Raw genomic sequence first — 144,179 nt, forward strand, 5'->3', positions numbered from 1 at the left:
TGTCTGAATTAATGTAACAGAAGCAGTGTGTGAAATCGTGAGTCAGTATATGTGCCAATATGTGCTGTGACGCAGTTAGGTGCCATGCCATGTGCCACCCTGAAATGGCGGCTGCCTGACCTGTGAGGAGAGACAAGGGGAAATGAGGTAACTGTGCTGGTGTTGTGCAGCGTCGCGGTAGGCGGTCAAAGACCGCCATGCGACTCCGCATTGGTTATCATTGGCCCTACAGGTTGCATGAGCCAATGGCGATGTACGCCGGCGGTGACGGTGCGCACCGCCATGGACGTCACTGCCATTTTCTACCCATTCACTCACTTGATACCTGACCATCAACAGGAGAGGACCCACACTGCAAGTGCTGCTGTGACCTGAGTCTGGAAGTGACAATGGCTAGAGTGTCTGGGGAAAGGGCCCCTGCCTTCAATGTGGAGGAGTTGGAGAAACTGGTGGATGGGGTCCTCTCCAAGTACACGATACTCTATGGTCCTCCAGACAAACAGGTTAGTACACTGTGAGCATGATGCTTGGGCAATGCCTGTTTGGAGTGGTGTGAATGTAAGGCACGTGTTGGAGGGTGCTAAGACGTCCTGGCCTGAGTGATGCATGAGAGGTGGTCAGTGTATGTGCATCAGGGCATGGGTGGGAACTGGTGGGCAATGAGTATGACGGTCCGGACAGGTGAGTAATTAAATTTTCCTCTGTCTTTACCCTCTAGGTCAGTGCCCACCAGTAGAAGGGTATTTGGTGTGCCATCGCCAAGGAGGTGCGGACCCTGGGGGTCTATCGCAGGTGGAGCACCCACTGCCGCAAAAGATGGGAGGACCTGCGCTGCTGGACCAAGGGGACGGTGGAGGCCCAGCTGGGGCTGGCCTCCCAACGTGGAAGGGGTGCCTGTCGCACCATGACGCCCCTGGTGTTCCGCATCCTGACGGTGGCCTATCCGGAGTTGGATGGGCGCTTGAGGGAATCAAGCAGCTACAAGGGCGTGAGTACAGTTTCAGAAAGCTGACTTTACGCTCTTCATGAACTAGATGGCTGGGGGATGTGGGCTGTGGGTGCCCCTAGGCCAGGGCGATCATGACAGGGTGGGTCCCTTGTTTGCAGGCTCTGTAGCACCTCTACCCCAATGGTACAAGTGGGCAACTACTAGTGTGCAGGGTCCTGTGGGTGTCAGGTGTGCAGGTGCTGGCGTTAGGCATTGTACCCCATGGGCTGGTGACTACCTTAGTGAGTGGTTGGGCAAGGCCTAGTGCATAGGGCAGCTCAGTGTGTGTGGTGTCCGCCAATGGTAGTGGTGTTGCTGGCATTGACCATGTGTGTCCTCTGTCTTTCCCCCCCTTCTTGTTTTGTCACCCTGTCCTTGTGTGCATTAGCATCATCTGGCGGAGGAGCAGATGCACCGGTGACAGAGGGTGCTGCATCCTCCTTGGCCCATGAGGGTGAAACCATGGAGGGTGAAACCACCAGTGGGACGGAGGGCGAGGGGAGCTCCATGACGGGGACAGGAGGGGATACCAGTGACATCGACTCCTCCTCTGATGGAAGCTCCCTGCCAGTGGCGGACACCTCTGTGCCCACCCCAACAACAGGTACAGCCGCCACCCCCTCTACCTGCACGGCCCTCCCAGCAGCCCCTCAGAGTTTTTCCCGTGCCCGCTCACCCAGGAGGGTGGGCATCTCCTTCTACCCATGCACCTCAGGCCCTGCCCCAGTTAGCCCTGCTGCCCTCAGTGAGGAGGCTATTGACCTCCTGAGATTCCTCTTTGTTGGGCACTCAACCATACTGAATGCCATCCAGGGTGTCGAGAGGCATTTGCAACAAACAACTGCATACCTGGAGGGCATTCACTCTGGCGTGGCGGCCCAACAGAGAGCATTTCAGGCTCTGTCCTCAGCACTGATGGCAGCCATTGTCCCTGTGTCCAGCCTCCTCCCTCCAGCTTCCACTACCCGACCCAATCCCCTCTATCTCAGACCAGCATGCACACACATCAACACACAAAAGTGGCTCAGGAAAACATAAGCACCACACATCATCACACAGGCACTCACACAAGCACCATCCCAATGCACACATATCAACATCCACTGTCTCCACTGTGCCCCCCTCCTCCTCGTCCTCTACCTCCCTCCCAGTATTGTCTACACCCACACCTGCATGCACTACATCATCAGCCACTGCCACCATCACCAGCACGCCCATTACAACACACAGCTCACAAGCAATCACCACCCCCACAACCATTCACACATCCCCTGTGTCCTCTCCCAGTGTGTCTGTGAGCCCTCCTCCCAAAGTACACAAAAGCAGGCACACACCCACTCAACAGCCATCCACCTCACAACAGCCTCCAGCCCATGCACCTTCACCCAAACACAGCAGACGTACACCTCCTACAACCACTACCTCTTCCTCCACTCTCATACCCTCTCCATCTTCCCGTCCCAGTGTGTCAAAAAACGTTTCCTAGCTAACATTGACCTTTTCCCTACACCTCCCCCCCACTCCTTCCCCTAGGGCCAGGATGTCTAGATCCCAAGCCAGCACCTCAGCCACCAAATCGGCATCCGCTGTGGTCCCTGCAAGTCCGGGAGGATCGAAGGGGGCACCCGTCAGGGCTGCCAGTGTGCCACCTACAGATGGGAAGGACTACCCGATTCCGCCACCTGCCAAGGTTAAGAAGGGGCCGGCATGCAGCAGGGGAAAATCACACCACCCACCCAGCAAGGCCTCATCCAAACCCAAAGAGGACAGTGCCAAGGTCCCAGCAGCGACTGCCAAGTTGGGGAAGGGACACAAGAGCAAGGGCAAGTCACCTCAGGGTACGAAGCCTCCTGGTGAAGGGCTGGTGATCACAATTTCCCCAGACAGGCCAGCAACCTGTACCACGTTCAGCACCACCGCAACGACCGCTACCTGCGCCGCCACCTGCACCGCTGCTGCCACAACGTCAGTCAGCAGCATGCTCCCCAGTGATCAGCAGTCCGAGGCTGCCGGAGACGGTCTGGTGTCTCCCTCCACTACTACAGACACCTGCACCACGGGCAGCACCGGCAGCATCTCTGCCGCAGACGCCGCCGCAGCCACTGTCACGTGCCCAGCCGGTGCCACTACATCGGACATCAGCAGCGTCCCCCAGTGGGCAGCGGTCCGAGGCTGTAGGTGACATCCGGGACTCTGCACACACCACATGAGGCACCACCACCAGCACTGGCACTACCAGCAGTTTGAAGCCTAAGTCGCCACAGGATGGAGTGTGGCTCTGCCTCCATGGAGTATCATGCTACCTGTTCCCTGCACATCTCGTGGCTCAGACACACAGGTGAGAGAATGGGAACTGCCATAACCCATCACTGCATCACTGGGCACAATGTCCCCTCCAGAATCAGTGGAGATATGCATCCACTCCCCCAATCCTTGGCAGGATGAAGCAGACTGGGCACAATGCCCCTTCCAGAACCAGTGGAGATATGCATCCACTCCACCAATCCTTGGCAGGATGAAGCAGACTGGGCACAATGGCCCCTCCAGAACCAGTGGAAGAAAACATCCACTAGAGAGACTGTGGCCTTGAACTCCCCAGGAGCAAGCAGTGGGAAAACCACCCACTTGAGAGACTGTGGATTTGCACTCCCCAGGACCAAGCAGTGGGCAAACCACCCACTTGAGAGACTGTGGCCTTGCACTCCCCAAGACCAAGCAGTGGGCATGGAGCCCCCTCGAGGAGCAGTGGCATAGTACCATCTTCTGGCTTAGGTGCCCCTCCTCCCCTTCCCCCTGAGGTGCCTGTGTTTTTTCAACCTGATGCCTCTGCAGTGTTCCCTCCATTTTGAGGCAGGTGTCATGTGTGGGCTTCGCCCATGATTTTTGGGACCACTGGTCCACGGACAGTTACAAGGGACAGTGTACGGCCTTCTGTACATAATGTGAATATTTGTATATACTGATTTATTTTTATTCCATTGCTATATCTGATTGTTCAAAATATCACTGGTTAAACTCAATTCCTTTTGTCCTTGCATTCTTCCAGGGGGTAACGGGTGATTCTGTAATGTTGTTGGATGTGTTAGTGTGTATGGTGTTGTGGGTGAGGGTGGGGGATGGGGGTGTTGCATGCCGTGTGTGTGTGTAACTGTCTTTTACCTCCCCCCCCTCCCCTGTGTGCTAGGTGCAGTACTCACCGTCATCGCCACCGCCTTCTTTCTACTTCCTGGTGTATTAGTAGATACACCAACATGGGGAGGACCTGCAGTTCAGGCTCCATGGCGTCCTGGTTCTTCGTGGAGTGTCGGAAGGTGAGTGGTTCCTCTTCAGTGTTCCCCCATGCTTTAGATGTTCCGCCCCGGAAAAGCTGACGGATTGGCCTCTCATGATAGGATGGGCGGTACTTTGTCTTCCGCCTGTGTGTTGGCAGTGTCCGCCGCGGTGTTTGTTGCTACCACCCTGGCGGTCGGAGTGTTAAAGTGGCTGTCTATGTTGTCGGTTTCCGCCGTGGTCGTAATCCCATTTTTTTTACCGCCGGCCTATTGGCGGTGTTACCCCTGCTTTAACACCGACTACCAGAGTTATAATGAAGACCTTAATCTTTAAAAAATCATATCATAACTTCTACTTATTGGATTTTTGCTGTTTTGGTCTTGGTTTACTCAGATAGATATTCTCTATTTTTCCAAACTGATATGCAGTCTTTAGTGGTGTCTTTCACTGTGTTGCTATAATGAAGTGTTGCACAAACACTTTACACATTGCCCCTCCAGTTATGCCTGACTGCTCTGTGCCAAGCTACCAGAGGGTGAGCAGAGGTTAATTAAGTGTATGTATCAGACTTACCCTGACTAGGCTTGTGGCCCCTACTGCACAGGGCGCCTTCCTCTGCAACTAGACCAAACGGTCATCTCAGAGGTTATTCAGGATGGGTCTTTTACCTCAGCGTATATGTGTGTGAGATGTGGCACAGATGGTTGCAATATACTCCATATACTGTGAAAATGCATCAGACATACCTCCTTCAGGGCTCCGTGTAGTTTATTCTCCTGCCTCCCTAGTGGTCTGCTGGTGTCACCCTCAGCTCACCTAGCACTTCTCCATGATATGACGGACTGCATAGTGCCCACCAAGCATAGACAATGATTTATAGCACCGGCATTGGAAACAGTTGAACTATGTATTCTCAGACATTCGAGGAAGCCAACTTTGCCTACCTTTTCAGAGTGGTTGTCTGAGTTAGCTCTAATTGTGGAATAGAAGTATACTATTTAGTGACCAGATGGAAATGTTTAACATTGCACCACCCACAATACCTTTAGAAGATGTATGTTTATTAGACAAAGAGACCGACCTCATTGCCTATTTTTATTCAATGTGCACTGATATGGGTCACATCATTCTGTGGAAGGGTTGAGACGGTAATCTGCAATAATGATGTTTGGGCGAAATATATGAAAATACTATTGGGACATTGCATGTGGTACGAGATTCAGGTGGCTGGTGGGACAACTTTCAGAGCCCTTCTGGGACCAGCATAATAGGTTGAGGTATGGTGTGGTACAAAGTGAGAATGTGAATTATTTCCAGTAGTTTGATATGTGATCAAAGGAAGGGTCATGTGATTGCACTATGAGTCTAACATTTTGCTAGGTGTCCAGGTGAAACATGGATGGTCTAATGTGGAAAGACTGTTACTACTCGGGTATGTGCAATGAAAATATGAATGCCTGTATCTACCCTGTGAAGCTTCCTTGGGGTGGGATTGTGTGACTGATCAGGCTTTGAAGTCAGTCTCTATAACCATTTAAAAATTCAATAAAGAATTGCATTTGATGGCTTTGTTCATATTCACCAGTGTCACTGATGTTGTTGTATCAAAATGAAACATTCAAAATGAGCCATTAAAATTGTCCCCAATCTCCACCACTATACATAGAAAAGCAAAATGTCCCTCTCCAGTTGTTAAGGATCTTATTGATCATGGTGAAACACTGTGATGTAGGTGCAGTAGTTTGTGAAACCAAGGCATCCGTTTTGGAGTACCTCAGAAGGGCTACAACACATATCAGGGATACTCTGAATCCAGAGGCCTGATTTTGAACTAAGCTGGTGTGAGCCAACATTGCATTTGGTAACCAAGTTGGTATCAGGTTTTTGGAAATTTCAAGAGAGCAACTCTTCAATGAAGGGTATCACTCACTCACTCACTCACTCACTCACTCACAAGAGGGTGAGCCATTGTCTGAAATCCAAGGTACTGAAGATGGACTTACTTAGTCTGGGGGAAAAGGAAGCAGTTGTGCTCTTTATGTAGCTTTCTTCATTGTAGATAGGTTTCTTGGATTTGGGCCGTATTAGGTTGACTGCAAAAGGAGAACTAAAGAGCAGTCTGTGTGAATACTTGAATGAGAACAGAGTTGCTTTCGGTCAGGAGTTGTTTTCCGATGCTAACAACTAAAAGAGCAATGCCACTGCTGTATTGCCCCATCAATATCCATCTAAGATAGCCCCTATAACAAATAAGTAAATGACCCTTCATATTTTTGCTATTCATTGTTTTAATGGTTCATGGACATTTTTCAAGGAACATAGATAGATGTCATCAAGGCTTGCACACTCATCATTCCTACTACAAACTCTGTGTGTTGCTCACTAGGAAGAATCTTAAACAACATGCTTTCTGAGAAGCTCTTGAATGCAGCAGCAACTTACTAATTTTATAGCCCAGATTCATCTTTCTTAGGCAAATGAATTCAAAGAGTCTAGCAATCCTCCTTACCTTAAAATGGGAAATGATGTGAAAGCCGACTAGATATTTATAGTTGTATTTTTGTTCACTTCGGTGGCTGTACATTGATTTTTTTCATGGTCTTATCATAACTCCTGGCTTTGGTCCATTAATACACACATTCCTCTAAAGGTTTTTTGATAGGGCTTAAATTCAAACCAATTTAGTAAATGGTTAATCTTTACAGTGGTTGATCCTGCCTCATCGTTGTGTACATTCAAAAGGGTGATTCCTTCCCTGCCTGTCACCACCCGCTCAGGGGCAACCCTTCCCCCTTCATTCGCATGGCAATAAATACCAGATTGCAAGTCTAAATACAAAGAGAATGATGGCAGTATTTTACCTTACTGACTGTGGCTGCAACAAATGTAACTCCTTCTCTGCACTCAGGAGTTCACCTGCTAGGAATGTTTCTTTTGCTGTTACTCATCAGTTGGCTGATACTCAGGTAGTGGTGGAGGATGCAGAGGAAGGAGATACTAATTCTGTAGAGGATGGAGAAACTAAATCTATTTTACTACTACCCTTTATAACAATTAGAAAGCAGTGATAGAAGCCTGTCATGCTAATCTATATGCTTTTGATACTGAATCACTCTTTCCTATTGTCACTGCTAGTCCTCTCTGCCTTTCCTAGAAGACAGACCTATCTCACTCCCACAATAATGTCACTTAGTGACCACACCACTTCAACAAAGGCTTCAACACCCCTTGTCCTTAGCCTCTCCTTGCTCATCAGTCTGCGTGCACAGCCCATTCTCCATCAAAAAGCATAACATAACTTCATGCTGCTCTAATGTTCTCAGTTATGGGGTGAATGAGATTACTATATCAGTTCTACTGCATGTTACCACCCTGCCCTCTGTCCACACACCACCAGTCTTCAGGATGAATCCACTACTATCACTTCCCCATATCACGTCTGTTCCCTCTTAATTCTTTCAGGGTAACCATACTCAATACTACTACTGCTATTAAGAATGCTATTAATATTTGTGACATCCTTGATGCACGTGCTGCCCACCTGCTCAGGTTCACTAAAACCTATATTGTCTTGTCCTATTTAGGAATCAAGAAACATGCCATGGGGAAGTGTGGTGGGAGGAGTAGCCTTCATCTTGCACAACCTGGAGGGGGACAGACAGACAGACAGATAGACAGACACACACACTCTCTCTCTCTCTCTCTCTCTCTCTCTCTCTTTGTCTCTCTCTCTCTCTCCCCTTGTCTCGCCCCTTCTCTCTCCCCTCTCTCCCCACCTCCAGTGGTGGTCGTCACTAGGTAGTTATAGTTAGGACCTAGTTTCTATAGTTTCTATACTTTTTCCCCCATGCCTTTTTCCATGTTTTTTTTTAATAGGAATTGCGTCCGTTCCGCTGGACGGAATTACACCAATTTTTGGCAGAAGGGTAGCTTTTGGTCAAGAAAGTGCCCTTTTTGTTGTTAAGTGTAAATCCGTTCAGTAGTTTTTGAGAAATTAAAGAAATCCAAATTTCTATATATAGGGACGCGAAGGCTCTGCCAACCCCCACAATCTTGTGCTGAGATCTGATTGGCTGCCAACATTTTAACAAGGAAGTGTTGGCAGCCACGTTGGGACAGCTGAATCCCAGAAAAAAGATTTTACAAAAAGAAAAAAAGGCAGGGTACGGACACCATGACCCCCCCCAAAGACCAAAAAAGCATTTTTCTTTAATTTTCAGCAGGACTCACTGCGGATCTGCAGATCCGCGGATCCACAAAACATTAAAAAAAAAAAAAAAAGTCGGCCTCCCATGCTTGTTTCAGTAAAGCCCCCAGGTGGGCCAGGTCCCTGGGGCATTGAATTTTTTAAATTTTAACTGCCACCTCCCCAGGGCTAATTTCTAATCAAATACAGGGGGGGCGCTCAGCCTCCCAGGAACCCCCGGGGACCACCCCCTCCCTGGGGCACAATTTGAAATGAAATGCAGGGGGGCCCTATAATGTCCCTTTAATCTTTGTTTTTTTTAAGTGAATTTCTATGGTTGTTTAATTCTATTTCCTAAATATAACGTCCCTGTAACCTTTGTTTTTTTTTTTCAATTAGTATATATATATATATATATATATATATATATATATATATCTTTATATATATAATCATATATATATCAATATATATTCACTTAAAAAAACAAAGGTTACAGGGACGTTGTAGTGAGGATCACATTTTTAATGTTCAAAACCATAGAAATTCACCTGTTATAGTTAGAGTTATCTCAAGTAACTATAACTCATGACCTAAGGTAACTTTTTTGGCCCTTAGTACAACCCTGTCGGTTTGTGTTAAAGTGGTGGCAATACCGTTAACAGGCCAGCGGTAATTACTGCCAAATTATGACCATGGCGTAAAGTTCTCTGATAGACAGCCAATGTACCACACCGACGTCAGGGCGGAAACAACAGGCACCACGGCGGTAACCGCCTACCGCTAACCCGAAGTCAATGTTCCCCCCACCATATTAAGACACACCAATCCGCCATCTTTTCTGGGGCGGTACCAACAACATCAAAAGCCTGGCGGAAACAGACCTCAGAAGGGAAAGAACTCACCATTGGAGACACATGGAACAACCACACTGCCATGGAGCCCGAGCTGCATGTCTTCCCCATTATCTTCTACGTGCTGCTCCACCACGAACATCAATGCCGGCGAAGATGACGACGGTGAGCACAGCCGCCTAGCACACAAGGGAGGGGGGTTGGAAAACCCCATACACACAATCAGCTGCATTACTAAATATTTTTACCCCGTAAATCGAATGAATAATGCAAGGACAAAATGATTTTGAAAAAGTGAATGTAATGAGAGCAACACATCTAGAATATTAAATTAGACAAGAGAATAGAAATATACATATGTACACACAAAAGGGACACAGCCCAGTCCACAATGTTTGCAGGTCGAATGGCCACAGACCAAAGTCTAAGGCCACACATGTCACCTGCATTAAAACAGAGAGAACACTGCCTGGGTATCAGTTGGTAAATAGGCAGGCAACTCAGGGGGGTGGGGGGCACCTCAGCCGGCAGATGGAACAATACTATTTGCTCTGGAGGGGGCAACATGCCCATTGCTTGGTCCTCGGGAGTGAAGGCCACAGTCTCTCAAGTGGGTGACTTGCTCACTTGCTCTGGAGGGGGCAACATGCCCTGTGCTTAGTCCTGGGGAGTGCAAGGCCACAGACTCACAAGTGAGTGTCTTACCCACTGGTTCTGGAGGGAGCCTCGTGCCCTGTGCTTTTGATCCTGGGGTGTTTTGGCAATGTGGGTGTCTTACCGACTGGTTCTGTAGGGGGCCTCGTGCCCTGTGCTCTTGATCCTCAGGAGTGCAAGGCCACAGTCTCTCAGGTGGGTGTCATACCCACTGGATTTACAGGGGGCAGGCTGCACAGCAGCCCAGGGAGGCAGGATTACATGCTGTCCGCCGGCGGTGACGGCTGCTCAGTGGTGGTGGTGCTGCTGGTGGTGGGAGGCTCCTGCCCATCCCCTGCAGTCTTGGATGGCTGCACAACTATGATTGGTGGTAGGGGCTCCCTCACAGTTCCTGCCCCAGGCCCCTTGCTCTTCCTGCCTGCTGGTGTAGGCTCCTTGCTCTTCCTGGCAGCTGGGGCAGGCTCCTTTACATTCTTAGCAGCTGTTGGGGCAGGCTCCTTGCTTTTTCTGGCAGCTGGGGCAGGATCCTTTACCTTCTTAGCAGCTGCTGGGGCAGGTTTCTTGCTCTTTCGGGCAGCTGGGGCAGGCTCCCTTACATTCTTGCCTGCTGGGGCAGGCTCCTTGGTCTTTCTGGCAGCTGGGGCAGGCTTCTTTCCCTTGAGGCTGCCTGGTGCAGGCTCCTTCACCTTCAGGACATGTGGCCTGGATCCTTTTCCACCACAAATGGGTGTAGTGATGACTGGGCCCGTGGATTTGGTGGCTGAGGTGCTTGGCTGGGTTCTTCCCACCCTAGCCATACGTGCAGGATGGGGGGCAGGGTAGGGAAGAGTTCAGTGGTGGATAGGAACAGTTTTTTAGGGACAATGGGGTGGGAAGGGGGGAGAAGAAATGGGAGTGGAGGAAGAGGGAGTGGTTGTTGGAGGTGTCTGCTGATGGCTGTTGGGTGCCTGAGCGTTTGCGTTTGTGTACCTTAGGAGGGGGGGGATAGACACAGTGGGAGAGGACACAGGGGACATGGGCATGGCTGTTGTGTGGGTGTCTGCCAGTGGGGTGTGTGTTCTGCTTGGTATGGTGATGATGATGTAGTGCATGCAGGTGTGAGTGTAGATTGAACTGGGAGGGAGGTGGAGGAGGAGGAGCAGGGGGGAGACAGTGGAAATAATGGATGTTGGTGTGTCTTCATCTGGATGGTGTTTGTGTGAGTGACTGTGGGATGAAGTGTGGTGCTTGTGTTTGCCTGTACCACTCTTGTGTGTTGTCTTGTGTGCATGCTCGTCTGCCTGTGTGCTTGGGATAGGTTGGTGTTGAGGAGAATGGGACTCGGAGGAGAAGGTTGGAGGAAGGAGGGCAGAAACAGGGATAATGGCTGCCATCAGAGAGGCGGCCAGAGCCTGAATCGATCTTTCTTGGGCCGCCAATCCAGTGTGAATGCCCTCCAGAAATGCATTAGTCTGTTGCATCTGGGCTGCCAGCCCCTGGATGGCATTCACAATGGTTGACTGCCCTCCAGAGATGGATCTCAGGAGGTCAATAGCCTCCTAACTCAGGGCAGCAGGGTTAACTGGGGTAGGGCCTGAGGTGCCTGGGGTGAAGGAGATGCCCACCCTTCTGGGTGAGCGGGCACGGGCAACTCGAGGGGCTGCTGGGGGGGCGGTGCTGGTACGGAGTTGGCGGCTGTACCTGTAGCTGGGGTGGTCACAGAGGTGTCCGCCACCACCAGGGAGCTTCCATCGGAGGAGGTATCTGTGTCCCCTCCAGTCTCCATCTTGGTGCTCCCCTCGCCCTCCATCACACTGGTGCTCTCAGCGTCAGTGGACTCTGCCTGTGGTCCTGTGGGATGCAGCTCCCTCTGTCGCCGGTGCCTCTGCTCCTCCGCCAGATGATGCTAATGCACATAAGGACAGGGTGACAAAACAAAAACATGGGGGGGAGAGACTAAGGATACACTTGGTCAATGGCTGCACAAACACCACTGTTGGAGTGCACAGCACCCTCACACACAGGGAACAATCCTACGCAATATGCCATAGCACTACCTGAGAAGCAGTTATCAGGCAAGCCATGGGGAGGGGCACACACTGCAAAATGCAGCACACCTGGGACCCACCCAGCCCTGCATACGAGCTGGGTAGCAAGATTTTCCCTTCTGAACCCTAGCCACCCGGGACCTATGCTGCAATGTCAGGCCTGGCCTAGGGGCACCCACTGACTCACATCCCCCAACAAGATACCAACCTACCATGCGTAAGTTGTAATGATGGGCACTGTACTCACCCCCTTGTGGCTGCTGTGACGCCCTCAAGCGCAATAGGCCACCGCCAGTATGCAGGCCATCAGGGGGGTCAGGGTTCGACGGGCACCCCTTCCTCATTGGGAGGCCATCCCCAGCTGGGCCTCCGCCGTCTTCCATGCCCAGCGTCTGAGGTCCTCCCACCATTTCCGACAGTTGGTGCTCCGCCTGCTGTAGACCCCCAAGTTCTCCATGTTCTTGGTAATGGCACGCCATATAACCTCCTTTTGATGGGCGCTGACCTGCAGAGGAAATACACAGAGGAAAATAGATTTAGTCAAACAGTTCTGCCTGTTACACTTATGGCCCTCCATACCCCTTCACATCACCATTTACACACACATAGCCCAGCACACAACCAATACGCTGCCCAGAGGACATCCACCCAGCCCCCATTACACAATGCCTTCACACACAACTCCAGACATTCATGCCACATGCATCATGCCCACAGTGTACTCACCTGTTGGTCTGGAGGCCCATACAGCAGTCTGTACTGGGGTAGGACCCCATCCACCAGTCTCTCCAACTCCGCCGAAGTGAAGGCTAAGGCCCTTTCCCCAGTCACACAGGCCATGGTAGGTTCCAGACACAGCTCACAGCAGTACATGCAGTGTAGGTCCTCTCCTGTTGAAGATCAGGTAATAAGTGAGTAATCAGATAGAAAATGATGGCATTGTCCGCTGCGGTGCTTACTGTCACCGCGGGCATAGATCACCATTGGCCACTGTAACCCATATTGCCCAATGTTATCCAATGAGGAGTTGCACAGTGGTTACCGACCGCCTCCTGCAACGGCCCACAACGTCAGCGGAATTACCTCACTTCCACCTGTCCCTCCACACAGGACAGGTGGATGCCACTTCAGGGGGGGGCAGGCCCAGGATATTTGCTGCATCACTGGTGAATTAGGGCATACTGTACAGGTCATACTTTCTCATTACAAGTTAACAGCATGCAAAGTTCAGTTGTAGCCCCATTGTTCAGTTTGTAATAGTCTCCTCACTCTTTTGCCTGCTACCACTGCGGATGAATAGGAGATGGAGACATACCCCCATGTACAGACCCCTGGTGGACTTGGCAACAATTGAAGACAGGCACATTATCATCACCTATAGACCGGACAGGGCCACAATCACAGAGCTATGTGCCCACTTGGAGCCTGACCTGATATCTGTTATCATTCACCCCACTGGGATCCCCCCTCTTGTGCAAGTTCTATCAGTGCTCCATTTCCTGGCAACTGGTTATTTCCAAGTGACAGTGGGCTTGGCAGAAGTAATGTCACAGCCAATGTTCTCAATAGTGCTAACAAGAGTGTTGTCTGCCCTGATTAAACACATGTGCATCTACATTGTATTTCCCCAAGTTGAAGATTTGGCCAAAGTGAAGGCAGAGTTCTATGCAATAGGACATATACCCAACATAATTGGGGCGATTGATTGAACACATATTGCATTTGTCCCCCCCATCAGAATGAACAGGTGTTCAGAAATCGGAAGAGTTTCCACTCTATGAATGTACAGATGGTGTGATTGGCAGACCAGTACATCTCCTACGTCAATGCTAAGTATCCTGGGTCGGTGCATGATGCCTTTGTCCTGAGGAATAGCATCATCCCTAATGTGATGTCCCAACTACAGAGGCACAGGGTCTGGCTAATAGGTGAGCCCTGGTTCCCACCCAGTATATGTTGGTGTATGGGTATGGTGTGGGCCATATGGGATAGTGTGTTGCTAAATGTTGTCCCTCAATATTTGCAGGTGATTCTGGTTACTCCAACCTATCATGGCTGCTGAACCCTGTGAGGAATGCCAGGACAAAGGCAGAAGAACGTTATAATGAGGCTCATGGACGAACCAGAAGGATAATAGAAAGGACATATGGCCTCCTGCAGGCCAGGTTCAGTTGCCTTCATCTAACAGGTGGATCCCTGTGCTACTCACCCAAGAAAGTCTGCCAGATAGTAGTGGCATGCTGCTTGTTGCACAGCCTTGCCCTGAGACACCATGTGCCTTTTCTGCTGGAGGAGGAGGCTGGCGATGCCCATGTGGCAGCAGTGGACCATGTGGACAGTGAGGATGAGGAGGCAGGGGATGAGGATGAGGACAACAGAACATCATTGATCAGACAGTACTTCGAATGACACACAAGTACGACAGTGTTACTTCACATTTCTATTGAATTGTTTGAATTTCTGTGGCACTGGCATGCTGTTATTTCCCACTTCTATGCCCACTTACTGCACCCTTTGGCAATTCATTTTGCAGATGTTGGTGACCTCATATATGCTCATGGTGTGATCACTGCAGCCAGCTACAGGTCATTAATCTATGCTAATTTTCTATACATTTGAATTGCAATGTTTGTAACTGTTTAAATGAATACATGCTTGTAAAAATATGACATACTCTAAACTTCTTTTTTTTTGCAAGGGTGTTTATTGAAGTGCTAACATTTTGAGGGGCAAATGCAATGGGATGGGGTGAAGATGGAGGAAAGTCCAGAGTATTGTTCCAGTCTATTTGTAGCACAGATGCATTGTTCAAGGGGACATAGGAAGGGGAGCAATGGCAGTTCAAGGTGGACAGGGTGACAGAGTGGGACACAAGGGTGACATTCACGAGAGTCTCCTTTGCTGGTGGGGGTCTTGGCAAGTGTCTCTGGCTTCTGTCTGGATCACAGGGAATGTTTGCGGGAGGTGGAAGGCTGTGTTGTGTGACTGCCTCCCTCATAATATTGGCCATGTCTGCCAGCATCCTTGCTATGGAGGTCAGGGTTTTGTTGATGGCCTGCAAGTCCTCCCTGATCCCCTGGTACTGTCCGTCCTGCAGCCGCCTGTTCTCCTGCACATTGTCCAGTATCTGGCCCATCGTGTCCTGGGAATGTTGATATGCTCCCAGGATCTCTGCAAGTGCCTCCTGGAGAGTCAGTTTCCTGGGCCTGTCCTCCCCCTGGCACGCAGCAGTCCTCCCAGTGTCCCTGTTGCTCTGTGTCTCTGTCCCCTGAACCATGTGCCCACTGCCACTGACCCCAGGTCCGTGATTGTCATGGGTTTGAGGTGTGCCCTGTGGTCCCTGTAGAAGTAGACACACTGCTGATTGATGTGTCCTGGGGTCATAGGTATGGGTATGCTGGGTGGGTGCTGAGGTGGTGTTTCCTGGTGGGGGAGGCTCTATGGTGGTGTGTGACTGGGCAGGGTAACCGGCTGTCCAGAGGTCCCTGATGGGCCAGGTTGGTCATCCAGATCCTGAAGACCAGAGTTGCTGTCATCACTGTGGGCCTCTTCTGTTGGGGGACTGGATATTGCTGGCACCTTCTTTCCGCTGACATTGGCTGGGGTATCTGTGGGGATGTAAATGATGTGTTATGGTTTCTGTGTCTGACATATTGTGCATCCGTGACTTGCCCTCTTTGGTTGTTTTTGCCCTGGCAGCTTTCACTTGTGTATGTTGGTGTATGGTGGGATAGTTAGTTCTCTATTGTATGCATGCTTTAGTGATGAGTGTCCATGAAGGGCTGTTAGTGGTGTCCATGCATTGGTAGAGCATGCAGGGCTTGGCATTGGAATGGGTGAGATGTGATGGTGGGGTGTGTGGGTAGTGGTGGAGTGATGGGAGTGAGGGTGGGGGTGTGTGATGGCATGAAGGTAGGGGGGTGATAGTAATATAGAGTTGACTTACCAGAGTGAAGTCCTCCTCCTACTCTGGCCAGGCCCTTGGGATGCTGGATTGCCAAGATTTGCTCCTCCAATGCTGTTAGTTGTGGGAGGAGGTGGGGATCCACCGCCAGTCCTCTGGATAGCGAGCAGGTGTTTTGCTGCTATGGAACGTTCCTTCTCCCGTAGGTCGTTCCACCTCTTCCTGATGTCATCCCTAGTTCTTGGCAGCTGTCCCACGGCGTTGACCCTCTCTGTGGTTCTCCGCCATAGCTCCATCTTCCTAGCTATCAATATCTGCTGCACCTGTGCTCCAAATAGCTGTGGCTCTACCCTGATGATTTCCTCCACCATGACCCTTAGCTCATTCTCTGTGAATCGGGGGTGTCTTTGTGGTACCATGGTTGTTGTGTGAGGTGTGTAGGTGAGGGTGTGTTGGGTAATGTGTTGGGGTATGTGATGTAGGGTGCGTGAGTGGTGTATAGGTGTGAGTAGTGTGTGGCTCTGGTTGTGTCTGTGGTGTTGCTGTCTCTCTCTGCTGGCAATTGTTTGTGATGGTAAAGGGTTGTGGGTAATGTGGATGTGTGTTTTATAGTGGTGTGAGTGGGTGTGTGTGGTGTGTGTATGGGTGTCAGGTGTGTGTATGGGTGTCAGGTCTGTGTTGTTTAAATTGTCCAATGTTGTGTTGTTTTGTTGGTGTGTCAATTTTGAGTGCAGCGGTGTGTACCGCCAACAGTTTACCGCCGTTGAATGCCGCTGTGGTGATTCGTGGGTCATAATATGGTGGGCATAGTTCTGTGGGTGTAACGGTGTGGATTTTGATACTGCCAGTTTATCACTGACCTTTGGTGTGGCGGGTTTGTGTCTGTGGCTGAATACTGATGGATTGGTGTATGTGAGTATAATATGGTGAACGGATATCCGCCGCCGCAGCGGTATGTTAGCGGCAGTCAGCATGGTGGTAAGTGGGATGTTATCAAGATGTCATGAGTGCCATAATTTGTGAGGTAATGAGCAGTGCATGGTGAGGGCGAGAGTTATAGTTACCTTAAGGCACAAGTTATAGTTACTTGAAGTAACTGTAACAGGTGAATTTCTATGGTTTTCTACGTTTAAAGTGTGAGCCTAACTATAACGTCCCTGTAACCTTTGGATTTCCCATTGAATTTCTATGGTTTTTTAAACGTAAAGTAATTTTCATTACTATACTTTAATCCAACCACCACCATGCACGGCCTTCGGCCAGGCACTTTATCCAACCCTCTAACCACCCATCCCTGAGAGAGAGAGAAAGTGAGAGAAAGAGAGAGAGTGATTTAGGCTTTGATAAATGAAATACTTAGAATTAGATATTTCCAGACAAATTGAAAAGAAAAATATTTTTTACAATTAAAAAGAGCAAGATGACCTTTCATTATGTAACTTAAATAATTATAGTTGAAAAAAAATTAAAGCAGGAAATGACACCAGACTCATCTAGACTGGAACCCTTAACCTTTAGTGTGCATATCTGAGACCTAACTTCTAGGCCAAAGGTAACTTCTTACTCTGCAGTGTCCAGACTTAGCTATGCCATTCAACCCACAGATTTTGAGGAAAAAGACTTCATTGTTCCATCACTAGGAATGTTTAACAGTCAAAACACTAGAAAATAAACAAACACCATGTCATGAGATACTAGGATGTGAACCTTCAACCTACTGGCACTGCAAGAGCTTTACCATTAGGCCAGAAGTGGCCCTTCTCTGCTGTCCACAAAAACGTAAGTATAACATTAGCGGCAAACATTTTGCTAGTTTGACGCTTTTATGTTTTTGCATGAAGTGACCACTACAATAACAATCTCTCTCTCTCTTCCATCACATTATGGAATGGAAGAGAGAGAGAATGACAGAACCGCAAGGGGAGCATCAAGGCCCCTGCAGTCTCAGCCGGCTTCCTGTGTCCTGCGGGAGTAGACATTGCTCCCACAAGTAGGAAGCTGCTTTAAATAGCAGCTACCTGCTTGCAGAAGCAATGTTTTCATCTGTTTCCCTGCATGCAAATATACTATCACAAGCTCTCACTTGCAGAAAGCGAAGTGTTTGCTCTGACTTGGAGGGAAGCTGACAAAGCTCCCACCAAGTCAAAGCAAACCGCTCTGTCCGGGGGGTGGCCCCCCTCGGACATAGCAGGAGCCAGCCCCGGGGTGGTGGTCCCCAGGGCCATCTATGGGTTCTCAAGGGGGGCTGTGTGGAACCCCCTCCAACATAAAATAGCCCTGGGGAGGTGGTGGACCCTGGGTCTGTGGGGGGCTGTGTGACCCCCCTGCATTGCATTTCATTAAAGCCATGCAGAGTTGGCGGTGCAACGGGCTGTATGGGGGTGGGAGGGCATGTGGCCCCTCTGCATTGTATTTGATAAATCGCCCCATGGAGGTGGTGGTCCTCAGGGCTGCACGTACCCCTGCATATAATAAAATATTAGCCCCAGGGAGGTGATGGTCCCAGGGACTGTGGGGGCCACATGACCCCCCCATTCATTTGATCGAAGCCCCAATGAGGTGACTGTCCCTGGGGTTGCATGGAGGCCAAGCAGCCGCTGCATATAATAAAATATTAGTCGGGGAGGTGGCAGTCCCCGGGGCTCAGCGAGGGGTCCACAGGACCACCCCTACTTCAAATATTGCATTTTGCCCCAGGGAAGAGCAGACCTTGAGGCAATAATAATCCCAGGAGAGGGGCCCTGTGTGCTCCCCTCCTTGTTTTTTTACATGTCCCCAGGATCTGGCCCACTGGGGCTTTTAAAAAAAAAAAGAAAAACAAGCACAGGGCACCTTACTTGTTTTTATGTTTCTATAATTTTTACCACAGATTTGCGCCACAACTTCAAAGTAATTTTTTTTAAGTGTTTTTTTGCACTGGCAGGGTCCCTCTGGGACTTCAGCACCAGAGCGAAGGGGTCAGGGTGTCCCTACCCTCGCCCCTTTTCTTTTTTTTTCACTGTTTTTCTCGTCTTTATTCACAAAGACTTCGCAACCTCAGATATACAACTGTATTTTCCCTTTAATATCTCAATGCCTGCTGAAATGATTTACACCACATTAACAAAAGCACAATCTGCGTACCAAAAACTAGTTTTCTGTCAAATCTGGTGTAATTCCATCCAGTGGTTCGAGCTGTAGAGTGTTCAAAACTTCTATGGAAATTAACACGGGAAACGCATGTGTTTAGACCCAGGCTTTTTCTCACTAGCCCCCCCACCTACCCCCCCCACACTTGACAGATCACTCCAAAATGTTCTGTGCGCAACAAGAATCACAGGGGCACTTTTTGGGCAAAATTTCATGAAGATTCATCAAATGGTGCCAAAAATCTAGGCAAATCAAAAAACTCTTTTACAGTACGTTATATATATATATATATATGAGTAAAATACTATGGTATTCATCATATAAAACCCAATATGAGAGGAGGAGATTGTGAATTGACACTTAGGAGGATGGAATCCAAATGGATTATCTTGATTGGAAGGTAAATGCCTTGGGGTTTGAACATGGATGCGGAACTGCATAGACATTTATGAGGATTAATCAAAACATAAATAATCTGGTTAAATCTCAATGAGGAAATAGGTTGACTTTTTGCTATCAGTAATAGGATAAGAGAAAATGTGACTGTAGACCGATTTAGAAATGTACCATCATGAGTAAAGGGGGGTTTTGGAAGCCTGCTGTATAGACACATGTTATAGAACGTGTAATAGAGATGAGATTACCACATTCGGACAATACCTTATATGGGCGATGTGTGGATATAGGTAGATTATGGATTAGGTACTTCACCTACTAAGAAACAAACTTGGTTTTAGCCTGTTGTAATTTAAGTACAGGGTATAGTAAAACTAAAAAATGTAAAATGTAATATATATTAAGGATCGATAGGCTGATGTAAGTTTGCATTTGAAGAATTGATTAAAATATCCACCTGCCCACATTCCGTAGAACATAAGAATGTAGTAAAGGGTACTTTACCTGCATGTACACAACACATAAAATATATAACGAATAAGCTTATAAATGAGGAAAGGGACTAGATAAATCAGGACTTCAGACTTTAAACAATTCATACTTGTTATAATGAGAAAGCGGTAAAGACAAAAAGAAAGATTTGTACTAATTAGTAATCAAAAGTAGGTAATGATTTTTAATTGGTGTTTGGGAGTGGTCACATGGTTTAAATGCACTCACTCTGCACTTAACTCTATGGCCAGTCGAAGGCTCAGGCCGAAACGCGTTGCCATTTGTGATCTGAATTTTTGCACTCAGCACTTTTATACTTTATGAAATGAAATAAAAGAAAATTGGAACCTGGATTGGTGGTGCTGGCGTCATACATGTGGTGATAGGCTGGGGAAACCGGGCTTTCGTCGTTCATGGAGTGACCTCTTTGTGAAATAAATATATATATGAAAATCGAAGATATTCACTGCACTCCAGGAGGTTTTTAAAGACTCTTTTTTATTATTTCCAGCAACCACCAACGTGTTTCAACTTCTAACAAGTCATGCTCACAGCTAGTGAGTCCTTTTTCTCTTTTGCTTTAAATAGTGCCGGTCCATAATGCCCATTATGTGGCATTCTGGACCTTGTAGTTATTATATACAAATACTAAAAATAAACATTTAAATATTCAAAATACCTTAACAAATATGTGGCAGTTTCTATTAGCGACAATCCTAACACCGGTAGTATATTATTAATAATGAACTAATATCATACATTTAAACAATCCAATTGTCACTTTCTTATTACAAACTGCATATAATTATAAGTTAAGAAATATTTGTATTTTATTGCATCATAAACACCATTTCTAACTATTTTATTGCACCAATTGATTTCCACACATTTGCAATTTTCTTGAGTTTTCTTAAATGTAACTTTCCTCATTTATTCCTCATTATTGTATGAGACTTAATATGATTTAAAGTGAGAAAAAAGAACGAGAAAAACGGAGAAAAGACAAGGAAAAGGAAAAAAAAGAAAAGAAGGGGAAAAGTTTCAATTAATTATAATTGTTCGAATATAAACATACAAGGTACTCTAGTCCTTTTTCACTTTTGATTCATCTATTGCTTACATATGCACATAAAGTTCCTCGTCCATGTTTAACCCAAATGGAACCTTTGTTCGTAATTGGATGATATATTTGCTCTCCAACTGTCGTAATTTGAGAGTTCTGTCTTCACCATGTTCATTTCTATTGATCTGAGCCAAACCAAAAAATGTTAAACTTTTCCAATCCGATGCATGATTTCCATTATGATGTCTTGCTATTGTATAGCTGTGATTACTATGTTGTATTGCCCTTTCATGTTCCAAAATCCTTTTCTTTAATGGACAAATTGTAATCCACATTCACATTCAATAAGATAAACAGCAAACTGACTGTTGCATGTTATTCTTTGTGAAATAGTGACAAATTTTCCCTTATAATCTTTAAAGATTTTAACATTTTGGGCAATTGAACACGCTTTGCAGTTGTTACATTTATAAAAACCGATTGAGTTTTCATGCATCCAACTTTTTTTTGATTGTATTGAAAAGTGACTTTTCACCAGCATATCTTTAATTGAACGTGATCTTCTATATGTAACTTTAGGTTTGTCTCCAATCATAGATGCTATATCCTGATCACTTTTTAGAATTCTCCAATGTTTTTTTTAAATACTTTCAATTATTTTACTTTCTTTACTGTAAGTTAAAAATAAATGCGGGGCTTTGTTCTCCATTTCCACAGTTGTTTGTAATTTATCAATTATCAAATGACGATTTTCATTTTGTGGTTTTTGCATTCCTAATTCAATGTGCCATTTGCAATATTTTCTTCGGAGAAAACATTGTTTTACATTTCAAAATTATTTTTCCATTTCTTTATCATCCGAGCAATTCTATGTCAGGACCGGAGGCCAGGATTATGCCTTGCTTTCTTCACTTTAATAAATGAGCAGCCAAGTAATTAATACAAACTACAAATCCCATGAACAGTTGGGAAAATGAGTACAGTAATAACCAATAAACAGTAAGAATTTTGTCCAATCAACAGAAGGTAGTCCATAACATAGTCCCTTGTTTGTGTTCAGTCTTCCTCTTTCTTCGCTGCTCGCAGCCGAGATAAGTCGTTTTTTTCCTGCTCTCTGTACTTTTTACATTTATTTGTATGCTTATGCTCATTTTCGTTGTATTTTGTATGTATGCTATTTATTTAATATTCACTGCCTCGCGGGAGCGTTTTTCGCCCCTTCGCGAGCGTTTTTTTTTTTTGTTGTTGTGGTGCACATACCTTCCCGGCAACCGTCAGAGGGCGCTTGTCGGGAAGGTAACCGTGGCAACGAACAGAGAGACGCGCTGAACTAGACGCGCGTATTTCTCTCCTCAGAGCACAGCAAGGTGTTTTTCCTCGACGCGCTTGTTCGTTTTTCAGCCAAATTAAACACATTTCTTCTGCCTGGAGAGCGACGCCCTGCTGGGTCAGTAATTACTAAAAAAAGGGAACAGAAAAAGAAAGGCTTTGACGCTCCTTTTACAGGGGTCAGTATTCCATTATATATATTTTTTCTTCATACTTAACCCTTTGGGTTATTATTAAACAGCCTTTTTTGGGACATTCTCCCAGGCAAGCAACAAAGGTTGCTATTAACCCCTTTTATTCATTTTTGGTGCACTGGGGTGTAGTTGTCCCTGGCTTTAGCCTCTTGAACTTGAGTGCTCAGACACTCTTTCTTTATCAACTGACGCCCAGTTGTATACAGATATAGGTATATATATAAATATATACTAATTAAAAAAATAAAAAAAAAGAAGAAAGAAGGAACTTCTGAAACTATTTTATTGTTTAATATTATTGTTCTTTATTGTTCCTATATATTTTTCTAAAATGGATATGGATCCTAACGAGAAGGAGGAATTCTTTGATGCTGTGGACGCGTCCATTTATAGGGCCGTCTCGGAAGCAATTGGTCCCCTTGAGGACAGACTATCGCAACAGATAGCGCGCGAATGCGCAAAATTCTCATCCCCTCCTGTTATTCCTTCTGCCCCCCCTGCATCTAATGATACCTTTGCAGACGTGCCTCCAGCTAAGCGTCCTCGTGAATCGGGGTTTGATGTGGACCTCTTCGATAGAGTTAGAAATTCTCTGAGTACTCTCTCAGATTCTTCTTTTCCTCTAGTCTCCTCAAGACCTCGGTCACCAACTCTCCCTCACAGTGATTCGTCGGGGGATCAGGAAGCGGACGCCAGTCCATCCAGATCTTGGCTTCCTTCTGGATCGCAATCTGCTCCTCAAATCTCAGACATGTTGGATCCCGATGATATTATCCATCCTAGATCGTCTGAATGGGCGCCATCTGACAAGGTGACAGCGTATGTTGCGTCACGTATAAGAAAGCCGTTGGAGAAGGATTCTCGTAATTGCCTTCGAGCAGAGTGTCCATGACCATCTTTGGCAGACAAGGTAGCCATCACTCCAGATTTAGACCCCAAGATGTCTACCTTTCTGCAGAAATGTATAAAAGACCCTAAGAAAGGAATTGATAGGTCCTGGAGAGCATGTCAAGACAAACTTCTGGATGTCTTAGGACCCTTGACAAAGATTTTAGACATGGCAGAAGATGCTAAATCCTCTGATGCTATAATTTCTCCTGAGATTCTCTCAGGTTGGGCACAACACGCTATTATTTTTTTGGGAAATGCTAACTGCGCTCTTTCCACCGAACTCAGATGTTCTTTATTAATTAAAGTGGATCCCAAACTAGGGGATCTGGCTGATTCTGAAGCAGGTCCGATAGCGCAAGGAGGTTTGTTTGGTGAACCTTTCATAAAGGAGTTAGGGAAGTTTGTTAATACTTTCACGTCCCTGGACAAGGGACACTCTTCAATGAAAAAGTTTTTTCCCACTCGGATTTTCCATGGGGCCGGTCGAGGAAGGGGCCGCTCGTCCGGCCGCCCACAATCAACAAACTCCTTCAGGGGGCAAGGCTCCAGGCAGACTCAGTTCCAAGATCACAATCGATTTGCCAACTTCTACCCGACAAGAGCCAGACGTTTCAGGCATCGTGGTGGCAGAGGATCTTCAGCAACAACCTCTTACGGTAAGTGTTCTCCCTTCTTCCCTTCTAAAAGTAGGGGGTCGTTTGGCGAATTTTATCCACGAATGGAATCAAATTACACAAGATGCATGGGTCCTACAAACTATTCAAGGTTTCCATATAGAATTTGTAGGAACTCCCACACAGGTTTCACTTCCAAAACCCCTGGTGTTCTCTTCGCAGGACTCCCTTTTAGTAGACACCGAAATTTCGGATTTACTACACAAACAAGCCATTTGCCCAACAACCCTACATCCGAGGGGTTTCATAAGCAACATCTTTTTAGTGGACAAGACGGATGGCGGTCGCCGACCAGTCATCAATCTAAAAGAGTTCAACGAGTGGCTGGTATATCGCCACTTCAAAATGGAAGGAATCCACCTTCTTCGAGACGTTTTACGCCCCCTAGATTGGATGGCCCGTCTCGATTTAAAAGACGCCTACCTTACTATTCCGGTCTATCCACCCCACAGACGTTTTCTTCAGTTTTTCTGGGGAGATCAAACCCTCGAATTCACTACCCTTCCATTCGGTCTTTCCTCAGCCCCGTGGTGTTTCACCAAGGTCCTCAAACCGGTGGTGGAACACCTCAGGGCTCAGGGAATTCGGTTAATTGTTTACCTCGACGATATTTTACTTCTCGCCCAGTGTCCCAAACAACTTTCAACGCATCTACAGACAACCGTCAACTTGCTGCAAAACCTAGGGTTCATCATAAATGAGACCAAGTCTCTTTTAATCCCTTCTCAGAAACTGGTTTTTCTAGGTTTCACTATCGATTCAGTATCCGCGACTTTAAGTCTTCCCTCCCGCAAGATGACAAAAATACGTCACGAACTTCGCCGTACCTTGGTCAAACACAAAGTCTCTCTACGCCAGATTGCCCGCCTCATAGGACTTCTCTCCTCTTCTATTCAGGCAATTTTCCCGGGTCCACTGCATTACCACGCTCTTCAACGCCTTTCGTATTCCCAAAAAGTGATTCTTTCACAAGAAGCGGTAGAAGAAATTCGCTGGTGGCTTTCACATATGGAAGCCTGGAACGGCAGAGCTATTTTCGGCTCGGCTCCAGATTTGGTTATAGAGTCAGACGCCAGCAGAGTAGGCTGGGGTGCTCGATGTGGCAATTTTTCTACCGGAGGGACGTGGTCACTACAGGAACAGAACTTACATATAAATTGTCTCGAATTGCTAGCCGGCTCATTTGCAGTAAAATGCTGGACCAAGGATTCTATCAAGTCGAACGTCCTCTTGAAGATGGACAATATTTCGGCGGTCCGGTATATCAATCATCTAGGTGGCTCTCGTTCCGAAACGCTTTCCAATCTGGCGTCCAGTTTTTGGCAGTATTGCCTGGACCATCAGGTTTCTGTGACAGCACAGTATCTTCCGGGAAGCCAGAATCAGATTGCGGACTTTCATTCTCGACATCTCAAGGATTCCAGTCTATGGAAACTCCATCCGGAAGTTTTTTCCTCTCTGTCCCATCTTTGGCGACCGTTCTCGATCGACCTCTTTGCTTCGAGGTTGGATCACCAGATTCCCAGATTCTTCAGCTGGAGGCCAGACCCTTTGGCGACAGCTACGGATGCATTTCTACAAGATTGGAGTCAGGAGAAAGCTTATGCTTTCCCTCCCTTTGCGATGATTACTCGAACATCCGCACAGGTACGTCGTCAATCGGCATCCATTGCGATCATAACTCCAATCTGGAGGTCTCAAGTGTGGTTTCCGGTTCTTCTGGAACTTTCCTGGGATTTTCCAATCCGACTCCCCCTGTTTCCCTCGCTTCTTCTCAGTCCGAATGGTGCCCCTCATCAGATGGTCCTCGAAGGTTCTCTAACCTTGATGGCGTGGCGGATTTCCGGGGACGCTGGTCGGTGTCGGGACTTTCGCAACAGGCTGAGGAATTATTATCCAAGGCATGGGCTCCCAGCACTTGTAAACGCTACAGATCTGCGTGGGGAAGATGGTCCCGTTGGTGTTTGCGAAGGGGTTTTAATCCCGTGGAGACAAATATAGTTCATATCCTGAACTTCCTTGCTGACCTTGCTTCCAAAGGTCTAGCTTATCGTTCTATTAATACTTATCGATCCGCGATTTCAGCTGGACACGTAGTAGTTGATGGTCTCCCTGTCGGCGAACATAAACTGGTGTGTCGTCTTCTTTGGGGTATAAGACTTTCTTTTCCTCCGGAGCCCTGTTATTCTTTCCTCTGGGACGTTAATCAAGTTCTGAATCTCTTCCTATCTTGGCAACATAATCACTATCTTTCCAGAAAGGAGCTGTCGGCTAAACTAGCCATGTTACTTTGTATTGTTTCTTGCAGAAGGGTCTCTGATGTTCGTGCTCTCGACGTTTCCCATAGATCCTTTTCTCCTTCAGGGGTTTCGTTTACAGTAGGAAGACGCACAAAAACTAATACCAGAGTTATATCCTATCCGGCTTTTCCTGACGCTCCAAAATTATGTGTGGTTCAATGCCTTAAAGCATACGAGGACATGTCCTCCGAACTCCGTCCTCCTGGTGAAGATCAGCTCCTTATCTCATTACGTAAACCTCATAGAGCTGTTTCTTCTCCTACTATTGCTCGCTGGGTTCGTTGGGTCATGCATGAAGCGGGCATTGATCTTTCCCTCTTTGGTGCACATTCTGCTCGTGGGGCTATGGCCTCCAAAGCATTCCATTTAGGTGCTCGTCTGGAAGACATCATTAATGCAGCTGACTGGTCGTCAGATTCTACCTTCAAAAGGTTTTACTTCAAACCCGTTCTGAACATAGCACAGCTGGTTGTCGATGAGCTTTAAACTAGCATAATCCTCGCCTCCGGTCCTAACATAGAATGAAAAATTTCCTAGCTATCGTAACGGAAAGTTTCAATTCTATTAAGGACTCGGAGGCGAGGATTATCCCACCCTGATCACCTTTATAATACTACAAAGTTTAGGTGAACCCACCCCGTATTTAGTAAGTAAACTCTCTCTTATATTTCATGTTTCTCATACTTACAATGCATTTAAAAAAAAAAAAAAAAAAAAAAAATGTATTAATTTAATAAAAATTAAATAGTTTTCAGAATGAAAGTTTTTTCCTTAATCTATTTTATTGTTCATAGGATCTGATACAACAAAACAAGAGGCTTCATGATCGTCCTTGACTGGCTCGCGCTTCGAAAGAGGAAGACTGAACACAAACAAGGGACTATGTTATGGACTACCTTCTGTTGATTGGACAAAATTCTTACTGTTTATTGGTTATTACTGTACTCATTTTCCCAACTGTTCATGGGATTTGTAGTTTGTATTAATTACTTGGCTGCTCATTTATTAAAGTGAAGAAAGCAAGGCATAATCCTCGCCTCCGAGGCCTTCTCGTTCTTAAAAATTCTCCATAGGAAATGCTTTTAAGTAGTGGTTTTGGATAGAAACTAGTTCCTTAATTTCTGTTGCATTGATGTCATAAGAGAATTGTAGCCCACAATCATTTTGACAAAAGTATGTGTTGATTCATCTTTTGTGCCATTCCATATCAGGAATAGATTGTCTGTAATCTGAAACCACAATATGACTTTGTTCAAATCTTCCTGATATGTGTCTTCCCAAGCTATTTCTCTTTATATATATATATATATATATATATATATATATATATATATATATATATATAATTTAATTACATTTTCTTCATTTTCCATCCGGACCAGTGGGGCACAGATGACACCGCAGCCCACTTTTACGGTGAGTTGTACTTTATTCCAAATGTACCAGGATTCTTGACAGTACATACAAATTAAAAGTGAAACAGCATATGCGTTACGGCTATATGCCTTCAACTGGGACTCTCCTCCAACCTCGTTAGACATCCTTTATTGCAATATCCTTTCTCCATTTCAATGGCCCCCGAACATTAGAGCTACAACCTCATTTACAGTAGATGGGCCATTATGACATCCATTTTCCCTCCATTTTATCTTCAATATAAGCAGCACCTTTGTATGTCATGTCATTATATCATTCTATTTGGTTTCTAACCAAGCTTTCCCTCACAGAAAATGTATTTCTTATTTCTTTACACTTTTAATTATTATTAATGCATTCAGTTGATCCTACTACGTTTTCCCTGTCATAATCTATATGCATGTGCTTTCCTCCATGATCATTTGCAGTTCGTATTTGTAGTGTCTCAATATTAGCAATGATCAAAAGTATCCCATACAAGGTGACTCTTTCACATACACCCAGTGCACCATGAATTAAACTGCCTACATATACTATATCACAATATTTCATTGAACAGATTTCACATTGTTTCTCCTAAAGTGCACAGTGACTGACTAAAAACGAGATGACAGAAACATGGTATTACACCTCTAATACTGACAATAGTTCATAGGAGGCATATCTAATATTTCGTTAGTCTCCCTTTTAAACTTCTGCTACCCCTCCTAAAGTACACAGTGCATAATTCTGGACAGTATAGTATGAGAGTCACATTGGATCCCTTATGGTAACAATCGACATGGGAAGTACATTTTAGCACATTATTCCTATAACCTGTTCATTCCTCAATTTGTTTCACAAGTTCCCCTCCCAAGATTCACCCACCATCCTTTAGCGTACATCATATCTGATGGTAAATACATTTGTATGGAAGTTCGCTATGCATAGATCTAAATGAGACCCCCTACATCCAGGAATTCCAGATTGCCACTTGGTTCAAATCTTAAAATACCAGGGTAACCCACCCCTCAATAATACATCAGAATCCTATATTTACATTCAATTCATCAAAGTGCAAAAGTGCCATAGCACGTAGACGTGCAATTAATGCATAGGGCTGATATGCCACAGTTCAACTATCTTAGTTAACTTGCCACTCAATTATTGATATTCAAACCCATGTATCAAAGTCACATACATTCAGTGGATTAGAAGTACAAAAGTGCCATAATATTTAGCAGTGCAATAAATGCATGAAGCTGGTATACCAAAGTTCAAACTACCTCAATCATGGACAGATCTATAGCTCACATTCATCACATTTAAAGTTCAAATATGCTATCATGTGTAAAGTTCTAAATGCAACTACACAATAATGTGCAAAGATGCATCAAAGTGCAATAAATTCCATTTCACAAGTGGACATACAATCCAGCATCCAAGCTGTGTCCATAGAGAACCTCCGTCCCCAGCATCATTATCAACCTTGATTCCTCCCTTCGCAATGTTTTCTCCCTATCACCTCCTCTTGGGTGAACCCTGGTGTATTTAATTCCATAGTATTTGAAGGTGGCGAGGGAATGAGCATGATGCTTTTCACAGCGGGATGCCATTCGGTAAGTCTTGTCCCTATTCACAATAGCTCTTATAGGTTTGAGAATTCTGAGCTTTAGCTTTTTGGTGGTACTCTCTACATTTAGTTTATTGCATCCACATTTTATAGTTTAATCAGCTTTATTTAAGAATAAATATGATGGATGAAATACTTAATATCAACAAACATGAACAATAACAATACAGAACAGTCATAAAATAAAGCTGTTTACAATTTTATAATTTCATTGGGGAGAGAAAATAAGTGTATATGGAGAGAAGCAAAAGGGGGAAGACATATAAATCTACATTTGGTGATCTGGTAGAAGGATACAGTAATGAGTAAATATAATGGGGAAAACAAGAACCATGTATTTGAAAAAAAGAACAGAGACATTACAAATTACGGAGGCTTGACATTTTCAGAACGTATGGGTTGAATACATTGCTTAGCAGTTTTATTTAGAAAATTTGTTAGTGGAGACCATTATAAATCTCTATTAATATGTGGTCTGCATGAAGAAGCAAAGGTCGTATCTAACCAATGATATTGACAAGCATTATCCCACAATGCCGTAACTCATATGTTAATGGAAGATTTCCAATTAATTGTAATTCTCTAAAAAGCTAAGGCCAACATGAGGTCAAATAATCCTTTTTCCAGTGATTGCAATGTGATAATATCTAATAAACTACCTAAAAAATTAGGGATAACAACATAGGACAATGTACGTTAAAAATTATGGTAAACTGGGACCAAATTTCCTTCCAAAAGGGGTCGTAAAAGAAGAAGAAGAAGTAAGTCTCCACGAGGGTATCCACATGACCAACAAGCTAAACTGGATATAAATGAAAGTTTGACGATAGATTAAGGTGTATGATATAATCTATGATATAGGAAGAACATAGATTGAGTTGTAGAGGCCGTTCTTGGAATTTAATCTTTATTATTCTAGACCATATTTTGTTATAGAGAAAAATAGTCCAATCACATCCCAAATCCAATTCAAAAGTAAGTTCTACCTTGGTTTGAGGTCAAGAAGGACCTGGAGTTAGAAAATATATGTATATAAGAGAAGCTTTAGGATTAAGTGCAATAGTTTGAAAGGTGAATCTGAGGAGGATGAATGGTGGGGTATGGAATCTGGTGGAAGCAAATAAAGAATGTCCAATACAGTTTACATAAGAATTGAAATTTTATGCTAAAAAGATCAAGGACAATCAAAAGCTATTTGGAGTTGAGGGAAAGAACGAGGATTTAGACCTTCAAATAAGTCTTGAACTAAAATAATTCCTTTTGTCTCCAAGTTTTCCAATATAGGGGTCTGTTATTTATAGTAATAAGATGGTTATACCAAAGGGGGAATGTAAAAAAAGAGTTTCTAGATAAAATATGTATTTGGTAATAAGGTTTTTACAAAAAACAAGTATGATTAAATAATGGCAAAGAGATCATGATGCATTTTGAAGAGAATGTTAGAACTTCCTTAATAGAGAAAGGTACAAGTAAGAAAAGTTCAGTATCAAGTCTAAGGGCGTAAAGGTAGAAGAGATACCGGATAACCATTTAACAGCTTGTTTCAGACAAAAAGCTTTATGGTATGCCCGAATGTCTGGGAAATTCACTCCTCTTCCAGCTTTGGGTTTCTAACGATGTGAGAAGAAAATTCAAGATCTTTTCATATTCCAAAGAAATTTGGAAAGAAGTGAATTGATTTTTTAAAAGTATATAACTGGTATATGAACTGGAATCATGAATAGAATTTATAAGAAAATGGGAGCAATCATTGTTTTTATAGAGTCCAGACGGCCCCACATGACATATAAAGCGGAGTACAAGAGGATAGCAATTTATCAACTCTATTGAAACATTCTTTCAAATTCAGTGTAATTGACTCTGCAATAAAGTTAGTAACCCAAATGTCTTTAATTTTAGAATTATTCAAATGAAAGCCAGTGGAGTCTAAGGATTGTTTGGTACAAAATGTAGAAATAGGCAAAACTTCTGATTTCTCAGAATTAATTTTATGACCTGAAACCGATGAGAACTCTGTAATTTAATTAAGTATGGCAGGGATTGAGACATCTGGATTGTAAAGAAAAAGAAGAATATCGTCTGCATTGGTAGATAATTTTAAATCTTTATCACCATATTGAAAGCCTGATATAAGGTTGTTTTTCCGAATATGAGAAAGGAAGGGTTCAAGAGCTGAAACAAATAAAAGAGGAGATAATGGACAACCTTGACAAATTCTTTGTTTTAGGGAAAAGTAGTGGGATACACATCTGTTAACTAATACAGCAGCGTGTGGAGCTGTATAAAGCGCAGATATAAGTGAAATGATTTTGGGGCTGAAACCATACCAGTTCAGTGCTTTGAGCAGAAAGGATCAATTCACTCTGCTGAAGGCTTTTTCAGCATGTATAGAAATAGCTGTCAGGGCATAAGAAAGAGAAGAAGCTTTGTTTATTTATTAAAAAATAGTCTAGAGTTATCTGCGGTCAATCGACCTTTGACAAAGCCACATTGCTCCTTACTTATTAATTTAGGCAAAAGCAGTTCAAGTCGTAAAGCAAGTAATTTTGCAAAAAATGTATAATCTACATTACAAGGGAAATAGGATGATAATTTTTACATTGTGTAGGGTCCAGCCATCTTTGTGAATTAGACAAATAGTAGCTTCTTGAAAAGTACCTGCAGCCTTGCCAGTGAGAAAGAAACATTGAAAGAGTTGCATGAGTTTAATAAGAAAATATTGGAGCAATGTAAATATAATTCTACTGTAAAACCATCTTGGCCTGGTGATTTCCCTTTTTTAAGTGAATTAAGGGTTTTAGTTAGTTCTGAAATTGATAAATCACATTCAAGAGGATCAAAATCAAATGAATTATGGTCAGGTGGTGTAATAGTATTAAAATATGTGTTGATAAGACAAGAGTGAATTGGATGTTCTGGAGTATATACGTTTTTGTAAAATTTTGTGAACTCATCCAAAATGTCTCCATCTTTGAATACATGTTTTCTATCTGATGAATGAATGGATTCAATAAGAGGGTGTTCTTTTTGGATCTTCAGATAATTAGCTAATAGTTTCCCTCATTAATTGCGGCCATCATAGTATCAGGTGCTATTACATGAGAATATAGAGGAGGCTTAATCAGTAGATTTTTTTTTTAAATCCAATTTGGTTTGAATGAGATCTTGTAGAGTGGAGTCTGAGGTCGAGGAATAAAATTGGTGTTCTTAATGTTTGATATTACATAGCAACAGTTTCTGTTGATGAGCAAAATACTTCTTCTTTTTACAGACAAAGTCAATAATGAAACTGCGAGCTGCAGCCTTAAAGGTATCCCATAATAATTGGGAAGGTACATCTGAAGTTGTATCAAATAGAAATAATTTGTTAGCAAAGGGAATAAATGAAGTGGAGAAGAATGTATCTAACAAAAGAGTGTTATTAAATCTCCGTCTAGTTGATGTGGGATGTGATGGGACCAAACCTAGGTCTGTAACAATTGGGGCATAAACAGATATAACAATAGGCTAAATAGTTGAGGAACTGAGGTTTTGCGCTAGTGGTTTATTGAAAAAAATATAATTTAAGAAAGAAAGTGAACCATGGGGGGGGTAAAAAGAATATTATTTTGCAGTAGAAATGCATAATCTCCATGCATCAACTAAAGAGTTTTGTAAGATAGTAGAATGGAATTGTTTGTGAGTCTTATGGGGAGAAAAACTAATTTGAGATTGCCGGTTAGTAAAAGGATCCACAATCTGGTTACAGTCACCACCTAAAAGAAACAATTAATCTTTGTATTGAAGAAATTTCTTAGTAATATTAGGCCAGAATAAAAAGTCTGGTTGGCTCGGTCCACATACATTAAAACAGTTAGCAGAACATCACTTACAGTATAAGCAATTTTATGATCCACTATCTACCTTCAGTCATTTTCCTGGGTAACAAATGTACAATTTAACTTTTTTATGGCATAGAATAACTATTCCATTTTTCTTAGCAGAAGTAGGAGAAATAAAAACTGACCCCACCCAATTTTGTTTAAGTTGTAATGCCTCTGTTTATATAGAATGAGTTTCTTGTAAGAGTACTAAATCTGGATTATAAGAGGCAAGGTGAGGTAATATTATCTGTCTTTTATAGGGTTCACAAAACGATACACATTCCAAGATATTACTCTGAATGTAATCAGCAATAAACAAATATAAAACTACACAATCAACAGTAATGCAAAAATTGGAAGTAAAGGAAAGGGAATAAACAGATAAAGATTGGGAATAAAAATGAGACATAAGTAAATAAAAGAAAAGGGGAAATAGAAATTACAAAGGATCAAATACAATAAGGGAGGACAGTTCATGTCAAAACGATGACTGATCTTCATATCTTGATGGGGAACAAAGAAGAAACAGGGAATGGTAACACACAGGAGATGGCACAACCAACAAGGAGGAATGCACCACACCAGGACGCCATATAGAACGAATAGGAAATCGGTACATGAAGAATTTCGATGCTCTGTAAAAAGATTAAAAGAGATGTGAGTTAAACCATCAATAAACACTCAATAATCACTAATCTGTGAGGAATTAACAAATGTAAAGACATTTGAATTCAACATCAATTTATCTTGAAGAGGAAGGGCCAGCGAAATCCGTCGAATGAGATTGAATACATTTTCTGAGGTCTGCATGATCATTCTGGAATGTAACTTTGAATGTGCATGGATGAAATAAACCATATCTTGCTCCCCGAGAAAGTAGTGCAGGGCAAAGATCAACAAATTCCTTCCTTTGTTTAGCAGTAGCTGTAGAAACATCTTGTGACAAGAACAGTTTGGCACCGGACCATATAAGTTGTTTTTTTGTTTGGCTGCATTTAAAACTAGCAAGAGACCTGTAAACTTCAGAAATAAAATAATCACACCACAGAGACTTGTTGGAGCAGATGTCGACATAAGTTGGGGGCCCAATCTATGGGCTTGTTTGATGTTTAAATTTTAGTAGAAAAGAAGTGAAGAAAGAAACCAGATCTCCACCCTCAATGCACCCCAGAAAACCATATAAATGCAGGTTGTTGCGCCTATTTCTATTTTCTTGATCTTCAGTGTGTTTTTCCAGCCTTAAATTATCCTTCTCCAAAGCCACAATCTTAGGGGATGAATCCTGTATATTAGTGACACATAGCTCAATCATAGTCATTCTACATTCCATAGCGGACCATTTATCATCAAGGTTTTGAATATGAGTGTTAGTTTCCTCAATAAATGGTCTCAATGTCTGAATCTCATCTATTAAAGGTATCCAGAGATATAGGAGATGTAGATTTTGGAGAAGAAGGACAGTCCTATTTGTGGCTTTTATTGACCAAAGATGGTAAAGGCGTTTTCAAGGGTGAACGCGTTTAAGTCTTTGGACAAGAGGCGTTAGTTTGAGCCATGTCAAAAGAGAAGTTTGAAGCTTCCATTAAAGGAATCATAGAATAGTGGTCAGAAATTGATAGAATGTGAGAAGAAGCTTTAGCAGACTGTAAAAGTTTCTCAATTTTGCTCATATAAGATAAATTAAGGAACAGTTTGGTTAAAATGGTATGTGCAGTAATCCAACAAAACCCCCAAATCAATTGTAAGAGAAGATGACTGAAAACAACAGGGGAATATTGACTGCTCAGAGAATAGGCATATTACAATTAAAAATAATCTATATGGCAGCTGCCAAGCATTTAAGTATCACTGCTGAGATGAGGGCATCAGAAAAAAAAGGAGGAACATAAAGATGATTGAATACATGAGGCAATTTATGTTCCATGAGGCGCTGAGGAAAGATAGTGCAGCGCATTAAAAAACAAGATGGCGGCCTCAGGAATCCAGGTGACATAGTTTGCTGTTTATAAATGAAAATACCATGAAAAAATGCCAAATTTAAAAGAAAACAGCTCCAGAGGCATTCCGCTGCAGTGATATAGATATTTCATTAGAACTGAAACCTCAGTAAAAAATGCTTGGCGGGTCTGGTGAGGTACGGAACTCCACGTCTAGGCAGCAATCTTAGGTGGCATCCTAGCCACGCCCCATTGCATCCACATTTTAAAATATAAACCACATTATCTGAGCTACAGGTAATTTTGTCATGGATCAAGACATTTCCTGCTTCAAATGTTTGGTAGCTTTACAGTTCACACCATATTGACAAGCTTTACATGAGGTACATTTACTAAAGCCCTTGATGTTCCTGGTTAACCAATTTTCCCCTGTTATATCAGAGTCAAAATAACTAGATGTTAAAATGTACCCCAGTGATTTGGCTTTTTTAAAACTAATCTTTGGTCCTATTAGTACAACCTCTTTTAAATGTTCATCTGTACTCAGCACATGCCAATTTTTAAGTAGTATTTTCCAGATGCTCTACTGGGCCATGTCATAATTAAGAAACAAGCTTTTCACTCCACTTTTCTGTTTGCCCAAATTGTTCTCTCATGAGTAGAGTAGCTATTCTCTCAAATGTGTAGCTACTGTTTTCTTTGCATCATATATCTAGTGGCGGTTGCCACTAGGTAGTTATAGTTAGGAAATGAAATGAAATGAAATGTAGAAATATATAGCGCAGCTTATCACCCGTGAGGGTCTCATGGCACTGTCCATGAGCATGGGGAGAGTAAGTGGTTTGCCCAGAATTACAGAATGTTGCGCCGATGCAGAGGCTCAAATTCAGACCTACCAGCTCCCGAGGCAGTTTCTCTGACTGCTGCGCTACATCCTCTGGACCATGTTTCCATAAAAAAAACATTTTTTTGATATGCCTATATCTTTGGCACCATTTGACCAATTTTCACGAACTTTTCACCCAAAAAGTCCCCCGGTGATTCTTGTTGCACACATAAAGTTTTGGGGGTGATCGATCAAGCGGGGGACTAGAAAAGAGGAGGTCAAAAAAGTTGTGGTTCCGATGTTAATTCCCTTTGGACCTTTCATCAAGGCTATAGCCCAAACCACTGGATGGGATTACACCAGATTTGGCAGAAAGCTAGCTTTCGGTACACATATTGTGTAAATCCATTCAGTAGTTTAGAAGATATTAAAGGGAAAAACAAATTTGTATATCTCTGGCCACAACAACTTCATGAAAAAAGACGAGCTCATACAGGAAAATGCACAGCTCTAATTGGCTGCCAACACTTCAAACCAAGAAATGTAGGCAAGCATCTTGGACGTCAGCAGAGTCCCACTAAAAAGTAAAAAAAAAAAAAAAAAAAAAACCCAAAGGTCCTGGGTAGAGTCACCCTGACTTCTTAGCTCTAGCGTAGGGGTCCCAGAGCTAAAAAGTATATATTTTTAAATGTTTGCCATGATTTGTGGGGAATCTGATGAAAATGTAAAAAAAAACTTTTTAAAAAAACAAGCACTAGCTCCTGCATTTGTTTTCTATGGAGTCCTCAGGTATGCCAGGTCCCAGGAGCATTTATTTTTATATGAGGTGTGGCGCCCAGCCCCTCCGGCAGCTCCAGGGACCACCAGCTCTCCGGGGTTTTGCTCACCTGAGGTGGTGTGCATCCCAGGGTTGGGCTGTTATAGGGGTTGGCCTGTGGCCAGGCCCTGCATTCAACCCCCACTGCGCATGGATGAAGGCTGTGTACAGTGCAGGGTTGTGTTGTTATAGAGGTTGGTGACAGGCTCTGCAGCCAACCGCTGCTGCGCACGGCTGAATCCTGTGTGTGGTGGTGGTAGGATTAACAGAGAGGTCCTGATTACAACCTTGGCAGAGGGGATTACTCCATCCCAAAAGTGACGGATATCCCGTCCGCCGTTTTACAATTTCCATAGAATATAATGGAACTTGTAATACGGGGGGTGGGATATCCGTCATGTATGGGACGGAGTAATCCCCTCTGCCAAGGTTGTAATCTGGCCCATAACAATAAAAAGTACTTTAAAGTGAAAAATAAACACATATAAATTCACTGAAAAAAAAAACAAAGGTTATAGGGACGTTATAGTTAGGAAATAAAATTTAAAAAAGCTTAGAAATTCACTGAAAAAACAAAGGTTACAGGGATGTTCTAGTTAGGTTCTGAATGTATTTGTACAAAACCATAGAAATTCACCTGTTATACTTAGATTGATCTGAAGTAACTATAACTCATGCCCTAAGATAACTTTATTTCGTAACCTTGCCATGCACTCCTAATTATCCCACAAATTATGGCACTCATGACATCTTACTCAGTAAAATCCATAAACCAACATATAAATTTCCATTGCAATATCTATTAATAAATACAAAACTAAATTGATCAATGCTTTTCTTATAATCATAAAACCAGTCCTCTAAGATTGATTTGTATAGAGTACATCCAAGCCTAACCAATAACTTATTACCTAAAACCATATATAATAATGGACGGCTATAAGTCTGCTAAACCTCATTGACTATATCCCTAAAATTTGGTAAACGTTACGAGCTGACAGAATTCATACCCATTCCACACCCATAATTAGGTTTATTTTACTTTCAACATCCAATTATTTGAAACCTCCCGTACATTTTTTATTAATCTGGCATTCAGTGTAGTGTCAGAGGATTTAAAACTGACAATCACGGCTTGCCTACATGTAAGTATAAATCACTGGTTAAAGGCATCCTTAAGATATCTTCTTTGTTCTTGCCTTAAACTTTGGCATATACAAATCAAATGTATAAGGTTCCCGACCCCACACCCACGTCGAAAACAAGGAGAGTTTAAACCAGAACATTCCCATGGTGCAGAATTTTGACCTCCTAGAAGACGACCAAATCGATATTTGATAAACAGATCTTTCTTCGACCAGCCCAAGTCCAGATACAACTGATATTTTAGGGTTTTATACTCATTTATTATTACCCAGGAAAGAGAGCTGCCTGCAAAAAGTCTCTTATCCACAGTCAAAGACTTTTTCTTCACAATACAAATAATATTTGTTTTTTAAACGACAAGTGGTAAATTCTCATCCCAGAGTGAGCGGGCCCCAGATCGTCGAGGGCCTGATCTAACTATAACTGTGAGGGGGCCCTCGAATTCACACTCATCTCTTTCCCGCGTGCTTGACTTAAACCGTTTCCATTAGCTTGTTGTGCATGTTTCCATATTTTAATATAGGCGCCCTGTCCTGCAATTGTTTGATTTGTATATCCAAGCTCCAGCCTAATTTGGGTCTGAGATGCTTTCACTGGGAGATGAAAAAGGGCTCTAAAAACGTTCCCAACTATCCCATTCAGGGTAACTGCATCCCTACCCCGCAAAACTTTGCTACCGTAAGTGACACTTGCAATTAATTTAGCAGGTGTCACTTGTAACAGGGGGTCAATTGCTAGGACCACGTAGCGATCTTTGCAGGGTACAGAAAGTAAGCAACAGCGTGTTTCCTTTTCGTGTTAAGTCTATTTTCTAGGGAGTGAAAGACCCCCCTCTCATCGAATAGTACCCCCAAATGGATATATAGTTATACTTGTTCACATTTTTGGCCTTGAAGGTACCACTTATATGTTTTGTGTATTCTTCTGCTTATTTCCATATTTATTGTTTTCTTCTCATTTATTTCCATTCCATTTTGTTCTGCAAATTCTCCTAATTTCACTATCAAATGCTATAGTCCAACTTTGTTATGAAAGGCATAGGTCCCCAGTCTTTGGAGGGTGCGCATTCACCTCATTTAACATAGTGGAAAAATCAGACACAAAAAGTTTGAAAAGGTAGGACGCAAGAACGCAGCCTTGTTTGAGACCTCGTTCGGTCCCAATTTTTCTTGATAGAAAGGAACCATCCCCAATCCTTCACTCTAATCCATGTGTCTGTGTATAGCATCTGTATTGCTTTTAAGAACTTCGCCGGGATACCCCAGGAGGTTAGTTTTGGCCATAACTGGCTGCGCTGTTCCGAGTCAAAAAGGGATTTAAAATCCACAAAACATACATACAGGGGTTGTTTTTTCTGTTTACATTTATCTATAACAGTAGTAAGAGATAAGATGTTTACAGCTGTTCCTGGCCCTTTACTAATGCCTGTCTGATTGACTGGAATAATATTGTTTTCTATAACCCAGGTCTGAAGATCCTCCAAAAGAGAACCAGCATAGTATTTTACTTCCGAGTCAGTTAAAGTGATTAGACAGTAGTTCTCAGGGTTGGTGCGGTTATTTCCTTTAAAGATCGGGTGGATAATAGCACCCTTTCAGGAGCTTGGAATAGTTTCAAGCTCCAGAGCATTATTATAAACCGCAACCAACTTCTCTGCTCAGAAACCTGGGTTTGTTTTGTATAAGGCGTTTGGGACCCCATTTGGGCCAGGTGCCCCACCCTGCCTGCTCTTATTAATGAGTTTAGTAATCTGAGCAACGGAGAACATTTGATCATTTTCTTCCTTAGGCCTGTGGCGGGTTAAATTGACATCAGCTCGCTGGGCATGAGTCCCTAATGACCTGCCTGTACAGAGCACCACTCCTTTATATTTTTTATCTTGGTTAAAATATTGATTTAAAAAGTCATACCAAGATGATTCGGAGATATCTGAACTGGTCAGGATTGTGGGGGCTTTGTTTAGATTGTTTACCATTTTCCAGAATGCCTGAGAATTCCTTTTTTTACTTAGAAATAAGGCCTTTGCCCATAAGTCCTGCCTATTCTTTGCTGTTTCTTCCCATGTCTGTTTCCGATATAAACTATTTATAACTTTTAAATCTTTTTGTATACAAAGGTTGGTCGAGTGTTTTTTGGCCAGTCTTAATAGTCTATTCCTCTTTTTTCTCAATAATGCAGTAACAACTGTTATTTTTATCTTATCTCTGTTTCTTAAGTTTTCTAACTTATAATACTGATGAGACTTATGGGAATTGTTGGACAGAATCCTGACTGCGAACTCCTCCAAGAATACTGACCATGAAATTATTGGATCAACAATTGGATCACATCTAAATTTGTTAAATAGCGCCTCTGAGTTGTTTCCAATAACTTCAATTGAGTCTCCGCGCCATTGAAGTTTCTTATAATTGGTTGTGGTAAGGTTCCTGGAAAGAGTAGCAGCAGGGTCATGCTTTGGATAACAATAATTAATCTCAATACTTTGCAAACCATGGTCACTTAATTCTGTCCTTATGATATGGTAGGAAGCAACTAAGGCTAGAAGTGGCAAAGTAACCACTGCATAATCAATTAGGGATTGTTTTCCGAAGGCATAGCAGGTAGCTGCAGGGGAGGGGGTATCCTGTTGATACCTCCCTTTCAAAATTCTGAGACCAGACACCTCCAAATTCTTAACAAAAGTAGCCACCTTAGCATCTATTACGCCATTACTTTTGTTCCCTAAGGTTTTCTGTGGGACCTACCATATAAAATCCTGATGCACAATCTGCTCCTCTCTTTCATAGGATTGCAATAGTTTCATATTGAAATCACCTGCAATTAAAAGCTCTGGGGCATCAGGTTCTTGCAACTCAGTTAAAATTACTTCTACAACTGTGGAGGTCATAAATTTCTAGGGGTGGGCATCGGGATGAAAATAAACATTAATCAAAAGAGGTCTCCCTATCGTTTTATGCCAGTTTAGAAATTGTACTACCAAAAAGTCTGCATATTCTTCTTTTAGTTGTGTACAGGTTACCTTCAGCCCAGCTGCTATAAAAGTCGCCAAGCCACACTTCGGGTGCCCAAACGTTTTCACCTTATATGCTGGGGAAAAAAAGCCCAGATAACCATCAATTGTGAATGGTTTTACTGCCCAGGTCTCCTGTAGAAACACAATTTGAAAATCTTTTAGTGGGGTTAGATCTTTTCGTAGATTATTAGCACTAATCCTGTTTGTATTCCAGGAGCAGATTTTTTGTAACTTTTGGTGATATTTAACCTTGGGAGATCTTACTGAATTGGATATTGTCAATGAAGAGCAGCTGAAAGCCATCTTATATTTAATTGCCCGGATCCCTGTCCATTAGCTAGTGTATAACTTAATGGATTGTAAATAGCTGGTGTGGAATTTCCCATTGCGGTTCTCAGAATTGAATAGGGTTTTTGAAATCTACTCTTTCCAGTTGGTTCTAACATCCCATTGTCAGATTACAAGGGTTCTGGATAACCAATCTGCTGGGGGATTTTAAGCTCAATTCCCCATTTGTGAAAGACATTTTTCTCCTTAAAGACTCTGTTGGTGACATGTGATGAGGCCCAAGTCACGAGGGTGGATTCTCGGATCGAACTATTTGCCATCTCAACCCTGGTCAGAAATTGTATAGAATCAATGTCTACAGATTGGATATTTTCCAACTGAGGTATTGCTCACAAAAGTTTAAATATATTCCTGTGATTTAATATATCTTGTGCCCCCCCTAGTCTAATATCTTAGGGAGAGGATTACCTTATTTCGACCCCTGGGTCGAGGCCTATATCTGAGCTAGCTATCATAACTAGCTCTATGGAGGGCCCAGGGTACCCACCCTCTCCCTGGGGCTCTGGCACTACAGGGGGTGTTAATTTAAATAGTAACCCATTTCCCCTGTTTACATTGACCTCTGTTATAAGAGCTGCATTTTAAGAAACATTTTGAGCTACCATCGATATAAGATTACTTCTTTGTCCCTCTTCTGTCCTGAGTTCGGAATCGGACCCTTGTGTTTGACCTTTCCACACAGCATCTTGGCCTACTGGAGCATTCATTTTTCCATAGCCTATGCTTTCCATATTAGGTTTAGCCACTGCCTCCTCTGAGCATGGAATGTTAAATAACGGGTACAATTTGGTAGTTGATGGACTACTCTTAATATTTGTGTCGTTCTCGAATCGTCTCCCTTTCTCGTTCTTGATACTTACAGAGACTGGAATATTTGTCATGGCTTCTCCGGTGGCACCTTGGACACCTTCCACTTTATCCTGGATTTTCTTTGCTTTTTCCTTTGCCTTTTGGTTACTATTAATTTTAATGATTGTTGGATTTGGTTATTTGTGGACAAGGAGAAAGGTGAAGAGGGGGATGGTAGAGTCTGATTAAGTGATCCTTCACAAATTTCTAATATCTGTTTTGCTGGTACCTCTGTGATACCTTCATTTTCAGGACATTGGTAAACCCCCTTAACACCTTTACACATTTCACTATGGTACACGCTCCCTCACTATGGCCATTTGCTCTACCCATTTGTTCACCCACATTCAACCCTAATTCATCATCCTCTCTTTTCAAGGTAGTGAAATTGGCTTTAAAATCATTCATCAGTGTATTTATAACCTCTGGAAGAATGGCTAGCTTACTAATTATTGGACTGCAGGTGCAATTGTGCTCTATTGTTTCTGAGCTCATTTGAATAAAGCATTTAAATCTGCCAGTTTTTGGTCAATACCGGAACCAGATTGCGCCATTATATTTAGTAGATCCACCTGCGCGTCCATTTTTGTAGACTGGTAAGACAAGGCATCAAGAGTTAATTGTGAAGTTTTAAAGAAGATGTCTCACACTTTATTTTGTTCTATGGACCAAGACTTTGTGGAGACCAATGACACTTGCTATGCCCTTCATGGTTGGGACAGTCAAATGGTTGGGCTCGCTCCCTTTGGTGACTTTTTGACCTTGTAGTCATGAGTTTGTGTGATTATTTGATACGCTGACCTGCGCTATATGTAGCATACCCTCAGGCTTGGATGAGGTACCAACTTTAAAGTCAGTGGGTAAACATTTGCCTAAGCAGTAATGGGGGCCTATTGACAATCATTACCTTGACTCCCACAGCCCACACTGCGGCTTTGGAACACAGTTTCAAGGGGATGAGGGGCAAGTAACAGTTGCTTGTTACAACATCTTTGACCACCCCCCATAAACTCTTTGCTTATCAACATTTTGGAGTTATCCGTAGCCTTCTTAATGATAACATACACCTCCAGGGGAATCAAGTCTCTTCCCTCCAAGGAGCTTTTAGGTCTATTAGGAGATGGGGATGGAGAAGGCAATCTTAAAGTGAGTAGCTCCAATCACTAAATGATCCCCAATCATTCATTTTTCAACTGTTTTTTTAATGGAATTCCCCAGGGAGTTTTTCACCCCCTCCCCATCTACTTCCAATTCAATTTGACCCCTGTATTGGTATTTCAAATTGCACCCATTTGAATCACTTAAATTCAAGGAAATTAGTAAAAATTAAGTGAAAGGAAGATTTTCACTGGGCGCTTGTTAACTCCCCTTGCACTGCATCTGAACCAAATTTATTCCCCTTTCCATGTACAAAACTGCATTCACTTTTTATTGGGGAAATGGGATGAGGAAGGGCTGGTAGGTGGTAGAAAAAATCTCCTTCACTGGGTCTGCCAATAAGTCAAATTTATGGGGCATCTTCACTGCCTTTCCAAACATACATGCGATGGGAGAAATCAGGGTCAGACGCTGTTCCTCAGTCTTTTTTGATCGCTTTGACTTTATGGTTTGCAAGGCAGGGGATTTTTGTTTCCTCTTATTTCTTTTTGCTAGTGGGAGAGATGACCTCTCTTTCCCCGAACGCATTCTCTCCGTGAAGAGTGTTATTTCCTTACAACTGTTTTTTCTGCCTGTAATGACTTTGCAGCTTTACGAACTTGGGGAGATTCTTGGTTGCGGAGGTATACTAGAATGCACCACGACACCTCGACAGTCGACGAGCATGCAGGAGCCCATAAGTTGAGGGGAAAGAGGGGTTAGTGGAAGTGGAGTTTATTGTAGTTTTACCACCACTTTCTGGTCGCAAGCTGAACTCCTGACCAGGGACCACTTCCGCAACCATGGTACACAACCCCTCCACACTTCGCATGGTCTGCACCCCCTTTGAGTGCTTTGGCCCTTTAAGTTCACAATTACAGCCAGACACAGGCTCAGGTGTTTGATTTGTACTCTGCCGACTAACACCACACTCAGCACTCAGCACCCTTCCTCTTCCTCAGGGCCTCCTCCTCAAGACCACTGCTTAGGTCAGCACCTCCTCTTACTTGTTTGAGCCAAGAGGACCCGAAGCCCCACTGCCACAATGTTCTCTAATGAGCCGGTGAGCCAATAACACGCCAATGATGAACCGGGTGATTGATAAGGTCGGTTAGCCAGTAGCCAATGGAGGCTGAGGGTGAGAGGGGGGTCCTCCAAAATCCCACAACTGCCCCACTCAGCACTCCCCGTCCACGTCCACCTTCGCTGTCTTCTTCCTTCTCAAAGTGGCCCAGGAGAGCAAGGGGCAAAGCCACCATGATTGCCACACCTGACCTATGCTGATCAATCAAAGGCTGGGCTAGGTTGGGCCTGGCAGCGGCAGGTCGCGGCAGGTCCAGTCAGGCGGTGTTGGTCAGATGGAGCAGCCTGGATTGCCTAACTGGTTTTGTTTTACTTGTTTAGTTGTTTTCCCCTCGCTAAGGGCCACTGATGTGGCCACTGATGGAAATGGGCGGGGTCAGGTAAGGGCGGCTTGGCAGGGGCAAGCGGGGGCAGCCTGGGAGCTGGGTGGTATCTTTTAAAGTTCATCTTTTCATTGCGGCCATGAACTGGCCAAAAACTGGCCGAGAACTAGGAGCTGCTGAAATTCACTGGTGCCCCTCTCCAATGCCCCTCCGCTGCCCCCCCCACTTGCCTCTACCGCTGCTTTAGAATATTAGGCTCCAAGAGTCTTCGCCGTCTTTCTGCGTCCTTCTGATTTCAATACAGCGCTGCTGCTGCCCGCATCCGTTGCTCGGCTATGCTCCTCCTTGCATCTGATCTTGACAACGGTCCTCCACAAACTCTCTCGATGACAGCAAGAAGCTGCTATGTTTTGTCATATCCTCTTCAGACTGCTCCTTATTTTTTGGTCATGTTTACATCTTGGCTGATAATCACGGAATCATTATCCTGAAGGAATTGTGAAAAGCATTGACAATTTTGGCAGCTCCCAGATGATCAGTATCCCCTCTTGCAGTTTTGGTCATGGATTGTTATTTGGCTATCAAGGGGAATGAGATTCCAGAGGGATCAGCAGACACTGCCTACAAGAGTTTCTATGCTCTCTGATCAGCAAAACGCTGTTTCCTAGAGTGTCACAGATTCAGCACCCCTTCTGGTCTGGTAAGCAAACTCTTTATGGTGTCAGAAACATGCCGCTGTTTAGTCTAGAACACCTGCTGGTAGGCTCATGTTGATTTTTAGATTTCACCTGCACAGCACATGCGCTGTGCTTACGTAATCGTTTGTGCTATTTATTTATTTTTCTTAATCTAAGAAGGAGCTTAGAGTGCGCTCATTACTTACCTTGACTCCCCTATGGCTGTCTCCCACATGGCTCCTTCATCACATTACTTATTATTGGCTTGCTCCCACGTGGCTCCACGCCATTCTACTTACATATGGAGGTGGAGAAGACTGTCCTTGTTGACTCCGCTGGCGCACGCCCCTGTTTTCCAATACATTTCCTCACACTGTGCCTCACTTTATTCCAGTGCTTCTGTCCATATTCACTTTCCCAGAACAACCTCCTCCCACCGTCCTGTTTTCATCACCCTTTGTACACATTTGTACTTTGTGTATGTGAAGTGTATATCTGTGTACACGAGGCACACTTATGTGTGTGGCATGCCCATGTACACATTGGAGTTTGTGGATATATATGTGTGCTTGTGAGTCAGAAAGTACTTGCGCAGTGCATGTTGTGTATGGGCAGTCATATCTGGCGCCAGTGGGGGTGTCTATATCTGTGTGTGTGTGTCTGTATTTTTTGTGTTTGTATGCATGTATATGTGGTGGGACATGTTTGAGTGAGCGTGTATATATGGACCCTGCTTTCCAATGTGTGTACTGCAGATGGATAGGGGTAAACGTATTCCTGTGGAGAGTGTACATTTTTAGTGGCTGTGTGTGTTTTGAGAATGCACTTGTCAGTGTATGCGGTGTGGTTGTCAGCAAAGGTGGCATAGATGTGCATTATTCCATCATCTTCTCCCAAGCCACTCATGTAGTCCTCTACTTCATTGAGCACTTTTCAGTGCTGTATGACACTTTGAATGAAAAAAGCATTCAGAAAGACTTACACACTGACCATTAGTTACAGTTTCTGGACCATGAGCAGAGCTCGATACTTCCAGGAGTTAAAAGGAGTAAAGTTACTTAGATCTTAATGAAGGACAGTTTGTGGGGGAGAGGGGATATGACTCCAAATGACTGTGCTTATTAGTACGACAGTTGGTTGAAGCACCCTCCTGTCAGTTGTTCCCCCATTTTTCCACTATTTGGATTACACATTGTTGTGCATTCTTCCCCTCTTCTTGTATGGACAGCTGACCTGTGCTCAAGCCAACAGTGTAAGCATCAGGTCTCTTTGATTTACCAAGCAACTTCGCCAACAGTTCGAGGAGGAGGGCGACTCTGCAGCTGCCATACATTTGTATGATTTGTGTGTGCCCAAATTAATTCAATAATATAACAGTGGGTTTCACCTAATATTTTTGAGTTTTTCTACTTGAAAGCAATTGTTTCTCCACATCATTGCTTCACTTATGCTGAATGGGTTGCAACAAAACTGTTTTCTAGCTGTTGCTGCATAAAGATAATTGTTCTTTGAAAAGTTTTCTGCCTCAATCTTTTATTGAGAAAGTGTCCATCACTGATTGGTATAAAAATAAAATCTGTAATGCTTTAATGAACAAATGTAAGATTGACTTTGTGGTTCCTGTTGGATTTTTTTTTACTCTGACATTGCTGCCTTGGATGTTAGTCTGTTGTTTATTTCTTGAGTTCTCTAGTTCATCTATCTGTCATTATGGGGGGCGTGGAGGACTGATGCACTTCACTTGCCATTCAAGCTGACTCCATGTCTGAAGTGTATTATCCAAGTGAGCGGATGTCACATTTTTGCTTCTGAACCTGGCAACATGGAAACTTAGTATTTGAAGTTGTGAAAACATTTAATACAATGCACGCCTACATGTGGGGATGGACCAGTATTTAAGCAAACTTATTATTGTTTCAGTCAAAATTAAATTAAAGTCATCTTGCATGTTGTAAATTGCAATATCCATTTGAATGCCTCACACCACATAGAGAGGACATGGCGTTTTAACAACTTCTATATCTCACCTGTTTAAAACTCATGTGGTGCCTACCCTTCATGTGTGATACTTTATACGCTGTTTCTTCTAATTTTATAACTCCCTTTGCTAGTCCTTTCTGAAGAAGTTTCCATATTTTTGTCCTATCACAACTCCTTCATTTTAGCAATTTCATTTTCTCATTTACTAAAAGCCTGCTTCTGAATTATTCTCTTCCCTCTGCCAGCTTTCACTTATCTCGCATGCCTGGGTGCTTCTATCTCCCTCTGCCCATTCTGCACCCAAACAACTCCACTCGTCCAGTCTTGTAAGGTCTAATAATTCTTCTGTGTTATTTCTTTCCACATGTCCTCTGTTCACTGCCACACTCTAACTTGCTCATCATCTTCCTCCCTTGTTCAGTTGTATTTTATCCCACCTTTCCTCGCTTTCCATCTTTTCCCTATCACTTATTTAACCCACCATTTGTAATCCCTGTTGAATCACAAATACTACTTTCCTTTTGCATCTCTCAAATAGTCCTTTACCTGTGGAGTTCTACCTTTACGCCATACAAGCTCTTTCTAAACAATCTACTCCATTCCACACGCACTACTACCTGACCCTCAACCAATGGCATATAATTTGCTGCCCTTTCCCCTCATCTACCTCCCCTGCTCACCTCTCAACCACGTCATGCAGATTAGCTTCCTTCATTTGTCACCCCAATTCCCCCTAGCTCACTTTGTCCTCCAAGCTGGCCAAATTATTGTACATCTGGTGAAGGAAAGATGATCTACAGTTTCAACACTGTTGGCTTTGGATGTCTTTCGATCTACGGTCTTCCTATTGCTAGAGGTCAGGTTTGTGTTCCCAAATGTTGGTCACATATTTCTTCTCTCAATACTTCTCATAGTGATTTCATTTCTCCTCAAGACACTTTGCACTTTAAAATGTTTCCCATTTGTGTAAACAGCTGCAAAAACAATATCTTGCCGGAGCCTCAGCTGCTGATAGGGCGGGAAGCCCTTCTTTAATTCACAGCGCGCCCGCAACCGCGGGACGCGCACAACTTCTTTCCTGGGCGGGAGCCCTTTAAACTTTGCCGGAGGCAGCCTCAGCTGCTGATAGGGCGGGAAGCCCTTCTTTAATTCACAGCGCGCCCGCAACCGCGGGACGCGCGCGGGCGGCGCCCGGGCGAAGCCCGGGCAAAGGGCGGGCCCGTCCTTCGCCCGTCATCGACCGGAAGAGGCCGGGCTGGGCCCCCCCTCTAACGCCTTCTCCTCTCTACAGTGTCATTTATACTTGTGTGTTGCGCCAGGTACAGTGCGATCTCTTATTAAATATGGGGAAAAGGAAAATTAATGTTCAAAAGGGGATAGGTGGGTCCAGCTCCCTCCAGTCCTCCATTACCAGTTATTTATCCTCTGTAATGGGGGCCATTGAGTCTGAACTAGAACATGTAGAAGAAAGGATTGGGGCTGTCCAAAGTACTGTCCAATATCCTCCGCTGGAACCTTCTCTGGAACTTATCAGCCACGCTCCTACCCCCTTAAATACTGGTCTTTCACCACTGTCCTTAACAACAAACTCCAGCCAGTTGAAAGAAGACAAAATTCCTACTTTTGATCGTACTACTTCTTCTCCCCTTTTAGTTACTCCTCCTTCTGAGGGTTCTCAGACTGTTTCTCCACCTACGAAGAAGAGGCGAGCCGGGAAAAAGCCAAAAAATGTAAAAAAGGTCACAGGTTTTAAAAAGAACTTACCTACCCATTTGACCCAAAGTAACAAACCTTCAGCCCCCTTGGTTTTTACCTCTGAATGTCTTCCAAGTACGATCATTTCTGAAGATGGCTCTAATAGATTTGACTCGACACTTAAATTATTTTGTGCAACTTTAGAGGCTAAAATTACAACTTTGATTACCGAGAAGCTTGATTGTTTTTTTAATGATGTAACTAGGCTTTTATCTAGTTTCTCTAAACCTGGCCCACTTAGCTCGGGAATTCTCCCTGGCCCCGAATCAGTTTATTTACCTACTCCTCCCCCTACATTGGCACCCCAAGGAGCCGGTAACTATTTGTCTGATCTACAAGTTGTCCCTGGCCAAGGAACCCTTGTGGATACCCCTGTATTATGTCCAGCAAGGAAGGCTCACTCCTCTAGGTTGCAAGACAATGGCTCCAACTTATTCACTAATCATGCAGACTTTTTACATTTACCTCCGGACTGTAATCCGTACGTTTTGGTTCTTTCTAACGTTCCTCCTTTGGAGTGCCGCAAACTAGAAGATACCCACTCTTTAATTAGGAAAGCCGGCCATTGGTTGAATTCTAAATTTAAACCAAATTCTTCAGGCTTCCGTAATGATAAGATTCTTATGGCCCGAAGGGTGAAGAGGGTTGGCTTCTCAAAGGAATTGAAGGAGGGCGATTATGTTGTTTTAAACTTTGCCAATCCTCAGTCAGTAGATTATTTTTTGACTAAATCGGCCTATTGTAATATGTTAAATAACAAGATTCAAATCCATTCCCTGCACCATTTTTATGACCCTGTGCTTTTACCAAATCGTCCTATCACTAATTTAAGCATGCACAGCCAAGAGCCAGATAGGTCTCTCTTACAGGTCAACGTTCCAACTAGCAATAGATTCTCGACCCTTAGTCACTTTGATGAGAATGATTGACTATCGGTGACCCACCACTGTTCTTCTAATTTAGAGAGACGGATGGTTGGGACCGTCCAAACCAAGCGTATCAGGGGCACAGGAATGTGTACTACAGATTTACAAACTCATCTAAATACCAAAGTCTCATCATTATGTTCTGCATTTAGACCACTAACCCTGCTCAGTTGGAATGTAGCAGGGTTGCGATCTAAAACTAACAATTCGGACTGGAAGAGTTTCATTTCTTCTTATGATATAATTTGTCTACAGGAAACTTGGTCTAAAGATATGTTTTTTTTGAATGGCTTTACTTCTTTTTGCCAGCCGGCACGGAGTTCTCACATGGGGAGAGCTAGTGGTGGCCTTTTAGTACTTGTTTCTGTAAATCTTCCGCTTTTAAATGTGTCCCTAATTTGGTCTTCCCCTTATTTTATGGTTGTTCTCGTCTCTATAAGCGGGCAAAAGGATATTCTAATTTTAAACTTTTATAATAATATCCCTCGGGGCTTCCTTATGACCCATCTGGAAGAGGTAATGGATTTTATAGATTCCTCACATGCTTTACAGTTTAGTGATTTAACTATTTTCTGGGTGGGTGATTTTAATATTCCCTTATGCTGTAAAGAACACACGGACTTGTGTGCCTTCCCTGTTGAGGGTAGAGAGTCACCAATTCATTTTAATCATACCTCTGAAGGAGATGCCTTAAATTCTTTTATTTGTAAATTTGATCTGGTTCACGTTACAGAGAAATTGGCCCCTGATGCCCGTAATACGCCCACTTACACCGGGAATTTGAAGGGGAGTACCATTGATTTTATACTTATCAGCTCTTCTGATTTTTATCTAATTAGAAATTTTAAGATTACGCCTCATTGTGCAAGTGATCACAACCCTCTTAGTATTACACTGGACCTAAAAGTAAATCAGGCACCCTTGAACAAAAATTTGTGTGCTGCTACAGTTTATAATTTAAATAGTGGCATTCGTTTAAAATGGGATAAAATTGACCCTAAAAAGTTTAACCAAGAAATTGTAAGAAGTAGGTCTGATACGATTTATACGTGTTTGTCTCAGCAATTAGACTCTGACTGTATTGTGCGAGAATTCGAATCCTTAAGTAGTGATATTTCATGCGCCCTGGTGATGGACAGGCCCGGGAAGGGGCCGGTGGTCCATAGATGGTTTGATTCTGTGTGTTCTTTAGCCCATAAAAAACTTAAAGAAGCTCTTAAAGCAGTTCCTCCCGCACGTCAATTAGTAAAATCAGCGAGGACTGACTATAAGGTTGCCCTTGATAAACGGAAATCCGAAATTAGGTCCAGGGCTTGGAGCGATCTTTTGGCCGCATCTGAATTTAAGGACACTTCCAAATTCTGGAAAGTGATAAATCACCCTTACTTTTCTGATAAGAACTCTTTGGCCAATGAATGTTTTATTACTGAGGATGTCTGGATAAATCATTTTAGGAAAGTTTTCTGCTCTGAAACTTATGAGAATTCGCATGTGGCAGTTACTCCTGCTACACATTTTACTCCAGATTTTAACTTTAAGGCCCTAAATATTATTTTTGATCTCCATGAGGTCAAAGGTGCCCTTGATAGATCAAGGCAGGGAAAGGCCCCTGGACCCGATGGGGTTCCTGTCGACCTTTTTAAATCAGAAATTGAGCTCTGGGGCCCTTTGGTTACAAATGTGTTGAACAACGTGGTAACTAGTAATGTGCCCTCTTCATGGAAATCGGCTATTATTGTTCCCATCTTTAAAAAAGGTAATAGACAAGACCCCTCTTGTTACAGACCAATCTCCCTTATTGATTCAACGGCAAAGATTTTAGGTAGTGTGATCTTGTCCCGTTTAGAAGATTGGGTAACAGATGCCCAGATTTTATCTCCCATCCAATTTGGTTTTAGACCCGGTGTGGGCACAGTTGAGCAAGTTTTAAACTTACAATTGATACTTAATAAATATGTATCTGTTAAGAAAGAGTCCATCCATATGGCTTTTATCGATCTAACCAGTGCCTTTGATTTGGTTAACAGATCAAAGTTATGGCAAATCCTAGAAGTTCTAGGGTGTGACCCGGCTCTATTGGAGCTTATTAAACGTCTACATACAGACCTAACGGTTTCTGTTCAGGTCGGCTCATTTGGGCAGAGAACCCCTCCTATTCCGTCAACCAGGGGCGTAAGGCAAGGATGTATTTTAGCCCCTTTTCTTTTCTTGATTTATATAAATGGGCTCTATGATTTTTTGGTTAAACAAGCAAAGGATGTACCGAAGATGGGCCAAAGATTACTTCCAGTTTTATTATATGCGGATGATGCAGTTTTAATTGCTCGTACTGCAAATGGCTTACAGGGCTTATTGGACATATTTTATGAGTTTATGTCGAGCCTCGATTTGAAGGTCAATTACCCCAAGACTTTTGTCATGACCTGTGGCCCACGTAACACAAAATCCAAACAATTTACTATGGGAGGGCATTCTCTTATTAAGGTCAAAGATTTTTGTTACCTAGGCATGTATTTGAGTTCCTCTCTGTCCTGGAAGACTCATATTAATTTTAAGCTCCAACAGCTGATAAGGAACACCGAAGCGATCTTTCGCTTCTCTAATAAACTAGGACATAGACCCCCTGCACAGATGAAAACTCTGTATAATTCTAAGTGTACCGCAGCTGTGCTCTACGGAGCAGGCGTCTGGGGCTGTGTAAAGGTACCATCTCTCCAGAGGGTCGAAAATAAATTTTTGCGAAGATTACTGTTGGTTCCAAAATGTACTGCAAATATCATCTGCCACGAAGAACTTGGTCAGTGCTTTTTGGAGGATAGGGTTTTTTTGGCGCCATTATTGCTTTGGATTAGATGTTGGCTAAACCCAATGGCAAAATTGGTCCAAGATTGTATTTCCGAATGCTTACAATTGGAAAATTCAAATAGGATCCCCTGGCTTATGTTTCTACGAAACTCTTTTGAGAATTTAGGTCTTAGATATATGTTTGATGAACCTCACCTATTAACTATAAATTCTAGGTCCGTTCTGAAGGCTACTTACTCCGAGTACATATCAGACCTGAGATTTTACAGTTCTCTGAAATTAAAATCCTTTGATTCCTATTCTCAGGTTGTGACAGCCCCATGCCTTGAACCTTATCTGACCTGGTTTTCCAGTTTTAAGATACTTTCTTTTTTAACACTTTTTAGACTTAATTTAATTCATTTTAAAGTAGCGTTTCCTGAACCATGTTTTTGGAAAAGGGATTTACCTCTTTGTCCCTGTGATTCTAGATCAACCCAGAGTACTTTGCACTTTTTTCTCTTTTGCCCTTTTTATGCTGCTCCTAGAGGGGTTTGCATTTTACCCACTTTACGTTCTGTTAGACCCATCCATTACAAGGAAGCTTTAATATATTTTCAGAGATTGCCAGATAGACAAATTTGTCATTTTGTATTAGATTTTGTTACAGCTTCTTTAAGCATTAGGAAAAGGCTCATTTCATTTTAAATGTATATGTATGTATAGTTTAATATTGTAAGTTAATCTTTGTATTCTGTTATTGTGATTTTTCTTATGTTATGAGTTTTATTTGTTTCTTTTATGAGATTTTAGACTGGATGTTTACGTAATGTTTTAGATATGGTACTATTTTATTCTTCTATCTATTTACTGTAACGTAATTATTGTGTGGTATTTGTGTTTTTGTCTGTACTTTTATGGCATTTGCCGAATAAAGTTTTGTGACTGACTGAATATCTTATTCTGCTACTGAAGGAATTGAACTTAAGACTGGGCTGGATCTTTACACTTGTCCAGCGGTTGCTAGCTTTTTAGATGGTGCTGTTAATTTGAGGTCTTTACATTTTTAACATATTTATATGTGTAGTTTTTGTGGGTTAAACTGTCAAACTGATTTATCTTTGCTATTGTTAATGCGACTCAATTGCCATTCTGTGAAGGACTTCACATCTCTGCTTCTTTTTAGGTTTTGCCTCTGCAGTGCTTGTGAAGTCTTATGTTACTAAAGAAAAAAAATCTTTAAAGGGACTAAGAACCCACCCCTACTTTGTGCTTACTTACCCGAACTTCCCAATTGTTCATTCAAACTTCGCTCCAAAGTCCATTGAATTTAGTTAGTTTTTATTGGCTAGCAGATCACTTCCTGCTCTACTGATCTTCTTTCTGTTCTGCTTTTGCTGTCGCGTGGAGTGTGGCCAAAGTACACCTTCCATTTTTTGGTGATTGGTTACTTGTTAGTGTTTATACATGAAAAGATGAACTGAAAGCCAACCAATTCACGTTGAAATGTGTGTAAACATGTCAGCCATCTTGCAATGAAGTATTGAGTGCAGATGTAAAGCAATCAGCTCAGCGAGTGGGATCATTATTTTTTCTGTTTTTCACTACTTAATAATTACATTTCTGATGAATAACAGTTGTAAATAATAAAAAAATTATGTGTGTGTTTGTTTCTTAAATTACAACTCAGTCATTTTTATAGGAAAGTCATTTGTATAATAGGGCAACATTATATTTTAAATTGTTATTCTCTCACTGAATTATCTACCAGCAGTCACAAGTGCAGTTATTTTGCAGGCATGAGGGTTATGATTTGAATGGTGCAGCAGGTGCAGTGGCACTGGGGCCAAACGTTGTCAGAACTACTATAAACACCAGATATTGCTATATTTTACTACTAAACAGGCAGTCACAATTGCAGTTATCTTGCAGGCACTAGGGTCATGGTTTTAATGGTGCAGCAGGTGCAGTGGTGATGGTGCCACGGGGTGTCAGAACCCCTCCAAACATTGATAATTGCTAAGTTTTAATACTAAACATGCAATCACAAGCGCAGTTAACTTGCAGGCACTGGGGGTCGTGATTTTAGTGGTGCAGCAGGTGCAATGACACTGGGGCCAAAAGCTCTAGGAATCACTCTAAACCCAATATATTGCTATATTTTACTGCTAAACAGGCAGTCACAAGTGCAGTTACCTTGCAGGCAATAGGGTCATGATTTGAATGGTTTAGCAGGTGCAGTGGCACCGGAGCCAACAGTTGTCATAACCCCTCTAACCACCAAATATTGCAATATTTTGCTACTAAACAAGTGCAGATATCTTGCAGGCACTAGGGTCATTTGAATGGTGCAGCAGGTGCAGTGGCACCAGGCCCAAAACTTGTCAGAACTCCTCTAAACATTACATCTTGCTATGTTTTACTACTAAACAAGCAGTCGCAAGTGCAGTTACCTTGCAGGCATTAGGGTCATGATTTGAATGGTGCAGCAGGTGCCATAGCACGGTGCCCAAAAGCTCTAGGGACTCCAGTAAACACAAATTATTACTAAATGTTACTTTTAAACAAGCAGTCACAAGTGCAGATATCTTGCAGGCACTAGGGTCATGGTTTTAATGGTGCAGCAGGTGTCAGAACCACTATAAACACAGATTATTGCAAAATGTTACTACTAAACAGGCAGTCACTTGTGTAGTTACCTTGCAGGCATTTGAGCAGGGATACTCAAAGTACGGCCCCGGGGCTGCATGAGGCTCTCCTGAACTTTAATTGCGGCCCCCTGGAAAAAAGCAGCACTGGGCTGGTGTTCTCTTGACAGAGCAGGTACAATCAGAAAGCCCTGAAACAAATCAGCATACTTTATTTACATGTTAAGTAAAGTAATGGTAAAGAAGAAAAGAAGGTGTCCTAAAAAACTTCTCTTTAGGAATAGCTTTAGTTTTAAAGACATCTTGCACTAAACACATTGAAACATAATAAACCCTTTGCAAACTTCAAAAAATTTATTTTATTAACATGCATAAGTAGATCAGTACCTTAGTAGATCAGATTATACCACTGTGTTGAGAGGCATTCGTTAGCATTGATAGTATTCAAACTTGATCTTGGAAATATCCATGCCACTCCTATTCAGAAAACAATGCCTTTATTCAACCAAGATGCAAGTCATTTGTCGTGTGCACCTTCTGTGTAGTCTTGGTTGTTATAGGACAACATTTTAGTTTATTAAATAACACATAAGAGAAGTTTTGAATAGTGCACATCTTGAAGTATTATATTTCAAGGGGCTCTCACATGTGGTAATGAACAAAAAGGAGGGCAATGTGAAATTAACCAATTGCCTAGGATTACACAATTTGGTCAAGTTGGGAAGCCAAGACTGATACCAGGTTTTCTGGTTTCACATTTTGCAATTCACCCACAAGATGAATATCTCTTTCCCTCTCATGTTTTGCATTAGAAGTTAATGCTTTGGCTTTAATTCTTGGTGTAAGAGAATAGAGCATTGGTGGCAGAGAGAAGTCACATGAAGGCTTGGTTTGTTGTCCGTACCATGCATCTGCTTCGCGTTCCTCTACACACCATTCGCCACCTGACCCTCTCACTACTGGCATTGGTGCAACCATCGGGCACGTCACAGACAGTACTTTGCAGCCCCCTGGGAAAATGTTTGTGAGTACCCATGCAGTAGAGTCACGATTTGCATGGTGCAGTAGGTGCAGTGGCACTGTGCCCAAAACCTCTAGGAACCCAACTAAACACAAATAATCACTAAAAATTACTTCTAAACAGGCAGTCACAAGTGCAGTTATCTTGCACACATTAAGGGCATGATTTGAATGGTGCAGCAGGTGCAGTGGCACTGGAACCAAAAGTTGTCATAGCTCCTCTAGACACCAAATATTGCTATATTTTACTAGTAAACAGGCAGTCACAATTGTGGTTACCTTGCAGTTAAATGGGGCATGATTTGAATGGTGCAGCAGGTGCAGTGGCACTTTACTAACTAGACATTACTATACACTAATACAATGCCATAATAAATAAGGTACAAATTAAAAGTATAGAACTCTTGGGTATTAATTCAACATACATCACAACATAACTATTAACGGTTTATCTTATTTTAAACTAGCATTATTATAACCTTTTTTCTAATATTTATAGTCAAGTCACTAAGCTAGAATGCAAAAGAAAAATAAAAGGTGAAAACTGTGCTTCTTACCTTAATTTTTTTCCAATCATGTTTTCTCCATTTGGTTTGTCATGTACGCCCTGTTGCCGCCATTTAGTATACAGGTGTGTACGTGGGAGATGTCTTCTATTTCCGGTGTCTTTTGATTAAACTAGGCCCAGTTAGTCTATCTCTCGGTAGAAGCATGATCTGTGGTAGTGAGGCAGATTCTCTTTACACATATTAAATAAGGGTTCGGAAGATTAAATGTCTCCTGAGACAGCTGGAGCACTTAGACACGCGTGGTTCCCTCCCACATCAAGCAGTCAGAGGACCAAGGTAAATGAAGGGGCTATCTTAATTTACCGGTCTACACAAAGATGCTGGATGGAAATTCTTAAATTAATTTTATTGACCAGGAATATTGTGCTATGTGTGGCTTTCTATCCCATTGTTACTTTGCCTGCCCGATAACAAAAAGGGGATAACTATATGAAAAGCAGTCAGGCCTTGCACAGAGACTCAAAGCCCACCTCGCCTTTGTACTGGAAGAGAAGAAACCTACACGTTTTAGCTTTCTCAGACCACCTGAGAAAGGCACTCTTAAATTCTGATGGCACAGGAATTCGGGTGTAAATAGATTAATTTGAGCATAAAAGCAATGGATGGAATTAATAAATATTATTAAATTAACCAGCGAAATTCCTGGGGCCTGTTGAGTTCCATCAATTTGTACCACACCGTTCTACCTGCCATTTGACTTATTCTTCTCCACACAGCCAATCACATAACTGAAATTAAGTTCACCCATGCCATTCCATTCTATTTTAAGTTTGATGGGCTCGCTCAGCTACTCACCCCACACTCATTCACCCACTCATCTTTCAACATGGCCTTTTCTGCAGGGACCCCATTTCCGCTTTCCCTCTTCACAGGCATTATACACAGGTTGCACATCCTCTAAAAACGTGCATTATTGCATTCCTTTCTTCCTTTCCGTCTTGTTCCACACGACACATACAGAATTCATTCCTTTAAGTCCTTTCACTTACGTACGTATTACATCGGCTCCAGCCAATCAGAAATCCCACCTTCCTTTCACAGATTTCCGGTCTGCCTCCCCTGTAACATTTTCTCCCTACAGCCCCTGGCCATACAGTTATTCCCTCGTCCTGCTACATTTTAACTTTTTGCTTTTAGCTACCTGCAGACGGTTACGCGTTTTTTAAAACCTTTGATATAACATAATTTCAAAGAATTGCAAAAAAATGTTAAACATAATAGAAAGTTGTAACTTTCTTTTTATGACGCTGAAAATCACACGTTGACAAAACCCTAACTTTCCATCTTTCTGCAAATACATACACAGGCATCTCTGCATAAATTACCTGGATGCATAATTATGTTTCTTAGCTGCTTAGATCCGTCAAGTTTACTGCCAAGTCACTCATTTTCTGTTACATGTGAAGTGCTCCGATGCCCTTATGAACATGTCCCCGCTATAAGACCACGTTTAACAAAATGATAATACACGGAAAGAGTATGATAATACACGGAAAGAGTATCCGTCTAATAGTTAAATATAATTTTGTGTCCTAATTTCTTGTGCCGCACGCGCAGAATAACGTGGTGTTTAGTGTGGCGTCATTGGTGAGCTGCACAGTTAGGGCCAGATGTAGCAAGCCGTTTGCGAGTCGCAAACGTGGGTTTGCCATGCAGAAATGCATATTGCGAGTCGTTACCGACTCGCAATATGCATTTCCGACTCGCAAATAGGAAGAGGTGTTCCCTTCCTATTTGCGAGTCGCTGTGGGATGCAATACCATTTGCGACCGCGTACGCGGTCGCAAATGGCATCGCAGTTGCCATCCACTTCAAGTGGATGGTAACGCACTCGCAAATTGGAAGGGGTCCCCATGGGACCCCTTCCAGTTTGTGACTGGACCCAAAACTATTTTTTCAGGGCAGGGAGTGGTCCAAGGGACCACTCCCTGCCCTGAAAAAAACCCGAAACTAAAGGTTTCGGAATTTTTTTTAAGTGCAGCTCGTTTTCCAGTAAGGAAAACGGGCTACACTTAAAAAAAAAAAAACTGCTTTATTTAAAAGCAGGTCACGAACATGGTGGTCTGCTGACGTCAGCAGGCCTCCATGTTAGCGAGTGCCTATACTCGCAATGGGGCCGCAATTTGCGACCCACCTCATGAATATTCATGAGGTGGGTCATTGCGACCCCATTGCGAGTCGCAGTCGGTGTCTGAGACACCGTACTGCATAGCAAATTGCGACTTGCAATTTGCGAGTCGGATGGACTCGCAAATTGCAAGTCGCAATTTTGCTTTTTGCTACATCTGGCCCTTAATCTCTTGCTAGGGTGACCAGACTTCCCGGATTTCCCCGGACAGTCCCGGTTTTTTGAGGACTGACCTGGTGTCCCGACGCTTCTCTTAATTTTAAACAAATGTCCCGGTTTTTGGTACAAAGGTCAAATCATTACATAAATGTCCCAGTTTTTGTGATAAAGGTCAGATTATCTAGGGAAGGATATGTTAAAGATGCCTACAAAATATGAAATAAAGTAATTTATCTGTTACTGTCAGGCAACACAGCCCCCTGTCTGCTCCCAGCAGAGAGCTGAGTGGGGAGCAGAGAGAGGTTGGTGGGGGGGCGGGTTGGGGTGCAAGGTGGGAGGTCAAGCCATAGCTAATTTCATATGTATAGTCTTGTAAATGTGTGTGTGTCTACATATATGTAAACAAACATGTATAGGCACACATTCACAAAGCTACGCAAAAAAACGGGACATGCCAGATATAAAAGTGAGTGTAAAGTCGTTAGTCCTTCTTTTATGTCTGTCGTGTCCCGGTTTTTGCTCCTCAAAATCTGGTCACCCTATCTCTTGCCAAGCATTGTCACTGGCTGCCCGCCTCATCCATCCCTCCTTTAGCTTCGCATGTGCCACGGCAGTTGAATGGATTCGATGCCTCCATTCAAGGGGACGTTTTTGGGTAAGGGAGCGCTCCATTTGTCATCGTTAGGGCGCGTATCTCACTGCGACGAGTCCCCTGAGGAGGATTTCGTCCTACGAATGCTGACAACCTTCTCAATTGTGTGGAAATGTGGAAGGGCAGGGCGTTGACACGGGCTTTGACACTGCCTGATGTGATTGTGCTCAGGTCATGGAGATAGACATTGGCATTTGCTTGTTAGCTGCCTGCTGGCAGAAGCTTTCTGCCTTTGTCCCTGCCCTAAGGCTCACTCCCACCTACTAGTTCCCAGTTCTGCAAAAAACCCACGAAAGGAGGAGGAGGGTCTCCGAGAAAGAAACTGCTTCTGCCAACAATGGCTGCCTGACAGGATTCGTCTGGGTGATAAGCAGCTGGAGGTAGGCCCTGTTGCTTGCCTAAATAGAAAGCATTGTGTCGGCTGTTTGCAGAGCTGGTTATTCATTAGATCGGCTTTCATAGGGTTAATGAACTGTTCTTTGTCACAGGAGGCCCAGACCCTTGGTTTCTTGGATGCAGGGAACCCCAATATTCAGTCCGCCTTTCCTTCTAGACTTGCGATTGTGGAAACATTTCCTCTGATTTGCCCTAAATTCCGCTTCCACGTGGGTCACCTATGCAAATGGCATATTCATCATCTAATATATTGCCTATGTTGATAGAATGGACGCACTTGGAGTTGATACATAGTGGTTTATTCAAAAGCAACCAATGGAAAGGGGAAGAGGGTCAAGAAGGCATGCTAGCTACGCGGCCTAGGTGGAGGCCGAAATGTATTGTAAATTCATGATTAAGAAATGAAGCAAAGCCTGGCACAAACGGCTTTGGAGTATAAATGCAGTGGTGCTGTATTCAGTTTAATCGCTTTTACAAGAATAGCTTGTGCCCAGAGTGTTGGCAGTTGTGGGATGCGGCAGATGTGCAGCAGCACGTGTACTACAATAAAGGGAGGATGCTGACAAATAATTGTTATGTACAAAAGCATGTTTGCAATCGTAAGAGCAGGGCTGTATGTACAAAGGCATGTTTGCGGAAGTCCGATTTGCAACATCGTCGCATTTCTGCCGGCAAAAATGCTTTTTCATATGCACAAAGCACAAATTGCGATATGGAAACAGGTATACATAATACGGCCCTTGTTATTAATATATTGCTAAGTAACTGGAGTAAATGCATGCAATTTTTCCTTGAGAGCACATGACTAATCGCAATAACAAACAGATTAACCACTAATTTAGGGTTGCATAATAGGATACTAGTCGCCTTAAAGCACTTCAGAGTATCATCAGGGGTAGTAAGCACTATATAAATCCAAATACAATTACATTTACAGTTGCAATTTGTGTTTAGCAATTCCGTATTTGAAAGGAGCATGTTTAGAGCATCCCTTGTAAATACAGAATCAAAGTGGTATGTTTGAATATTTTGCATCCACGTTAGAGTCACAAAATATTCATATTTTACTAACATCTCAAAGGGGGTGGTTGGCATTTGCAAATGGGAAGGGGACCCATTCCCCTTTGTGAATGTGGAAAAAAATATTTTTTAATAGCAGGCAGTGGTCCCACGGGCCACTGCCTACTCTTAAAAAATAAAATAAAAAAAAAACTTAAATGTTTCATTTTATTTTTTGAAATACATCCCGTTTTCCTTTAGGGAAAACGGACCGCCTTTCAAGAAAAATATTGCTTGATTAAGAAGCTATCACAGGCAAGGTGGTGTACTGACCCCATCAGGCCACCATTCCCTGTGATGGCTGCAATTCCTAATAGGCCCGTAATTACTACAGAATCTTTGCTCCAATTAAAAGCGGTTTCCTTGTGAGGAGTTTAAGGATATAACAGAGTACTTACCTATAACCTCAGATAATTCGTTACTCCCCTCCTTGACGGCCCCAGCTCCCCCTAGAAAAGGAACAGGTAAAGCGAGATGAGACAGAGAATATGGACCGTATAAAGACAGAGACAAAAGACCTCCTCTATGTCCACAGGCAGAGAAACAGGAATAGAAGGGATGTGGGGACGGCAGTCAGGCAGGAGAGACAGAGAGACCAATAAAGTGGAAGACCAACGAGGCTACAGCAGGCGACTGGAAGGAGGAAGACCTGATTGGAGGCGGTGCCGGGAGAACACTGCAGAGGGATATGAAGAAAGCAAAATATAGAAATATTGTGGGAAACAACAGAAGGGATGAAGCAGGAAGATAGGGAAGTGTAGGGAAATTAGAAAAAAGATATAGAAGAGACTCTTTTCTGACCTTCTTTCTTTTCTGAGGACCTCTGGTCCCACCCAAGAGAAAGAATAACCTATTAAGAAGAGGATATGTGGCAGGAGAACCCCGACCGACAGACGAAACAGGATGGATCACTGTAAAGCATTCCAGAAAATATACTTTTTGGCAAATAAAATAAACAAATAAACTAATGGGCTCTACAATTTATTTCCACACCTATAACAGTGCAAAATTGTCTTTAATGGGGCCCAAATAAAACCCACATGCCAACTGCTCTTCTCCCAATAGGTCACACAGAGCAACAACGGAGGTAGCAACTTGTCGACACAATATGGACTTTGTAAAGGTCAACAAACGAACCCAGGAGAAAACAGCATGAAGCAAAAAAACAGAAAGTGAAAGTTACATTGTTTTGGCTTCTAAATCACATCCTAAAGTAAAAGAACACGTTAAGCAGTACATCCATACTAGAGCTTTTTACTAAGGCCTGCCAATTTACACAGAGTACCGCTGTGTGACACATGGTTCCATCACTTATCACAAGGCCACCTGGTTCAAAAGCAACTATCACACAGTGACTGACAACGCTTATACAGAATCGATTTCCAGATCAGGCGGGGACATTCTGCACAGGTGAACTCAATTTAAACCTCCCCAAAACACAGGAGATAGCTCAATTAATTATTGCTGTGGTCAGGGTAGGCATGGCTTTTTAGGCAGTGCAGGGTCTCCTAAGCATAACTGTCTAAGTCCTGTCCCTTTATCCCTGCACAATCATATGGTAAAAAATCGTATAAATGTTGCCAGGTCTGCTTGCTCTACTGAATTGTCTAAACCTGACTATTAATGTAGCATGTGTGCAGCAGCTGTTTGACAAGTGACATATCTGCTTGTGTCATGCTTTCCAATCAAACAGCACCTTCGATAGCCAACCTCCAATATGCAATTTAGATAGTGAAAGGAAAATATACAACATCTGTTCACCTATGCTGCCGTATGAAACCATATCAGGAAACTTTCCAGCAAACCAAACAGTACAGGAGAGATACATATATAGATCAGGCCTACTCGCCTGCATGTGCACCATTCCTGCACATGCTATTGATACATTAAGACAGTCTTGGCATGATCAATATGCCATTACAGGCACCTGGAACATCAAACACTTTTGCGACCCTCCACCTTCACTATCTTACTCTGCCATCCCCAGTCACCTCCCACAGCCATCCGATCCCTCATGTTCCCAGCGACCACATCATCCCCCATTCTGGCCTACCGGTTCACCATACCAAATCCTTTTCAACAGACCTGGAGTGCATTTATCCCTGCACTAACCTTGAATCAACCACTCTGCACCTTAGGCCTATGACATAAGAAGATCTCTGGATGAGGATTCATCAACAACACAAGACTGTAGGGGATTTCCCGGCCAAGCATTATCACCAGAGGTCAATATTAAGGCCTTCTACTAATCACTCCTCATTGCCAGATCCCAGGGGTGCTAAACACCTATGGGCCATCACACCTGCTGGAGCCCTCACCAGGCAGAACCCAATGACCAGACCCTGATTGGCTACGGGCATTGATGCATAACCCCTCAATCCCAGGGTCTGTAACCAAGTTGCACTGCTTATGAGTGGTAGGGGAGGCAGCTGCCAACCCACATGGCTCAGTTCTTCGTGCAAAGTCTTCACTGAAGCATGTTACACTGATAATGGTCAGGAAGTATGAACTATCCATCCAGCACCTCCCTCATTGTGGTCCAAGAGTTTCAGGCTCAGTTTGCCCTTTATCTGTCTCCAAACCTCCTACTACGCCCTCCCTATACCACAGTCCCTTTCACTTCTGCCCCTGCTCGACCTCTGTAGTCAGTGTGCCCACAGGCCTGGCCTCCCCTTTCGCCCTCCCTCCCCCCTTGGTTGGCCAACCAAAACATATACTTCAGGCATTAGTTCTCTAACTCTCACTCAGATAATTTAAGCTTATCCCACCATGCCAAGTTAGACCTACCAAGACCAAGCTGCTCCTGGCTCCACACATCGTCTTCATCACATGCATAATCCAAGCCTGAGCCTGAAATACAAATGGTGGCTCACATCATAAGATCACCCATTACATTGGTTTCTAGTGTGTGGCCCATCAGGGCGGGAACAATAACCTAGCAATCTTGGAATTATCCACTTTTGAGAGAGCCGGAACTGTGAGGCTGCACCCACCATGTGCGGCATGGGGCAGAGGGGAAGGCACAACAGTAAGTGAGGAAGAGAGCTGAAAGAAATGACCTGTAGGAATGTAAGTAGCAGACAGTGATAGCCGGAAGGCAGAGAGACAAAAGACTCTGGAAGGCATCGACTGAAGATAGGAAGGGGCACTATTTTCAGTATTATATAGCTGCACATTAGAAACATGGGTCAGGCATAACTGGTAAATATCTCTGACTGCTGGGAGGATCAGACTGTTTTTTCAGGAAATCAAAAGTAACATTTATCGGTTTAAACTCAGGAGGGTGAAATTCAGATGACAATCGAAAGGTAGAACATAATTCTGATAAAATATAAGCAGTTGTGGTCCTAGTTTGGTTCTGCTGTCTTTGTGGTTCACCTATTAAGGTCGACACAGCGTGGAGTTCATTATTTTTGGCGAGAATGACTGCAAGGATCTAGTTTCCACCATTTGTTTGATATTCTCGATGCTGTTTTCTGGCTAGGTCTTGACTGCGTGTAAGGATTTTGACTGTTCCCCAGACGTTGGTGGTCCTTTGGCTAACTGTATATCCACACTGGTATTTGCATTAGTGAACGCACCTCTGTTGACATTTGTCATTTCAATCTGACCACTTTCCGTGGCCTGTGATACTTGTATGTTGGTAAATTCTGTTTACATGATTTAGGTATATGTTACTGTGGCTGAGCGTGTACTGAGTTTACATTGGCACTGATTTCATGCTGCCCCTTCGGGCCACTTTATAGAGTGTGACTTCCTATCGTGCTTTTGGAAATTTTTTATTTACCAGGCTTATGTTAGATTGCAGTTGCCTGGTGTTTTTCATATTTAGACCAGCTGAACCATGCCAGCAAATTCCTTTAAATCACTCATAAAATATTAACTTTGAAGGAGAGGAAGGAACTGTGGACTGTATGATGTTCATATTGTCTTCTACATACTTAGTGAGAAAGTTTGTTTTCGTCCCGTGTTCATCCACTTTCCCCATTTTTCTTCCCTCATTTTCGGGAGGCTATGGTATAGTTCTTTGTGATTATTCACATTATTCAAGTTTTTGCCTCGTACTAGAACCACGATCATGCTGCTCCCATTAATCCTTACCGTACGTTGTTGTCATTCAGGCCTGGTTACTGAAACCTCAAGTGAGCCCTCTAGTTCCCCCATCTCGTGTCTCTATGACATCGTCCATCAATGTTTGCTTATTCAATGCGATGGTAGAATTTGATGATGAGATCTCGATGGTCTTAGAAGTTACCTTTTTCGGTTTCTGCTGTGCGTGGCACACCTCTGCAACCCCTAGTCTTTGCTGAGTAGATCAAATATCTGCCTCTGGTATAACAGCCCACAGTGGTCACAGATGAAACAAGAGGATCTATTAGTCTGAAACATATGAGGAGAACTCGAATTGTATGACAGGGTATTGTTCTTCAAGTTGCTGTGACCCTACACAAGAGCAGGTTCGTACACTGGCAGCACATCCTCCTTCAAGCTACCGCCACTGAGCACAAGACCATCCATGCTCCCCCAGCATCTCACTCAGCATATTCCACACGCTCCAATGGTAAGTCAATGCCGCCACACGCTGAGACTTCTCGCGCTGAAACAACACCACTCCACGCGGTGTGCTTTCTAACAGATGTGGGTGCAAGCAGACCCCACAGAGCTCAATCACTTTAAACAAATTTCCAAAATAGCAGTAGCACACAGCCAGAAAGCCTCCTTCTTAACGCACAATCTCTGGGTCACACAATACCATGTAAACAATACCTCATTAGGTTACACAATTTTCTGATTTGCCTACACCACCCCCTTATTTAGGCCAGATTGGGTCATCATGGTGGTCAAGGTAACTACAAAAGGTCTACTGAAGCGAACCTCCTTCTGTGACTTGAATGCTCATTATACTTAATTGAGTAAATTACCCCTGCCCCCCTTTACACTGTATTGTTTAATTTATGCTGGTCAGTCTCTAGAATTTTCCTCTCAGTCTGTATTCTCTTTTTGTTTCGTTTTGCAAAATGAGAATCCTTCTTTGCTGGTTTGTCTGCTCCATTTAGAATAAGAACCTTGTTTTGCCTGTGTCATCATTCTTGTTTGGGCCTATTTGTGCCATTAGTAGTTAGTCCCTTTGAAAAAATGCATTAACAGCATGTCTGGGGAGAGTTGGCCGACAATATATTTAAACTCAGGTAAGAAGTAGACCTGAGGGAATTTTTACTTACGGTAGATAAATGTCATGTTACTTTTGTGACACAAAATTACTGAAAATTACAGAATTGCGTACATTCGTGTAATTTGGAATAATTTTGGGAAAAAATGCAAACCCAAGAACACAAGAACAGAGTGCAAGTGGCTGCTACTCTTCCTGATCTGTTGCAATTACCATTATTTTCTAGCGCAAAATGCCTTTTTTATAATAAAAAGTACAAAAAATGGAACAGCCTACCATAATAACAAGTAACCCTAATAATTATTTAAAATAACTCATCATTGGCAAAAAAGTAAGTATTTAAATTATTTTCAGCAAAAAATAAAGCCACCCTCACCTCCATCAACACACACTCTGTCCATAAACCATTAAAATGATCCTAACAAAAAACTACCCTTTCCCCAATTGTCCCACCTGCACCTTCTACAACAAGGCACCCTCTTACTGATGAAAGTACCCCTTCACCTCATAAAGTATTTGGAAAATTTAGGCTTGGTTAGCCTTAGCCTCCTCCAGGCTTTTGATATTTCTGGGGAGGAGGACATCTGTGGAATGGGATGAGGGCCGGCTCCTCTGGTGGTGGAGGTGCTGCTAGAAGCTGGGCTCATCTACTTGTGGCAGTTGGGGTTGGTGTGCTGCCTCCTCTCTACCAGAAGGTCTCTGGTGACATCAGCTGCTGCTGCCTCCCCCTCCTTCTCAAGCATAGCTGGAAGGCAGAAGCCTGCCAACATGGCCTCCATTTTCTAGAGGCACAGCTGAGCCACTGTCTCTCACCAGTGACTGCCCAAAGACTCTGGTTCCCCACTTCCAGTGGGGGCAGGTCACTGATGTGAGGAAAGAAGAAAAGAACATGATTTGCAGTCCCCCCTGCAAGCACATATTTGTATAGTCAGACAGCCACATGGTCTTGCTAGTTCTGGCCACTGGAATTTTGTGTGATTCTGTGTCACAGGTGTTTTACACATAATTCAAATTCTACTATTTGTGAGCCGTATGTGGCATCAATCAATCTACATGCATCATAGTTTTTCTTTTACTACAATGGCAAATAGTCTACATTTAATGAATTCATGAGGTGACCCTCTCATCAGATGTTTAACATCTGTTTAAAAAGAATGTGTAAACTGCAAAGTTATATTGCCATAAACCAATTACGAATTATATTTCTGCATACAATATGTTTGACTATCTATATCATTTAACTTTAACTGAGTTAACCTGGTGGGGGAATATGATCCTTGAGAAACTATTGGCACATAAGTTATATCACAGCAATAATAATTTTAGTGGCCCTGCATGTTCCGTACTACCTAGTCTTGCTCCTGTCTTAGTGCCACTCCCAACCCGTTACACCACTTCCATCTCTCTAATTCATTACAGTGCACCAAAAACATTATTCCTGTGTTAGGACGCAAGTGAGTGTTAAGAATGACCTAAAGAAATCAGGGCTTGGGCCAGATCTAGGTTTGGCCATAGATGTGTTTGTCATATGACTCACACATCATGTGGTTAATGGAAGGTAGAAGACAGACCAGTGAATGAGATGGAATAAGAGAAAAATAAATGTAGGAAAAACTTGTGTGAAAAATGTGGCACATACTGGGATGAGTCACAATAGTAGTTGGTCATTTCTATGGCTGGGCACTGGGCAGCACACCTCTTGTGCAACCCATTCAATTTAATGGCAGCCAGGATATAACAGAAACATAGGGGAAGCTTGGCAATCAGGGACTATGCTTAGAACCAAGGAAAAAAGTAATACCTTATCAAAAACAGCAGGTGTCATTGAGAAAGGAAATGGACTTACCTCTTGGCACTCCTCTGCCTGGCCCTCCTCAACTGTGTCATCCTGGGTAGGATCTGGACAACAACGAAAAGCACTTGTATAGTAATATCGCTACCAACTACAGGATTTGCACATGTTAAAACACAACATCTAACAAATCTGAAATGATTACTACACAAAGTAGATGGTGAAGGGATTGGAAAGAAGGGATGCAAACGAAAGATAAGGAAGAGGTTTATGCACCAGTAAGAGCAAACAAGGGTAACAAAGGAAAAATCAAATAAGACAGGATGGCGAAGGCTGCAGAAACAGAAGCAACTATAAAAGAAAACACAAAGGTGTGAGTGTTCAATGGAGGCTAAAGTAGGTAAGGGGAAGTTAGAAAGAATACAAAAAAGAAAATACAGAAGTCCATGATGCTTGTTAACCCAGGTGAGAATAATTAAATCTAATAAGATTAAACAGATAAAACATGAATTACCAGCACAGAGGGAATGTCTCCTGAAGTCCTTGTTTTTTTTTCCTAGGCCTCTTCTCTGGTGGTGTTGAAAAAAGGAAAGAAACATATTTTAGTAATTTACAGAGAAAATGATTACTGCTTAGGTAATCAATCCTATCCCCCCCATTTAACCCCGGTCCTAAAAATAGTTGTCTTTCCTAAAAATTATTAACTACAATTGTAATGCTCCTCCTCTACCGACATACATTTTCACTATTGTAACAAAAAAACTTTTCACAGATGAATTCAACAAGCATGCACAACACCTCACAGAGATGGAATGTAGAAAAAAGCCAAAAGCTGCCCAGCCACCCTGGTGATCTGGCTGTCGTCGTCCTCACCTCCTGCCCATCAACCTAAGTGTAAGCAAGCCTTGTTCACCATGGAGTAGAATACCAATACCATCAATACGTAATGCTTTCTAGGCGTCCACTCCAAGACCTCCAGTCCTGAGAGTCCCGGCTGATAGACTCCTTTAGATGCCTCACTAGTCTCACTGCACAGTGTGGTTCTCAATGATGTAATTTCAGATGTTGCAGAGATGGTATTAATGATGTCACAGAGCATGTCATAAATGATGTAATATCTGAGGTATTTAGCAGAGCATGGTGAGGGTGTGAGTTATAGTTACTTAAGGGTACAAGTTATAGCTACTTGAGATAATGTATAACTGGTGAATTTCAGTGGTTTTGTTAATTTAAAATAGTATGTTTTAACTGACATTTTCACATAACTATAATGTTCCTTTAACCTTTGTTATCTTCATTGGAATTCTAAGGTTTCTTTAAATGTAAAGTAACATATTACAATTCCTAACTATAATGTCACTTTAACCTTTGTTTTTTCAGTGAATGTTTATGCTTTTAGAGGCATAAAATAAGATGTTCATCACCATGTGTCCCCATGGGTGCACAATCCACCATATGGGGGGGCACAGTATATGGCCCTGCATGGACAGCACTTGCTAATCCTATGCCTAAGTACGCCTGAAGACTTTGCGGTAAAAACTCAAAAGGCTTTGTCACTTTCTAGGTTGGAATGTATGATACTGTGCTAGTCCTATGCTTAAAATATCTGCTAGAAAAACAGACATTTGAAGTAAGCAGATTTGGAGCGTTGATGCTGTTGAGGAGTGTTCCAGACAAAGGAGCTGCTCTCCACCTAAAACCTGGCAACTACAAGGGTTCTCTACTCTTTTTTGCATACCATATGTGGCATTCTGTCTGAAAGGACATTATTTTGACTTATACTGGTTGCTCCCTTGTGTTTGGACAACACTATACCTCTCTGAAGAGCTCTAATCAGGGCGAAACACATTTTAGTGGCTGTTTTTATTCTTTTCAGGTTGGCTTTGATGGTATTTTAGCAATCCATAGCTGTAAACCGTGCATGGAGTGATAAAAAGCATTTGTCATTTTTCAGCGTGGCATGGATAGCACCATGCTAATCCTATGCTTAAAAACTCTGCTTGAGAAACAGACATTTGAGGTGAGATTTGGAGTGTTGGTGGTGTTGTAGAGTGTTCCATACAAAGGATCTGCTCTCTGCCTAAAGCCTGGGAATTTCGCATAATTTCTGCTGCACTTTAATCTAAGCTCCTTAAAGGGCATATATTATTATATTATTAGTATACATGTATATATATTTATATCTATTCGTATATATCTGTATGTATGTTGTGTTTATGTGTATATATATATATATATATATATAGTTATAGTTAGGACTTAGTTTCCAGAGGAAGGGCATTTTTTGTTTTGACAATAACTTTGGTGCTGCTTTACTAATCTTTATGAAATTTTCAAAACTTATAATTCAGTGGGTTCAACTGCTGTCTTGAAAGAGGTGATCTGTCAAGCAGGGGCCGAGAAAAAGGGAGGGGTCCTAAAATGCATTTTCCCTATGCATTTTCCCATAGGGATTTTGAACACGACTACAGCCGAACTGCTGCTGAATGGATTTATACCAAAATTTGGCAGATAACTATCTCTTGGTCCGGAAAGTGTGCTTTTTGTGATTTGATGTACATCTGTTTAGTAGTTTTTGTTTAAAAAATATAGAAGTATGGGAATGTTGATCCTCTGCAGATCCAACTGTCCCCATGCTGATATCTGATTGCCTGCCAACACATCAACAAGGTAGTGTTGGCAGCCATTTTGGGACTCAGCTTCAGCCGAGTCCCACAAAATAAGTAGAAATAAAAGTGCCAGGCTAATGTCACCCTGATCCCCTAACCTTGGTCTAGGGGTCCCTCAAGGACCCCACCAAGGCTAAAAAGCATGTTTTAAAAAAAAAAGTTTTGGAGAAAAACACGGATACGCAGATTTTTCCAAGGTTTCTTTTTTTTATAAAAGGTCAGTTTCCCACCTTTTTCTTTTCGTTTGCCCCCCAGTGGGCAAGGGCTCGGGAGCATTGGGGGATTAAAAAAGGAGGGGAGCACACTGGACCCCTCCTGGGGCTTACATTAGCCCCAGGGACCACCACCTCCATGGGGCAAAATCTTTATTTGCAAGGAGGGATGCCTGTATGGCCATTCCCACAGCCCTGGGGCCAAATATAAAATGTCTGCAGGGGGGCCTGTGTGCTCACCCCACAGCCCAAGGAACTGCCACCTTCCCAGGGCTGAAAAAAAATAATGAAGGGGGTCTGTCGCAGACACCCGGCCTGAGGGACCACCACCTCCCCAGGGCTAACTTAAACATTGGAGGGGGCCGCATGCCCCCCCATGAAGCTAATAACGGCCCAGGGGTCCTCCACCCCCGAGGGCCAGCTCCTGCTTTGTCCAGGGGCACCTAACCCCGTGACCCTTCCCAGTAAAACAGAATGTATGTTAAGTTTGGGACCCGGAGGTGGGATCCCGGTGGCTGAAATCAGCCTATGCAGCCCCCTCCCCACTGAAATCTAGTGGGCCTCTGAGGATGGGCTCCCCAAGGCCAAAATAGGCCAGTGTCTGGGGGGCCACACCACCCCTCCCCCATTTCTATAAATGATAAAAAGGACTCCCCCTTTTACAGGATGATGGAAAGCTTCCCACAGGGCCCCTAGTGCATTTGACACTGATTTTGGCGGCATTTTCTTGATTCTGAAGAAGATGAAGACTTCTCCACAACACTAAAAAGCACTTATCTCAAATCGTTAAGAGGAAGGACCCTGGTTTGGTTGAGATTTAAGACTTTGTAGTCTTGTTGGCCTCTATAAGAGAATTCATGTTATCACAGAATTCTAGAGCAAGAGGCAACAGGAACAATCATGTTCCCAAAACGCACAGAAGGTCACTGGTGACATTTCCGTGTGCTCTATTACTCAGCTGTAGTGTAGAACAGTTGTTCCCAACCTTTTCTATGGACCCCCACTTTATCATTACTGGAACCTGAGGACCTCCACTGGATCATTGGAATCTGGGGACTACCCACTAAGTAATTACTGAAAGCTGGGGACCTAATCTGTTAATATTATTTAATATTCTGAGCAGTCGCGGACCACCTGAGGAGGCCTTGCGGACCCCCATGGGTTCCTGGACCACAGGTTGGGGACCACTGGGTGTAGAATACACACTGGACATTTACCCAAGGAGGCAGAAAGAACTCCAATTGGGTAGATATTTTGTGCAAAGCTGTGGAATGCTGTGGGATAAAAGGGCAGGTGAGGTTCTTTTGTGACTGGGTCACTCATACAGCTACTGACAAAGCCACACAGATACTCACACACCCACTCACTGAACCACTCAGACACTCATACACCCACTCACAGATCGACTTAGATACTCACACACTCACAAACCCACTCAGGCTCACGCACCCACTCAGAGACCCACTCAGAGCCTCAGCACTCACTCAAAGACCCACTCAGAAACTCATGCATTCACTCAGAGATTCATGCACCCACTCACAGACCTATTTAGACACTGACAGACCAACTCACAGACCTACTCAGAGACTTTACTGGTACAAAATCTTAGAAATTCAGCAGTTACAGTTAGCGGCCCTAAGGTAACTGTAACTCGCGCCCTCTCCACCCACAATTTTTTCTTCATTAATTTGACTGCTAATGCTTCATTAATATTTGAATGACTTTATAAAAGTTGTCATGATTGCTGTAATTTGTGGTAATTAGAAGTGTGTGGCGAGGACGTGAGTCATAGTTACGTTAGGGCGTGAATTATAGTTAATTGAAATAACTATAACTATAACTGCTGAATTGCTAAGGTTTTCAGTTTCTATAAGCAAAGTTTTACTATGTATAGCTCTACATATATTAACATTGACAATATATATATATATATATATATATATATATATATCTTTGAGGTACGTAGATGTGGAATTAAAAATGGTTAATCCATACTTACTTATTTGCACCTACCTTCTCAATATTTTGGTCCTCAATATTTTTAACATGAAATTCTGTTCGCATGATATTTATTTTTCTGATAGTCTGTCAGTGATACATTTTGCGGGCACTGTGCTTTTCACATAATTATGGATTTGACCCATTTGCTCCATAATCAATGATTTGCTGCATTTCTAGCACAAACGGATCAAACGTTTCTAAATTCGCAGAGACTCGGGATGCCGCCTAAGAGCAGACCCTATGCAGAGGTTGACTGGTCATCTTTCAGTTGCTTGTTAAAGTATTTGAACGTTAAGCTGGTACTAATGAGGTGAAAATGTTTTGCCAACAGTGTTAACATGTGGAAAATTACAAAATTATGCAATAAGACTTTCACAAAATGTGCCACATTGTGCAGCTTAATTTAGCAGACCTGCAGCATAATTTGGTCCTTCCTTCACGCATTGTTCCAGTGGCCCTGCCTATACCCACATATACATGTATCTATGTACATGCACAGACATCTACATGAACATCTATCTATCTATCTATCTATCTATCTATCTATCTATCTATCTATCTATCTATCTATCTATCTATCTATAAGAAAACACAGATAAAAGTAAGTTAGGTTTCAGTCTGAATTGCACAAACCCACTGAAATTGACCACTTATGTTTTAAAATCCACATAAAACAAAACATAATTCATGAGCTGGTTAAGTGACTGAGCATTATGTTGTGTGTTGGGGTCCGCCTCCTTTTAGTTCTGCCAGTCATGGCTTTTGGAATTTTATTAGCATAGTGCAAAACAGTCGGCACAGATGTGGCCAGAAAAACAATTCAGTCCTAATCCAGACAATCATGTTGACAATATTTGCAAATGTATCTGACAGGATTGATTTAAAAGTTTAAAAGGCAGAAATGTACAAACGTCTTGACCCTTTTAAGCCCATTTAGCACCTTTTCAAACACTAATATCTCAAAAACTACTAAACAGATTTCCAACAAAGAAAAAAGCATACTTTGTCAGTAAAGTTCTACTTTCAAGCCACGTTTCATGTTATTCTGTTTAGCTCTTAGGCCTGTAAGCGAGAGCAAAATGTCCTATGGTAGCTAAAGTGGAATATCACAGTAGAATATTTTTCACCCCGCCCTACATTTGTTTCCCTAGATAGATCTTCACAAAACACAGCATACTAAAGTGAAATGACTAGACTCATCCGCTGCCAAATTCATACAAATCTGTCAAATAGGTCTAAAGTTACAGGCAAATCAGAGAATGCCTTTTGAATGCCATTTTGACCCAAGCATAACGGCACAGCGGCTATTGCTACTGGGCAGTGTACAGTCCCTTTCGCAAATCCCTTTTATTTTCTAATTTATTTTGTGTATTAACCATATTTTACTGTATTTTTTTAAATATGTAGTAGTGCTTACCTGGTGTCTTTATGTCAGTGTAGCAAAAGGTACCTTTGATGTGATGACTTCTGATGTACTACCTGTGAAATAGAAGTAGTACACTCCGTCGCATGCATGTGGGACTCTCTTTGGCACTCAGAGGTATTGCCTTGACCCATTGATGGCTTAGCCTGAAGTGCAGCAACAGTGATTGCATCCTTCTTCCTTTTAAGCTTGAGCATCTCCCTCAGGCATAGACTTAGATGTTTCTGTCTTTAACCCCTTGGGTGCCCCGGACGTAACAGTTACATCCTGGGCAGCACCGCTCGTGTGCCCAGGATGTAACCATTATGTCTAAGTAGGGGCCCTCGGGGGAACCGCTAGCACTCCCCTCGGGGTCCTCGCACTTCCCCTGGGAAGGAATGGAAGGGAAATCGCTTCCCCTTCCACCCGCGCCCCCCCTGATCCCGTCTGATGCCGTCAGCATGGGATTGTGCACTGACCAGAGCAGCCAGCGCGGATCGGAAGAGAAATGATTTTGCATTTCTCCTCGATCACGTGGAGGGGCCGAGAAAGGCATCAAAGGAAAGGAAAGGCATTTCCTTTCCTTTGATGTCTCGCGATCAGGCAGCAGAAATGCCCACTAGACACCAGGGAGGTTTAAAAAAAAAAAATTGTACGCAAAAGGGGAGCGGCCCCTTGGGCAAGGGCTGCTCCCCAGGGGGTACAAATATTTTTAGGCCTTTTCGGCCTATTATAATTAGGCCGACCTGCCCCCAAGGGGCAGACACCACTAGGCACTGGGGATTTTTTTTTGGAACCAATTTCACACAAGGGAAGCGACTCCTTAGGCAAGGGTCATTCCCCTGGGGGGGAGCACATTTATTTTAGGCCATTTCGGCTTCCCTTGGGAGATCAGCCTATTTCTATTAGACTGATCTGCCCCCGAGGGGGGGCAAAAACCACTTAGGCACCAGGGATTGGTGTGTGTGTGTGTTTTGTTTCGGGGGCAGCCCCTTGCGCAAGGGTTGCTCTCCATGGGGGCACATTAGTGTTAGCCATATCTGCCCCCCTTGGGGCAGATCGGCTTATTTTTGGAAGGCCCATCTGCCCTCAAGGGGGGCAGAAAGCCCACCAGAGCCCAGGGAAGATTTTTTTCAAAATAAGAGGGTGGGGGTATGGCCTTACCCCCATCCCAAATAAATGGGGCCAAAGTTCTTCTACCCACCAGGGGGCAGATATGGCAATTACCCCCAATCCATACCTGGTGGGGCGGGGGGCAGAAAGTCTACTAGATGCCAGGAAATAAAAAAAAAAATAGTGTGGTGTTGGCTACCAACCAGTATGGGCATGGTTATGACCCCACCCCAACTGGAGGGGGTAACAGTCTTTCAGCTCTCCCCCCTCACACTAAAACATCTTATCCCATGGTAAGCAAGAGGACATTTGATTATTTTGGGTTTTGGTTTTACATTTGAACCATTAGAGCTTGTCTAACTCTCAAAATCGTCCTATTTGGAACTGTGAGGGTTGCACTTTTTGGACTTTGGGACGCTGCCATGTAGAAAAATCCACAAGACCTAGCCACATCTGAAAACTAAACATCTGGGTGAGTCCAGGGTGGTGTGCTTCACATGCACCTGCACCATTTTCTTACCCCCAATGCCCTGCAAACCTCCAACTTCTTTTTCCATATTTGTGTGATGGAACCTTCCAGAATCTGCAGGAATCCACAAAAGTCCTACCACCCAGCATTGTCTCATCTATACCGATAACATTTTTGCCCCACTTGTTAGCCTAAAAATGTTTTCTTTCAAATTGCCCTTTTGGACCTGCTTTGGTTCCCCCTCAATTTTGACGTTTTTCGCTCTTCCCTGTCACAGGCACTTGGCCCACCTACACATGTGAGGTATAATTTTTACTGGGAGTCTAAGGGGAACGTTGGGTGATAGGAAATGTATCCCAATGCGGTGATCCCACAATTGTTTAGCTAAAATTGAGGTTTGCTGAGGATTCTCAATAAGAAAACATTGGGGGATCCATGCAAATCACACCTCCCTGGATTCCCTTGGGTGTCTAATTTTCAGAAATGTTTGGGTTTGGTAGGTTTCCCTATATGGCTGCTGAGCCCAGGACCAAAAACGCAGGTCCCCACCTCCGCAAAAACAGGTAGTTTAGTATTTGATCATTTTGATGTATCCACGTAGTGTTTTGGGGCATTTCCTTTCGCGGGCACTAGGCCTACCCACACAAGTGAGATACCATTTTTATCGGGAGACTTGGGGGAACACTGGGAGTAAGGAAATTTGTGGCTCCTCTCAGATTCTAGAACTTTCTGTCACCAAACTGTGAGGAAAAAGTGTTTTTTGGGCCAAATATTGAGGTTTTCAAAGGATTCTGGGTAACAGAACCTGGTGAGAGCCCAACAAGTCCCCCCATTCTGGATTCCCCTAGATGTCTAGTTTTAAAAAATGCACAGGTTTGGTAGGTTTCCCTAAGCGCCGACTGAGCTAGAGTCCAAAATCCACAGCTAGGGACTTTGCAAAAAACACGTCAGATTTCAATGTAAAATATAATGTGTCCATGTTGCATTTCCTGTCGCGAGTATCAGGCCTACCCACGCCAGTGGGGTACAAATTTTATCGGGAGACTTGCGGGAACACAGAATAGCAAAACAAGTGTTATTGCCCCTTGTCTTTATCTACATTTTTTCCTTCCAAATGTAAGACAGTGTGTAAAAAAGACATCTATTTGAGAAATGTCCTATAATTCACATGCTAGTATGGGCACCCCGGAATTCAGAGATGTGGAAATAAACACTGGTTCTCAACACCTTATCTTGTGCCCATTTTATAAATACAAAGGTTTACCTATTTTTCACTCTTTATATTTCAGCAAATGAATTGCTGTATACCCGGTAAAGAATGAAAACCCATTGCAAGGTGCAGCTCATTTATTGGCTCTGGGAACCTACAAGCCCTGTATATCCCCGCAACCAGAAGAGTCCAGCAGACATAACAGTATATTGCTTTCAAAAATCTGCCATTGCAGGAAAAAGTTACAAAGTAAAACATGGATAAAAATGGCTGTTTTTTCACATCAATTTAAATATTTTTATTTCAGCTGTTATTTTCTGTAGAAAGCCCTTGAAGGATCTACACAAATTACCCATTGCTGAATTCAGACATTTGTCTACTTTTCAGAAATGTTTAGGTTTCTGGGATCCAGCACTGGTTTCACACCCATTTCTGTCACTTACTGGAAGGAGGCTGAAAGCACAAAAAATAGTAAAAAAGGGGTATGTCCCAGTAAAATGCCAAAATTGTGTTGAAAAAAGGGGTTTTCTGATTCAAGTCTGCCTTTTCCTGAAAGCTGGGAATATGGTGATTTCAGCACCGCAAAGCCTTTGTTGTTCAAGGAAAAAACACAGGCCTTCTTCTGCTGCCCTTTTAAAACATTTTTATTAAAAAAAAAAAACGATTTCTTTCACTGTATTTTATCTAATTTCTTGGTCTCTTTCAGTGGATAGCTTATGTGGACAAAAAGTTATGAGGGCCTAAGCGCGAACTGCCCCAAGTAGCCAAAAAAAGGCCTGGCACTTGAGGGGAAAAGGCCTGGCAGGTAAGGGGTTGATGCACATGTGTAGACAGTCACAGCTGTCCGAGAGTTCTATTGTTGGTAGTATGAGTGGGCTTTTTTTCCCATCTGTGGTAAATGAGGGTAACCGTTTCCTCATCCATCCTCCGAGGATTTGAAAAAGAGAGGAATGCAGGTGAAATGCCATGCAAAATAAGAATTGTTTATACCAGGCATTGAGCAACGCAAGGAATGAGGAATTGCTGTGCCTCTCAGCACTGTTAGAGGCAAGGCATTGTAATTAAATTGATGGTAATTACTGTGGCTGGTCCCCAACAGTGCTCTTCAGAGGAACTTCCCCAGCAAGGGAGCTTGAGTTTGGCACCTAATTGCCAGTAGAATCCTGCAGGCAGGTGCTGCACACAGATGTCCTTGCTAGGAAAGTTAGCACAGTGAGGGTCTGGGTAATTAGTTGGGTAATGCAAAATGATGCCCCCCCTGCCAAATGTGCTGAAGGGCCCCTGAGTTTCCCTTCACTCACAAACTTTCATTGGACTTGGGCAGAATGGAGGCCCCCAGAAGTGTTGGAGCCCCCTGCACTACAGAGGTTGCAGTTACTTGCATCAACACCCTTGTCAGCAACGTATTTACCCTAATGAAGTTAGCATTAGACTAAGGGCCAGATGTAGGTAGGCTTTTGCACCTCGCAAACGGCGAAAAACGCCGTTTGCGAGGTGCAAAAGCCCTCAAGCGATGCAGAAACACATTTTGCGAGTCGGAACAGACTCGCAAAATGTGTTTCCGACTCGCAAATAGGAAGGGGTGTTCCCTTCCTATTTGCGACTCGCACCGCGATTTAAGTTGATTTGTGACCGCGAAGGCGGTCGCAAATCAACTCGCAGTTACCATCCACTTGAAGTGGATGGTAACTCATTCGCAAAGGGGAAGGGGTCCCCACGGGACCCCTTCCTCTTTGTGAATGCTCACAAAATTATTTTTTCAGAGCAGGCAGTGGTCCTATGGACCACTGCCTACTCTGAAAAAAACCGAAACAAAAGGTTTCGGTATTTTTTTCTATTTGCAGCTCGTTTTCCTTTAAGGAAAACGGGCTGCAAAGAGAAAAAAAAAACTGCTTTATTTAAAAGCAGTCACGAACATGGAGGTCTGCTGACTACAGCAGGCCTCCATGTTTGCGAGTGCCTATACTCGCTATGGGGCCGCAATTTGCGACCCACCTCATGAATATTCATGAGGTGGGTCATTGCGACCCCATAGCGAGTTGCAGTCGGTGTCTGAGACACCGTACTGCATACCAATTTGCGAGGTGCAAATTGCGAGTCGCATGGACTCGCACTTTGCACCTCGCAAATTGGCGTTTTGCTACATCTGGCCCTAAATGCATTGCACATCCCCTCATAATCTGCGCTTTTTGGGGTTTTATTTGCCCACAGAGCAGCAAAGTAAGTCCATTTCCTCTGTGTGGCTGGGAAAATGGGAGACATTGCCATGTTTCATTTTCCACAATGAAGTTTCTCCCACCCATAAGCAGTAGGTAATCTCATTTTCTGTAGCTCCACACTACATCTGTTATGCTTGATTTGTTTTTCCAGCTGTAGTCTTAAGTGCATCAGTAGGTGGTCTTCAGCTGCCCCACAAATCACCAGCCCCACATCGGTAGAGTGTAGTTCTTGTCTACAGTTGACATATATGGTTAGCTTTTCTATCTCCAGCAGATGACTTGTCTTGGAGCACAGCAGAAATACACTTCATGTCTGTCTGCTCCCAAACCGTCATTCTGGAGTGGCGAGTATGTCACAGGCAGAGTAGTGGATTCAACACAGTCAGTACAACTAAGACCTTTTGTAGCGGATCCTCTCAAGGACTCCAGTATCTTTGCTTATTTTCTTCTTCTTATAAGGTCCATCCATCACCATTGGAGACTTTGCAATGAAGCAGATGCTGAACTCCTCATCTCTATAGATGGGGGGGTGGTTCTTGAAAAAAATGGTATATTTTTGTTGCTGGTTTCCCGATGTGTGATCTGGCTAGGCTAGAGATTGCCTCACTGATAACCATAATGACACAAAATATTGGAGTCTGTGGCATTGCGATGACAGCATCGTCCAGATGCAGGGCTTTGTTTCTGTTGAGATTTTGTATTTTCAGGTATTAACTAAATTTTAAAAAGAAAGGCACTCAAGCACTGAACAATAATCTGCCTCTACCTCCATTAAAAAAAACATTTTAAAGCCCTTTTAAAGGGTACTAGTTACTCATTAAGTCTCAGCCATTCTAGGAGTTCATTCTAAAGGTGCATGCCTTAGCTAGGAAAGCGGGGCCTCAGCCCAACATATGCTGTCCTTGCATGGGACCCAAAACGGCCTATTGCTAGATCATCAGATCATATGGGTTGACAGATCTGCAGCTAGTTTTTCAAACAGCCGAGTCCCATGCCATGCACTATTTTATGAGTGAATGAAAGAACTTTTAAACTTTACTCTCATCTTCCCCAGAAGATCTGCTACTGGCTTTTATTTGATTTTGAGAGAGCATCCATCCACAACAGTAGGAATTCTGTCTTGGCATTATCTCAGCTTTTAACCATCCAAGATCTATGGCCATGGTTTCGTTTTTAACCTATCTCTGATGTGATTAAAACTCTGGAAATCAATATTCATGGTTACTGATGGAGTGGCTCAATGTAAGTATTGAATAGTAAAGGCAACACACTGGTCCCCCGAGGCACATTGTGGTGGAGGATTTTCATAAAACATTATTTTCTGCTGCAGTTGCCATTGAGGAAGCAGGTGCCACCTGCCAAGATGACCTTCTCTCCTCTGTCTGAAAAAAGGCACAAAAGGAGGCTTGCCACGATAAAGATTCTTGTGTGTGACTCTGAAGCTCAAGTGTTCTATGTAATGGACTGAAGGTCATCATAGGTTTGCAAGTATGTTCTATCAGATTAATCCCTACCAGGTAATGTGCTTCTTCCCTAGTGAACTGGTTAGTCAATATATTTTATTTGTGAAGACATGTGTCAAACTTTTCCAAACATACAGATATATTATGTATTTGTATCTATGTTCAAACAATTTTTGGGGGTGAGTCACCATTGCCCTTAATGGTTATGAACACCTATACAATATAACAATTACAATTTGTCACTCACCTTCCTGTGCAGTATTGTGGTCAAAGAGAAACCTTTAAGTTTATCTTGTTAAAGCCACATGGTTTTTGGAATAGCTAGAATAAGGTAATGTGGTCTCCCATTTTCTCTTAACCCTGAGATGATAGCCGGGCTCATTATGTGGGGTATCCATTAAAAAAGATTTGCGGGTTGCCTTAATTCTCTCTATCAACAATTGAACATGGTACAAGGGTTGCCTCCTCTGATGAATTCCAAATGCCTGGTGAGATCCAGAAAGCTCCAGTTTAGTGGTGACTGCCACCTTTTCCTCAAAGCACTCTGGCATTACCAGATCACCACTGGCTAAATCAGGCAGTTGTACAAACTGATGATTTTAAGCATACTTGACATTTTGATCGCTATCATCCTACCTCACCTATTGATACTGACTGCACAAGCAATTCAGGGCAGTAGTGTGAATTTCTATGTATTTATGCCATTAACAGCATTCATGTTAATTACTGAATTTATAAGAGGCTCAAGAAGACTGAGGTGTAGTTCACAACTTACTTAATGGAGTAGCCGTGGAAGTCACATCCTGGGTGAATAACAGGTGGTGAGCTATGCCTGTGTACACCAGTGCAGGAATTACACAGAATGCATAGATTAAGGCAGCCTAGCTAAGGGTTGTGGGGCATTATAAACACCAGATAATACCTAACATTGTGTCATGAAAGCTATTTGATTAGCTTTCTTAGTCAGCAGTTTTGTAACCAATGACATGGGTGAGTGAGTGTAAATTACTCACTCAACATTAGGAGCACTTATCTCATCCATACCTAGCAGCACAGGGTGTGTTGTTCACTAACAATGTTTTCAAACTAAAAGAGTGGCAATTACCCAGAAACTCAGCCAGGACATTTGATCCATTTCAATCAAAAGGGCCACCCCTCAGGGCCTTTTGTGAGTGCCTTCATGACTACTCCTGGGGTACCCACAAACCACTACATTTGGGGCCATGGTGTGAGCCCCAGAGCCCATGCAGCTGCAGATGGCTCCCCAGCCAGCACCATACTTGGTGCTGGTGGGAGCCAGCAACTGTCCTTTACTCCCACTCATAAGCATTGTGGAGTTCCCTGCCTGGGAGAGTTTGGGCATGGTATTCCTGCACTCTCCCAGGCAGGAAACCACAGTGTCCTGCGGGTGGGCTCACCTGGACACTTTGCATTATCGCGCCACAGAGGATGGGGTCCCTGGGGCTGATATCAGCCCGTGGAGGGGAGAGTGCAGCTCCTCCCCTTTTTATTGTTTTTGGCCCAAAGGATGTGGTTCTCAGGCCTAAACAGAGGCTCATTAAGGGCGCCCAGCATGCCCCATCCCTATTTTTTATCAATTTACCTCGAGCAGATGGGTTCCCCGGGGCACATTTGTGTCTTGAGGAGGGGGCCACTTGCCCCCTCCCCTTAACTAAGCATTTGGACTCAAGGGGTGGAGTTCTCTGAGTAATTCATGAATGGGACCCCACTCAGGCCCTCCTCTCCAAAGATATGAGAGTCAGAACCCCTGGGCCTTTAGCCACCCCAAGGGTCAAATTGTATCACAGTAAAAACACTGACAGTCATTCCAATTGAGATCCCTGTGATTGGAGCTTTTTTTTTTTTTTTTAAAACAAAACAAGTTTTGGCCCCAAGCGGAGTTCCCCCCATAAGATCTAGGCCAGCAGGTTATCCCTACCCTGCAACCCCTTTAAAAAAATAAAATAAAATAAACACAGGATTGGGCACTAAGTCCCCGAGTCCTGTAATGGCTACCTGCAACATTTGTTTTCATGCTGTAGGCATTCAATCAGAGCACTCGTTTCCGTGGGTTGATGTTTCCTCTGGGAGTGAACTGGCCCAAAGGCAAAAAAGCCCCCGGGCTAATCAGAATGCTCTATTTTTTAAATCTGGGTTTGAGGGACTCTTGCGAGATTCCTTCAAACCCAACCATCCAAATATAGAGATATTTTTGATCTTTAATACCTCTAGAACTACTGACTGGATTTACACCTTTCTGGACCATGATGTAACTTCCTGCCAAATGGGGTGTAATTCTGTTCAGTAGTTTTTGCAGTTGTGCTGCCTAAAAGAAGTCTACAGAGAATGCATGGGAAAATTTGGTTTTGAGACCCTCATTTGTTCCTCAGCACGGCTTGATGGGTCACCCCAAAACTTCCCAAGAATGAGCTGAGGTGGAAAAACATTTTTTTGGAAAGGCTTGTGAAGATTTGTCAAACAGCGGCAAAGTTAAAAGCAAACCCAAAAACGCTCTTATGGAAAGGCAGACTTAATTATAACTACCCAGGGGCAACAACCACTAGGTAGTATATCTTGCAGTAATTCGCAAAAGAGGTCCAAAGCCAGCACTCCAGGAATGTTCAAGATTTATTAGTGCAGTTATGCGTTTTTGCCATCATGAATCAAACTTTAGTAAACTTAGAAATACACATGCCAAAAGAACCAAAATGAAAAAAGTACTTCTATTCTGAGTCCATCTGTCGTACGCTACTCAAGCCGTGTGCAGCGAGGTTGTATTAACAAAAAGTATACTATACTTGTGCCCTGAGTTAACTATAATGTGCACGCTCGCCATGCACTTCTTCTTACCCCACATTCTACATCAGTAATGGAATCTTTTAAGGCATCATTCATAAAATAACTGCAACATTTCCAATAAAATTAATGATGATAAAACTGCATGGCAGTGGTGCCAGTTGGGTAGTGTTAAAATAGCTCACTTTAAATAAACAAAATAAAAAAAAGAGAAATTCACTGAAAAAGCCAAAAGTAAGCCGGCATTATAACTAGGTGAAGCTGTAAATTAAAATGTTACAGTTTAAACTAAAAACCACACTGCAGTTAACCAGTTATAGTCAGCTGAAGTAACTATAACTTGCGCCCTTGAGATGCACTGCTTATTACGTCACATATTACATCACTCATGACATAAGCTATGACATGATTGCTAACTTCAATGCAACATCTGAAATTATATCATTGATGACAACACTATATTTGAGTGTGGAAAGAGGCTATTTGAAGATGTGTGGAGTGTACTATGCTATTTATGACTATTGTTGAGTGTTTAGAGTTTTGGTCATGATGTACCTCCCCCGTGAACATTTTAATAAATAGGAGAATGCACTGTGTGTATCTGCATATGTGGTTGATTCAATGGCATGTTTTCATGTGTTTTTTTTTTATTCAAAAGTTATTTAAAGAAAACCAGGATGGAATGGTTTAAGTTCATCCAGTAAGGTAACATCAATATGAAGAAGGCCTCATGGTTGTGAGTAGGTTGTTTTCATTTGTAAAGTAACTGTAACAAGCAACCTGTGAGGCAGTAGGCTCATGGCACTTTAGATCTAATGTGGTAATAAACTGGAATTTAACCTTTGCAATATAATACATTTGCTCCAAATATAGGGGGTCATTCAGACCTTGGCGGACGGCGGAGGCCGTCCGCCAAGGTACCGCCGACAAATGACCGCACCGCGGTCAAAAGACCGCAGCGGCCATTCAAACATTTCCGCTGGGCCGGCGGGCGCTCTCCAAAAGAGCGCCCGCCGGCCCAGCGGAAATGCCCCTGCAACGTGGACGCCGGCTCAGAATTGAGCCGGCGTAGTTGCAGGGGTGCGACGGGTGCAGTTGCACCCGTCGCATATTTCAGTGTCTGCAAAGCAGACACTGAAATACTTTGTGGGGCCCTCTTACGGGGGCCCCTGCAGTGCCCATGCCATTGGCATGGGCACTGCAGGGGCCCCCAGGGGCCCCGCGGCACCCCCTACCGCCATCCTGTTCATGGCGGGTTTCCCGCCATGAACAGGATGGCGGTAGGGGGTGTCTGAATCCCCATGGCGGCGGAGCGCGCTCCGCCGCCATGGAGGATTCAATGGGGCAGCGGTAAACCGGCGGGAGACCGCCGGTTTACCCTTTCTGACCGCGGCTGAACCGCCGCGGTCAGAATGCCCTTGGGAGCACCGCCAGCCTGTTGGCGGTGCTCCCGTGGTCGGTGACCATGGCGGTCACCGGCCGCCAGGGTCAGAATGACCCCCATAGTGTTATTAGGCCATTTCTATTTTCCCTGTCATGGCGTATGTATAGCTATAAATAAATATCATTTAGGACCCCCCTTCTGCCGCTACCAAATTAGCCAGGGTCCCTAGACTTTATTTAATTTATTAACTTTTTCTTCCTTCACCATACACTTCCTATCTGTTTATCTCGCTCTTGACTTTTCCTTCTACCAGCCTACAGTTACTGTCTCTTTATCTCACTCTTACAGGTTGCTTTTCTTTGATGCTATATCCCTTTGTCACTCATTTGCTACCTTTCTCGCTTTTTTGCTTTCTCTTTCTTGTTGGAAGCCCAAGTCTGAATATATAAACTAAGTCCATTAATGACCGCTAATGCCCTTCACCTATAAATACCTGCACTAATTACTCACTGAGCACAGATTTGGTGCTCAGGAGGCTAATTGTGTAGGAGTTGGGTAGGACGTGGTTAAAGTGAATTTGGCTTGAGTGGGCGAGCTATCCATGCCCACCACTATATTCTTATTTACTTGAGATCCGCAGACATTTGACTTTGTGTTAGCTCTTTTTGGCTGTATTTTTCACCGATTGCGCACAAGCAGCAGTTTTCCATCAAATAAGACGATGCTACTGCAGTATTTTACCAGACGCCTGTCACCCTTGCCACGCACAATACATCTCCCAGGCAAAATAGCCATGTTACAAAATGTGAAAAGCAATTTGATGTATGTCAGAGGAAACTCTTTTATCCCCTTTTCACAATAATCTATCACTTTTGGACTTGACATTGCGCCATAGAATTCCTAAGTGAATGAATAGACCCTGTCTTCTTTTTCAATTTGGAAACATCGGATCATTGCAAAGGAATGTCGCTAGAGAGCAGATCAATGTAAGCTCAGGGGAGGGGGCGGCAGATAAGAAATCTGCTTTCTTTTCTGCCAATAATCAGTTAGTGATTTAACTCTTCTGTCGGGCTCCAGGCAGGATAGCGCACAGACGTAGGCAGGCACCTCAGGGAAGAGAGGAATATGTGATATTATCAACAAGACACAAGGAACCCTCCCTCGGCCCCAGTGTAATTTTACGTTAAAGCCAGAAGCAGTTGAGTGGAAAATGTTGAACGCCAGCATACTGCAGTATCCCTTAAAGGCTGTGAAATGTGTCAAATCAGTAGCATTAAAAGATTGTGCCCAAACTTAATACATGTTCATTTTCTTTATATTGTACCAGGATGATTTTCTTTTTAGTCAGGTTAGACCCTGCTTTGGTGGTCTGCCACAACTCCTGTCAACAGCAAAAATACATGCGGAAAGTGGATCTGTCCCGTCAGCCGTTGCGCAAAGTGTCTCATTTACCATTTGGATAAGCCAGACCGGTATTAGTCTCAACATTAGCTGTTGGCCTTTAGGTGGCCATCATTTAGCTACTGGCCATTAGGTGTTTAGTCCATATTTCTAAGACTTCCACCCATGGCAGTGCGTGGATGATGAAACGAAGCATCCAAGCACTGCAACGGAGATGCATTTTTATCCCCTAAAGGTGTTCCCACACTTCTGTTGATACTGCACGAAAGGTGATTTTGCTAATAAATGTAATTTGTGCTCCTCAATGTGTTTCAGCACCCCAGCTGATGTTGCCGTAAAGATCCGTTTGTATTTTTCATCTAAATGTAGTCTTGCTCCTAATTGTGGCAACACAGTTGTGCTTACTTTTCATCAAGTGATATAGTGCACCTAATGTGATTACACACTTAAATAGTATTTGTGCTTCTAAACATTTTCCACACTTATTCTGGTGCTGCACCGAGTGAGAACGCACTACAGCGTGCTGTCAAGTAAATGAGATGCCATGCCGATGTACATCTTTTATACCTAATGTGATGTTTTCATATCAGTTTCTATTGGTACTGAGTGATTTTTTTCACCTAAATGTAATATAGGTTACTACAAGAAACACGAGCACCATACTTTACACTTATTATGCATGCAAACGCCACACTTCACATTCTTATTCACCACAATGACATTTATCTTTACAGTGGAAACCACAACAGCGTATCACACTATATTGCACATTATTACCTAGTGGAAGTGGCCACTAAGTAGTTATAGTTAGGACCATGTTTCCATAGAAAAAGCGTTTATGACTTACCTATATCTTTGGGGAGTGGCGGTGTCAAAAAAGTTGTGTTCCCATGTGTATTCCCATAGGACCTTTAGACATAACTACAGCCCGTACGGCTGGTTGGAATTACACCAAACTTGTCGGAAAGCTAGCTTTCAGTCCCCAGATTGTGCTTTCGCTTATTTGGTGTAAATCCACTCAGTAGTTTTGGAGATATTAAAGGTAAAATAAATTTAGATATCTCTGGCCATGACAACTTCACACATAATGATGAGCTCCTGCAGGGAACTGCACAGCTCTGATTAGCTGCCAACACTTCAAACCAGGAAGTGTTGGCAGCCATCTTGGGACTTGGCTTCAGCCGAGTCCCAGAAAAAAGACAATAAAAAAGAAAAGGGCCCAGGGTAGTGACACCCTGAACTCTTAGCTCCGGTGGTGGGGTCCCAGCCAGAACAAAAAAGCATTTTTTAAACACTTTTGTTTCAAATTTGCAATACTCATGAATTTGTGACAACATTTGTTTTTAAAACAAGTGCGGGCCCCCTTGCTTTTTAAAAAAAAAATTTAAAGCCCCAGGGAGGGCCAGGTCCCGGGGTCATTTATAATTTTGAATATGGGGGGGGGGGTGTCTCCCAGTCCCCCACCCACAGCCTTGTGGACCACCACCTCCCGGGGCAATTTGTGTTATATGTGCAGGGGGTGGTATGGCCCCCCTGCGCCCCGGGGACCACCATACTCCCAGGCCAAAATGCTTTTTATGTGTAGGGGAGGCTGTCAGCCCCGGGGACCACAACCTCCCAGGGACAATACATAAAATATGTGCAGGGGGGCCATGTAGTCTCCCGCACCCTTGGAACCACCACCTCCCTGGGGTGCTAGATAAAATATATGCGGGGACACGTGGTCCCCTGTGCCCTGGGGACCACCATTTCCCCAGGGCATTGTTAAATTTAATGCAGGGAGGGCCGTGGGCCCCCTCGTAGCCTGGGGACCTCCACCTCCCCAGGGGTATACTTGTTAGAGGGGGCCACGTGGCCCCCCTTGTGGAGTCACTGATGGCCCTTGGGACCATCACCCCCCCCGGCTGGCTCCTGCTATATCTGGGGGAGCACACCCCCGAGACATAGCTGTTTGCTTTTGCTTGATGGGAGTTGGCTGCTCCCACCAAGCAAAAGCAAACATCACTCAGCAAACATTACTCAGCTTTTTGACAGCAGGACCTGTCAAACCGCTCCCGCTGTCAGAAGGCAGAGTTTTCATCTGTCTTCTGTGCATATAGATATGTGTGCTGGGAAGACAGATAAAAACATTGCTCTAGCAAACAGGGAGCTGCTATTAAGAGCAGCTCCTTGCTTGCTGGAGCAATGCCAGCTCACGCTGGAGGCCTTGAGGGTCCCCCTGCGGTCCCAGATAGCCCATAAAGGGCACAAAATAACAAAACAAAATCAACAGGGACCACGGGGGAGGCTTTTAGGCTTCCCCTGCAGTCCCAGATAGCCCATAAGGGGCAGAAAATGGAAAACATATATTTAAAAAGCAATTGTCTAATGGTCAAGGTCTCAGACACTCACACTGGAAGTTGAGGGTTCTACTCCAGGCGTGTCAATGATCATTTCCCTCCCTTCATTTTTTTTAAACTTCAAATGTTTAAGGCTCATACTGAAAGGTGATAGTCTTTTTAGTTGACAAATACATTTTTCTTTTCAATTTGTCCAGAAATATCTCATTCTAAGTATAGCATTCATCAAAGCCTCAAGAACTCTCTGGCCCTCTTTACAAGTGTGGTGGTCTAAAGACCGCCACACTCACGGTGGCGGTCTTACCACCACTGGCCCAGCGGTAAAGACTGTCATATTATGATATCGGCGGTTTGGCTGAAGCCAAACGCCCACAACGCCGCCAGTACCGGCAGAGTGGTTGGACCGCCGGGCCAGAGGTGAGTATGTCAAGCACAGCGGCAGCCGTATGAACGCCGGTGGCATTACGACTCTGTGACTGCCACTAAAACCCCCGGCGGGAACGCACCCGGCAACAGTAATCCCCATTCCTGTCACTGGCACATGCACCCCCACATGTCCACACATCTGCAGACATGCACCCCCACTCACCCACACACTTCCTGACACACACACCTACCTGACCACAAGCAGTCATACAAACACCCCCACTCGCACGCACACAGATATGCACCCCCACCCGTCTGCATACATTCACCTCCTCCACATACTTACACCACCCATGTCCTCCATGCATGCATTCATACACACACCCTTCACGCACGCATACATACATACACACCCACCACACATACACCCCCATACCCTCGACGCACACATACATACATACACACACTCATGCACACCCATTCTAACACATACACACACACACACACCACACACACACCACACACATGCAAACACCACACACAACCCCCCACCTTTCAGTCGGTCTACCTACCTGTATAGGCAAGGTGGTAGTCCGGGAGGGGATGAATATTGGCGGTTACACTGCAGGGACCGGCGTTTCTTATTACGTTTCTTAATACGACGGGAGGAGTCCTTTCATCGTGATGGTGCTGGCGGTTGAACCGCCTCTCACCTGCCGTCAGTCAGGCCGAGGATGTCGGATTTTCACCTGTCAATGGGTGGAAATGCATTGGTGAGTCATTATATGGAGGGCTTTGGACCACCAACACTGGTAGTCTTTTGGCACCTGCACCGACAGCGGTCTTTCCAAAAGACCACTAAGGTCATAATGAGGGCCTCTATCTCTCTCCCTCTCACTCTCTTTCTCTCTCTTTCTCTTTCAATCTCTTTCTCCAATTCACACACCCACTCAGACCCTTATGCACCCACTCACACACCCACTCAGACACTCACACACCCACTCAATGACCACTCAGACCCTTGTGCACCCACTCACAGCCCCAGTCAAACCTTCACGCACCCACTCACAGACCCACTCAGACACTCACGCACTCACTCACAGATCCACTCAGACCCTCGTGCACCCACTCACAGCCCAAGTCAGACCCTCCCACAACCACTCACAGACCCACTCACACTCTCACACACCCACTCTCAAACTCACTGACATCCTCATGCACCCACTCATAGACCTGCACAGACACTGACGCGCCCACTAAGACAACGATGCACGCACTCTCACACCCAGACAGAGACTCTCACCCCCAGATACTCCCTCCCATATTTATTCTCACACCCAGAGAGATAGGCTTCAGCCAACTCCCACCACGCACCGCCAAAGGGTCATGTGCAAAGTAGGGTTGGATGGTTATGGGGGGTTGGCCAAAGGAACTGGCTGCAGACCAGGCCTTTCTGGCAACCCCTGCTGTGCACTGGTGAAGGCTGTGCATAGTGCAAGGTTGGGAGCTCATTGCTGGTTGGTCTCTGGGCCTGGCCACAGGTCAGGCCTGTTGTCCAACAGTCAATGCGCAAGGCCAAAGGTCATGCTCGGCGGTGGTTGGATTAATGTATAGTAATGAAAATTGCTATACATTAAAAAAACACATAGAAATTCACTGAAAAAAAACAAAGGTTACAGGGACTTTATAGTTAGGCTCACATTTTAAATGTTCAAAACCATAGAAATTCACCCGCTATAGTTAAAGTTATCTAAAGTAACTATAACATGTGCCTTAAGATAACTATTATTCGGGTCCTCACCATACACTGCTAATTACCCCTCAAATCACGGCAATCATGACATCTTTGATAACATCACTGATAATATCAATGTAATTATTGCAGTAACATTTTTTACAAAAAAAATGTGCATGGGGGTGCGTGAGTTATAGTTACCTTAGAGCACGAGTTATAGTTACTTGCAATAACTTTAACTATAATGTGAATTTCTATGACTTTGTACCAAAAAAAGTGTTTCAGAGAATCTTCTTGTACATGGGAAGTTTCAGGGTGATCTGTCAAGCTGGGGCCAAAAAAAAGGGGTAGGGGACAAAAAGCGTGCAATTCCCATTATAATTCCCTTAGGGATTTTGAACGCAACTAGCCCGAACCGCTGGATGGAATTACACCAAATTTGGCATAAAGACAGCTTTTGGTCCAGAAAGAAGCCTTTTTGTGGTTTGGTGTAAATCCATTTAGTAGTTTTTTAGATATTGAAAGAAAAAAATAGAGATATCTGGAGGCGTGAAGGCTTCGTGAATGCTCCCGTTCTCGTGCTGAGATCTGATTGGATGCCAACACTTCAACCAGGAAGTGCTGGCAGCCATCTTGGGACTCTGCTTCAGCAGAGTCACAGAAAAAACATAAAATAAAAAGAAAAGGGGGCAGGGTAGGGACACCCTGACCAATTAGCTCTGGAGTTTGGGTCCTCCAAGTGCGGGCTCCCATACTTTTTAAAAAATAGAGCCACCTGGTGGGCCTAGTCCCGGGCATTTTTTTAAAAATAGGGGGGCTCACGGGGTCCCCCTCCTAAGGCTCACTGAGGCCCAGGTACGGCTTCCTCACCACGCCAATTATGCAGAAATATGTGGTAGGGGACCTTGTTGTCTCCCCTCGGCCCTGGGACCACCACCTACCCAATGCAAAACAATAATTTATAATGGGGGAGGTCTATATGGCCTCCCCCAGAGCCCTGTGGACTGCCACCTCCTCAGGGATAAAAAGGAAATTAATGTGGCAGGCCCACATGTCTCCCCCACTACACCTGGGGACCACCACCTCTCTGGGGCAGAATTGCAACTTGAAATGGGGTAGGTCCATGAGGCCACCCCACAGCCCCAGCAACCACCACCCCAGGGCTAAATCTGAAATTGATGCAAGGGGCCCTTGCAGCCCCCTGCCCACAGCACCAGGGAAGCCACCTCCCCAGGGCAATTTGTTGTAATTGAGGGGGGCAGATGATCTCCCTGCAGTCCTACATGTCTAGCAGGTCTCTGTGTGTAAAAGCCCTGTGGTCCCATTGCAGACTGGGTGCTTTAGGGTGCACCTAGGAGAGATGGCTGGGCACTGGGTGATAGGGTCCCTAGGGTTGAAATCAGCGTGGGGAGGGGAGCTGCAAGGCCCTGCTTCTCCACTTATTTATGGCTGGGCCCCAGGGTATGGGGTCCCTGGTGCTGAAATCAGCATGGAGAGTCCATGGATCTCCCTTTAAATTGCTACAAGTATACAAATGTGCAAATCACCTAGAAGCTCCGCCTGCTTGGCCCCACACTGTCCACCTTAGTAGTATGCAAATATCTTCCTGCCTTTTGCCAGGGTGATTGACAGCTTACCAAATGACCCCCCCAGTGCATTTCCCGCCAATTTTGATGATGCGTTGTTGAAGACGAGGAATATGAGGACTTTGCCACAAAACGAGGAAGCACTTATGTCAAATAATTAAGAGGAAAAACCTTAGTTTGGTGGAGATTTACATCTTTGTAGTGTCTTTGGCCTCTCTATAGCATGGTTCATGTTATCACAGAATTTGGGTGAAAGACGCACAAGGAGCTATCACATTGCTAAATGCACACAAGGTCGCTTGAAGACATTTCCTTGTGGTCCATTATGCAGCTGTAATGTAGAATATACACTGGATATTTACCCAACGAATTATCACTTACTAACTAACCATTAGAAAGTTCTTTAGTTGAGTAGACATTTTGTGCAAAACGCAGCTACTGACCCACTCAGGCTCACACACCCACTCACAGACCCACTTAAAGACTCATGCACTCACTCACAGACCCACTCAGAAACTCGTGAACTAACTCACAGGTGCACTCAAAAACTCATGCATTTTCTCACAGACCCACTCAGAAACTCATGCACTCACTCACCGATACATTCAGAGACTCAGGTACCCACTCACAGAACTACTCAGGCACTCACACACCCACTCACAGGCCCACTTATACATTCATGCACCCACCCAGAGACTCATGCACTCACTTACAGAACCAGAGACTCACGCACCCATTCACAGACCCACTTCGAGACTCACACACTCACAGACCCACTCAGACATTCACACAGCCACTCACACAGCCACTCAAAGACACTCTCAGACCCACTCTCACACCCAGACAGTGTCACATTCACTCACACCCTGAGACACCAATTTTCACACCCAGAGAGACAGCCCCTGTGGCCAGCCCCCACCTTCGGCCATGTGCAGCATGGGGTGGTTATAAGGGGTTGCATGCAGGGCTTGGCTGCAGGTCAGTCCCTGAGGCCAACCCCCACCATGCACAGCAGATGGCTGTGTATGGCAGTGGCTGGATTAACATCTAGTAATTAAAATTACTTTACATTAAAAACAATAGAAAGTCTCTGAAAAAAGGTTAAAGGTATTTTATGGTTAGGAAATAGATTTAAAAAAAGCATAGAAATTCACTTAATAAACCAAAGGTTGCTGGGGTATTATAGTTAGGCTCTGAATTTACTCGCACAAAACCATGAATATTCAGCAGTTATGGTCAGAGTTATTTCAAGTAACTATAACTCACGCTCTATGGTAACTAAAACTTGCACCCTCGCCAGTGAGTGGATGTGTGATGGTCTGAGTGGGTCTGTGAATGGGGTCAGGGTACCTCCACCATAACACGTTATGCCACTTTTCATTTTATCTTTCAGCCCCAGGGACTGTTTCCCATTACCTAAGATGGTGGCCGCAACCTACTGGTCAGGTTGCAGTCAGCCAATCACAACATTCTTGCTGGCACGCACTTTCACGAACATGCCACGATTGCCACAAAAACGTCGCCATGGATCCTCTGGACTAGATATACACATTTATCTCCCCTTTAATTTCTCAAAAACTACTGAACAAATTTACACCAAATATGCAGAAGCATAATCTATGTACAAAAACCTACCTTTCTGCCAAATTTGGTGTGATTCTGTCCAATGGTTCAGGCTGTAGTCGTGTTCAGAACTCCTATGGGAATCAGCATGGGAAATACACATGTTTTGACCCCCCCTTGTTTCTCAGGCCCGCTAGACGGATCACCCCAAAACTTTCCGTGCACCACAGGAATCATATGGGCACTTTTTCTGGGAACATTTTGTGAAGATTTGTCAAATGGTGCCAAAGATATAGTCAAGTCAAACAAGCATTTGCAATGCAACGGGTCTCGGTTTTGCCCAAGTTAGAGCAATTAGCATTGTACTTTCCTAACTGGACTTTTCTTGCCACTTAAGTTGAAAATGAAAAATATAACATTAATTGAAATAAACGAGCCGATTCACAGGGCCATGGCCACCATGAGCATGAATACCAAGGAGAGACACAAAAAGAAAAAGAAGTTCGCTCACAGTCAAACATATCAGCAATCGTGCCATTATCCATGTAACTGGGGCAGTCTACAGGGCGGTAACAAACCCGCCCAGAGGAGAGACAAATATAAAGCATTTGCCAATGATAACAAAGGCTTTTCTAAAAGAAAGCTCAGGAACGAGTGAAAGTGATGGGCGTGCGGTGGGCATGGTTAAAAGCCCACAATACTTACAAGAGGTCAAATCGCTTGTGCGCTCAACCTAAAAACGATTTATCTATGGAAACAGGTCCTAACTATAACTACCTAATGGTGACAGCAGTAGGTAATATTGTTGTGTTTTGCGGCATGTGTCGATGTACACCAGAATGCAGATGCTGATTGTTGAAGCGTGCCATCCTGCAAGTTCTAATGATACCTGTAACCCTCTCCGATATGGAAAGGAACAGCACTACCAACACTCCATAAATGTGAAAATGTTTATTGCGTCTGACACGTCAATGCATTTCAACCTTTACTGGGCCTTGGTCATGATGTTGGGTGCCATTTTTACGATATTTTATACAAAAACAAAAACTCAAACTACAACAAAGTATTTAATATTACATTAATTCAAATATATATTTATATATATATATATATATATATATATATATATATATATACATAAAACTTTTATGCTATTAGGTCATTCTATTCAGTGTGCATCATTGGTGCCGTGGCGGAGGCTGATCATGCTCTGTATCAATTTTATGTGCCAAAAGATTCGCCGCACTCTAGGAGGTAGGCTTCTTCACCAGTTTGCTTTATCTTTATTATTTACCACCCCATTGCTCCAAACCAATGCGTTTCGAGTCAAACGAGTCTTCATCATGGTATACAACTCCTTCCTCACTTTCACCTTAATTACACAATTTTCCACTCACCCATCATGGAGCACTGTGGGATCCATAGTTATATTAAAACAAATTGTAATTAATTTTAGTGACATACAAAACATTTCCGTCATTTGCTGCATTTTTTCCCTCATAATTCACACAGTGCTTATACATATCAGGATGCGATTATTGATGTTCATTGTACATGTTTCATTTAATTTCCCATTCCTCTAATTGTCTCATATAGTATTCTGTAATTTGCCAATATTTAATGTTCTCACAGCACTAAGTGGCCTATCTTTATTTTTTAAGCACTGGTTCAGTTTGACTTCTCAGTCTTACTCGAGGCACTCATTGGCCTTATTTTAGTTTTCATTGTAAACTTACATCATTACCCTTATGTAGGAGTCCTTATGAGGTTCCACATATTTCAACATACTCTACTTTGTGTACAATCATTCCTCAATTTAGTTAGTTCCTCCCAAAGTACTCTCCTTTTTTAAAAGTAATCTGATCCTATTTATTCTTACAAGTGGACGTGTAACTATTTGTCAATATTCAAACCATATGGGATTCTAGTGCAGAGACTAATAATGAACCGAGATTCTAGTCTCCGCAATTTCTGCTCTCGGTTTCTCCCTCTTTCATTCTTGTTAATGCGAGCTATGCCATAATATTGCATGCTTTTCCAATCTTGTTCTGGATGCTGTATGTAGTGTTTTGCCATTGCGTAGCTCGTATCTTTGTGTTGGACCGTTCTGATGTGCTCTAATATGTGTTTTCTTAAATTGCATATTGTGCTTCCAACATGCTTTTTGCCACACATACGCCTGATTACATACACAACATATTTTGTTTCACATGTAATTCTTTGCTTGATCCTAATTTCCTTTCCTGTGTAATAATGAAAGTGTTTCATATTATTTCAAATTTTGCATGCTTTGCATTTGTTACATTTGGTAAATCCTTCACCTTTACTGCTCAACCATGTTGATTTGCCAGGTAACACCAAATGACTCTTAACCAACTTGTCCTTTAGTGAGGAAACCTTTTTGCATGTTATAGATGGATTAGAGCCAAGTTTCTCTGCAAAGTCTGGGTCTCTTCTTAATAAGTTCCAATACTTTGCCAAATGTTTATAAAGCAGAGAGATCTCCTTGCTATATTCCAAAATTACTTTTAATTTGAATCTTCTGTTTTTGCTTTAGTTTCTATTTGTGTTAGTAATTGATTCCTGTTACTCTCTTTTGCTTGTTTTCATACCATGTTGTATGTCTCTTGGTTTATAAACTCTGTGTAAGAACATCTGTTTTGTAGTACAAAATTCTACTAATAGTCCTTCATCTTTGGAACTGTTCCTTCTTAACTGTAGAAACTCTCCATACGGTATGTTTTTGATAAAACTTTGGGTATGAAAGATTGTTCCATGCAAAATACTATTGATAAGACATTGATAATTGTTCAAATCCTCCTTATTTCCAGTATGGTTCTCAATTCAAAACTAAAACTGCTAACTCCAAAGTTTGGACTACCACCACTCATAACTCGCAGTCTACTTAGCTCAATACCATAAAACTGTTGTGAAATACCTCTTGAAATGTAAAGTAACTCCACCAACCCTTATAAAATTAATTGATTAAACAAAGAGTTGCACTGTTTAACACATTCCCCTGATAAAACCTTGAAACGCCAGAACATCTGCCTGCCCGATACTAGCAAACTTCCTGCCTAAAATGCCCCTGAACAGTATGTTAGAACAGCCAGCTAATAGAATTAACAAAAGACCACCTAAACTATTATGTTATTTACACATTCAAAATTACCAAAAAAACAAAACAAATTAAAAAGCAAAACATGACAATAATGAGTGTACAAATCCTTCATGCTTCTGGTAGTGCTCACAATCCAAAACTTGAACCATCACGCTCCCAAGTTCCACCAACCACTACTGACACTCGCAGACCCAATATACTCAGTGCCATGTTATTTTAAGAAATAACAGTAACATATTTAGCTCTAGAAATATAAAGTGACATCCTCCACTCATTTAAGACTCATTATCAAACAGAACATGACAATATTGCACTCATTGCTTGAACAAAGTATTAAGAAAGCTGGGATATCCACCCGACCGTTACTAAAGCCACGTCACCGTCTACTGCACTGTCGACATACAAATAAACATATCTTAAAATAACTATTGAAAAAATCTATAACGGTGGACTAACCACCTTTGGAATTGGTGATATCCAGTTATTCATATATACAATTAAAAACTAACATCCACCCATACTTATACAAAACAATAAGCAGCATGCACCACCAAGTTCCACTTACAATGATAAATAAATGCTATAACGTCTGATCAGTGTTCCCGGTCAGTAATGCTACACTAACTAAAGACTGCCCTTAAATACTGTTCTGCCCGCCAATTTCAGCCGCTGTCGTTAATTTCAAATTCACATGCTAAATAACGATCTTAATGTCACAGGTAATTAGTTACTGTTTCTTGTAAAGAAATGCCAATATACTTTTTACATTTGGTATCTTCAACAATTTCATAGATAAAAATGATCTAAAATTAATACAATTAAAAAGAACCTAATCAATTCAACGTAAACTTTCCAAAAAAAACAAAATTATTTGTTAGAGGATTTGGTAAGAATTGAACCCGGTCACCTGTGTAACACCTAGAGCAATTCTCACACACAAAACCCTATGCTAATGCAAATAGCTGCAGTTCGGGTGGGAAGACTTGTCAATACAGGATAACTACTTCACCTTTACATATAAATCAACATAAAAGCTCCCAAACGTAGACAACCTCATTTGAGTAAAAAAACAAAAAAAACAATGTTGTGTGATGGAGAATATATCCAAAATGATCAATCTAACACTAAAAATATATTCAGCCATACAAGTGATGGTAAGCCAACTTCAATAACACGGAAGATCTAATGAAAATGAAACCTGCTTTTTTAAAGATCTCTCTATTGACTGTTCTTGTACATAATCCCCCGCACTGGTGTGAGTCCCTACGCACCCACTTAGATGACACATCCGTACAAGAAAACTATTTCCCATTCATGTGTTCACTGGCCTGAATATTCAAAAGGAGGATGCAACCATGAGAAACATGTAACTAACTTTAACAGTTTTCATCCATGAGTATGCATATACATCATCTCCAATAATATGTTTATATATTTAGAGAACAAATTTTAGTTTGACTGCTAATCCATAAATCAAATTCCTATGTACCCCAGCCACAAGGCCCACTAAAGAACTCGATTTGTTATTTAGTCTCATGGATTAACCAGTATGCACTCAATGAGTATCAATCCTTACATATTCATCTATCGTCCATGTCAGACACAAGGAAATTCATTTGTGGTGCTATAGGTTGACCATATTGACTCCTACAGTCATGCCTGCCACTTCAAAATGTGAATTTCCTCATAATAACATGTTCACATTCAAACCACGACTAACAATGCTAAGTTTTTTGACCCAATATGTTTTTCTTCTTCTAACTTTCTGGTCAAGGTCTCCACTCCTTCTGTCAATAAATATATGTTCTATACCAAGAAAGTTCATGAAGTTCAATTCTGATAGAGAATGTTCCATATGAAAGTGCACAACCATAGGGTATTTGAGGTCTTTGCTCCTCATTGCTTCTAAGTGTTCATTCCAACGTTCCTTAAGTTTGCGTGTAGTGGATCCAACATATTGTGTCTTACATACAGACATTATAATGTAAACACAATTGGAAGTATTACTATTGATAAATGAATTTATCATAAAGGTCTGTTTCCCTATTGTGTGTGGAAAATGTTTTAGTGTTGTCAGTCACATATTTATAACACGTGCATTTTGTACATCAATAACATCCTTTGGGTTTGCCCATAAGCCAATTACGATCACTGACTTTCTGTCCATCTGATACTTGTATGTATCACTTGGGACTAAGTATGTTTTTAATTGTAGATGCCTTTTTATATGTAATCAGTGGTTCATCAGAAATATATTGTAAGTTGTCAGAATCTAAAAAAAGAATCTTCCAATATTTCGGCAATGCATTCTATATAATCTTATTGTCATTACTAAAAGTAGTGTTGTACCTAATATCATCCATCTGCTTCTTTTTCCCATATACTTTCTCTATTAGGAGTTCATCCCTACTAATTTTCCTAGCATGTGTCCGAGCATTTTTCACTATCTTGGCTTGATACCCCCACTAAAATCTTAGTAATATCTGCTTCCTGTATTGCATAATCTGACTGCAGACTACAATTCCTGTTAGCCTGTAAGGATTGCCCATGAGGAATGTTATTGATCTGTTTACGTAAATGACCTGATTTAGCTTGGAGAACTGAGTTAGTGGCAGTTGGTTTCCTGAATAATTTTGAAATCAGTCGATCTTTCTGTATGTACAGTTGAAGATCTAAAAAATATATACTGTTCTCACTGTATTCCAAACATAAGGAGACATTAAATCATTCTGATTAATATACTGATGAAAATCCATTAATTTCAGTACCAGACTTTCCAGATTTAAAAAATATAATTGATATACCGACCCCAGTATACTAGCTTTTCTGAATTTCCCAAGGACCGGCCCAGACATGCTCCCTCGCATATAGCCCCATGAAGAGGTTGGCATAAGAGGGAACAAACCTAGAACCCATTGACATACCTTTCAATTGATGGTATAGTGTGTCCTGATAATAGATAAATTGTTGGTCAACACGAATTCCACAAAATGATGTACCATGGAAGAAAGTTGGAAGGAAATTGCTGGCTGGTAATAAGAAAACATCTAACCGCCTCCAAACCTGTCTCTTGTTTGATATTAGTGTATAAGTTATTTGCATCCATAGTTGCTAATATGTATTCAGTTTCCCATGATATATCTAATCTGTCTCAAGATATCCTTAGTGTCCTTGATGTAAGATGGTAGTGTACTGACAAAAAGTGCAATAAAGATATCCACAAATTCTGATACGTGTTCAGTGTGAGACACTATTCCCAATCTTATGGGGTGCCCAGGGAAATTCTACTTCCCCTAAGTAGTTTGGGTAAAAATATAAAAATATATATAATGGGGGTCAGTGGATGAGAGACATTCAAGTAGTTAAATTCATCTGTGTCCACAATTGTTGGCCCAAATGGCTTTTAAGTTTATTCCTAAGAAACTGAATGGACCTCTCCAAAACTTTCTTGTTAACCTTCATGTAGTTAATGGTGTCATTTTATTGCCTCCTGACTTCTGAAGGATAATCGTGAAAGTTCATTACTACAGCATTGCCTCCTTTATCAGCATTGTGAGTAATTATGGATATAGCAGACTTGAGATCAAAAAGAGCTTTTCTCTCACCTTTATTCAAATTATGTTTTATCTAACAACCTTGATTAGCTTCAATCTCTTTAAGAACTAGATTTTGGAAATGGTCAATAACATTATCATTGTGCAATACAGGAGTGAATTTTGACTTATGCCTCAAACCGCTTTCCCTTACACTCTATAGATTACCATCCAATTCACTTGCTGTGTCCTCTATATCACAATCCTGTTTGTTATACAAACTCATAAGAAGCGAACTATCTGATAACTGTTGTATTGAATATGTGCCCTCTTTGGTGGTCTGTTAGCAAAAATTGTTTTAAGTTTTAATTTATGTGTGAACCTCAACAAGTCCGCTTTCTGTTTTATATCATTATATCTGTGTGTAGGAGCAAGACTCAAACCTTTAATAAGAAAACTAGCTTCAAAACTTGATAAGGGTCTCTTAGACAAGTTAACAACTAAGTGACTTAATTGGTCTTGTCTCTCTGGGATCTTGTTCTCACTCCCTCTCTTTTTAAATCGTCTTGCTCTGTTCGTGATCTTCCTCCTTTCTTTCTTCTTCTCCATGTCCTTTTCTCTGACCATCTGTATCTCTCACTGGAAAATTCATCTGTAGCATACATGTTTTCTTCATTTCTTGTAAAAAAAAAAAAAAGAGAAGAAGTTAAAGGGGAGGGGTTATCAGATTCAGAATCACTGCCAGGTATCCCAATACTGGAAATCACACTTAAGCTCGCTGTCTCACTCCTTAATGTTTTTTAATCAATTTTTTTAGCATTGGTAAAAATCATACTGAATTTATAATCCCTTTCGTCTCGTAGATATCTAATTTTCTTTCTCTCCTGCAAACCTATCTTCTGTTTACCCATCACCTCCTCTAAATTACATAGGGCCAGATGTAGCAAAAATAAAAATTGCGACTTGCATTTTGCGAGTTGATGCGACTCGCAAAATGCGAGTCGCAATATGTAATGCCAGAAAACAAAACGATCCGATTTTGCGACTCGCAGCCGGACTCGCAACGCAGTGTGCGAGTCCGCAGATTGCGAGGTCGCTTTTTGCGAGTGTGCAAAAAACGAACTCGCAATTAGCGAGTAGGTGTCGCAAATTGCGATTACCTAGAAAATTGCTTACAGGTGCAGCAGAATACTCCAGAAACCACACCAGAACACTCTGGAAACACTTCCTGGCACATGATGATGACATCACAGCCAGGAAGTTTACAAATACACCTGGGAGGAGGAAGGACCACACCCTTTTATAACTGCCAGTTTTCACACAGAACAAACAGCAGCTGCCATGGAGGGAACCCCAAGAAAGAGGAAGCTCTAATTTTCTGAGAGGGAGCTGGAGGTGCTGACAGAGGAATGCTGTCAGCACTATGATGAGCTATTTGGGAGAGCAGCCCTCAATGTTCCTGAGGCCACAAAAAAACATCTCTGGCAGGACATTCAGGATAAGATCAATTCCCTGGGGGTGAGCCACAGGACAATCGAGGACATCAAGAAGAGGTGGTATGACCTCCGCTCCCGGACCAAGGAGAGGGTGGCAGAAAGGCTCCGGGAGATGAGAGGCACAGGAGGCGGACCATCGTCTGTGCCACCACCCACACCCCTGGAAGAAAGGGTGGAAGAAACATTGGAGCAGGAGGCAGTGTGTGGATTTGGGGACCTGGACACCTCAGAGCCCAGCACATCAACCAGTGAGTACCATGTGATATGCCTGTACCCCTATCAATGCCATACCCCCACCCACCATGTACACAGGTGCATGCACAACCAAAATAGCTCCATTTCAGGGTAGCAAATGCCAGAATGATGCATTATGGGAAATGTAGTCAAGTAGGCAGTTCATAGGCAAATGTTTATTAGGAAGTGTGCAATAGATAGTAGACACTGACAGTCTGTCCCCCATGTCCCACAGGTCTCCAGCAAGACACCCCCAACTCCCCAAGCACCCAGGCCCAGGAGGACACCCCAGGACCCAACAGCACCCCCACCTGCACGATCAGCAGCATCCCTGCAGTAGCCACACCTGCTGCAACAATTACGCAAGCGGCTGCCCCAGCAACAGGCAGGGAGGACACAGGTGGGAGCACAGGGCAGGCACCGCTGCGCAGGCGTCGCAGGTCAAGACCATCTGGGCTGCAGTCTGCATCCGGGATACTTCCTCCAACCACCAGTGAGGCACATCTGCTGCGTGGTCAGCGCCAGCAGAACAGAATTTTGGGAAGAATTAGTGGAGTGCTGCACCGCTTTGTGCGAAACAACCATGCCAGCATGCAGCACCTCAACAGACGTATGGACATGATGTGCCAGAACACTGGGGACCTTGCCCTTGCCATTAGGGAACTGGCGGGAGGACTGCTGGCCCAGGCAGAGGCTGGGCGGCGCAGAGATCGGCAGATAATGCACAGACTGGACAGGATGGCCACATCCATCGGCAGGCTCGCCATGAATACCACAGGCCTGTCGAGGAGGACAGTTGGGCTGCAAGTAGAGATGGGCCATTTCGCTGGGGATGTTGCTAGGGGCCTGGGACGTCTCACCCACATCATGGAACTGATGGAGACACGGGAAATGTCGAGGGCCACAGGGGAAACACCCCAAGACAGTGAGGAGGGCTCAACAGTGAGCAGTGTCTCTGCCACTGACAGCAGGGTGATCAGGAGTGGTAGGCAGAGCACCACGGAAGCAGCAGGGACCAGCCAGGCTGGCAGGAGGGGCAGAAGATCGTAGAGAACACCCAGGACCATTAAATGTGGCACATGGCGTTAATGTGCCACATGACTGGTTGGCATTTTCCTGCCCATGGACAATTTCAACGTGTATATAGTTTCTTAATTACACTAATAAAACAGTTATTTTTGTTCCACTTAACAAATGGAGTTTTTGGTTAATAGGTGAGTATGGTGGGAGTTGACACGTACCGTCCAAAATATTGTGTTGCAATGTGGTCCCGTCTCAGTCTGCCTTGATTAGCTATACTCCGATCCCCATGATGGCGATGTGGTTGTTCTTGCTCGTCATCATCCGGATCTGGGCCTGCAGGGGTTTGAGGTAGCCCACGTCGGGTGGCTATGTTGTGGAGGATGGCGCATGCGACCACAATTTTGAATGCGGTAATGGGGGTGTATTGGAGGGCACCTCCACTGCGGTGGAGGCATCAGAATCTTGCCTTCAGGAGTCCGAAGGTGCGCTCTATCAGGTTCCTGGTCCTCTTATGTGCACTGTTGTATTGCCTCTCTGATTCAGTGCTGGGTGTTAAAAACGGAGTCATGATCCAAGGCCTGAGAGCATATGCACTGTCACCTGTTGGGCACAAAAGTACACGGTTAGGAAGTCCAGATTGTCGTGCACAGTGAGCTGTGTGTATGTCTGCAAGTGTCTGTGGCTCTACCTAGGAGGTAACCGTCTCCGAATTCCCCACGTTCCAGGCGTTGATGTATCCCACTATGCCTAAAAATGTATGAGTCATGGGTACTGCCTGGAAACTTAGCTACAATGTCGGTGATAACATAATGGGCATCACAAACAACCTGTATATTGAGTGAGTGGGTACACTTTCTGTTGCGGAAAATGTGTTCAAGATTAGCAGGGGGGCATATTTGAATGTGTGTCCCATCTACACACCCTATGACATGGGGAAAGTGGGCAATGCGGTAAAAGTCCAGCTTGGTGCTGTTCATTTCTGCCTCATTCCTTGGTAAGTATATGAAGTGAGACATGTGCGTGACTAAGGCATCTAGGAAGGCCCTGAGGAACCTTGACACTGCACTTTGGGATACCCCACCTGCCACAGCAATGACCCCCTGATAGCTCCCTGAGGCCAAGAGGTGCAGTGAGCATAGTACTTGCACATGCGTAGGAATGGCGCAGCCACGCAGAGTCTGGTGTTCTAGCTGTGGTTTCAGTAAATCTATTAATGCTAGTATGGCTGCGCTGCTAAGGCGGTATTTGTCATAGATCTCCTCTTCAGTTTGCTGAAAAAGAGTCTGCCTGGTTCTATATATCTTCTCCTGTCTGTGGCCCCTCCTCCTCCTCTGCTGGGCTGCGTAGACTCTCCTCCTCACTGCTATCAGGTATATCTCCGCCATCTTGAGTAACCCAGATGGCTTCTGGGTCCCCTTTTATACTTTGGTAATGGTTACCACCTGCTCTGAGTTAGTGGTAAATGGGACATGCAAACTGGGCTTTTTGCGACTAGTCGCAATTTGCGAGTTGCAATTGCATATGGTTTGCGACTCGCAAATTGCGACTTGCTATTTGCGGGTCGCAAAACGGGGTCGCAACGGATGCGACTCGCAAACGGGTCCCATCGCATTTTGCGAGTCGGAAATGGGCTTTTTGCATCCCATTTCCGATTTTGCACTGTCGCAAATTGCGATTCTGACCGTTTGCGAGTCGCTAACCTTTGCTATATCTGGCCCATAGTTCTTTTGTGTGTTCTCAGGACTGTTTAACGTAGCAAACTTTTGCCAACTTCCTCAATTTGAGTTAACAAAGTTTGTCTGTCAGATTCAGCAAATTCAATTACCATCTCCATCAGTTCTCTAGATGTTTGGTTCAATTTGGCCTCCCACATATCAACTTTTGCCTCGTCTAAGTCATCTACTGTTGGGAAAATATTATTCTTGAGACCCATAGGGATCCAATTAACTTCCTGGTATTTTTTAAGACATTATATACCACCATTTAGTAGATTCCTTCTTTTGTAATTTTTATAACTTGATAAATAACTCTCTTAAACTTTTGGTTTGTCTAGTATTACTAGGATTGGTTCCGTCCACCCTGGATACACAAATAATGTTCAGTGCAAGTGCCTCACTTTTTTTCGAAATGTTTAGACATGATTGTAAATGTTTTACCTTCGAACAAACAGAAAATTAACTTAACAGATGAGCGCCAATACATGTAACATTAATCGAGGCAGCAGGTGCCTTAACATTAATTGAGGCAGCTGTGCACCTGCGTCACTAGTTTCTATTGGAGTGAAAAGGCTTACATAACTTTTGTATAAAATATTCAAATATCAGTATCTATTATTATTTTCATGTAATGGTTTCCCCTTGCATGTTCTTTGGAAATAAATAATATGTATCTTCTGACTCAACATCCCTGAAGAAGCGCTCATCATGAAACATATGTTGGCTATGGCTGTTTCATGTCACACAAAACCTTGTCCTGCCTGGTAAGGACAAGCAAAAATTTAAAAACGAATACCGGTTTTAAAAATTAACTCATGAGAACTTGTTTTCTCCTCAGATCAACTTGTTACTAATTGCCATCTAGACATACATCTGGTAAAGGCACCAGAGATCTGAGACCTTAGAGCCAGGAATATTTCCTGAAACTCTTGCCTGTTGGAAAAAAAATATATATATATATCTATATATATATATATTCATCATCACCAAGCACCTCCCACAAGCAAGGAGAAGTCCACACTTCATGATTTACATTCATAAATTGTATTCCAAAAGCGGCTGACGCGTTTTGACCTGCTGGTCTTTGTGAAAGCCGTAATACCAAAACATAGTGCCCTAATTCCTTTAAAAAACAGTCCAATACCTGTATAAAAATAGTGAATAGACTATCATGCTCTTACTGATTATTACATCCACTTTTAAATATTCCCAAAGTAAAAAGAAAAATAACAAAGAAAAACGATAATTAAACATCCCACACAAATAATAAATAGATTATACGCATACATTTGAAAAAAAAAAGTTTCATCAATTTTCTCACTAATGTGGGAAAATCAAGTATCAACACAATAGGGACCAAAACCAATACTTAATAAACCATAATACTATTGTATCATTAAAAACACAACATAAACAAAATGAAAACTATTATTCCCTACCCAGTGGTATTATATGTATGTGTATATATATATATATATATGTATATATATATATATATATAGATATATCGTAAGCCTGGACAGAGTTCCACTCCACGGAGTTCCACAGAGTTGATTAATGTGAGAAAACTGGGCTAATTGCAGAAGCCCCCCATTGTTTTGCCTCTGTTTTTCACTTTTTGCAGGTGTTTTCCTGACTCTGATGGTGCCCTGGGGACTTCTACCCAGTCGCAGGGCCCGTGCGGTCATTAAAATGAGTATGTAAGTTAGGCTACTTCTAATTGGCTATGTCAGCCTACCTATAAGCCCCTAGAACTATGGTAGGGCATGTAGGTTTAGGGACCCCAGCATAGGTAGTGCACCCATAGGTACCCTGCTGAGGTGCCCAGTGTCATTTTAAAGGCAGGCCTGCCTTGCTGGCTACTTTTAAACTAAAGTTATATGTAAATTCGACTTTGGAATTAAAAGTACTTCCAAAGTCTCAAACTACCTTATGTTTACATGTAAGTCACCCCTAAGGTGTGCTCTAAGTGCCCCTAGGACTGGGTGCCAATTAACTATAAGCAGGGACCTTATAAAAAATGTTTTATAAGCCTTGTGTGAGGTAAAATAGCCACATTCATTTTGTTCCTCACTGTAGTGAATAGGCTAAAATGGGCAAACTTTATTTTAATTAATAAAGTCTCCAAAGGAGCAAGATATAGCAAGCCTGGTCTCAAATTAATTTTTATAATAAATCCCACAACTTGTCAGGAAAAGAGTTTTAAAACTCTTCCTAAAAGTTACCAGTTTCAGCTCTGTAATGCCCTTCTCTGATTGACCAGCCTCTGGCAGCCTCGACCTCCCCCCTAGGGCTGACTGCTGCTATCTTCCGGGGAGCCTATCCCTGGAACATAGCTGTTTCATGTGACTTGGTGCAAGCTTTGAAAGCTCCCCCCAAGTCACAGAAAACACTCCGGTTCTAGCAAGCGAGAGCTGTCAAATAGCTGGGAGTGGAGGTTTCATCTGTGTCCCTGCCCACAGACATACGGGCAGGAAAAAAGAGGGAACAAACAATCGCTCTCACAGACAGGGAGCTGTATGTTTAGCACTTTACTCCATTATACAAGAATTTACCTCACTTTACTGTACAAGACTTTACCTCTGTACAACACTATACTCCACTCTACTCTACAATACTCTAGTTCACTATACAAGACTGTAGACAACTTTTTGTATGCCACTGCACACCATCTTATTGCACTCTACCATAGTGCTCCACTGTACACCACTGCACTGTATGCCACTCAATGCCATTGTACTCTTTAACACTGTATGCCAATCCATTGTACCACACTCTACAACACTGTACTGTTCTGTACACCACTCCACTCTACAAAACTCAACTAGACTGCATGCCGCTCTACTCCACTGTAGTCCACTTCCTTTTACCAATATTGTGCGACATGGTAGCCCAATTTATGACACTTTACTCATCTGTATGCTATGCTACTCCACTCTAGTGCACTCAATGCCACTATAGTCTATAACACGCCACTCCAGTCTGACACTCTACTTCACTCTACACTACCTCACTCAGTGTACTCCACTATCCCCTATATTCCACTCTACTACACTTCATCCCACTCTGCGCCATTGTACTATACTCTGCTCTATGCCGCTCCATTGTCTGACACTCTACTCCACGTAATGCAACACCACTCTATGGCATTGTGATACACCCTCTGCCGCTCTGACACTATTCCATTGTATGCCCTTTCAGTTTACGCCACTTTACTACGCTGTATGGTATTCAACAACATACACCCCCAACTTCTCTTTACGGTACACCACTCCACTATATGACATGACACTCCACTCAACAACACTTCTCCACTGTACTCCACTCTAAAGTGCCCTACTTCATTCTGTAGTAAAGGACAACAAGGCAATACCCTCTAACCCTTGTGACCAGGGTAATGAACAAAAGTAAACATTATGGTCAAGAAAGGGGGAAGTATTCCTAGACTTCCATGGTGAATTATTGATTAAGCATTTATGTATGTCCAATCTATGTTGCTTCAATTGTGCTTTATTGCTTTCATAATTCTTTTTGAAAGATTTTCAGCAGTATGTATTATACATTTTTGGAACAAGAAAGATTTTTTTTACTTGTGGTGATAGGTGCTCCTGATAATAAAAACACAGTGAAAGTGAATATTGTGCGAAGAAGCGATGGTGATATATACAATCTGTACAGAAGGTGGTTTAAAAATAATATGGACTTCTAACGGCTCCGTCAATCCAGGAAGCCCTGAAGTCACATAAAATTTCTTTACAATTTTAATCCACATTCAAAATCATGTGACGTTTCGACCCCATTTGTAGACATAAATCAATATTGGTCATCATCAGGACTGGGGATATTCTGTTCGGTAGCACCTAAAGGTAATGTAAATATCCATATTAATAAATGGGCTATTTAATCAGTCCAAATCCTTAACGAGGTGGGGCTGAAGGTAAGCACTCACCTATGGATTCCAGTGAGGGATCAGGGTCTTCTAATCAGATACGTCTTCCTGGTGGGAACATGATATGTATATATTAACCCTATGTATTAACGTGTAGTGATAATTAAAACATCATAAGAATGTAGATGATTGCTTCCAAATCTATGGTTCACTGTAAATCATCGTTGAAGTGCTGAAGCCTGGTCAGAGGCTGTCTATTCAGCATGTGCAGTTTGAATCAATCTTAAATCAGCCAAGCAAAAATGGGTCTGGAGGCTCCTGGTATCTACAATAATAAAAATGATGATGAGGAAAAGGAGCCTTAGTGTAAATCTCTTAAGGAGTTATGTTAAGCTGTCTGTGGGGACACTTACTTGTCTTTTTAATCTTTTTAGTCAGCAGGCGTATACTCGTGTAGTTGGGATCGAGTATTTCACAAGAATTGCATGCCGCGCGTTGTGCTGACGAAGCAGCTTAAAAAGGAGGCATCCATTTTACACAGAGCAAACGCTCCTGCCATTGGTCCGACTGGGGACCAATCAGGGGAGAGCAATTCCACTTGTGGTCCACCGGCAGCATGTAATGTAAAGCTGGCCGAGCGGACCATTGAGAGGGAAAGATGAAAGTTCCCACTCTGGTCTGTCACAGCGCGCGTGAAAGGAAAGCGCACTGTGTACAGAGTTAAAACCGGGGAACATAGTTTCCGCGGGTGAAAGGCCGAGTATATTGGAGAACGTTATTAAAGGCACTGAATAGTGTCCTGAAGTGTTGATTTTTTTTCCCCCTTTATACCAACAGTCCCCAACACCATGCCCTAAGAGTCCTAACCAAAGTGCTTCATTCCCGCGTACAACCGCGTAAAATCTGAACCTAACTATAAAATCCCTGTAACCTTTGTGTTTTTAGTGATTTTCTAATGTTTTTTTAATTCTATTTCCTAACTATAACATCCCTGTAACCTTTGGCTTTTTCAGTTAATTTCTAGTTTTTTTACTGTTGAGTAAAATGCCCATCGCAATAAACAGTGGGGGGGTGGAGTTGGATGCAGGGCCTGGCCTGGCATTGTGCTGCCCCCACCCAAGCTTGCTGCTCCTGCCCCCCATTCTCCTTGCCATCCATTGTCCAAGTCCACATCCTTGCTCCCTCATTACATCCCTATGTGGCCATTATTCTGCCACTTCCTTTCCAGTCCACCCTGAACTGTTAGCTTGCTTCCCCATCCACCTCCTCCATACCCTCTGTTGTCTGAGTCCATGTACCAGCCCCCTCCTACCTGCCCTGCATGGTCCGATGTGCTGTCACTGCCCTCCGTTTAGCTTGATATCTCTGCTCTCCATTGCCCAATTCTGTGTCCCATCATTACCCTCTTGCTTCACCTTTGTGCTTAGCTTACTGCCCCTAACCTCCTTCCCCCTACCCTCTGACGTTTGTGTGCTTGCCACTGCTCCCCCCTATTTGCTCACCATGTTCCATGGCAAAGTGGCTAGTTGCAGTTGCCTGCTTGGAACAATGAAACAGTCCCAGTAGGGGACACTCTACCGTACGTAGCTAATATGTTACACCTATGGGAGAGAATGTGGCGTTACTGCCAGAGCTGCAGACTTTGCAACGGGGTACCAGGTTCGAGTTTCAGCGTCAGCTCGGCATCCTGTGATTCTGGGCAAACCACTTAATCTCCACATACCTAAAGCCGAAAAGGAATGTGTCCTTGTGTAATGTCACTGATGCTCATGTAAAGCATTTCAATAAATTCAGGTCAAGTCTTCACTATTTAAAACTGAAAAGAAACAAAACAAGTAAGTGTTTTCCACACTTCTGTCATTGGGCTGTACTTGGGCTACATTTGGGTGATATTTGTGCTACATTTGGGCTCTTTTTTCTCCTCTGGTTGCATCTTGGGAGACTTAATTGTTATGAAGCTCCCTAATCACCTCATTTACTGCAATATCCCCAGTAAAAAATGCTTTCAGTTTTCCTCTTTGAATCCATCAAGATGGCGGTCACATGTGGCACACGTTTGACATAAATTCAGAATGTTAGCACTGTAGTTGCTCATTAGAACACTGTGGTAAACTGCTAATCACCAGGGAGTTAACTAGCTGTCTGATGCTGGTGTTGAAAGGGCATGTTTCAGTCTACATCTCAGAATGGAATAGAAAAGGACGATATTTGAGAACTCACTTAAAATGTGTCCTACTTTTTCTTTCTACAGCACTAACCATAATTTCTCTGACAAAACAAACCCCCTCATTTTGTTCCTTTCTAAATTAAATGTTTTAGGTTTTACCAGTTTGATTTAATCAAGATGGCTTCAGGTGTGCTACACTTTTGTCATAAGTAAGACTGTCAGTGCTCTAGTTGTTCGTTAGAACACTATGGGAGGATTCAGTAGAACACAAGGGAATCAACTGACAAGCTGCTCCTGTTGGGAGTACATGTTTTACTGATAATGTCAGACTTCATTCTTATATGACTGAGAAAGATAATGTGAATATACAGAAAATATGCTCTAATTTTATCTTTTGGAGAACCTTTTATAACCTCTATAGGAAAATCATGAGAAAACAGATTCTCTCAATCATGATTCATGAAATCCCAGGAGAAGGCTTTTTCACATGGTAAAGCCACCTTAGCAAAAATTGATTTATATTGTAAATAAAATCTGTTATCACCCTTTATACGTTCTCCTTTTTGTGACCCTGAAAACCTGCCATTTACTAAAATCCATTTCAGTGAGGTGCTATCATGTATATTGGTCCCAAGATGGCTGCAGCACCTTCTGGTTGAACCTTCCTCAGGTGTCTCGTTTTCAGAAATTTCTCGGTTTATTAGGTTTCGTTAGAAGGCCGTCAAGACTGGGTCCAAAAATGTAGGTGCCTCTCTTACAAAACCAGGTTGTTTTGTGATAGATAATTTTGATGCTCCACAATACGTTTTGTGCCCTTCCCTGTCACTGGTACTTGGCCCACCCACACACCTGAGGCACCGTTTTTCTCAAAAGACTTGGGGGAACGCAAAGTTGGTTTCTGCACTCGCCCCATTTTTGCTTAAGGCCCCAAAATATCTTCAACTCCTCCAGCAAAGTGGGAGTCCACTGGTGTGCCCTTGAAAGGGTCTCTAGAGTTCCCCCGTGCGCTCTCATAAACTGTTTGGCATGTAAATGTTTGCTACACAATTTTCTGAAGGAAGTCAACATCCAAAAGGAGACGAATGTAGTAAATTGGCAAAATGTTGGCCCTATCATCTTTACATCCAGAGTCGCCAGTGAAAGGTGGCCTTTGAGGCTGAACTAAATGGCAAGAGGGCACTCTGTCTGTGCTTGCAGCTGCATGTGCCTGCTCTCTGGGTTGGTCTAACCTGCTACTCTTGTCCCGCTGCACAGCCCGCGCTTGCAGAGGGACAGCACAACTGCCATCATCGTCTCCCTCAGTATTGCTGGAAGAGGAGTTGTCAGATGGGACTCCGTTGACTGAAAAATCACTTCCAGATTTTGCTCCATTGTCCTGTTCCTTAGATGCTGTCTTAGTATCTGCTATCTTAGTCTCTGATTCTGCCTCAGAGCTGTCCTCCATAGCCTGAGTTAGGACTTGCGCAGCAGCCTTCCAATGAGATGCCATCTCTGCTAGTGCCTAAAACCGTCCTTTTAAAACACTGTCCTATGTAGAAGGCAGATATGTTGATATGTTGTTCACAAACTGTTGGTGTGTGTGTGTGTGTGTGTGTGTGTGAGTGATGTGTGCAACAATAGATCACGTCGGTCACCTTACCTTGTCTTCTTCCCTCAAACAAACTTTGTCTTCTTCATTCAATCAACAGGTTCTCCAAAAACACTAAAAAAACAAAAGAGACAGTATTACTTCACCTTGCAACATACTCACCATCACAGACTTTAGCGCTGGTGGCGCCCAGTGCAACAATCAATTTTGATATCCCCCATGATCACTTCCTTGGATTCCCTCACCACCCAGCAAAAGTGCCTCATAATCAGTCCATAGCCCTTCTCTCATGTACATTTAGTTTGCTTTAAAGCACTGGTAACAACGGGCTTTACTAATCCACTCTGAAGTCCACATAAAATACAGATCTATTCTTTGCAGCAGGCTGTTTTGCTTTCACTAATGACTGAGCTGATAAAAATCTCTGGAATGCACTTCTCAGTTCAAGGAAGACATTTATAATTATTTCACCATGAAGTTCCTAAAAAGGAGATTAGCATGTTGAAAGCACACGTTTAAAAATAGTCAAAGCAATGAAAGGAAAACATACTAAAATGATTCTCCACTGCAATGTACACAGCAAATATATGTATTTATATTATATTATGCAAAGCAAATAATGAAGTAAAAATTCATCACCGTAGGGCCTGCCAAGCTCTTCATCTTTCTCATGCCAGCAAGATGACCCTGTTCGACTGCGAGAAAGAGATTACCACCCTCACAGGACAGATATCAGGCATCCGCCCTCAAGAATCTTGATTGAGGCCACTCTCACTCTCACTGTCGCTCTGGGTCTTTTTATATCTTAAAGAACCAAAAGGAGCTTTCTGGAAAAAGAAAACTCATTTAGCAATTCAATTGAATTTGTTAGTTTGCAGGACAATCCAGGACATATACAGGACAATCAGATTTACACAACCATGCTTAGGAAAACAGCTACAAATAGTATCCTACATGGGACAAGCTTTCATCCTAAACCCTTATTAAAGAGTATTCCTTTTGGAGAATTTTTACGTACTAGACGCAGTTGTTCTAGTGATGAAGAGATGGAAACGCAATATGCAGATGTGAAGCAAAGATTTATTCATAGCTGTTATTAATGATCACATATTGAATTAGGTGCTACTCGGGCCAGACTAAAAACTTGACAGGAAGTTCTGATAGAGAAGTCTTTGCAAACTAACAAAGATCAAAATGATAGTCCACGTCTCATACACACTCACAGCAAAGAGAGCAAAGATACTATAAATATTTTCAAACAACATTTGAAAATAATGAGAAGTGATCAAGATATTGTAAACATTGTTCGTGCAAGGCATCTAGTAACCTATACGAAACCATGTTCACTCAAAGATATGCTTGTACATATCCATTATACAGCACCTATCAAAACGAATTGGTTGAATAATGAAATAGTCGGCTTCTACAAATGCAATAATTGTAAAGTCTGTCAAATAGCCAAAAAAATAAAGACCTTTTAAAACGTAATCAGAAAGGATCCGGATCATGCAAAGAATCACTTGCAATAGCCAATATGTTGTATATTTGATTGAATGCAAACGTGGATTATGGTACATAGGCAGTACCATACTGAGTACAAAAATAATATTGGAACATGTAAGAGCTATACAACATAGAGATCTGAATTATGCAGTTGCAAAACATCTAGCAACGGAACATACTAATGATTGGAAAAGTATTAGATTCTTTGGTCTGGTGATGATGAAACAAGATGAACGAGGTGGAGATATAACTTTGAAATTAAGACAGATGGAGAGTAACTACATTATTCAATTACGCACTAAGACACCTGGGGGATTGAATGCTGATGAAGAGCTTTTTGTTCATTTATTTGATTCATAGTGCAAAAATAGTTTGAATATGACACTAATTGGGATGAGTTATTGATTTTCATGATAATGACCTATAACAAAGACAAAGAGTTTTTTGTTCATTTAATTGATTTATAGTGCAAAAAATAGTTTGAATAGGACACTAATTGGGATGAGTTATTGATTTTCATGATAATGATTTATAACAAAGATAATAGAACAAGTGCAAGGAAATATATATAAAATGAAAAGAATGAAAAAATATATGTAATAAATATTATGTGAAAAGAATTGTATATATTGGTTAAAATTATATAAATTAGGATCGTTATGAATTCATCTCAAAAGAATATTATTAATATTTTCATAGCACTAAATCTCTAAGGTATAAAGAATATTTATGTTTGCCTATTTGTTGATTTAATATGAAAACAGATCACAAGGTTGTCTATCATAAAGTTGGTATTATTTAAAAATTATTTCTTTATTTTATCCGGTTTAAGGATTTAGTAGGAAGTAGAAAATGATATATATATGTTATTCAACCTTGTTTTGGCAATTCAGTTTGAAATATAAATTTTAGCACCTCAATTCATTATATATAATAATTATGTCTATATTTTTAACTTATGAGTTTGTTTTAGTGTTTATTTGAAACTACGTTACCCAGAATGCTTCATTACCAGCTTCCTGGATTGTTTGTATAGAAGTAAAAATGGTGAAGGGACTCACTACTGTGATCAAGATTCCATGAGAGTTGAAAAGCGTTGGTAGCTGTGTAATTCAAATACCGCACCAGCAGAGGAGTGTGCCACTCGAACAACAGGCTACTTTTGTTCAGAAATATATATATTTATATATATATGTTTATATATATATATATATATATATATATAGTATCTCTTTCTCTCTCTCTCTCTCCATATATACATCTATATATTAAAAGAGATCACTTCTATATATGTGTATAGTTTCCCTGGGGGCTGATCGCAGCCCCCAGGGAAACCATACCTTTATTAAAAAAGTGGCCTATCTCTATACACATATATGTCTACATACATAGAGAGAAAAAATGTTCTCCCTCTAAATAGAGTCTCTCTCTATACAGTATAGAAATATATATATATAATAGATTATGTTTTTTTTTATTTGTGTGGTTTCCCTGGGGGCCTATTGTGCCCCCCAGGGAAACCACACATCTCTAAAAACACTTTCAGCCCCCACAGGGGGTCCGCGTCGCTCATAAGCAACCCAATTCCAATTCTTTTTTTAAAACTTTTAAAAAAACTTTTAACCCCTGTGGCAAACCAACATATGTATTTGAAAAACTAGTGCCCCTGTGGGGGCACCCACTTCCACTTCCACGAGGGCCGGCCCCTCTAGATGAAATCCCTGGTGTCCAGTGGGGTTTCCTGCCTGTGGATCACAGCACGCCTGTGATCCACACCCAGGAAACCCTTTCAGGAGGGCCTCGTTTGAAAAAAAAATGATACATAAAATCATACATTTTCCCCAAAAAAGTGCCCTCTAGGGTCTAGTGCTTGGAAAGTTTTGGGGTGATCCGTCAAGAAGGAGCCAAGTAAAAGAGGGAGGGTAAAAAAAAAGTGTGTTTCACATGTTCATTTGCATAGGGCTTTTAGACATGACTGCAGCACGAACTGCTGGATGGAATTACACCACATTTTCCAGAACGGTAGCTTTTGATCCAGAAAGCGCCCTTTTGTGATTTGGTGTAAATCTGTTCAGTAGTTTTTGAGATATTAAAGGGAAAAAAAATTTGTATGTCTGGGTGGAGACTAAGCAGAGATCTCATGGTGACATCTGATTGGCTGTCAGTGCTTCAACTGATCACCCCAGGATCATTAGTGTCCTCATGCAAGGACTACTGTTGACCCTTGTGTGATCCATTCATGTCACGGGCACTAGGCTTAGGCACACCAGTGTGGTAGCGTTTTTATCAGGACAAGTTGGGGAACCCTGGGTGGTAGGAAGTTTGTGGACCCCAGCAAATTCCTGTAGTTTACGTCACAGAAATGAAAAGAAAAATAATGTTTTTGTTCAATGTGTCACCTTTTCAGAGTATTCTGGGTACGAAAACATTGGGGGATCCACACAAGTGATAACTCCCTAGACTCCCCTTGATGTCTATTGTTTTTAAAAAAAAATCTGGGTTCTATAGGTTTCCATACATGATTATTGATCCCAGGACTAATTAGTACACCCACCATTGTTATCGTAAGTGCCACAATATGTTTTGGGCCCTTCCCTGACATGGGCACTTGACCCATCCACACAAGTGAGGCACCTCTTTTTCTGGGAGACTTGGGGGAATGTTGGGTGATATGAAATTTGTGACTGCCTGCGGGTTCCAAAACTTCCCATTGCAGAAATGTGAGGAAAATGTGTTTTTTGTAGTTAACATTTAAGGTTTTCAGGGGATTCAAGATAACATTTAAGATTTTCAAGAGATTTCAAGATAAAAACATATGGTGTGAGCCACACAAGTCAGCCCACCCTGTATACCCCTAGGTGTCTACTTTAAAAAAATGTACAGGTTGGCTAGGCTTCCCTAGGGGCCGGCTGAGCTAGGGTTGAAAATCTCGAGCTGCCCGTATTGGAAAAAAGGACCAGTTATCAGTGGGCAAATGTAATGCATCCATGTTGTGTTTTGGGACACTTCCTATCGCAGGCACTAGGTCAACCCACACGAGTGAGGTACAATTTCTATCAGAAGATCAGGGACAATACTGGGTGGAAGGAAGTTTGTGGCTCCCCACGGATTCCAGAACTTTCCAGCACAGAAATGTGAGGAAAGTGAGTGCCACACTTTGAGGTTTGCAAGGGATTCTGGGTTAAAAAAAAAAAAAAAACATAATGTGAGCCATGCAAGTCAGCCCACCTTGGATACCCCTCTAGTTTTCAAAAATGTACAGATTGGCAAGATTTCCCTGGGTGCCGCCTGAGCGAGGGTCCAAAATCTCAAGCTACTCACATTGGAAAAAAGGACCAGTTTTCGTTGGAAAAATGTGTTGAGTCCATGTTGCGTTTTAGGACGTCTCCTGTCACAGGCACTAGACCTACCCACACAAGTGAGGTACCATTTTTATTGAGAGACCTGTGGGAGAAAAGAATAATAGAACATTTGTTATACTGAATTTTTCTGCATTTGTGCCTTTCAAATGTAAGCCAGTGTATAAGAAAGATGACATTTTGAAACATACCCTCCAAAACATACGCTAGTATAGGTACACACAAATTCAAAGATGTAGAACTTACCACTGCTCCTAAACTCTGGATCTTGTGCCCATTTCAGAAATACATAAATTTCTTTTATACCCATTTTTCACTCTGCCTATTTCACTTGAAGAATTGGTCTCTACTCCGTATTCAATGAAAAACCATTGTATGGTGTACCCCAGTTGTTGACTCTGGGCACCTTGGGTTCTTCAAGAACCTACAGACCATATATATCTCTGCAACCAAAAGGATTTAGCGGACATAATGGTGTATTGTTTTTGTCAAATGGCCATTGTGAAAAAATGTTACAGATGAAAATGTTGCCACAGATGCCCTTTTTTTCTCACTCATTTTTAATACTTCTTTATTTCAACAGTTATTTTCCTCAGCAAACCCTTGAGGGATATACACATATGACCCACTGCTGAATTCAGAATTCTGTCTACATTTTAGAAATCTATAGCTTTTTTGGATCATCCATGGGGTTCACACTGGTTTCCGCCACAAACTGGAAGTAGGTTGAGAGCCCAAAAAACAGGGAAACTAGACTACCTGTTAGAAACATGGCAAAACTGTTGTACAAAATTAGGTTTTTGGATTCCATTCTGCATATTCCTGAAAGCTGGGAAGATGATGACTTTAGTACAGCCAACTGTTCGTGGATCCCTCATTTAGGGGGGGAAATAATCACTTTTATTTGGAGCACGTTTCCCCCATTTTTCTACAAAAACTAAAAATGTTGCTATATCTTGCTTATTTTCCCTATTTTCTCGGTCTCCTCCAAGGTAATCCACAAACCCTGGGCACTTTTACAACCCCCAGGGTGAGTGAAGAAAAAGACTGAAATTTTGCATGAATACCTAATATGGAAAAAATGTTAGGGAGTCCAAAGGCGAACAACCCCAAATAGCCAAGAAGGGCTCAACACTTGGAGGGGGAGATGGAAGGCCTAGCAGCTAAGGGGTTAACATATACTTCTTCAAAGCTGAGTGGCCTTGGCCCTTACTGTGGATGTTAAACCAGGTGCAACTAAACTAAGTATACCAGCGGATCATCTCTCCCCACAGATGTTTTACAGAGTATGGAAACCGATCACATGCCAATTCTGCAACGTTTGCTCTTCTCTCCCCACTTAAGGAATCAAAAGCCACTTTTACTAGGCAAACTTGTAATATCAATTGCATTAACATCTCCCTAAAGACCTCTTCTTTGTGCCTTTGCTCTGTGCCATCAGATGCAGTAATGGAGCAGGGTGCAATAAACAAATATTGACTTTCAACCCACCATGTTATGTCAGCAAACACTGTTAAATTCGATCCAACAGCTTCCTGTGCACAGTGCACAGACGGCGGATGGACTTTGCTTCCAGGTTTTAACGAAGATAAAAATAAAAATGATAAGCTGAGACAGAAGCTTATTTGGAAAATAAAATGACAGGAAATGGATGTGGCAAATGCTGCTAAATAGATCTCAAATGAAATCTGCCCTCCGGAATAAATGGCAAAGATGGGCGATTGGCCTTTGTTGGTTTGTAAGGACAGGTACAATGATATTGTTTACACCAAGAATGTAACTCAGTTTATCTTTCAGTGACTAAAAAAAACATTGGCAAATTTACGGTATAGTAAAAAGGTGAAGCAATTCTGTTTTGGTGAACAGGAAAGCAGTTTAATTTGTAATCCTCCATACTGGGTGAATTAGAGCTGTAAGGTAAAGGACCATTTTCACGTGCATCCCAAGAGCCAAAAATTTTTTTTGAAAGGTCTACTCATTCTTTCATCCTTACAAAGTGATTTTTCCGTGAGTCTTGTGTGACTTTTCTTGAACCGTAGCTAGAACCTAATAACTAACCTAGCTAAACTGAACTAGACTGTGAACATCGCAAACCAGTGGAAGATAACATAGGGTTATCACACAACATTAAAGTGTTAAACATGATAAAAAACTGCAAAATGCGTTCTGTGTTTAACCTTTGCAAATGAGGGTCACTTCAGTATTTTGTAGAAGGGACTATAAGGCTGGGCCTGGAATTCCACATATATTGGCTTACTTTGTTTCTTGACGGATCTGAATTACACGGTGTAGACCACTATGCAGAAGACAAATCGCCCTTCTGACTGCAGTACCTCATGCATGATATGAGATGTGGCAGATGGAGAAGGAATCATCATTTGCACGAATTTCAGCGCACCTCAGGGCTCGACCAAAGATTAAACTTTTCCTGGTGAGAAAGTGGGTGGAATCATTGACTGGTGCTATGCGAATAGGAGGTTTACTGGGGGTCATTGGCTGTCTGAATACAATACTGTTCAGTTGCACAAACCTGAGATATCCTGGCCCAGCCTGAGCGATGTTAGTTGATTGTTCGACCACACCCTCTATAGCCACACGGATCCCATTACTGCTGGCCTGAGCTGCACCGAAGGGAACGGGACAAGATAATAAACAAGATCCGGTCCGCTGCCTCACTGGTCACCCATGCCGTGTCCATAAGTGTTGAAGTGTTAACACTTACCAGCACATATGCTGTATCCATGTAACCTGCTCAGCGTCTGAGATTCAGATTTAGTCTGGAAGTGTTAGCTCTTGCGGCATCAGCACTTGGTTTGAGCATATGATCAAGTCTTTTTAGGGTAAAAAGAAGTCTTTGCACACCACAGCTCCTATGTGATGAGAAGCACAAGTAGCGTTAAGTTAATGGTTTTGTTAATTCTCATGCAGAGCATATGGCACTTCCCATGTACAACATTCACTTTGTCTTCTCTTTGGGTGATGCGTGCAAACACTGGGCCTCATGCCCTGCTGAGACTTCAGTAGATCTGACGTGTGCCACGTGGAATCCCAATTGCCTAGCAAGCAGGTGCAATCAAGGCGCGGCTTATGTAGCCTCTGTTCCTGTCAAGATGGCCGTTGAATGCTGATTGTCGCACATGAGCATGCACTTACGCTGTGCATGTGTAGCCAACCGCTGGGGTGCACCAGTTTCCTGACTGAGTAATCACCAGTCATTAGTTCAACAGTTAAGCACACCATGAATGCTGCACACATTAACAGTGTTTAGCCTGTGGCGCCCCTGCCCCATAACACAGCTACACCTCAAAGACACACCGCAGTTAGCCATTCAGTTTCTTCTGTGTATCGCGCATTGCACATTCACCAGAATGGACTACATGAATCTAGGATTGTGTGTTAGGGCAAGCATTATGAATCTGTTAGGGTCTGGGTGGCTATCTCTGTGAAACTGGAAGGGCAGATTTTGTTGGGTGTAGTTGGTGAAATCGGGCTACTAGTCGAGGTGTATGCAAATTGCGGATGGGTTCCCAAGGCTGCTTTTCCAGTCCAAGCCCTTTCCAGTCCACCAAGCAATACATTTGTCTGCAGATGAACTTGGAATCAAGTATTTGCTTTACTTCATACTCCAAATATGAGGACCTCATAGGTCCTGGAGCTTGAGTCTGATGCAGGTCTGGATGACAGGGTTTTGATGAGTGAGCTATTAAAGACTGGGTGAATGAGTAGGGCTTTTGGTAAGTTTAGTAAGACCACAACAGGATTATTAACTTTATTAACCGTGTAAGGTCCAATTAATTTTGGGTTCATTTCCACTGTCCTCGAACAGACACATGTTTGGTTGACACCAAGACACAGTCTCCTGTTGCATAAACTTGATTTGAGGTTTTTTTGTTTTCATATAGTTTGGCCTTACATTTGGCCATTTGCAGATGTTTCCTAGCCTTGGTGTGAATGATCTGCTAGGTTTGGTGGTGTTCAACTCAGTAGGATTAGTGGACTGGGCTGGCCACTCAAAAGGCAGAATATTAGGGTGAAAACCAAAGGAGACAAAACGGGGTGAATATTCCAATGCTGAATGTTCAGCGTTATTGTACACAAACTTTGCCATCCATAAGTGCATACTCCAGTCCTCTTATTGTATTGCCAGACAGAGCAAGTATTATTCCTATTTCTGGTTGAGTCTCTCTGTAGTACCGTTTGTCTGGTGGTGATAGCTCGAGGACAGTCTAACATCAATTTTTTAAGAGTATGCAAAGTTGCAGCGACAAATGTGCAGTAAATTGTGTCCCCTTGTGCATAATGAGTACATTGGGTAATCTGTATAAATTCATAATATGTTGTGTAAATATGTGGGCTAACATCTCTGCCAAGGGCAGTTTGGGTAATGCAATACAATGCCCTACCTTTGTCAGGTGGTCTGCTACAACCAGGGTGACTATATTTCCCTGGCTAGAAGGCATCTCTCTAAAATAAAGTCCGGGGACACTGTGTGCCATGGACTGGGAGTGTTGGTATGGGTTAGAGTTAACGACTAGGCTTCGTGTGATCCACCTTAGCCTGAGCACACACCATACATGTCAAGATGTACAGCTGGAGATCCTCATGTAAGGTGGGCCATCAAATTTGCCTTGGAACTACTGCTGTGCCTTTTTGTATTCCTAGGTATCCTGCTATGTTTGAGTCATGGAGCCACTTATCGACATTATGCTGTAGTGGTTTATGCTATTATGCTTCATGATGGAATAACAAACTGCATTCTTCCTTCCTGTTGTCTTCTGTGGACAGCCAGGTGTGGATACCAATGCCTTGGATGATCCTTCTTAATTCTATTAGGAATTCTTGGTCTTGTAACGTGGCGGCTACATCCAAGAGGTGTTTGTCTGCTGGTTGTCCCTCATGCAGAATTATTGGTGGTTCTCTGGATCTATGCTCTGCCTTGGTAGATGGTTGCATCTGGAATAAGGCATCAGTTGTTGTAGTTTAAGAGCTCTGGCTGACTGTAAGAACTGCAAATTCCAATGGCCAGTGTAAATTTCGACTGTGTGGTGTTCTCCCATCAAATAATGCCTCCACTGTTCAAAGGCTCTCTGGATGGCTAGTAACTCCTTATTGTGGTGTAGTTTAGTTCACTGGGACAAAACGTCTGGTAATAGAAATCCACTAGATGCATCTTGTGGGTGACTGGATGGCGCTGTGAAAGCACTCCTACCATTGCATGGTAAGAGGCATCAGCTACTAACCGGAAGGGACGAGTTACATCATGATGCTGTAGGATAGGACCCTGGTTAAAGTGAGACTTTAGCTGCTCAAAGACTAGCTCAGCTTCCTTGATCCAATTGAAGGCCACCTTTTTCTGCAAGAGTTGTGTTAAGGAGCGTACAATAGCGGAAAAGTTCTGTATGAACAGCTAAGAAAAGTTTGCAAAACCGAGAAACCTTTGCAAGGGCTTTATGGTTGTTCGAGCCTTCTATTGGGTAATAGTGGAAACCTTACGTTTGTCCATCTTAATTCCTTCAGGGCTGATGACGTACCCTATGGACTCATTCTCGGATACATGAAATTGACATTCCTCCAAGTTTGCAAACAGATTATGCTCTTGGATATGCTCTTGTAGGAACATGAGCACAGCCTTGATGTGTTGGACATGTGTATGCAGGGTGTCAGAAAATCTTAAAATAATGCCTATCACACAAAAGGTGTCCATATACCCTCGTAAAATGTAATTCATGAAATACTGGAAGGCAGCAGGAGCATTGCAGAGACTGAAGGGCTTGACCTAGTATTCTAGCAGGCCAAACTTGGTCCTGAACACAGTTTTCCATTTGTCACCCCTTCAGACTTGCACCCATAAGATACAATTTAGTAAAGACCTTGGACTCTTTAGCTGATCCAGTAATAGTGGTAATGGTTGACGGTATTTCACTGTGATTTTATTCATGATACTGTTGTGGGTACACTAGCATGTCCAAGAGCACAATTACAGTAAGGTGCCTTTGCTTGCAACATTCAGACTTATTTGGGTATATTCATTACATCCTTGAATATCAAGTTTGCAATAACCAATGCTTGTTAAATGTCTCATTTATTATAACCAATGCGTGTTGATTATGCACATTCTTTCCCACCGGCTAAACTCCTGCCAACTGTAACTGCCAAAACATGTGCTCTTCACAATGTATTCTGTATTGACACAACGAGGATAATTGGTCATTCCATTAACAAGCAACCAACTGCCTTTCTACCTGCTCCAACTGTAACTGCCAAAACATATGCTCTGCATAATGTGATCTTTATTGAACACGTGCCACGATAAGGAGGATAATTGCTCGTTTCCTTAACCAGCAATCAACTGCCAAAAGGCACATGTGCACAATTGATTATTTAAGGATGCTTGTGAGTCTGAGGGCTTGCTTGGTTTTGAACCTGATGCTCCACTTACCTGTCCCCAGTCAAATTCCTTGTCCTCCAGCCTGCCTCCCATTGAGTTCCAGTGCAAGTCAAGTTCCTTGTCTTCCAGCCTGCCTTCTGTCGAGTTCCAGTGTTCCTCGTTCTCCAACCAGCTTCCAGTCAAGTTCCATCATTTCTCGTCCTCCGGACGGCCTCCAGCCAAGTTTCTCTGGAGTCCCAGCTCTCCTCTTCCGTCTTCTGCTGATGATCCCATATTTCCTGTAAAAGAAAATAAGAAAGGTGAAAAACCTAATTTGGGTTCTTCTGAAGTTTTCAAGCAAGTATCTTCAATTTAAGGTAAAGTAAGATTAATCGCTTAATGCACGCTGTACTAAACTCAATGAAACAAAACAGAGCTCTGTCTTTTAAATAGCTTATGACAACAAAAACTAGCATGATTTATCCTTTCAGTGAGAATCCAAGATACCGCTACACAGACATTAAGGAAAAACATATTTCCTGGAACAAGCGCTCCCCTGAGAATGAGGAGATCGGAAATAGAGCAAGTTTATCCAAGCTCATTATTGGCAATTAATTGCCCTTGGAACACAAAGACTTAAGTCGAGTTGATTTGTTTTTTTAGTTTAGACATTGCTTTAGAGACCCTGAAAGTACTGTAAATAGAGGAAGAGACTTGTTCAGCATTGTAGAAAAGTATGTAAAGAACACATACTGACATTATGCAATGTACAATTCTGCAATAGTTTATGCAAGTTCATTGTATAAATGAAGTAATTCCTTTGCAGCCCAGAATCCTACAAACCAAGGACCCAGTATTTCTCAGAAATTAGAAGTCCTGATGCCCAACATAACAGGCAGGCTAGGGTCCAGCAGTCCTATTCTGCAGTCCGCAAAGCAGAAGCTGGTATTTTTTCTTTTTCTCTTTCCAAACTCCCTTCCCCTGAAGATTAGCAAGAGGGCAATATACTTTTCATCGCAGTCACGTTAGTCCTCACCGGAATTGGGGAATTGTCATCACCCCATTGGAACCCCTGAAATTCAGGTGAATAGCTCACCAAGAACACCTCCTTTCTTTGGGATGAAGAAAAGAAGCAAGGGTGCTGAGGACTGGGAGGGATGGATAAATACTAATTAGCTAGATTCCTGTATTGCCAAAGGTGTTGGGTTTCTGGCTTTGTAAGAGCATACATCTTGCTACAGAGGATATTAGCTTCAGGTATCAGGTTTATTCTTCATTTGTATTCACGATGCAGAGGTAATTGACATACTTGCTCCTTGCTAAATACCCCATGTAAGTCTTGATAGTCTGGAGGTAAGGTAGGGATGCAACAGATCTGGGCCTTGCTACCAAGTGACAGGCATTGACCAAAGGAACTATCCTTTAAGTTGTTTTCTATTGCTTGTTTGGTAAAATGTTGGGAGCAACAGGCTGACTTGAGAGTAACAATTCCATCAACTTCCTTGACAGGCTAAGGAATGGCCTTTTTAACGCCTGTTATTTTTAACTGACTGGCTATTGATTGGTCAATGAAATTACCAGTGGCTCCAGAGTCAATAAGGGCTGCTACCTGTACTTGTAAGCCATGCAATGTCAGGGTGATGTTTACATTGATATGAGCAACCCCCTTGTTGTGTTTTACCCAAAAAGATTGAGATCTTTTAGTTAGGCTGTTCTCTTTAGTCAAGGACATCTGCCAAACTTGAGAGCACTAGTTTTCTACCACACTTAGGATTTATCTGGGTCTGAACTGCTGCTTGCTCCTTCCTACCTGGCCTTCCCTCACCTAACTTGGGGTGAGTCCTACAATTCTTAATAAAATGGTCAATCTTGCCGCAGTATAAACATAACCTTTGTTTTCTCTATTTTTCGCATTCTTCTTGGGTGAGAGGTGCTTGGATACCATTTATTTGCATTGGTTCAGAGGTGTTATTCCCTGTACTACCATCCCTGGCAGTGGAGCAGAATATGATGAGACTGGAGTCTGTTCTGGACTTATCTCCTCTATACTCCAGTACCCTGTGGTCTAACTATACTGTTATATCAGTAAATTCCTCAGCTCAGATGTGTCTGGCAGGTTCACAAACTGGGCCAAAATATCCTTGAGCTCATCAAGAAGGTCCTGGTCATGCAAGGAGGCACGTTTAGCTTCTGGCCATGCTGTTTCTACAACTAGTCAGTTGAATTCGGTGATGTATGTCAAAGGGCCCTGTGAACCTTGGAGTAGAGTAATCAGCTATCTATCCAAGGAGACCCCATGTGTCTTTTAGTCAAAAAGCTTTTTCATTTTGTCGCAAAAGGCAGTGAAATTATATAAGATGGGAACGATGTTGGAGATAGAGCAATTAGTCGCATTACCTCCTAGATATGACAAAAAAGTAGCTTTATTCTGCTCATCTGGGAATGATGCAGGAAGTGTAGGTTTCAATGGCTGATGAATATGGCATACTTCTTTAGATACCCATAAAATCTTTCTGGGGCAGTGACTAAAGAATTAGGGGGTTGCAATGCATGCATGGTATGTGCCTGTGTGGTAGTGAGCCCAGCTCCCAGCTGAGAGAGAGGAGGTGAAGAAGTGGCGGCATGATTAAAGGATGTACTACCTGAGATTTGTAAGTGCGGAGGAAGTGTCCATCTGTTTCCCTTACTACTAGTGGGGCATGTTTTCCCTTTAACGGGGCAACCCAACGAACTCTCTACATACAGTCCCTAAATCCCTATATCATTTGTGGCTTTCTGCTTGTGAAGCTTGTACTTCTACTTGCAAACTAGTAAGGGTCTACAAAATAGATGTTAAAACATGATTAGCATCCATCATTCAGGCCAGTACTATACATGGACTAGGTAATCTGTCAGAATACAACTGTTCAGTTGCACTAATCTGAGATATCCCAACTAAATTGGGGTGACGTTTGTGGATTGTCTGACCACACCTTCTAAAGCCACACAGACCGTATACCTGCCAGCCTGAGTCACAATGATGGGAAGGGGGATTCATATACAATAATTAACAAGTTCTGGTCGGTTGCCTCACTGGTCACCCTTGTCTGCATTTACTAGCTGTGTATCACCCTTGGCTGTGATCATCAAGTAGGCATCGAAGGCTGTAATGTAAACTACAAGGCATGCATAAACAATTTACGCACTTATCACCACTTCCTTTCTCATACACAACTCTCTGTATTCAACCACTCACTCGTTATTATCTTTCACACGACCAAATCACCATGTAACCTAGGTTGACTGCTTTGTGTCTCGGGTCACCAGTTTCTTCACTGGCTCAATCACCTCACTGATAAAGTGTCATATGATAACAAGTAGCACCGTAGCTGTTGCCCATCTTGTCTGCGTATCCATGCACCTGGGAGGTTGCGCTCGAGACATCAGTGCTTGAGGTCAACACACACTAAGCACACACTCTGTGCCCAAGCCTTGAGGTGATAGCATTTGCATGTTATTTGATGCTCTAGCACACACACACTGTGTCCATAAGTTTTGCAGTGTTAGCGCACACTTGCAGGCACGCTGTATCCATGAGTCTTGAAGTGTTAGCGCTTGAGGAGTCAGCACTTAGTTTGAGCACATGATCAAGTCTCTTTAGGGTAGAAAAACTAGGGTGGCCGGAAAAAATCACTACGCTTGTGGAGTTGGCGGCATTTTGAAGCTCCTCGCTATGTGTGTAACGTGCAGTTCCTGATAAACTATGCCATCCAACACATGGCAGAATTGTTTTCCATTGGTGTGCAACTTGTTTTGGCACTTGTGAGATTTTACACCTGATTGCGCAGGTTCTGGCCGCAACAGCGCCTTCTTATTATGCCTTTTTTTGTGTCGCTGGTGAGTTACTGCACCTCGAGCAGATTCTCTACTCGAGAAGCAGCTACATCTACTCATAAATACTTTTCAAGTTGATATTCTACTCTAACGGACCGTTCAAATTCTTTTTTAGTGCAAGAAGCCTTTTTAATTTTACTTTTTTTTTCAAGAGGAAGGAAGTGCCCTAGAGACCTCCACTTCCTGTTCCTGTCCAGGAGACTCCTCCCAGGGGTGCTTTGTACATCTCCTGGTCACTTTTCACTTGGATTTTGAGATGGAAGGCTCACTCTCTTTTTCTGATATATATATATATATATATATATATATATATATATATATATATATATATATATATATATATATAAATATATATACACCATTGTATCTAAGGGCTTTGTTTTTCGTGATATTTCAGGTAAGTTAAAAAAATATTGTATAATGATGTTGTTTGTTTGTTAGGGCATTCACCAGTATTTCTTTGTACTTTTATTTGATTTTTAAATGTGATTGCGGGACGTGGCTTGGAGTTTCAGTAGGGGCCTAGATATTTTTTGCATTTCATTTTTCATCTTTTGTAAAGGAAAAATGTTGCACTGTTCAGTATACGTGCTCCATGTTAGCTACATTTGCAATATTCATTTAGTTTACTATGTGGCCTAATCTGATATTGGGCAATCCAACCAGTAGGCCCAGTACTAGTCATTAGTACACGTAAGAACTGTTTCTGTGCTATACGTGATAAAACATCATTTGGGGCAGGGTTGGCACTGGATTAAATTACAACTGTAGGTTATTCTTTGTATTTCACGTTTTTCTTCTGAAAAAAGTGTATAGATGGGGTAGTATTTGATGCCATGGGAGGATGTGTGTTTTGTAAAAAATGTATAACTCAGTTAATTTTCATTTTTGGCATTGCTGAATTAATGGTAGTGTTTTCTTCGTGTTACCATGCCTCTTTTGTCTGGCCAGTGTGTATGTGAGTTTGCAATAGACCACCATTTGTCCATGTTATCTATTCCATGTGGCCAGGGGCTGTTCTGTGTAGTCAACATCCATAGGACTGAATGTGTTCTTTGATTTCCATGCCTCCTTGCTTGTTGGTTGACCATGTGGCTGGTGGCCATTTTGTGTAACTTGCCAGTGTGCTTTTACCATAGACCTGCAAGAGTTGTTTGGCATGGCCATGCCTCCTTGCTTGTTGCTGTTTGTTGACCATGTGGCTGGTAGACTTTTTGTGTAGCCAGCCAATGTGCTTTTGCCATTGGTCTGCATGTGTTCTTTGTTGTGACCATGCCTCCTTGCTTGCTGTTGTTTGTTGACCATGTGGCCAGCAGCTATTTTGTGCAACTAGCCAATGTGTTTTGCCATAGGCTTGAATGTGTTCGCTGTGGTCCATGCCTCCTTGCTTGCTGTTGTTGTTGACCATGTGGCCGGTGGCAATTGTGTGCAGTACCCTTTATTCCAGTTTTTACAGCCACTTTTTAGGGAGATATATAGAAAAGGACTATGGTTATTTGTTTTTGTTCATATATTTATTTTTCCCTGATATTAGTTTAATAATATGCTTCAAGATCATTGTAGTATATGTATATTATGTTAACAGTGCTTTTTATCTTATGCATTTTTTTCACCAGGACATAATGGCCCTCATTCTGACCCTGGCGGTCTTTGACCGCCAGGGCGGAGGACCGCGGGAGCACCGCCGACAAGCCGGCGGTGCTTCAATGGGGATTCCGACCGCGGCGGTAAAGCCGCGGTCGGACCGGCACCACTGGCGGGGTCCCGCCAGTGTACCGCGGCCCCATTGAATCCTCCGCGGCGGCGCAGCTTGCTGCACCGCCGCGGGGATTCTGACCCCCCCTACCGCCATCCAGATCCCGGCGGTCGGACCGCCGAGATCCGGATGGCGGTAGGGGGGGTCGCGGGGCCCCTGGGGGCCCCTGCAGTGCCCATGCCACTGGCATGGGCATTGCAGGGGCCCCCGTAAGAGGGCCCCTACATGTATTTCACTGTCTGCTGCGCAGACAGTGAAATACGCGACGGGTGCAACTGCACCCGTCGCACAGCTTCCACTCCGCCGGCTCGATTCCGAGCCGGCTTCATCGTGGAGGCCTCTTTCCCGCTGGGCTGGCTGGCGGTCTGAACGAGACCGCCCGCCAGCCCAGCGGGAAAGTCAGAATTACCGCCGCGGTCTTTCGACCGCGGAACGGTAACCTGACGGCGGGACTTTGGCGGGCGGCCTCCGCCGCCCGCCAAGGTCAGAATGAGGGCCAATGGGATTTAGATTTTGGCAGATGGGATATTCGTCACCATTGTGAAGGAGTAATCTGTCCCCGAGTTCTCAATCAGGCCCATAGTCATACTGATCATCTGCAGAAGAATCTGCACTCGTTTCAGGCATTCTTTTAAAGCCCGGAAGCAGTTGAGGATAATTTGGCATGCTAATAGAGTACCAGTTAAAGTCCTCATACAGGAGGGGCCAACATGTTGGAACTCAACCTATTACTTGTTGCAGCGTCTGTTTGTGCAGTACATGCAGATCAATGACTATGGAGTTCAAAGAGGAAGGGATGCAATTAGGAAAAACATGACCATGGATGGCACAAATGGGGCCTAGTCAAATGCCTGACTCAGATGTCACTTCGTTTTGAGCTTTTCATATTGGAGGTCAACAAAGAAGACAGTCGATGGACCAAACTATCCCGTTGTTACATCTGCTACAGGACCAGTTAAAAAGGTACCTGAAAGGTTCACAGAAGTGAACAAAAATGCAGAAGTGCATGCCTTGGTTGAGAGCTTAAACCTTTGCTCGGTTGTTAATACTACGCTGTAAAGAGACATCATGTTGTCCAAAGAGTACGTCTGTGCCACACTACTTGATCCACGGTACAAAAAATGTCTTGCCACTTTAATTTCTTTTTCGAATGGGATGTTTCAAAATACAAGACATAGATTGTTGAGTAAGCCAAAGACCTGGAAGAAGAACAGCTGGAAATTAGAGTTCCACTCTTGGGCAGAAGTCCTGAGATTCCACCTTCAACTTCCAGAGAGGGCAGTCTTATCTCACAGATGCCAACACCAGCAGCAACAAGAACACCGGCAACAACCACAACAGCAGGAGCAGAAGAATTGGCCCCAACTTCTGCACTGGCTTGGTTTCAATTGGGAGATCTTAAATCTAGTGCAGAGGCGAAGGCAAAAGAGGTCGAACAAGTGCCAGCATCAATAATCATTCAGAGGATGTTCCAGGATTATCTGGATGACCCAAAAGATCTATGTAGATCAAAACCCATTGGTGTATTAGTATGGGAAGATGCTCCAATAGCCAGAGTTCAGCAGTCTGGCAATGAGGTATCTGGCTTGCCGGTAGCCAGTGTGTCTGCTGACTATGCGTCCAGTGCAGCTGGCACAGTTGTCACAGTGAGAAGGACTAGTCTCTCGCCTCAAAACGTGGAGGGATTAGCCATGATTAAAATCAACCAACACTTTATACCAATCAATTATATTGTTCCTGAAATACCACAGGAGGAGGATGAGAGTGATTGGTCAGGCTCAAGTGTAGTAGCTGACCAACTTCTGGGGGAGAACCTATTTTACTTCCCTGACTGCGAAGGCCACTATAGAAGTTTTTAGTTATTCATCGTCAAACTTCTATGACAAAAAAAAGGATATAATTAGTGGAACATTATGTTTGTGTCTGGCTTATTCAGCCCCACCATTTTTAGGCACATGTATGGCCATGTTGGAATCGGACCACTGTGCAGTGAAGAAGCCTCTTCAATCCTTTCTAGACATTGGAAACACTATCCTTATTATTTGATCCCCTAGCAGGGCTGCCCAAGAAGGTAATTTGATTTACAAGACTGCTGAATTCCAATGTGTTGCTTGCATCAAAGAGGAGATACAATTGTGTACCTACCACCACGCTTGGATTGGAAGAGGTAACTATTGCACCAACAAGTGATATATTATTGAGTGACTGGTTTACATGGTGGCAGATAGTGAGGGAGGGTGTTCAACTAATTTGTGAACTTGATTTTGATGATTTGCAATGTTTGGTCCCTGATGGGTGATAATTTTTCCTTAAGGTGATTGGCCCTTTCAAACTTTACCTGCAGGGTCCACTGCTTTTTCTGGTTCTTCAGAGACCAAATCAATCATTTTAGTTAACAAACACATAAATATACACCAAATATTATAATTCTGTTTCTCTACTCGTTCTTCAACTACAGGTCTATCTCACTCGCATTGGATGGAGTTGGATTGGTTAGTTAATCATTAGTCAGAATCTGGAGGAGGATGGAAGAACTCAGGGAAGGACTACCTCAACATCTAAAAGAAGGAACTTGTTGATTTCAAATGGAAACCATGATGACTACTCTGAGGTCTGCTCAGTTCTGTTGGCTAGAGAGACATGTGTTGATTTGGAAAATGCTGCTGTGCGTGTGCTGTACTGCTGGCTGCAACATGAAACTCCTCTTATGTTCTTGACATGAGTCTTCCTGGTGAACTCCTCATGAAGCGTACCTTCTGTCCTTCTCCTTGACAATATTGTTTCTGTTTTACAATCCACCGGCCTTCTTATCTCCTGCACGAAAGGTGAAAGCTCAACACAATATTGTTTCTGTTTTACAATCCGCAGGCCTTTTCCTATTCTGCACTAAAGGTGAAAGCTCATCACTCCTGCTTACCGTACCAGACCAGTTCATCCAGGCACCCAAGAGCGACAGACTTTCAGAGAATATTGCAGATGCACCACCCAAGTTGGCAATACAGTATCATTTTTATTTTAACAATCATACTTTTTAGAACTGGGTGGGTTCACTTCACTCTTCCATAATTTGAATTGCTCATTGCTTCATTTCCTTCCACAACAGAGTGTTGACAACGTGCTGCTTATCACCCTGATAAATATTGTTGTTGTGCTGTGTAGTGTTTGTCTTCGTTACATTTTTCCCAAAAGCCCTTTGCTATCCATTCATCAGACCCCTAACTCTTTTCCCCTGGGCTTTGTGCTTTATTGAAGTGTGACAATTTACACCATTAATAGGTCACACACTTGGTGGGGCTGATGTCATTAAATGTAACAGCAGTTCCCTGCGGGCTCACTGCGGGATCTTCATCATTTAGGCCTTGTGTTGCGTAAACACTTAACTTTGCCCACTCCAGAATTTGACTACACTTTTCTTGACTCAAGGATTTTGTAACTTCAGTTTTAAAATAAATTCTATGTTCTCCTTTGCTCAGAAGAAGTTACAATTGCTAGTTTTAGTTATAATATCTGGTATTCTTTATTGTGTCATGGTGGTAGTAGTCCAGTCTCAGTCTTTCTAAAGCTATGGTGAAAGTACATAACCCACTAACTGTGTTTTTCTTTCACTTTAGTTTCCTTAGATGGATAATCCTTTTGATTAATCCTACAGTTGGACCTCACCTAGGTAGGAGTGGGATCTCACTTGTGATGCCTTCCCTGTTGGCCCACTACCACCACCATTACGAAGGCACACTGGGAAACCATGCAGTGAGGTTTTGGAAGATTGGGAGAGGTAGTAGCCATTGCTTCATCTATTCAGGTAAGAGAACTATTGAGTGAAATGAACTTGTTTAGTTAGTAAGTAACTAACCTCTTCTGCATATAAGTAGGTTCTTGTTTATCTAGATTGCTGTGGGCAATAGGCAATAGCAGCATACCCCCTTGATGGTCAATATAATTACAGAGGATAGTGAGACAAGGGTATACATAACTGGTGTATGCCCTGGTAAGCAGATTAAACGAACATGCTGCACAAAAAGGCAGCAGCACAAAGTAAAAGTAAAACACAACAAAAAACTATTCTAGGCACAAAGTATAAGTATATTTTTTCCCTTTGCTTTTTAGTTTTAACTTTCAATTTCAACAATATATATAAATAGAAAAAGCCACCCTCTTCACCCACAATAGGCCAACCCCTTTTCTCAAACAAATCACCCTAACCCCAACAAATGTTCATAAAAAGTCCAAAGAGTCCAACAAAACTACCAAAGTCTCAGTCTCTTCCCAATTCCCACCCTTTCCACCCACAGCAATAGTCCCTCCCACCAAAACAATAATAAAAAAGGGCTCAGAATAGGGTGTTTTGATGTGGGTCTGTATTTTTCACTGCTGGGCCTCAAGGCATGCCATTCAGTGACCAAAGTGCACCAGCTCACACAGCATGAGGTGTTGAAATGGACTGTCTGGGGTAGCAGAAATAGTGGTCTGGGTGCAGGTAGCTGCCAGTGTCATTGGTGATAATGCTGCCCAGAGGATGGAGGTGTAGGTGGCTAGCTGGAAGAACTAGGGCCTGGGGCAGGGGCATGTGCCTCAGCCTCCTCCTCCTTCTCTAGACATTGAGACCCTGTCCGGTTGGTCTCCTGCCTCTGTCGCCACAGCTGGGCTGCTATCTCCCACCATGTTGCTGGTAGACCAGCAGGTGTAGCTTTATGAAGAAAAAAAATAACAAAGACAAATTGTAAACAATGCTCTGTACAAATACTTGTTTAAAATGTTGTAGTTGCACAGTAGCAATGCATTGATGTCCCCTAAGGCTATTGGCATTTGATGTGATTAGGAGAGTCACAGGGACATTTTGCCCACACATGCCTCACATAAACATATTGACTGGCTGAAAACAAAGGCAGATTAACACCAGATTAAAAAAACAGAGTGGTTTTGTTTTCTTATAAAGGATTTCCTCCAAAACCAAACAAGGTTTTTGTGTGGAAAAATAAAAATAAATTTACTCTCACTAATGAGTAATGTGTCATCCACTAAGAAGTACGAATTATTCTTGTTGTGCTAAATAATGGAGGCATGCTAGCTAGTACATCAAGCACTTCTTTGGTACTCTGTAGCCTTCATCTACAAAGCACAATTATCTTCCTTTAAATGCAATGGCCCTGCTCTTTTCCAAGTGTCTTTCAATTTTACCCTGACTTCAAAGAGGCAGATAAATAATTATTCTACGTCACGCATGTCACGTATAACATGCTGATATTGTGTCTGTAGTAAGTAGATGGTGGGAAACATGATGCAAAGCAGTGCAGGGAAAGTAATGTGATATAAATATTTTATTTGACACGTTCATCACAGAGTATCCCATTTGAAAAACATGAAACTAGGCACTTAATCCCACTTTACTCCCTGGCCTCCAACACAAATTATTTCCAACAAACACATTTGCTTAGCAGTAAAGAAAGGAAACTTAACTTCCTCTACAGCAGGGAAAGTAGAGGGATTAGACCGGGTAGGAAGGGATTTTCCTATAGAATAGTGGGGTGTCATTGATCATCATCATGTGCCTAAACCTGGGCTTAGTCACTCACCGTAATTGACAAATGTAAAAAGGGAAAGTTTTGAAAAGGTGTAAATCCATTATGGAAACTATTAAATATATGAATCACTTGGCCAGAAAAGTGTGGCACATTCCAACAATGGATTTTTCAGTTTTGTTGGTAGGCTGGGAGAGAACGTATGACAGAATAAAAGAGTGAAGTACTTTGAGATGACTGAGTTGGCACTGGGAGGGAAGGAAAACATACCTTATTTTTGTTTTGGTTTTCAATGTATTGCAAACTTTGTAAATGCAGCATTTACTGAAGCAGTCACACATTGCACAGCCAACACTGCAGTGCTGAATTGAAGCATGCTGCATTTAGGTAATTGGTCGCAAAATGCCATGGGCAGGGAGGTAATGAGCGATGATGGGTTGGATCTGCCTCACGCAGTAAATACATTAGGTATAGTAGTAATTGTCAATAAGCAAGTAATGTAAATTTCCATCACCCGTCCCTGGAACTCCCCCTCCAACTACCTCCATCTCTGGTACACTGGCGCTGGCCCTGGCACTGCTGGTCACTGTTCAGCTAGAAAAAACATTACACACTTTAGATGTCAGATATGCCTCCCCTTAACATTTTTTTAACAAAATACAGCCGCAGTACATCACTGCAGTTTGGTTAGTAGTGTCTTCTTCTTTATCAAAAATATTACTTTGGACATTTTGTTGGTTGACAATGTTAGAAAAGCCAGTTAGTTATGCCAACTAAAAACGTTTTGTATGGAGGGACAGAGCTATGATGACTGTGAGTCATTTGAAGCACAATGAAGGAGTGGAATAAATTGGTCAATGAAGTACATATGGTTTTGGTTGGAAAATGTAATGAGACTGTCCTCATACTACTTTCCTGTCATACTGTACTGTCATTGAAACTACTGGTATACTAAATTACAATACATACTACACAACAATCGAGGGGTACACCATGTCCATGGGCACTCTCTCATTCTACTATTTGAGCATGAGCAAGAAAAATAAAGCTTTCTCAAGAAACATGTATAGAATAGCTTTCTTGGTCCTGCAATCTGTACAGTAGGGTACCCAAAATCTATTCTCTTAGTTGTACAGTACCAGTCCACTAGATATTTAAGGGGAGAGGAAAAGCTTAATAGCAAAGCACAAAAAAGCTACCTACTAGTTCAGACAGGAGGACTTCTGCTACAGAAACATGAAATATAGACAAAAGAACAATGCAGAGATAACAAAAATTTACAAACAGAATTAAAAAGAATTGATAAAAAACAGTTGAATATAAAAAGAAAAACCAAGGAACAATTATTCTAAATGGGAAGAGATAAAAGTTAGGCAATTAATATGAACAGAATAATTTACTGGGGCCAGCAGAACCATCAGCTGTGGCACTGGTTGGGCAGTGGTACTTCCACACGCTTGGGTGGCATTGGTGGTGGCAGCCCTGGCTTCAGTCTGACCCTCTTCTGATGGTCTCTTCTTGCCCTTTGGTGCTGACATAGGCAAGAAGATAACAAAAATAGATTAGTTGTACAATTATTCGCCCAGAAAATATTTTGACAGGCAAAGGCAAACGCAGTAACATATTCTACTTTTCTAAATCAGATTGCCTATATTACTAATATCAAGTTGACCTATTCATATTTCCTAAACATAAGCCCTAAATTTGCAACTACTAATGCATCTCAAGCCCGTTTGATGGGCCAACTCAGTTTCCCTTTTCTATGCATAGATTCATACTACACATCCCTGGGAGATTGCTTGAGACTGTACCTGCTACATCAAGAAAGACACAGACAACACTAACTCACCGATACTATTACTACCACTATCTTAGTGACAGGACAGAGGAGTGTGCATGACTTCTTAAATAATCAGCCCATTTGAGCACCAACAAATGCAATTAGGCAGCGCTGAGCACCTGGCTTGCTCAAATTAGATCACATAATATTTATAATGTTAAGTAAACTTAACTTAACCTAACTCTGAGTGTGTGCAGCATGCTATTTGAGAAAAGAATAGCATTGTAGAACAGAACAAATAAAAGCATTTCTCACCAAGCCCCAAAACCTGGATGCTCAGCAGGTCAAGCAGGTCCTGTTCCCGGCTGAGGATGTGGGCTCAGTGGTGCATCAACTGCTCCTGGGTGTGCTTCACTCCAGTACTCCTCTGCACAGATCAGCGCACACTCCTGCACCGCACCTGATGTTCCAGCAGCCCGTACCCACTCCTGAGCCAGCTGCATGCTGCCAGCATGGAGAGAAGGTGGCACTGCTCATACAAAACAAGTGTGGCTGCCTCTGTCTCTAATAAATTGGTGCAGGGCTGCCCCCCTTGGTGACGCCAGCAACTGTAAGGTGTGTGGTTACTAGCCACACTGGCCCAGTCCCACCTTGCTCTGCCATGGTGCTGGGTGGGTCAAAAAAAGAAATAGGAAAAAAGAAGGAATTGTTAGAAGACAGGAAGAAATAAGGAAGTAAAGGGAACACAAAAAAAGTAGAAAAAAGTCACAGAAAAATAAAAAAAAAGACAAAAAAACATAAAATACCCAAGGACACTAGTAGGAAAAAAGGTGAAAGGGAGTGGATGAGTGGAGTAGAGGAAGGATGAAAAAGATTTAGGGTAGATTGAAAACCGTCCCAATATCATGTACAGAACAGAAAAAAGCAGGTAAAGAAAATGGCGTGGTGCAGTTTGCTCATTTTACAGGCACTAGGCAGCACGAATGGACAGCTGGGGAAAATTACGCCTGTTCATGAAGTTAGGTGGAATATTGCAGCTTTTTTTGGGAACCCTGAGGAACTCTGCATAGCAAAACTCTGTGAGTTCGCCCAAGCCTACTAAAAGGAAGTCTTTGCACATCACTGCTTCTATACAATGAGAAGCACTAGTAGTGTCAGGTTCATGTATTTGTTTATTCTCATGCAGCGCATATGTTGCCTCCCAGGTACATCATTCACTTTGTCTTTTCTATGATTGAGGCACGCAGTTGAGCTGCGACTGGGCCTTGGTCATGAGGCGCCCACAGAGCATGCACAACCTACTGTATCCTCACTTTGAACATCATTGACTGGATTTGAGTTCAGAAATGTGCGAAGCTCAAAGGAGCACCAACACTGAGCCTTGAGGCTGTAGTTGATCCAACGTGCACCGCATGGAATCCCAATTGTCCTACAAGCGAGGTCGTGGCTTATGTAGCCTTTGTTTCTGTCAAGGTGGCCGCCAAGAGCCGACAGTCACAAGTGAGCATGCGCTTATGCTGTACATGTGAAGCCAACCACTGAGGTTACCCTGTTTTCTGTTGAGTAATCACCAATCATCACTGCACACAGTAACAACATTTAGCATATGGTACTCCTCTACAGTACTGTAGCTAGACACTGCAGTTAGCCATTCAGATTTTTGTGGTGTGTATTGAGCATTGCGCATTTGCTAGGAATGGACAACAATGGTCCAGAATTGCATGTGAGGGTGAGCTTTCTGACTCCGTGAGGGTTAAGTGTATGTGCCCATGAATTTTGGGACAGCAAGCCCCCTTATCTTTGCATTAATTGACAATCAAATAGGACTGCATCCCCTTGCCTCATCCTTTTAGTTGGCTAGCACTAGAACAATCTTGAAGCAAGGTGCTCATCTGTTGCTCTGTGGCAACATGGAGGGTTGGAAGTGATCCTCTACATCTTTGCAGCAGAGGATACCCGACTTTGTATATCAGTGAGGTGGCTTAGGGACATGGCTAAGTGTCGCATCATGGCAGATGCCAGCTTGTGAGGCTCCGGAGCTCTGAGTTCGCAAATCCGGTGACATCAGTGAGCCCCGTGCAACAGTCTGAGACACTGATGGTGAACAGGGGTGCCCTGACTGCAGGTGCAAATGGACCAGCCCATAAAGCTGCATCCAGCACTAGTGAGGTCTGTGCAGCACCCCTGAGTTGAAGTGAATGGTCCGGGGTGATTGAGGGACGGTGCTTGTGTACTGGGAGGGCTGCGAGTGGTGAGCCTGGGGGCACTGCAGGGGAGAGAGGGGAGTGAAGCAGCATAGGATTGGGGATGCTGTCAGTGATTGGAGAGCAGCTGGCTTTGTGGCCTGTCGTACTCCCCTCATAACATGCAGGCCCATGAGACAATGTGAGGGAGTTCTCCCCCCCACCAAAAGATAGAGTCTGAGGAGTGGAGGTAGAGACATGCCGGTGGCCCAAAAGGGGATTAGGCTGGTGACTGAGAAGGTACTCTCATAAAACAAATTTGAAGGAGGGACCGGGAGGTTAAGTGGTCCAGTGTACAATCTCCCACCTATAGTCAAAATATACAAAGTACACTGTTCCAAAAATTATAAGTATCATCCTAGGGGACCATTGGTCTCAGGAGCAAGAGCCCTCAAGCATCACAATGGATGAATAGTATCATCATCGGGAAATGCTCCACACCAGGCTGGCGCTGCAATGCCTGGTGGGCACCCCAAACGGGGGCTCTAGACCATATTCATAAAAATTTGATGATATAATCAAAAAAGTGCTTAATTCAAGCAACAGTGCAAAGTCAGAGACAAATTAAGTAAAATTGGTTATACATCTCCCAAACAACATCATCATTTTAATCAGTGTGGTGAAGATGAAGACCAAGGTTAAAAACGAAAATTTAAAGTCATATATTGAGTGTAAGGCTCGTAATGCTTTCACATGATACAAAGGGCTCCAAGAATTCCAAGGGCCTTTAAGAGCAGGTCCCGAAAGGGTCCAGCAGCTGCCGGACAAACTGAGTGAACTAGACGGCCGCTCCTGATGCAACCATATCAGGTTTGTTTGATTCCTGGAGGGAGTAGAAGGGGACAACCCCTCATGTTTTGTGGAATCCTGGCTCGCTGCCCAGGTTGTACCAGAGGGTATGTCCCTATGTTCCCTTACTTCGATGTTGAACAAACACACAGAGTCCCGGCAAAGCTCCCACTGGCGGGAGCTCCTCCTAGACCAGTGGTGTTGAGGATACTGAACATCAAGACAGGGATAGAATACTATAGGCCTTCACCTATAGGCACAGGAACAGAATGCTGTAGGCCTTCGCCTATAGGCACATCACCTTTCAAAATGCTAACATCTTCATGTTGCTGGATTACACCCTTGCAACTCAACGCGGGAGAGCATCATTCCTCAGTGCAAATCACAGACTGAGGAGACTGGTTTTAAATATTTCTACTGTTCCCAGCAAAGCTTAAAATACTGGCAAAATGTATTTTTTCATGGAGTCCAGTAATGCATGGGACTGAGTAGAGTGATGGCACGCCTCGCTGAGGAGAGTTACATCTCCATGCAGAGATCCTCTTCGGACCACCCCTGTCTGCGCCTCCAGTGATGCTGGGGGAAGACTCCTCAGGGTAATGGCAGAGTTTCTGGTGGCACAGTTGCAGTGCGAGCGGATGATCGTTCTTGCAGCTGCAGCCCACTTCTGATATCGAGACACTTCTGGGCCCACTGAGGAGTCAGGAGAATAGGTGCTCACACAGCCCTCATACAGCCCTCCATTCACACATGTCCTCCCTTCCGTCAGAGAAAAAAACATGGATTGTTCTGGCAAGCATGCTTACGATTGTGTGGAAACATCCACATTGTTCCCAATGTGTTGTTCAGGACGTTTCCCCTACGGAACCACCGGAAGGATAAATGTATTGGTACAACTTAGTCTGGCTTTGCTCAAGGGGTGTTGGTTTGGATACAGGCTTCAGTACCCTTTCATAGCATGGAGACAGCAGTAGACCCAGAGGGACGATATGTAATAGTGGTAGGTAGGCTGGATGGGCACGGAGTTACTATTTGGCAGTGTGTATGTGCCTTGAGCAACCACATGCATGTCGTCACTGCTGAAAGTGGTCCTACCTGCTGTGGATTATTGTGGGCAACTTTAACTGCGTGGTGAACCCCGACCTTGATAGGTCCCGTCCTTCCCTCCCTACTTTCCCCATGGTGCACTGCAACATATTTCACACAGTGGATCTTGCATTTGCCACATGGGACTATTCCTTTCACCCCCTGCCCGATGACCTTCATGTTCAGCTTGACCACACACTTTGTCACCCTACTATACAGCTCAGAGTCAAAGGGACAGAGTACCTGGGCAAGACACTGTCAGATCATAATCCACTGCTGCTTCATACTACCTGGCACCTACTGCTTGAACACCTAGCATTCCGTGAAAGGGTCCATGAGACCCTAGTCTCCTACATAGCTAACAATAGTAACACAGCCAATGTGCATTTAGTGGATGGGGAGATCATGAAAACTGTAGCCCATGGTGATTGCATACATACATCCATAGGGGAACGAGGAGCCCTAAGTAGGGAACTCACTCAAGGGGAAGCATCAGTAGGAACCCCTGAGAGGACGGCACTACCAGGCATCATGGTGCGAGCCACCTTGACTGATGCGTGCTATTGCCACATACTACTGCTTGAGTCACTGCCCTGCCTGGACTACAAGCATACCAAACTAAGATACATGCAGAGGGGGATAAATAAGGTCACCTGTTGGTAATGCTCTTGAAGTTTGCATCTAATGTTGAATTAATTACTTGTGTCAGCCTTTCCCCCAATTTAGTTGCCACCACTCAGGCAGCAATACATGGCATGTTCTATGACTCTTATCGGACCCTTTGCGGCCCTGTACCTGGCCAACGAGGTTTGCCATTCAAGTCTTCTTACTTATGGTTGAGTTGCCATGCATCCCTGTGGAACACAGGAAAGCCTTAGACATCCCAATAACTGAACAGGAGATAAAGGGGCTATCTGTGCATCCCCTACCTGCAAGACTCTGTACCTCGATGGCCTACCTATCGAATTTTACAAAACCTACAAAACCCTCTGGGTCCTCAGTCTGTCAGAACTGTATGTGGTTGCCCTGCTGGGCAGATGCCTACTTGCTGTCCATAAGGAAAGCACTGCTGGTATCACTCCCAAAACCTGAGAGTGACCTGGAGAGGGTCACCTCATAGACATTGCTGTCCATGTTGGGAAGCATTTATAAACATCCTTAGCAACATACCTGTGGCACGCCTGTGGGAACTCATGCCCACATTGATACACTAGGACCAGAAAGGATGCATAGGGAGCAGGTCCTCCCTGCTCAACAACCGGGGACTACGTAGGAAGGTACAAGAGGCCCCAGCACACTGGCACTATTCACCATGCCTGGTCCTGGATGTTGAGAAATCATTTTACACCCTGGTCTGCGAGCACCTGTTTTGAAGTGCTGCAGGGGGTTGGGATATGAGGCAGGTTCCTGTGAATGATTCAACTCCTGTACACTGAGCCAATGATGCGAGTTAATATAGGGTGGAAGATTTTGCAGCTGTCCTTGAAAAGTAGAGGAAGGTGCCAGGGTTGTCCCCTCTCGCCCCTGCTATTTACCCCGGCAATGGAACCCCTGGCACAATGACTTTGGCATACTGAGCACACCCAAGGCACACCATTTAGGGTTCAGCTCCATGTTGTTTCCCCATACGCTGAAGATGTCCTAGTGTACATTAGGGATGTGCGTGCTATCTTAACTTTACTTGATAGAGTTTCCAGACTGCTTCAAAAAGTAGCCTCGGGGCTAGGCATTAACTGGATTAACCCCTGTCTTTTTCTGCTGCACCCAGATTGCCATGCTCAGACTGTTAGGGTTGGGGACCATGTGGTCTGTGGGCATTAATGTCTTTCATTCAGCACAGAACCTGTTTGATGGCAACCTCAGAAGGGGTATATCATCCCTTTGCCCACAGATTGCTTTCTGATGTTCACTTCTCATCTCAAGTCAGGGCCAGGTGGTAATGGTGATGGTGATGCTACCCAGACTCCTATACTATATTGCAAACCTGCTGCTCTGCATCCTTCGCAACAATTTTCCAGGCCTAACTGCAATGTTGGTTGGTTTATTTTGGAACAGGCGGAGGCATAGGGTTGCTTGCTCCAAACTGCACCTGCCGCTTGAGCATGGTGGATTGGGGGCCCCAATATTTGACCACTATTACCTGGCAGTGGTTGGCTCACTGGCTTGCTGGTCACAGCCTGGCAGAGGTGGGCATGGGGACAGAGGATGAGGCACAGATCTGGATACAGAAGCTATTTCTTCAAGGCACTATTTTACAGGAGCCCTCAAGCAATCTAGTCCGAGTGGCACACGAGAGCCTGAGCAGGGTACAGCGGACTATGTCAGGTGACCTATGTCAGGGCAGAGCGCTCATTCTGTTTGATTTACTGATGCAACAGACAAATCTTCTGGAAGGTCAGTTCCTAACACATAGAGGCCTGGTGGCAGAGCTAGAGCACCAATGGGGCATTACAAACATGGAACCAGACCCACACCCTCTAATACAGTCTTTGTGCATGATTGGAGGTGGGCACTGCTTGATTTCTTCACTTGCTAAAGCCATGCTCAACAGGACACAGGACGTTGGCTGTGCTCTGACTAGGAAAGAATGGAGCAGAGCTCTGATCCACCCGCATAAGGTCTCCTTCAATGCCCGGTTTCAGTACTTTCAGCATAACATTTCTCACAGGGTCTACTAATGCCAGCCAGCTTACAGAAAATTCTCCCCATAGTGCATCCGGAATGTAGATGCTGTTGCGCCCCGTGGTGGATATGGCACATATGTTTTGGAGCTA

This window comes from Pleurodeles waltl, chromosome 1_1, assembly GCF_031143425.1.
Source record: "Pleurodeles waltl isolate 20211129_DDA chromosome 1_1, aPleWal1.hap1.20221129, whole genome shotgun sequence".
Classification (NCBI taxonomy): domain Eukaryota; kingdom Metazoa; phylum Chordata; class Amphibia; order Caudata; family Salamandridae; genus Pleurodeles; species Pleurodeles waltl.